Consider the following 143,043-nt stretch of genomic DNA (forward strand, 5'->3'; position numbering starts at 1 on the left):
GCACGCTATTACACGGTTTACATGCGCACATCCATTCTTTCAGATTGGTATTACTTGTTGGTTAAACACTGTTAAACCTGTCACAAGCAAGTAAAGATAACTTCTAGCACAAATTAAAGCAGTATCTCTATGCACTGAATGCACATGCTGGCAGCCGCATGGTACAATTCGTCTTAAAAGAGGTGCAAGAGCTATAATTTTTCAAAAATTGTAGTTATCTTCTGAATGCAAGCTACATTTTCAGCCTGGAACTCCCACGATACTTCATCCTAAAGGCTGTGTTTTTGAGATTAGATCCTTCAAGAACTGGTAGTTAGAAAAATGTGTTTTTTTTTTTTTTTTTAAGACTTTAACTAGTGGCTCTGATAGAATCCTCTGCATGTTTCCTATGGACCTAATCAAATTTAATTTATTAAAAAGACTTCTGTTTATTTCATGGAGATTAGATGAGATGTAATTTATAGTCTTGGTGTGGGAGTATGGTTTTCCATCCAACACAGTACTATCTCTAATCAAAGAAAGTCACTATAGAGTCTCACGAAATTTAGAAGGAAAGTTCTTTATATCACTTAAGAAGGATGAGCAGAGACTCGATAGAAAACTGGCTTGTAAAAGGCATGGACACAGCTACTAACACCGTTCCCTCATATTGTACCTAAATTTTCTCAACCAGGCACTTCGTCTAGATAGAGTGATCTCACATACTTCAGTACTTGCCAGCAGTCAAGTTTTAACTCAACCAGTTTTTAATGTGTTCAGCAGCAAAGGGAATGGGGCAGCTGCCACCTTGGATTGGTCATTTAAAGGATTATGATATTCACGCAAAATTGCTGATGATTTCTAGACACACTTTCGGCCAAGCTCCTGGATCCTGATATCCAAGATCCTGGATAAAGTTCAAGCAGAAAATATATTTGTATCTGCAATGTTAATTCTACCACTGGATGGCTTTACTTGAAAGAAGAAACAATTTAGAAAACCAGAAGAGTAATACCTTGTCTTTCTAAAATGGGGATTTTGTTCCCTTGAACAAAAGTGACAGCTGAGGAGAGCTTGTTTCTCAACTTACTGTTCTCTTTTGTAGGAAGAATGATAACTGTTTAACATTCAGCACAAACTTCATATGGAAGGAAACACATTGAAATAAACTTATTTGCATGTTACAGAAGTTTTCACAGGACATATAGCCACATCTTAGCTGTAATAATGGTGTTTTAATGAAACTTATTTGTTTCTTATTTATTAAAACTTTATTTCATGGAGATTAGATGAGATGTAATTCATAGACTTGGTGTGGGAGTCTCGTTACATGAACTTATTTGCTTCCTATTTGTTAAAACTTATGTTTTAAGTGAAATTTATTTCATGTTAATTAAAAAGCAATCTTTTCGGCAATGAGTTTTGGTGATCAAATTGCATGTGGACCCGAGAAGACACTGCCTGAGCTCAGAGTTTAGCCACACCTTCAGAAGCCCAAGTGTATCCCTTGTCACAGTGACCCCTGTGAAACCAAGGGGAGAAAGCCATCTGTTAACTCTGTGCTGTAAAGAAGATGCCATACTTGCTCTTTGACATCACTAGCGATAGCTAGTAATTAATTGTGATTATAAAGACAAATTCTTTCCTGAGAATACTGTAACAGCATTTTGATTAATAGTGAGATTCTAAGGAACATCCCCAGGACAGCGTTATTTGATCATAGAACTTACATCTTGTCTTCACCTCCCTCTCTATCCCAGCTTTACACAAGTGCCTTTGATTAGCACATCCTTAATAAGATACTTCACTGAAAAAGAAAGCAAAGAGCAGGAAGGTAGGCACTGAGTTGTGGTTGTAATTCAAGAACTGAAAAGAGCAGGGGGTGGAAATACATCAGGGATATAAGCCGAACCAGTCACCCGCCTTCCAGATGACCACGGCGCTTTTAATCAGGAAATAAGCAAGGATCAACCCAGATCCACCTGCATGTTTTGATTACAGTGACACCGCAAGAGCACTGTGGCTCCAGCCATGAATCAGAAACCCAGCACGCCACCTCTCACGCAAACACGTAATAAACAGACGGGGCTTCAAACACCCCTCATTTATTATAGTGACGTTTTAAAACCGCTTTAAACGGGAAAATTCGGATTCGTCTAGAGGAACAGGGGCACATCTCTCCACCACCGCAACTAAAAGTCGAGACCGGGGGAGGACTGGGCTCATCGCTACAGATCGGCCCACCCCCAGTCCGCTCGGACTCTGCGCAGTTTGGGGGCAGGTTTCCGGCGTGGAGGCTTCCAGCCCTGCCGCCAGCAGGCCCGCCGCCCCACGCCGCCCCGCCTCGCTTCGCGGCGGAGCTCCGCCTCCCATCCGCGCTGCAGGCGGAGGGCTACGGGTTACGGGCTGAGCCGTGCCTGCAACGACGTCTCTCCTTTCAGTCGCCCGACCACCCGCCGGCACCCAGCCCCGCTCTCCCCAGCAGCCTGTTCCCGGCGGACTGGGGCTGCTTCTCAGCGTCGGCTTCCCCTGCAGCCTGGAGGCTCCCAATATGAGCTGCATCGTTCGCGCTGAGAGACAGAAGGTAGGGGCAGTGGGCCGCGAGTGGCGGCGGTGCGGCGGACAGGCGGCGGCCGGGAGCGCGGCCCTTTGTTCCGGCGTGGGGCGCGGCGGTAGCGCGGCTTCTTCTCTTCTTCCCTTCCCTCCTGTCGCCGAGGGAGCGAGCGCCCCCGCTTGCCCGCCGCTGTCTGGGGCCGTTCTCCGCGCCTTTTTCACGTTCCGGAGTTGAGAGTCGTGCCGAGGCGGAGCGGGGCGAATCGCACTGCGACCGGCGGCCGCAACTTGGGGGGTGGGAGAGGGGCGCCGGAGGGCGCCGCGGAGCACGGTCCGGCCGCGGGGCGAGGCGGCGGCGCCGGTCGGTGGGGCTGCGGGGCTGATGGCCGCCTGCGGCCGCACGCGTCGTTCCCCGGCTCTTCCGGACGGATGGAAAAGATTTCCGGTTGCGTACAAATGATCGGGGAGTGAGGGGGAGCCGGGGGAAGAGAGAAATCCGCGCGAAGGGAGGCGTTGGGGAACGGAAAGATCGGGTTTGAAGAGGCCGCGGGGTTGGTACCGCGTAGGAGGGCTGTACCTCGAACTGGAGGCCGGCTGTGCCTGCGGCGCTGGAAGCACGGGACTGGTGGCTGAAGCGGGGAGCGGCTCCGGCTGCGAGCGCGGCGTTGCGCGGCCGTTGGAGCGGAGGGGCGCTGCTGCGGGGCTCTGCTGCGGGAAATGCTGCTTCCAGGCCTTCCCGACGTACGCTTCTGCACTTGGAGCGCCTTAAACTGCTCGCTCGTAAGGACGGCCCAAAAACTGAATTTCCTTGTACTGTACGTGAAACACACGTATCTGCTTCGGAGAATGTACCTCCTCCTTCGGTCCTTCACCACTTCCGGTGATGCTTTGTGCCTCTGTCCATTGGTGGTCTGTGACGAGGACACTGCTTAGATTGACTTGCAGCAAACTGAGTCTCCAGTTACAGCTTGTAGTTACTGACAATACGAAATTTGTAATGAAAAACAACCAAAAAGCGAATGTGCAAAGGAAAATTGACACAACATCCACTAGCGCTAACTTAAATGACATCTCTGATGTAAAGAAGTTGAGTCTCTTCAGTGGTGTCGATATGCATCTTAGTCTATAATATTTTACCCAAATACCGACTCACACATGAATCTACATTCTGACACAGGAGTGAGCTGCAGGTGCTGCAGCTCTGACCCGTGTTTCTTCTGCATGAGGCTGTGAAAAGCCAGAGGGGCCATGGTGAGCAAGAAGTTTTCAGGAACACCAGCCACAGTGCTGAGTTCCATTCCACTGTGTCCAAGCTGTCACTCATTCTATCACCAAGCATCAATTGAAAAAATAATGTTTTGGTGGGAAGTTGGAGAGGTAGTGCCTTTAATTGGCAAATGTTAAAAACCAATAGCTTTGACTCTTTGGGCCAGTGTGGGCCTGAGACTGCTGCATGGAACAGTGGTGGTGCAGGCATTTTATTGAAGTTATTCGTATAGTTGCAGATTGAAATCTTCCCAAAGGTTTGTTAGGTAATTAACAGCAATTCCAATGAATGTCGAGCAAGGGAACACTTGTCTGGATGTGGCAGCACTATGTGTCATTTGCTGTTGGTAGCTGGAGACCTCAGATGGGTGAGTGAGTGGCTGAGCTCAACTGAGAGCCCTGGCTGAGAGCTGTGGGGGACAGGGGCTGGGTTCAGCTGGTATCCCAGGTACTCCCTGCCCAGCTGCAGTGCTGCTAGGCTCCTGCAGCTGCACGGCGTCTGGAGTTGGGAAGTCAGGGATCTCTGCTCTGTCCTGAGCGGCTGAAAGTCTGCACTTAAGCTAATTCATTGTAACTCTTGTGTCCTAACTGCATTTTTTTTACCAATACTATGTTTCAAATAAGGGGAATCTTCCAGGGAAGCACATAGGCCAGGCTGTTGGCTTTGTTTTTAGGAAATGAAATGTTTTGCTTTAGGAACTGAGTCTGTACCTGTTTTGCCAACAAGGGAGAAGTGCTGACTTCCAAACAGTTCGTGTTGAATAATAGTTGGTACTATACTAGTGGTATCACTGCCGTCCCAGAGCAGCTCTCCTCGGTGCGCTTCTGCTTCTCCAGCGGCCAGGTGTAACTTTTGTGCGCGGGGCTGCTGGTGGCCCCGCCGGCCTCGGCTGGCAGCTGAGCCGCTGCCGAGCTGCTCGGAGGCTGCGTGGCTGCGGCTCCCGGCCGCCCCCTGGAGCAGGCGGTGCGCTGCTGTGCTGCCGGCAGCGCTGGGGACTTGGCCTTGTTTCCGAGATGGAAAGAGCTGCGCCCGTTTTCAGGAACGTGATTCCGAATGCCACATTTAATCTGTTGCTGCAAAGATGGTTTTGGAACGCAGGCGGTTGAAGAGGTTGATACTTTCCTGAGGCAGCAGCGGGGTCATGGAAAGTTCCAGAGTGGGCCTTTGCTGCCTGCTCCCTCCCCGCTGCTGCTCCTCCTCTCCTCCCCTCCCTGAAAAGCTCAGTGTAAACGACTTGCCCACATGCAGCACCGCAGCAGCCTGGCCCAGGATGCAGCGCCTGTGGCTCCACTGCTTGTCTTCGGGCAGTGAAGAGACTTGTTAGCCGAGTGGTTGTCAGAAAGAGCGTCCAGCTCTGACTTTTTCCATGTTTTGTTTGGAAGTGCCCAGGACTGGAGACATTCCCTGTTGCTTCAGACATGTCTATAGTCCATCTTCAGCCCATTTTAGGCATTTAGGAGAAGGATACAAGTAGATGAGTCACGGGAAAAGAAAAAGATAGGAGGCATATGGAGTGGCTTTTTTTTTTTTTATGTAATAGTTCTTGTTGTGTTACATAGGGATTGTCTACTTGTGTAAGGAAGCACTAATGTCTAGGTACAGAAAGCACTGAAGTTAGGCTTGTCTCTCTCTATGGATACACAGAAGAATACAGTTCACCTCCCATTGGGCAGGTAGACATGCTGTGGGTATGGATTCTATAGGTTGTCTCACCTTTGTAATGGAAATCTGGGTTGAGCAGGGCTGAGGAAATTCTTCAGGAGACCTGAAGTTTGACCTGACGGTATACAGCTGTGTTGTGATTTGTCCTTACTTGATAACTTCTCCTTTATTGCAGATTACGATGCACGATTATCACAGAAGAAATTCATGTCTATAGCTTTTAAGGACTTGATTACATCATCTTCAAGCCTGGTAGTTTTGGAATCCATATTGCAGCTGCAACAACAAGTTTGCTTTTGCGTTTAAATAAATATCTTTCCTATTAGAAGATATTGAAGTGCTCTGATTAACCACAGGGATACCACTGAAATATTGTAAGATTTCCCAGTTGCAAATTTACAGTCATATATTTGCTAGGTAAGTTACTACTGTTAGCTGTGATCCTCAGAGTTTTGCTGAAATTCTGTGACTAAAAACTTGATGTCACTTTTATTTTTGTTTGCATTCAACAAAGCACAACAGTTGAAAATGTCTGCAAACTGAAACACTTCTGGGACTGTTGTCAGATTGGATCAAATACTTTCTGTAGTCAGTGAGGTGAAAACAAGTGGATTCAAGCTGCAGTTACTTGTGTAGGCCTTGCTATTTGTGGCACTTATATTTTGTCAGAGGTGGCTTCTCTTAAACTTCAAATGGAAATGCAGGTCATTGCCGATAGTGTTAGTAGCATCCCATGAACTCTTTCCTCTAAAACTGCTCAGGAAATCCTTCTTCTGCAAACATTGGCAACTCAGATTCGAGAGAGAAATTCAGCATGCCATCTCAGGCTTTTTTTTTAAGTATTCTTAATTAGCTTCCTGTTTGCAAAGTGGACTTTTCCTAAAGTACTTGACAAAATGAAAATTAATTAAATGATAATGAAACAGCTTTCAAATTCAAAAGTTGGTTTTCTGAAGTTATTTTTCCGATTTTGACCCTGTGTGTTTGTGGTGGCACCTTTGTGTACGGGCGAGATGCTCTGGGAAGTTACTTTGGCTTCACAGTGACTTAGATTTATGGTGGTTTTATTGATGCTGATGTTCTTTCATAATTTTCAGCTACTCTTATGGTTAAATACTTAAGTTGTTACTCTCAAAATATAAACAAAATTTGAGACATGTTTTTTTCTGTAGCTGTTCTGCTTCCCTTGTTAACTTAAATTCTCAGTTCTTAGTTTTCATTGTAGCTGCTCTTCAGGTCTGTGCAAATGTGAAGCTGGCTGATACAACGCCTTGTGCCAGTGGCAATGATTTGGTCTTTACAGAAGGCCATAAAGCTGTTTTTGTGATCCACAGGTCTTTCACAGCACCTGGTTTTGGAGCTGTTACCTGCTGAAGTGATGTGCACTACCTTTTGGTTATTTATCCTACTTTATTTTAAAAAGTTATGGCTCGCCTCACTCTGAAAAATCATCGATCTGGTCAGTCCAGAGAATTGTTGTCAGAACACCCTGCAGTGGTAGAACTCTTAGAGTTTGTGTTTTGAGGGAGAGGCAGCTTTGAAACAGTTATGGCCAATGTCCAGTGTCAAAAACAGTCTGTACTTCTGTAAGTAAAGCAAAATGTTATATCTGTAAATGACACACATTCTGTTTTCAGCCAGACCAACGCCAAAATGATTCCTAATGGATATCTGATGTTTGAAGATGAAAATTTCATCGAGTCATCTGTTGCCAAACTAAATGCCTTACGTAAGAGCGGTCAGTTCTGTGATGTCCGACTCCAGGTAATTCTTTTCTCTTCAGAACGGTGGTTGTGTTTCTTTATTCTTTACAGCACGTAAAGCCATATGTTTGTGCTGGGATGTAGTATCAGCTGTGATGCTCTGTTTTGGCTTTTGGAGAAGAGCAGTGTTGATAACACACTGATGTTGAGTTGTTGCCGAGCAGTGCTACGCAGAGCCAAGGATGTTTCAGCTTGTCCTGCACTGCCAGTGAGGGGCTGGGAGGGGGTGGGACCAGGACAGCTGCTCTAAGCTGCCCATGGGGATCTTCTGTACCACATGGCATTGCCTGGAAAACTGAAACTGAAGGGAGTTGGTTGAGCGGAGTGAGGACTGCTGGGTGTGCTTGGCTGGTGCTGAGCAATTGCTTGTGCTTTGCTTGTTTTGTAAATGCATTTATGTTATTGCTGTTATTTCTCTCCTTTCTCTCTATGAGATAGCTCATATCTTAACCCACAGGTTCTTCCTTTCCTTTTCTGATTCTCTCCTCTCCCACTGGTGGAGGGATGGTGAGCCAACTGCTGGGTAGCGCTGGGTGGCCGGGAGGGTTAAACCACAGCAATAATTTTTCCTCAAAAATCCATGTTAAAAAAGTAGAGTTCAGGTACTACTTTGAGAGGAGCAATGTGCCATGCTAATGTGTTCTTCTCAGGATGTAAACTGAAAACTATTGCTTCTAAAGTAAAATACAAAGTAATTGAACTGTGCTATTCATTTGGGTAAGCCCTTATGCTGCTATAATAGGGATGTGTTTAGAAGAACTCTTACAGTTCTTATTTGTATTTTAAAGGTGTGTGGGCATGAGATGCTGGCGCACAGAGCTGTGCTAGCATGCTGCAGTCCCTACCTGTTTGAAATCTTCAATAGTGATAGTGATTCTCATGGAATTTCTCATGTCAAATTTGATGATCTCAATCCAGATGCTGTTGAAGTTCTGCTGAATTATGCCTATACTGCTCAGTAAGTATTCTGAGAATTTAGAGAGGACAGACTTGAATTTTGAAAAATCAAAGTAGTGAAGTTATATTTCTTTCAATAGGTTGAAAGCTGATAAAGAACTGGTGAAAGACGTTTATTCTGCAGCAAAGAAGTTGAGGATGGAAAGAGTAAAGCAGGTACAGTTCCTAGCTGTTCCACATGTCCTGTATGGTTTCTCAGGCAGGCAGTGCTAGGCTTTTTGGTGTCAATGGGATGAAAAATGGACTGTGGAGAAAGTGCCTGGGGGGATGAGCTTCTGTTTGTATTGGTTTGAGTGATGTCAGCATGTGTTTTATCTTTGTGCCAAAGGCTCTCTGAAGCTGTTTTTATTTGTGTGCTTGTGTAAGTAAAATGGTGTATGAATTGTAGCTGGCTCCATTTGTGGGGGGCAGTGAAGTGCGTGGTTGTTTTGGGGGGCATAGTGAATCTGGTATGCAAAAAAGGTGTTGCTGAATGTTAAGGTTGCTCCTGCTTGGCTTTAGAAATGCTCATTCTTGCTTCAAATGGGGATTTTAACAAGAGAATTGGGATTTGTGTCTACACTCAATTGCAGATAGGCAGTTTTGAATAGATAGAGAAGTTTTGAATAGTAGAAAAAGATGGGATCAGAATATCATGTCAGTAACTTTTGTGTGTATATGACTTTTTTTTTAAATAAATATATGCTTTAATGGAAGGGGACACTTCATTTACAGCAACCAGCGCAGGGGGCATAGCAACAGACAGTCACTGTTCTGCTGTCAGAAGTGAGTTGTTGTATGTAGGAATGGATAATTTATACATACCAAGACCTTGCAAACTAAGATGTAGCGTTGTTTCTGAAAGGTCTGTGGTGACTACTTGCTCTCCAAGATGGATGTTCAGAGCTGCATCTCTTACCGAAACTTTGTAAGCTGCATGGGAGACTCGCGCTTGTTGAGCAAGATTGATGGCTACATTCAGGAACATCTTCTGCAGATTTCAGAACAGGAGGAATTCCTCAAGCTTCCACGGTTAAAGGTTAGCTGAAGTTTGTAGACATAGTTATATTGTGGGATTCTGGGCAATGGGAAGGAATTTTCAGATCAGCTTTCCAAAAAGTTTTCCAAGGAGCTATTATTTAATTTTTCTACTTCTAGTTAGGAGGCCACAGCATGATGAGTTTTACCAACAACATAAGCATTCTGCCTGTATTAATATTCACGCTTAACTGCAGAGAGTACATGCATCCTGCTTTAACATAAGTGATAACTGCAGCTGTACTTAAATGTACTTCGGAGTTTTTGCTGCACAGTCTGAGAGCTCCAGCTGTCTTATAGCTCTGCAGTACAGTGAGAGTTACTCTCACAATGTAAAGTATGGTATGCTAGGATAAAACCTGTAGAGCAAATCATCCAGTAATGCTTTCCTCTTCTATTTAAAGCTTGAAGTAATGCTTGAAGACAATGTTGGCCTGCCCAGCAATGGCAAATTGTACACAAAGGTAATCAACTGGGTACAGCGCAGCATCTGGGAAAATGGAGACAGCCTGGAAGATCTGATGGAAGAGGTTAGTCTTTAAGAAAATGGGGCTAAACACTTTTTTTTTTTTTTTTAATTATTATAAAGGATGAACCCTTTTTCTTTTTTTTTTTTCTTTCCATTTTTTTAAACTATGACCCTCAAGAATTTAAATTTTACTGTAGGTACCCCTAAGCTGAGAAACTGGGGGGGTATTCAGGTGAGCTGAATGAACTGTTCAGTCTGGTCTTCTGCTTTCGTTTTTTGCTCGCCGTGTGCTGTATAGTACCCAAATAAGTTGCAAGTATCTTGCTTTAGAGCTGGGGAGGTGGTACTGAAACGTGCTGTAGGTCTTGATGCTTTCCTTTGCAGGTTTTGCTTGTAAATAAAAAGTAGGTAAAAGCTTCTAATGGTTGTTCCTCCCCATTGATTTATCTCCCCATAGGTTTATTAACAAAACTAGGATACCAAGGCTGAAGAATCAAGAAGAACCCTCAAGTGTATTGACACGTACAGAAGCAGCAGTCCTGCCCCAGTTCTCCTAAGAAAATCCACTGTGGGCAGAGAACGATGATGATGATTTAATGGTGTTTACTTACTCATTTACAGGATACATTATTTTAAAAGTTTTGTGTTATTAAATGGCTTTGCTTATGAATACTAATAGAAGATGTAGCCCAGACAGTTGTTAATGTAAAAATTAGTGGGGAATCCAAATTTCTAATTGGCTGGAAAAAAAAAAAAAAAAAAAAAGGACTTCAGAAATATCCATGAAACATCAAAATTGTCCCAGTTTGTTCTACAGGCACAATAAACCTTGAGAAACGTTTGTATAGGCAAAAGTAGATGTTGATGCTGTCATATTCTCAGTGTACATTTCCTCTGGGAATAACTCTTTTTAAGCTTTGCTCATATTGAAATTCGGATGCGTTTCACTGAAACAATTGCATCTGATGTTTAGATGTGGATAGCAGTTTCCTCCTCTGCTTAAATTTGTGTTGTCTCCCCTCATCCCCATTCCTTTCTTTCAAGAGTCCATTGTTGGCTTTTCTTAATTTCTTTTGGTCAAGATAAATATGTCTATTTTTCAAAGCAGAAAACTTGTTTGTGGGGATAACAGATACTTGCATGAGATTGTGAATTTATGTAAATCTGAAATCTGCAAATTAATGTACTTCTCGCTTGTCTAATGTTTCTGTGCTGGAAAACTCAATAGAAGTCCTTGGAGACAGAAGATTTCTTTCAAGCTGAAAAAGTAAGGAACCTTCATCCAATGTTTGATGATTGCTGCCATGACATCTGCTTCCTTTTAGTTTTGTCATTCTGCTAGATTGAGATGAGATGACAAGAAGTATGCTGGCGACTGCCTTTTGTTAATCTGCCTGTAGCCACGTGGCAGCAGGAGCGGAAGCCAATGGGTAATCTGTTGTTGTTTTTGCAGGTTCAAACGCTGTACTACTCAGCTGATCACAAGCTGCTTGATGGAAATCTGCTAGATGGACAGGCTGAGGTGTATGGCAGTGATGATGACCACATTCAGTTTGTGCAGGTACAAATTGCAGACAGACAGAGGTAATGCCAGATAGACTGGAACAGTTCACAGCAGCCTGAAGTCTTGTGTACCATAGCAGAAGAAGTAACTGTCATGGTGAAATACAGGACAAGAAAGTGTATCTAGATCAAGAAGGCTTGGAAGCAAATATTTAGAGTCTGTTGCTGGGTATCCATTGGTTTCCATCAGACTGACTCAAAGTGAGCCTGTGCAAAAGAGTGCTTTAGGTTTGATGGTTTCACTTTGAAATAGGCCTTAGGCTGTTAGGAGGAAAAAAAGGTAGGGAAAAAAAAATCTGTAGCAGATTAGTTGCAGCTTAGTAGGGATGTCTAGGAAATCATCTCCAGGACACTGGAAGAACTCTGCATGACATGCAGTTTTCCTGCTCACAAGAATGAGATGCATCTTAAAATCTCAGCACCGAAAAATATTCCAGACATAAATTCTAATAGTTGAGCTGCCAGCATCTGTGTCTTGTGTTCATCTGTACTGATAATACGCAAGAGAAATTTTGAAAAGCAGCAGGAAATGGTTTCTGATCAAGAGAGAGATGATGCTTTGTGTACAAATCAGTGTCATGCTTTTTGAGAAGAGTCCTTTTTACAAAATCCTTTTTATAACAAGAACTCGGTATTTCAGAAACTGGAATCCAGCTTTTTAGAAACGTGGGCAGCCAAGAGAATGTGAAAAACCCACAGGCAGTGAGTGTGGGAAAAACTGATGATAAAATTTGAGTTACAGGTGTTATAAATTCTGTGGCTGTTAAGGCAGCTTAAGGAAAAGAGAACAAAGTTTTAATTGAATGAAGATTCAGAAGAAGCAGACCATCCACAAGCAAATTGCTTTTCATGTTGAGCCAAATACAGCTGTTAAACTGTACTGCATGGTTGTCATGAGTGGTGCAGTCTGGAAATTTTGTGACAGTTTCTATAGAAGTAAGACTGCAAGGAGCTGCAGGGACACCAGAAACTTCGATATTGAGGTTATATAATCTTTGTTCCTAAACAGAACAGGCAAGAATTTTAACTTCTGTGTTTGGTTTTCACAATTTAGAAAAAGTCTGAACAGTCCAGCTAACTGTGCAGCATAGTCTGAAATGAGAAAGTTTGTCTTTTCTTGATAAATCACAGTACAAATTTATTGAAGAAGAAAAGGAAGCAGAAATCTCTCGGTGGGAAGTATCAAGGGGTTAAAAACCAGAAAGCCAATCTGAACACGGAGCAGAAATAAGTTAATTTGTCTCCATAGAATGAAGAGGGTAGTTAATAATCTCTTCCAAATAGCTTTATACAATTAATTTCCAGATACAGGGTTTTCGAGTTTGTAAGTCACTTGTCTCAGATTGAAGTGGATTTTCCTTTTGGTTTGAAATTCTTGCTAGTGATGCATATTGTCTAGGAATTAGCAGTGATTTCTGGTTGCACAGTGGGAGTACAAAGGTGCAAGCAAGGTGTCCTCTTGAATCGTTCTGCATTAGCTGAGAGAGGAGAAGGTAGAAGGAGGTGCAGTCTCTGGCTAGGTTTCTGTAGCTGCCTTTTGATTTTGCAGAAGAAGCCACCACGTGAGAATGATCACAAGCAGATAAGTAGCAGCTCCTCTGGAAGTCTTTCTCCAAATGCTACTGTGCACAGTCCTAAGCATGAATGGAAGATGATTGCTTCAGAAAAAACTTCAAGTGAGTATCAGAGGAAGAGGGGAGGTTGTCTAAGGGATGCATTATGTACCTGGCTCCCTTCCAGTCTGCAGGGATTCCACGTCTGTGAAGGTGTTCGTTCTTGCCGAAGATTTGAATCGAGTAATCTGCCCAGTAGTGTGTGGGCCATTTCTAATATAACTGGGGCCTGCATTTTGGTTACATATCAAGGGGCATCTGGAATCTTGTAGTGTGTACACTTGACCCAGAAAGTCCTGAGGAGGTGGGCAGTTTGGTTAATTAGCAGAGCTATTTGCTGTGCATTGGAGGAGACTCCTGCCATTACTTTAGATTACTGTCGTATGTGTTAGTAGCACACAGTGTTTTTTAGTAACCAGGCTAACACTTGAAACTAATAACCATAAAAAATAGTACAAAAGGCTCTTTACACTTAGGAGAGAGGCATGGCCAAAAGGACCTAACTGGCAGTCTGGTCTTCCTTTCTGTTCTCTTTGCTGTAGGCAACACGTACCTGTGTCTGGCAGTTCTGGACAGTGTTCTGTGTGTGATCTTCCTGCACGGCCGTAGCAGCCCTCACAGCTCTCCCACAAGCACGCCACGCCTGCTGAAGAGTCTGAGTTTCGAGCTGCAGCCAGACGATTTAATAGAGAAGCCCATGTCTCCCATGCAGTATGCTCGGTCAGGGTTGGGCACAGCTGAGCTTAATGGCAAGCTAATTGCTGCAGGTAAAATAAACACTAACCGTTCTTTTATATAATAGTAACAATAATAAAATTGCTTGATCTGGGGGGGGCTCAGTAAGCAAGTGAAGCAATTAATCTTTGGAAATTTGGTACCATTTAATGTTTTGCCTTTTCTGTTAGGTGGCTACAACAGAGAGGAGTGTTTGCGTACAGTGGAATGCTATGATCCACAGAAGGACGCATGGACGTTCATCGCGCCTATGAGAACACCCAGAGCTCGGTTCCAGATGGCCGTTTTAATGGTGTGTGGAGATGAGGTGAAATGTTAAGACTATGTAAATGTAGGTGGGACAAATATTGCAAGCTTCATAAAATGGTAACAAAAGTTGATTGTGTTCACAAGATGAGTAGAGATAATGAGTTGAATTGTTGCCTACTTGTAAGTGAAATGGGAATTCATGTTTTCCATTTAGGGGCAGCTGTATGTTGTGGGTGGGTCAAACGGTCACTCGGATGACTTGAGCTGCGGGGAAATGTATGAGCCAGAAATAGATGACTGGACTCCTGTTCCAGAACTGAGAACCAATCGCTGCAATGCAGGTAATCGATCTGCAGCTGATGAACAGCTTTTGTTTTTTCTTTATTAATTTAATAGCTTGCTTACTCTTATTTCCTGTTACCAATAGGAGTGTGTGCCCTGAATGGAAGATTGTACATTGTTGGTGGTTCAGATCCTTATGGCCAAAAGGGACTTAAGAACTGTGATGTGTTTGATCCCATAACAAAATCCTGGACAAGCTGTGCCCCCCTCAATATCCGTAAGTTTACTGTGCAGATGAGAATAGTAGAATCATGGAATTCCTCAGGTTGGAAAAAGCCTTAAAGATCATCAAGTCTAACCACAACCTGACCACACTACCCCAACTCTAACAGCCCTCCGCTAAATTGCGGCCCTGAGCACCACATCCAGATGGTTGTTGAGTCACCAGGCCTGGATGTGTTTAACACCCCCCTGGGGAGGGAGGGGAAGGAGATTGTAGATTCAAAGCAGCTGAAATTTACAGGTTTTTTTGTTATGGTGTGCTGTTAGTGCAGGGCCTCTGTGCTGAGCTTTACCTTCTGGCATTTGCTTGTAGGGAGACATCAGTCTGCGGTGTGTGAGCTGGGGGGCCACCTGTACATCATTGGTGGGGCAGAGTCGTGGAACTGCTTAAGCAGCGTGGAGCGCTACAATCCTGAGAACAACACCTGGACCCTGATGGCACCCATGAACGTGGCTCGGAGGGGAGCTGGAGTGGCTGTGCATGATGGTAAGCGCACATGGGCTTAAGCAACCTCATTTGCTTCCTGAATTTGTCTTTGAGGAAACATGATAGAAAGAACTTGGCTGTGCCTTTAATGAATTAAAAACTGTGACCAGAAAAATAAATATTTATATATTTATTTTAGGAGCATCAGCTCTGCCCTTTCCTTTCAAGTTATCACACTGCAGATTCCAGACTGTGACTGTTTGAAATTAGGCACTGGAAATTATTTCAGAGAAATCAGCTCTAACGAACAGGATAACCTGGCTGACCAGTGCCATGACTTCAGAGCTCGAACAAGTGAAAGTTTCTGACAGGAAACCTCAAGCTCTTTCATTGTGGTGTGATCTCCCTTGAAAAAGGGAGGCTGTGGTTGGAAATGTAGAGGATGCTTAAAACTCCCATTTTTGTCTCCTTTGGACAGGAAAACTTTTTGTTGGAGGAGGATTTGATGGCTCTCATGCAGTGAGCTGCATGGAGATGTATGACCCTGCTAAAAATGAGTGGAAGATGATGGGAAATATGACCACTCCAAGAAGCAATGCTGGGATTACAACAGTTGCAAACACTATTTATGCTGTCGGGGGATTTGATGGCAATGAATTCCTGAACACAGTTGAAGTCTACAACCCAGAATCAAATGAATGGAGCCCCTACACAAAAATTTACAAGTTTTAAGTGAATTAAATTCCCATTTTAAACTAACAGGCTTAGTGATGTAATTGTGTTTTAGTAGAGGTACACATGTGAATAGGGCTGGGGAGGGCGTAGATGTTGCCAACAGCAACACAGAGCTTTTGCATATTGCATATTAATGTGCTGTACATATTTGTTTTGGGAAGAATATTGAGATGAAGGGGTTTCTGGTATATTTTAGAACTTCATTTTAGTTTTTTTTAAAAGACTTTGAAGATACTGCAAGAGAACCCAGACTGGGCCTGTCATTTCAGGAGCTTCCTCCAGTGTTTGTTTTTGTCACTTTGCACATGAAGCAACTTTCTTTTCTCGCAGAGTGTTCCTGAGGCAGGAAGTGCAAGGACTGGGGAATAGTTTTCTCATCGGGCCTTGTTTCTCTTCAGTAACTGAAACAATCTGTAACAAGCCTTATTTAAACAGATATAATGTTTTTTTGTTTTGTTTTGGTTTTTTTTTGTTTTCTTTTTTTTTGTTTTTTGTTTTTTAATTAAAAAAATATATGCCTGCTACTACCTTATCTTTTATGATTGTCTTTTTATAACAGTTTTTATATACTCAGCAGAGCATTTTATCTGTTGAAATAAAAATGGCAGATAAAGTTATTGAAGCAAGGAGGCAGCCTTGGACTTCACAGTGAATAAGTCCAACGACTGATTTACCTCTGTACGTGAGCTTCTGAGCTTTTGCCTCTGCTACAGCATTGCAACTTAGCATGCAGAACTTTGGTGAGATGGGAATGGAGTTTCTGAACGTGATGTAGCTCTGAGTTTCCAGTATGGGAAGCTTATTTTGGCTCCAAATACTTTGACAAAAATGCAGAGGGTGATTTCTGTACAGCAGTTTTGTTACTATGGTTGACCTAACATTTGTAAAACAAACTTTAAGTGTGGGGTTTTTCTCATGGTTTTTAAACTATTTCTGAGTTGGCAATGAAAATGTATTCATCCGATCTGTTTAGTAACTGTCTTTTTTTTTTTTTCTAATATTACAAATTTAAACTCTGGTAGGACACATCAAGTTATGTGCTCATAGTACTATGTTTAGTTCATTTCTTCTGTTCATACAGATAATGCGTTGGCTTGGATGACTAAATGTGTCTAAATGAGTAGTTTCTGCACATCTAACTCCAGGTGCCAAAAGCATCACTTACGGCTTGCTGATGATGCAAACACATTAAAGGTACCTTTTGGGAAATCCTTGCACCACAGGGTTGTGTGCGGTGTCTTTGTGTTCTGTTCTTTAGTGCTGTAAACTGTCCCTAATTAAAACAGAAGTTCAGGTGTCCCTGTGTGTAGCACCTGTAACTGAGCCATGGACTGAGGGAACCACAAGGGTGAGGGCCTCCACGTGCCTCCCACCATGCTGATGGTACTCGCACCTGGCTTGAGGAGAACCACTGTGCTTGTCCCAGGGAGCTGCAGCAGCTGCCAGCTGCCTCCTTGCTACGTCCAGCTGCTGCTCAACTCAAGAAAACTGCTGCTTTGTGTTCTGTGTAAATGGAAGTGAGGTGATGTAACAGGAGCTGAGGTGAGAAATCAGCCCCACAACTGCAGCATTGTAAGAAATTCTGCACTTCAGGCGTGTTCCAAAGTATCAGTCAAGTAGCTGTGGGAAATAAAGCCTGTGGTGCTTTGGATGCATGGATGCTTATGGTGGCACTGCATTCTGAATTTACTGCTTTGACTCGCATCTCTACAAGGCTACAAGTACTACTAGGAACAGGCTTCAGCTACAGTCCTTCTGTTTCACATCCCAGAACATGTTAGTAGAATGCTAAGGCTATTTAGTGAAGCAGAGAAACTGAAGAGAATTATTGTTATCCCAAGCTCTAAAACGGAGTGTATTCTAACAAGGAGAGTCTGCATGAGAAATCCAAAGTAGTTGTGGTGATCAGTCTTCCTCCAAAGTTTATCAGAGCTGTGAGCCTTCCTCCTTGGTTAAGCAAAGCAAATACAGTGTGCTTAAGTGGCTCTAGTTTCCTACTTGTGTGGTACAAACTATCAGGAAAGCAACTTAGACAGCTATGGGACAACAATTTCAGTGAAAATATCCCCCAAAATGAATAACTTTTAGAGGCCATAAGCTTCACTTCAGTTAAGGAGGAGAAATGCACTAGATTGCTCTCCAGGGAGTTAGGCAGAGTGAGAAAAGAGTTGATGAAAGCAATGCTGTCATTGAGAATTAACTGACATTCATTATAACAATATATTAAATTTTTATAGTAAACATTTTACAATCCAAAAGTTAATATCAAAATAAACACTTGCTGAACTTTACCAGTCATCTGTCTCTGTACAAATACATAAAAGAGGTAGGTTTAAAGACCACAGCAGCTTTGGAAATGGCTTTTAGAAAGTTTTGTTGACTTAATTAAAGCAGTTTTGGAGAGCAACAAACAATAGATTTGAATAGAGTTGTCACCTGAAAGCAGGCAAACCACAAGTACAACACAGAGGGAAAGAGATGACTTTGTAAGAAAAGAGGATGAGAAGAATGAGGAATTCACCGAAAGTGTTTCTCTAGCAAGTTTCTACTGTACGAAGATTAAGTGGATATTTTAAAAAGAAAAACACCACTTTCAATTTGATAACATTTTAAGGTTTTTTTTTTGTTTGTTTGTTTGTTTGTTTTTTAAGTATAATTCCGTTCAGGTTTCAATGCTTTTAACAGATTTGAGTTTTCAATGGAAAAGGTATTCAGGATCTTCTGACAAAAGCACTTAAAGAGAGGCCCAGGACAAACATCTACATGACAGTGAACATCAGTCCACTTCTTTTCTTACCTTCTCTGTCCAGCCTTAGGTAGTGCAGTATGCAGGAGGCTCGCATTGCATTTGTGTTTAAATCCCTCCTAGCTGTAAGAATGGCAAGCATCGTGCCTCTAAGGCTTTGCATTTAACTGTGCTCATTCCACTCCTTTCAAGAGCTTTGAATATCGTATTTTCTATTTTCCCCAGCACTTCCAAAAAAAATCAGCAAAAAAAACCCAGACTAACTGATTTTTCTATATAACCATGTAATCATTAGTAATAGTTCTAACTTCCAACTCACAAAATATCACAAAACTTTTATCAGACCTGAGATCTTCATTTGAAACAGGAAATGCTAATAGTTAAGAGTCAAAAGATCTTTTTTTCTTCCTTCAACTCAATTATAAAAAGCACCGTTGAAGAAAAAAAGAAGGCAGTTTTGGCTTCCTGAATATTCCCTCTCACCGCTCTCCTGTCTTCATTTGGACCAAAATCGAGGGGTGAACACTGTGGTTTCAGACCTTGTGATGTCACAGCCACCCCCTGGTCTTTGCTTCCATGTGTGCAGATGCATGATGCTGCTTGATGCTGTGATGCAGCTCAGCCAGCTGGCAACAGCCCACCTCTAATCTTCCTCTAGAGAAGAAAAGATGGTTATTAGGACACGAGAGACATCATTTTGTAGATAGGAACATTTCAGTATATTGCTTAAAAATTCAAAGGAATAAATTCTACTGTTGCACTTCAATACTGTCAAAAGCAGAGAATACTCAGTATCTCTGGAAATCTGAATGTTACTTTAAAGCAAAAGACTAAATTTATTCCACAGATAGCTAATCATTATGTGCTTTCAGCTGTACTCTGCAATGAAATGTTTAGAAAGGAACAGCCTTGAGGGTACACAGCAAGCATGACTTCATTCTTCTCAACACAAAACTGTCTTCGGCTCATACAAAACACTGCTGTTTCTCACGGGGTGAAAGAGCTACAAGTCAGCTCTGTACATTTCTGTCCCACAGGGTGAACGGGTCCGTCCCAGGCACGCTGCATCAGACTGACGCGGGCATGTGAGAAATCTGAACAGCTTCGCAGTGCACTCATTATCTACACTGCCGTTTCCAATAATGAACGCAAACCTGACCGTATAGGAAGCAGGCCAGTAGGACGAGGTGGTGGAGTTGTCCCTTACGTGGGAGGATGTGCAGCATGTGGAGCTTTGCCTCTGCTGGGCAATTGGCAGAACAGGGGCTGATGGGTACAGATGGCAGCAGACTGATGCTGTGACTGGGATGGCTTTGCCACAGCCTGCCTGATGGGTGGAGAAAGTGGATGAGGCCCTTACAGGCAGCTGCCAGCTACTCTGATGCCTGAGCAGCAGCACAAGCACGGTGCAGGGGAGGAGCCCATGGGAGCAGGTGTGCGGCCAGGCCTGACAGGACAAGAACTGAAACAGAGATGTGGCTGAGCATAGTGCCCTGGCACAGGCTGCATGGAGGCTGGGTAGCCACTCCTCAGGCTGCCCACTTGGGTGTGACACTAGGTGACGTGTTCATGGGCCCTGCTGAGCAAGGAGGTCAGGCTGGGTCATCCCCAGAGGCCTCTTCTACCTCAGCCATCCCGCAGTTCTGTTCTGTTACAGAAGCATAGGACACTCCCGGTTGGAAGGGCCCACGAGGATCGTGGAGTCCAGATCTGGGCTCCACACAGGACCACCCCAATCCAAATCCTGGCAGGTCACAGCTAAATCTTATCTATACCACAGATAGCACGTAAGGGGAACTCTGAAGAAAATATTTACCCACCTTTTAATAACCACTTTTGGTTTATTATAAGTAAATATTTTTTGGCTTTTTAAGAACTCCACTGAACTGGGATTTACAAATCCTGACTACACAAACTCAGGAAAAACTTATGAACCAGAAACTTTCCAGCGAAGAACTAAGACTTGCACATTTATTTCAGACTAATGTTTTTAAGGCCTTGAAAAACATCAGCTGTGCAACAGAACATTTATTTTCCTGCAACTGAACCATAAAAACCCTCCTAAAATAGATACAGTAATCAAAATCTTAAGTTGGCATCTCCATTTTTTTCCACAGTAATTACTAACCACAGAGTAACACACAATAGTGTAATTTATAGCCTTAAGAACAACGGCCACAATGCAGCACACAGCTGCACACATGCCCAGTTTCCGGTGCCACAGGGTTTGAAAACCACAGGCTTTTTTCCTCTGTGGACTTCAGCAAAGTTTTCACAGTGATTACGAGCTCAGTTGCAAAGAGAACTGCAGGTACACTGAAATTAATTTAAATGCTCTTCCATGTTCTAAGCCCCCTTGAATGGATGCTGACTACACTGGCCCTGCCCACTGCAAAACCAGCAGTGCAAAACCAGTACAGCAAGGCAGGCCCAACACCTCCCCTCGTGTCAGACACCTGGACAGCTCTGTGCCAGTGCTGCTGCCTCATCTCTAAGCACATCCTTCCCTCACCCACTCTAGTCTAAAAGCCTATAACAAAATTCTCCCCGTTTGTCTTCTCTATCCCTTTCCTACAGAAGCAATTATTTTACCTAACAGAATAAGTTCTCTTACTGCACTCAGGCCCACACAGTGCACGAAACCCTGCCCAGAACCCACCTGATTGATCGATAAGTGGCTTACCGATACAATTCCTGTGAGACACAATCATAGAGCTCCTCGGCAGAAAATACAATGCTGCTATTTATCTAAAACAAATAACAAAGAATTACTTGCAGTAATTTACCAAGTATTGCACACCAATTAAATTATGCAACTAGTATGACATACCATTACTGTATTACTTAACAGGCTCTCAAGCTGAGACTGTACATAAAAGAAAAAAAGTCACATGCAGCATAAAATCAATTATCACTAACTATTATGAGTGCATACAGTGTGACTGACAAATACCACTCCGGCCCCATTTTCTCACAATTCCTGCAAAAACGCACATCTTCCTTCCTTCTGTAATCCTAAAGCAACCTAAAGAAGTTCTGACTCACTTTAATTCCATGTATACAGTCATTCTATATGTGCAGGGCTGGAAAACAGTAATTTCTTCTATGGGAGAGGACCGAAAATCTGAAATATCTTTGTGTTCACAGGAAAAACACAGATATCCTATTGTAAGCACTTACTCATTTCCTCTTCTTAAAATCCTTCAGCACTGAAAAATTCAAGAAGAGCTAGTAATTTCTGTTTATCCTTTTTTAAATTTTTCTGCCAACTGTAGCCAGTATTCTCCACAGTCGAACGCTCCATCTTCTAAAAATGCTTATTAGCTCAGGCTGTTTTGGTGTCTTCAGCTTCGAGGCTTTTCTTACGAAACATTCATAACAAGTGAGTGCTCCAAAACTCACAGAAGCAACTCTAGTACTAGTATAGATTCTAATAATTTTTGTAGGTTTTGCCCAAGCATACATCTTAGGTCTAATATCCAGTAAAGTAAATAAAAGCTAATCTTCAAAATTCTACCTTAATGGCAATGAACTGCTAAGACAGCTAACCCCCTAAGTACTTTAAATCAAAATGAACTGAAATAGGAGTGCACCTGACAAGATGTTAAAGAAAACTTTATACCTCGAAGCTTATGAGGAAGTTATAGAGTGTCCAAATATCTTGGAAACTACTGTTTGGAGTCAGAACTCTGAAAAAGAAAAGGTTTTGTTTTTTTTAAGTATGCCAAAGGAATCCATGAAATAATTAAAAACCAGCAATCAGATACGCTTCATTAAAAAAAAATAAATTAGTTTCTTTAAACAAAAAATAAATTCTTAATTTTTGAAGATTTTTTCCTCCCACTCATCCCTTTCCATTTCTCAAGCCAGCCGTGTTCGTAGTTTTCTGAAGAAACCCAAGTAAAATGTGTTAATAAGCAAATAAATAACGTTAAATCCTCAGTGAACTTTATTATAGAGGTAGTCTGGAGAGTCACAATAATTCCTCCTGGGTTTATAACATAAGAAGAGGCCTAACATTTGGCTCAAAGCACTACAATATCTTCAAATGAAAGACAATTGTTTAAGGATCAAACACTGCAGTACATGGAATTCAGAAAAAAAAATTGGTAAGAGAAGAGCCTACACATTAACTTCCCCCACAAATCCTTAACAGGTCAACATTCATCCTCCTACTGCTGTTTCCAACTAAGCAGCAGTTGGACTACAAGCTCCAGGCCTGGAGCACATGGGCAGGGATTTTACACCGCAGCCACTATTTTAAAATTCCTTCACATTCCTTCCATCTCCAGTAGCTACCATTCTGTTCTATGGAAAGCAGAGACTTTATAAGAGATGTACGTTTGAAAAGCATGTTTTCATACATTTTTAGTCTGCACCTATTTAACCACTGCTGCTGCTTCTCTCCTAACATTACATCAAAAGTACTTCAAAAGCAAACCCATGGACACCCTTTGCCTTTCCAATTAGTTCTGCTGTGCAAAACCAAACTACGAATGGCCCTTTGTCACACACTGTAACTTCTGATTACTTCAAAAACTCTGCACTGAGCAACTGCTGGCAAGGCTGGAATGCCATGAAAATGCAATTCGTCATGGCTGTAGTGTGGGTCTGTGCAGCTTTCTGAATTCAAGTTACAGAGGCATGTTACACAGAGATACAGAACGCCAGTATGGGTGCCAGCTACAAAGCAGGAGCTAACTATTACTTCTGGAGCAGAGGGGAGGAAAGAGAGAACCAGACTTAACAATTTATACCTCAAAAGGTATAAAAACTGGGCTTCCCACCCCATCTGGGATGTTTGTTTCCCTACCAGCTATCAGACAGCTGGCAGGACAAATGCACAGACAGATATGACATCAAGAATGGACTGGAAACAGCTCACAACAGGATCCCATACCTGGCTGGGAAAAATGCAAAAGTCTATCTGGAAAGGATCAGAAAATTTACTCAGGGAGTAGAAGAAAAACACAATCTGGCAGGGAAAGCAGGTCAGCCTGCCAGCCACTAACAGACACTGAGCTCACAGACAATGAGACAGAAGGCATACAGACACAAAGCCAAAGCAGAATGTGCAGCAGCTGCTCTCAGAATTCAGCCTGTGTTCACTCTCAGATTTCCTCCTCCCTGAGCTGCACAGAGGCTGGCGTTGTCCAGCTAATGGAGCCATCTGATGGCAGCAGCCTGATGGACACAGGGCTCAGCCACGAAGCTAAGCGACTTCACTGCAGAAAAGTAAGCTTCTGGACACAGGGATCCGATCTTCTGCCTTATCTAGGGTATAGTGAGTGAAGAGGAACTGCCTTGGGCAGCATGTAAGATATGTAGGACAGTTAATGTTTACAACTAACAGAATGCATTCCTATGTTTTAATAGAAATATATTTTTTTTTTAAAAAAAAAAAAAAAAAAAAAGAGAAAAACCCCACAGAACGTGTGGGATATTTGACATTGTTTTTGTGAAAGCAATGCATCAGTCTGGTTGAATGGAAGGCATTGCCATCATCACTAAGTTCTCAAGGTGTTCGTCTGAAATTTTTGATTAACTTTTATTCCTCCTGTATTTCATCCTTGACAATAACTGTTTGCAAGCACACATTACAGCAAAAAGTGATGACACAAATCATACCAGATAGTGAAGTGTGGGGTATTATTCTCTGGTGCAGTGGAATTCCAAGGTCACAGCCCCCAAGCAATAGGTGAGGATGTGGCTGGGGGGGGCTGCAGACACCCTTCTATCTCAGCGATGCTTCCGGGAGCACAGCCTGAGCCTGCACACATACCCCTCCCCCTTTCCCCAGCCCTTTCCTCCCATGTCTGTAGTAGGAACGGGGAAGGCCGCATTCCTCAGCTTGCCCCTGTCTCCAAACTGCTACTGAGAGGAGTTCATTAATTTCTCTTTGGTATCTTTTCCTATAGCACCTATTTCTCAAATAAGGACTCTGCCATTGCCTTTGTTTGCCCTGTGCTCTGGTAAGAGAGGTGTTATAACAGTCTCTGTCTTAGTTTCAGCTGGGACAGAATTGTTTTCTTCAGAGTGCCTGGTATGCTGCCTGGTATGATTTTGGTTTTAGGAAAAAAAACAGTGTTGAGAACACTGGTGTCTGCAGTTACTGCTAAGCAGTGTCGCACAGAGCCAAGATCATTCCAGTTTCCCATCGCATGCTAACAAAGTGCTGGGAGGGGACAAATTAGGACAACTGACTTAAACTGGCCAGAGGGACATCCCGTGTCATACGACACACATGGAAGGAGAGTTTTGAGGGGGTTGGGAGTTCTTCTTGCTTTATTCCAGTGGCTGGGGGCTAGCTGGGCACTGGTTGGTGAGTGGTGAGCAATTGCTACTGCTTAGCTCCTTGTATACATTCACAACTATTATCCTTTTTCTTTTCTTACTTTTATCTCAATCCATGAGTTCTATTTTTGTTTTTCCCCGAGTTCTCTCCTCCATCCCTCTGGAAAGAGGAGGAGGGATGGAATGACTGTATGGTGTTCAGCAACCTCCAGGTCAAACCACAGCAGTCTGGTACGGAGATACCATCAGATTCGAATATCTGACTGCTACTCCATACACTGCATTCAAAAATTGGCAAGCAATGTTTTTATGCCAACTGAAAATGGACTCACAAATGTATAAAAAAATTGATGATTTTTTCAGCGCTCTTGAAATCTCAAATTCCTTTATCAAAACACAAAGCAAGGCTGCATATTTTTCACTGTTCACAGGACCATCTCTAGCTAGTGTATCAAAATGCATGAAATTGTTTGCCACAACTTGGGTCAGCACTCCACTCCACCCTCCCTGTGCCCTGGTTCCGGTTCAGACAGTGGAAACTGCAGACGATGAGCTGCTGCCATGATGTTGCACCTTGCATGGCAGCGGTGCCACCGTATGGGCGGGGCTAAACCGCATGCAGTTGAACGCCGGGACATGCCTGGCTTAACCCTGTGAGGCTCTGGTTAACTTGCATGTCAGAAGATCAGAAATGCAACAAGGAATGACAAATGGAAACACAAAACTTCTGTGCCACCCAAAATCTTGGTAACTCAGCAATTCCTCATTACATTGCTGTAGTAAGGAACAACAAGCAATTTAACAGCTTCTCTTCAGTCGTCAAGAATGTCTTGGGTTTCACATAAATTAATAATAATAACAAAACCAACAAATGACTAGTGCTAGTGTATTTTCAAATGGAATTTTCTCTCTGTTTTACTTCCAGAAGGAGATGGCATAAAGACTGAAAGTAAAGCTCTGAACGTAGAGACTTCCAATGAAAATAACTAAATATCTTAGCAGTCTCAGGGAAGAAAGAATTTACTATGTGTCAAGAAAAAGACATCTCAATTCCCTAAGAAATGCCAAGGAAACAGTTTCTCTGCATCTGCTGAACTGTTTTCAAATCAATAGGACTGTTTTTATGTTAGTTAACTGCAAAACATCCAACTCAAAGATAACATCGGATACGGTAACACTGCACTGCCTTTCTGAGAAGACCTCTAAAAAATTATACTGTAAAATTTAAAAAGTTTAGATGAGAAATTAATAAACCAGTGCTTTCCGAATTGTAAACATGTTATAAATTCCACTCTACTACAGAATTCAGGTTACTTCCTGCAGTAGGTAACAGATACCTGCATACCTTGCACTGCACTGGTACAAATGTCTGAGTTCTGTAGCTAACAGTACTTGCTATAAGCCATTTTTTGTGAGCAATTTTGAAGTTGATATGTGAACAAAGTATTTTTTTTTCTTAGTGTACAGCTTAAAAAAACACCAACCAACTAGAAAGAACTACATAGATTCACCGAAGACAAAACACACTTCTGATTTTGAAAAGGATTTCACATCTAAATGAACTTGGTCGGGAACCACAACACAGTAAGGTTCCATGTCAAACTCCCCAGTGGGGCATGCAGACCCTTGAATCAGAATTTACCCTCTGTCGAATGACACTTGGTTTACACAAACACTTTCAGACACACTTAAATGCTGCCAATAAAGCTTTCAAAAGGTTAAGAAAGCTGTCTGTTTCTAGCATTCCAATCACTATGTTAAAGCAAGACCAACAAGACATAAGAAGATATTTCAGAAGACTAGCCATAAAAGGCTACAAGCACTTCCAGTCCTCTACTGGTACACACCTCAACTTCAACAGGTGAAAAGTTAAACACATCCTCAATGCGTAGAGAGGAGGGAAGTCCAGTACGTACACCCCAGCAGCCATTTCTTGTGATGCATTCTGCATTTCTTCAAACAGAATTTCTGAAGAACTAATCATCTGTGATAAATAGTTAAACTTTTCTTCCCTCCAAATGTGAAAGGCCCAAATACTTTTCAGTGGGATCAGTGGAAGAACTTTTAAAGTGATGAAAAAATTGGCATAAACTTGGAAACCATGAGTTGCATAAATTCTTCTGTTGTTCAAAGAGCAACTTGAAAACCAAAAAATATTTCAAGGATCAGGACCCACAATGGGCCCTTTGTAAACTAGTTCAAAATAATGTCTAACACAACTAACAATACTCAATACAATACTAGCGTAAGCCATCGCTGAAAAGATGCAGAAATACTACTCAAGGCAATTAAAAACAATGTATATACTTCAGTTATATAAAACGACTTGCGGACCAATATCACTGCTTTGGAATAAAGCGAAGACTGCCAACAGATTTTTCTTCCTACTCTTCCCACCTTTGGCATTTTATAAATAAAGTAGTACACTTGCTTTAAAGCATCCAGAGAAGCACTCGGGTAATCTCCAAAACGCTGAGAGCAATGGATGAGGTCCTGAGTTTCGGTAATACTGCACACCTGAGAAACATTTCATGGCTTCACAAGTAGATGTACAAACTTTGGAGATTTAATCATCTTTCTCTGTTGTGAATCCATGTTATGCACACGAGCACGTACCATGCTCTTCTCTATGTAAAGGGGAAAGGAGCCATTTGTGCTCACTTCTTCATCAGTAAATTTCAAGAAGACAGTGATAGAACAGGAGCTCCCATGATCAGCCACATCTGAGACAACTATGAAGTAATGTTTTGTTTGCACGGAGCCCTGCTGCCAACAGGCAGCTTACATACAGATGCTAGCCGTACTAGTTATTGCCTTTACTGTAACACTGCCTAACATCTATGGCATGCAGCACATTGCCATGTCATTTCTGTTCTGCTATCAATGTCACTGTAGGAAGAAACAACGATAAAAGTCTGTACTGCATGACGGAAGTCTCAAGGGCAGGGTAAGATGCACAGAGCTGTTGGTGAGAATTCTCCCAAGAAGCAGCCTGTTTTTCATAATATCTGTATTTGTCACAAGCATGTTCAGGTCAAGAGGTCAGAACAGACACAGCAGTGTTGCAGAATCTGTTTGTTTATGAGGAAGTGCACAATCACACACTTATCTCAAGAAGAGCAACTGTGTTTTTCTAACTGTTTTTAACAACCACAAACTTCTAATGCAGCTGCACTTTCATCACAACTTATTTTTAAATATTCCAAACTTTCACAAGAGTTTTTTTCTTATTTGTTTTAGATAGCAAGGAACAGAAGCTACCATGATTTGTCACTAAACCTTTACTGTCTCCAAATTTTCAAGTTAAAACTTTTTCACTACTTTTTCTCCAGATGCTTCATTTTCTATAATCACACCAATTGCTGTAAGGTACTATTTAAAAACAAAACAAAACAAAAAAACAAATAAAAAAATAAAATATATACACATTAAATTCAGCCTCAGAAGCATTGAGACACTCCGGTAAAATGAGCCTCCTCACTCACAAACTTCAATTTTCTGTTTTGATATCCTGTTATAAATATATATCATGTATGTGTTCTGTATGTTACACATGTAACAGCGATGACCTAAAAGCACAGCTGCTGACTCCAGCTGGAAAACCTACTCAGAAGCCTCACACTAAGATGAAAACAGACACGTTTTACTGCTCCTGAATTTCCTGACCCACGACGCCCCCTACTGCAACTCCAGGGACAAATTCACAGCAAGCTTTTCAAATTGAAATATTCTAAGAAAACCACTTTTATTTACAGAACTAATAATAGTAGTATAGTAATAATACTGTAGTTTAGTAGTAGAAAAGAAAAATTTAAGAGTATTTCAGAATTATTTCATAAATGTTACTGAATTTCAGCATAATCACGTGAAACAGAAAATAGATTCCTCATTTCAACAAAGGACCTGAGTCCTGTTTGCCTCAAGCACTCTTCTAATCAAAAGGCACATTTTCTGAAAAACACATTTCTCTGATATAATGGCAGACCTTGTTATTTTAGAGTTCTTCCACAAGGAGAAATATAGAAGATAGGTTGCTTCCAGTAAGAGAAAAGAAAAAGTGTCAGAAACACCTCCGTTAAGGATGCTTACAGCAGTATCTGTAACTTCAATCACAATTGCAAAGCAGTTCCCATAAGTACCCTTTATGGGACATGAGCAGGAAATAGAGAGAGCTGCACAGTCAAGAGAACTTGAAGCATTCTTCTGTAGCTGTTCCTGCTGCTGGTTAAACTTCACTGCTACAAAACGAGGACCATGTAAAGACTGCACAAGAAATACCTTCATCTTTCTGCAGTCCATATTTATTGTTCAGCACACACACAAAATAAAAAAAAAGGAGGAAGAAGGAACAGAGGGAACATTATTCTGCCACAGTAGAGTTCAGCTTGTTACCACTGCAGCAGCACAGGTTTGACTCATAAAGAATACTCTATAATTAAGTAACAATGAAATCTCAAAATTCCATTTAAACATTAGAAATATACCCAACTCCAGCAGGCCTCACATTTGAAAAAATAAATGTTCTAAATGATTCTCAGCTCTTGCCACCAGAGCTAATGCAGCATTTAACCACATCACAGCTGCTGTAACACTACAAGCAGTGCCAGCGGCTTGTCATCACATCAAAACAAGTTCTAAGTCATAAAAGAAAATTCACTACAAGAAATCTGGTGGCCTACCAGTTAGCTAGTTATTTCTTATTGATTAATTATTCTTTCATTACCAAAATAAATCGTACTAGATATAATACTGAGATATTACTGAAAATTATGAAACTAAGCATGCACATGTAACCTCTAGTTTGGCACCAATAGTTAAGTGACTTTTAGGACTCCGTGACTGCTGTTCTTACAACTTACAACTAGTTGAAATGCTCACCTATGAATTCCTTCAAGGATATAATTCACAGCTGCTAACAGTTGCTGCAGTCCCGAAAAAGCTTCTTCGAATGAAGACTTCGCAACTACTGTGTTGGACTCTAACTTCTGGAAAATTTCAAGCCTAATATTACAAAAACAAATATGAAACAAAGAAAAGCAGTAAATAAAAATCCTTTAAATTCATTGTTGTTTGTATGCACTGCATTCTGACTATTAATAAGGCAAGGTCAAACATCAATCTATATTATAACCACATAGTCTAAAGAAGTCTAGGAAGCCTATGCCCTACAATTGTTATTCTCTGCTTAAAATTTTCCTTGTCAACTCTCTAACAGTATTTTACCTCTAACCATTACCTAAACAGATTTATCATTAAACTTTACTTGAAATGAAAACATCTCTTCACTCTATGTAACTCGAGCAAGCCTCTGCAAACCCCCCGAAGAGGGTGTTTAGGCTGAAGAAGCAAAGAAAATTGTTTTCTATGTACTTTTCCAAGCTTTTTCATTTTCCGTATTTAGTGGATCAGGGCTGACACCTTTCCTTCAGTAGTTGCAGCACTGGGACCAGAAGCTGCATTGCATTCACAAAGAATAAGCTCCACTGACGGGAGACAAGCAGGATTTTTTTGATGTAAGACAAGTGTGACATGACCAACAATTCTAGAATGTTTTATTTTCTTCACACCACAGTCTTTAACAGGCAGCGAGATCCAACAACTTGGCTCCATTTTTATTTCAAGAGGTATTTTTGAAATAGATTTTCCTCATGAAACAATGTGTATTTGCAACCACGAAATTGAGAAATATCCCAGCCAGAGAACCAACTATCCCCGCTCTGGAGGTGGAATTGTTTTACACTGCTTTCTTATGCAGATCCTCATTTGGCCAGAACAGCACATGAAGTCATCTTCCAGCCAGCTTCAATTCAGATTAATCTGCATTGGTGTAAGCCCAAAAGAATTACATTGGTGCAGCTCCACAGCATACTGAAAGGTTAGTTTAGAAGTGGCATGGGTAGAGTTATTATCACTGTTTGTTATATGAGTTCTTAACAGATAATTAAAAAAAAATGTTCTTTTATGCTTGACAGAACTCAGAGCCCACGTCTCAAAAAAGATTTTAGATTAAGACTACAGAAACCTCACAGTATTTATTCATGCTTTTTTTTAATAACATGCAAAAAAAAGCAGTGTTGAAATGATTTTCAAGCAGAGTCTTCAAAAATAAAAAAAAAAAAACAGATTTAAGACTTCTATATGGAGGGACTTTTTTTACATGCAATTTTGAGCTTATGTGAGAAATGAAATGAATGAGCAGACTCTGCATTTGGATACTTCACCTTTAAGGTGAAGAAATTTGCTTAAAAACTATTGGAAAACTATTTCCAATAAATTACGGTTTAAAAAATAATCTAAAAAGTGCTTTTGCATAGGGTAGTGCAGTTCCACAGCGTTTGAGAAGGAAGTCACCAAAGGAAAACACAGAGCTTGAATGCCTCTTTCTATGGAAAAAGATCAAATTTTCATTGAAGTCTCCCATTTGTGCACCTTATGAGCTCTTCAACACTGTAGTCTTAAGTAACTCATTCAATTAAGTTACTCATACGCTGCCAGGAAAAAGAACAGCAGGCTATACAGATCAGTGACTGCATCTATATAACAGTTCTTATGCTCCTCACTTCTTTGTGTGAAATGTTTGTTTGTTTTTTTTTTATGCTTTCATTAATTTCAATTAATTACTAATAGCTTCTTCTCTAAAATGAGCAAAAACAAGCAGTTCATATGGTATTTTTGAATGGAAATGACATAAAGTTATGTTTAACTTTGACATTTCTGTAGTACATCATACCTGTACAAATTCATTGTATTCCATACACCTTCAAGGACTGACCAGATCTCCTGGTGCCTGTCTTCTTGAGCAACGTGCATGCTTGCAGGCAGCCCTTTTTCTCCACAGTTTTGGAGATTTGGTATTGTTTCTTCCATTCTTTCGCACAGAGAACTTTTTGAAAGAATCGTGCTGTCTTCAGATGAATTCTGCTCACTGCCTGATCTCGCCTTAAAAAAGTTTAGAAGCAAATATTGAATGTATTTAATTTCCTATCTTAAGGAAATTTGAAAACTTTTAATTGCTTCAGGTTGCTTTTGCTGTTGTTAAGGTAGCGCTCAAAAAAGCAAGGCATATCTTTCCAACTTTAATCATCTTTATGACAGTCTCTGTATCTAATGCACCTCTCAGCCTTTTACCAAGATTTTCCTCTATAATTGTAGATCAGGAAACAGAAGCAAAGGTTAAAACCCTACATCAAAGCTTCACAGGTAAGTTTCATCAAAGCTTTCACAGGTAAAATCAACTACAACACTCTTACTTGCACATGGAAAGACAACACTGCTCTCTCTCTCTCATGAGTGATGGCAGACTCCTCTGCAATAGCAGAAGTATTCATACATCAGTGGCGAACCAACACAGGAGATGTATCCAGGTTAAACTGATGTGACACAAACAAGTCTGTTAAATGACATTTCCTTATGAGGTCAAAAGTCAGATAAGCACAGGAGGAAACAAGCTTTCAAAAAGCTTCCTTCTCAGTGCGGCACTGATCACAGAATAATGGCTGACTGCAATGCACGGAGAACTTAGGACTGCAGCAGAGAACCAAGACCCATGAACACATGATACTAGATCGTCCTTCCCTTCCTTGATCTTCCTCTTCTTCCTTTCCCTTTCAGCATTTTCCAACAGTTAAAATAACTTTTTACAGGTATTCTGACCCGCACTCTTTTTTTCCACATGAAGAAAGATTTCAAGTCACCCAGGCTCACTACTCCCTTCGTATGCCACTACACTCAGAACTAACAATCATTGCAAACCAAGACACTGACATTTCTTCCACGATAACTCATAGGTGAATTGCACGTAAGGCCATGCTTCTCAGAGCACAAAAGGTAACAGAACACTCTTTACTAACTACCACAAAGCATACGGTATAAAAGAAGTCCCTCCTGTGTATGTATTAATACAGAAATACAGCTACTGAGACAAAGAAAGATGAAATAACGTGGCCAGGAATAATAATACAGGATTGATATAAAAAAATAAATCCTTAATTTTAATCCCTAAGATCATCTTTAACAGTCACAAATACAATATAAAACCAAGATGTTTTTCCTGAAGGCAACTGAAGGTAAAGTTTTTCAGTCACATTCCAAATACTAATACATTTATATTAGAAAAAAGCCTACCGAGCTTACATGTAGAGATAGATGTTTGCTACAGGAAAATAGAAGTTAAATTTGGGGGTTTATTATAAAACAACCAATGTATTGCAATATTTTCTACCATAATTTTTTAAAATTCTGTGAATATTTTAAATATCGAAGCCTGGTTTACAATACAAACACAGAGCAATTTCAAGAACCAATTAGGTGAACGAATATTGAAACAACTCTCACCTCTGTACATGTTTGGTATAGCTTATTCACTTTCTCATAAGCCCGGGGCAGCACTCCATCATAATCAGACCTCAAACTGAAAGCATGCAGTAATTTCTTGGTTTCCTGGAGCAAGACAACAGCTGTTGAGGTGTCCAGTGTTATACCTGACATTTACATGTTAACATGGGAAATAAAAAAGTATAATAATTAGATGCTAAGCATTGTTAGCACTGCATTGTTAGGAGGCAATTTTAATACTCAAATATCTGAATTAACTAAGGTGGATATAAGGCCTTGAAAAATGTCTCAGAAACATCAGATAAAGAAACCTCAAGAGAAATATTAGCAACAGGGCGTAGAGCTAACATTTCTCCATCTTAACCAAGTCCTCCAAACTTATCTACAACCTGGCAAGAGGTTCTAGTGGCATATCTAACATAATAGATATGGAACAGCAACATCCCAGAGGAGCTGCATCTGTTAAAATCCAGTCCTTAAACAACACACTAAATGGAAGGGTTCTTTTATTTTTCACGTTTTTGGTTTGTTTTTTTGTTTTTTTTTTTGTTTTTTAGAACAAGCCACCCTGTCCTCATCCTCATTTACCACACTAAGTTCACTTTACTCCTCAACAAATTATTTATCAAATGCAGATCACTTGGCAATATAAAACACAGAAGGAAATGAAGGGAAGATTATTTCCTTCCTAAAAATAGTTGAGAGACTTCAGTGACCAACACTGTAAACATTCTTTAAAATGTTTTTACATTGATTTTGGTTCTACATTACTAGATGCTAGAGCTGGGTGATCTTGTGGGTCTTTTCCAATCTTGGGGATTCTGTAATTTAACCATATAGAGTACATGCTCAGCTAAGACTACTTCTGTAACTGAAAATCAACGTTCTTAGAGATTCTTACCTGTACAAAAGTGTTTATAGAGAAATTCAATAGTTGCAAGTAAGCTCCTTGGCACAACATAACCAAAAACAGCCACCCAGTGCTTTTTGTAGCACTGCAGTAAGTTTGCTAATGTCCATGGTGGCTTTAAATATAGTATCTGAAAGACAACACATTTCAAAAGTCAAACAGACATGTCCAGTTCTGTTCTTCAATAACATTACTCGCACTTGCTGAAGCAGAACTCCAATGATTCCTCAGAAATAAAGTTATATTTAGATTTAACAAACCAATTAAATTGTAATTTATTGCTATGAAGTAAAACCAGAATTTGGAAAGATGTTGACAGGAACCAGTTAAGCTAATTGTAAATGCCTAGTTAGTAACTAATCAAAACTCCATCCTGTGAAATAGTAAGCATCTCATGCAAACAACTCTTTTAAGATCACAGAGGCATATGCACAGTAAAAGCAGCGTATAATTTAAAAATGTATTGTAATTGCGTACTTATTTTATACGAACAGTACTTTTGAAAAAGCAAGTAAGTGCTTGGAGGTTAACATCCGTGCAATTCTGTATCTGCAATGTAGTGTGTGAATAATTATACTCGTGGTATATAAAAGCACTCTGATGGGAAACAAATGCTTTCAACAAGTGTAACGTTGTATAAAATATTATATATATTATATAAATCACATAAAATGTGATAGAATATTTTATTGAAGGATATATTTACAATTCAGTGATTTAAACACACAGAAAAGTCTAAGTGCAGTGAAATTAATACAAAAAGTTTGGAAAATTCATACTGCACAGCCACATAGCCAGAATTTCTATTACCATATTATTATTATTACTGCAGGAATTACTGGTCAGATAGAATCATCTTGTCATAAAATGAAATTGTAAAATTAAACACTCATGTTAAGCAGACTGTTACATTAATAAATTACAAGACTTAGCCGCCAGTTTAACATAGGTAAAGAAATCACTGAAATATTAAAACTCTTAATATTTGAAATACCAAGAAAGATGACATATGAAACTACCTCCATCCATAGGTTTCCAAATACAATTTTCATTTCAGTCTCCAAAATACAAGATAAAGCTTCTCCTAAGTTCTTTTCAAGATCTGGAATTATATTCGGAAATTGAGAAGTAAGATGAGTATCACTTCTTTCTGTTTTCTGGAAAGTAAGATGAGCATCACTTTCTTTTGTTTTCTGGAATTCTCTATCTGTAAAGCCAACAGCAATACAAGATACTAATTGCAACAGCTTCTATAGCTGATATAGGCTGATACAAAGTGATACAAATCACTTGTTCCCGTAAATAAAAGACAGACTGTACTTTACACTGTGGTACAAAGCAGATAAGGTACACCTAATCAGATTTCAAGCATTTCCAGTTATACACATTTGTACTGTGGATCTTTTTATTTATGAGCAACTAAACAAGACAATCTAATTTCCCCAAGGTATTATTCATTTGTGCTATCACTTATTTGTTCTTAAATACCTCAGATTATATACAGGCAGTGGAGCTATCAGCAAGCATGAGAAGATCACTGCTTACCACTGCAAGCTGTATTTGCATCTTTTGAAACATTAGCAAGTAATACAAGAATCTAGCTCTACTGATTGGGATGCTAGAAAAAGTAAAGGATGAGCTCAGTATAAAGGCTTTACAACTAAGCAAGAATAGAACCCAAACTCTTCAACTGGAAACATCAGTTTTAAGTCCTGTAATATAGGACACAGTTTAAAGGACTGTAAACAAAGGTAATTCATGCTGTATTTCGTTTTTGTTATTCTGTAAAACGAAAAGATGCCATATGAATTTCCTCACATCGTAAGAGACAAATTTTTTAATAACGGTCTCAAACTTTCAGGAAACTGCTTACCTTTGAAAACAGAAAACCTATCCAAAACAAACACTGAGGATTCAAACTGTATAAAAATTGAGTCTATATAACTATTTTCCCTCTCCTACGCTGATCAGTAGGTCTCAAAAGCCAGTGTATGTTTATGCACACATTAAGCAAACTTACCACATTTCGACTGCTGCAGTTCCAGGCAGTTCAGATGCTTGTTAACATTCAGGTTCAGCAGAGCAGTAACCAAATCCACTTTACAGAGTGCCTTGACCTCACATACAATGGCTTTATTGCATAAATTTTTGTCATCTCTAGGAAAAGATAATTAATTTTTGACATAAAACTGACAGTACTTAACATTACGTAATAAGTTATGAATAAAGCACTGAAAGATTTGAATCCTGTAAGCTTATTTTGTGATCTTCTGTATATAAGAAAGTATACCTTCTTACGAGATTAGAATCAGTTCAGAAAAAAAAAAAACAACAAAAAAAACAGAAAATGAACTGAACTAGCTACTCTGAAAGAGTATTTGTCATGCTCTGAGCTTGCTTTAAGAAAAACAAAACCACAAGTACTGCAGTAGTGATGCTTAGCTGCTATGATCTTAGAATGCAGACAAGGCTATGATTTGAAGACACTCATACCTTATTACACTGATATAATACAGCCCCATTTTCCATAATGTGCTGGCTGAGTTATATTCACAGATACCACCCTGAGGCACATATACTGTAGCACAATTGCTACAAACTTGTGCTCTTGTACTCTCTCACAAATTCCCATTGCTTACACTGATAAAGGCATTTTCAGATGAAAAGCACTTTAAAGGTCACCAGCAACACATTCTGTTCTTTACTCAGAAAAATCTAAAGGGTGAGAGAGCCGGGGATCTTCAGCCTAGAGAAGGCTCTGAGGCGACATTATAGTGGCCTTCCAGTACTTGAAGGGGCCTGCAGGAAAGCTGGGAAGGAACTTTTTGCAACAGACTTTTGTAGCAACAGAATGAGGGGAAATAGCTTTAAACTGGAAGAGAGTAGATTTAGACTAGATACTAGGAATAAAGTCTTTACTGTGAGGGTGGTGAGACACTGGAACAGGTTGCTCAGAGAGCTTGTGGATGCCCTCTCCCTGGAGGCATTCAAGGCCAGGCTGGATGGGGCTGTGAGCAACCCGGGCTATGGGAGGCATCCCTGTTTATAGCAGGAGGTTGGAACAAGATGGTCTTAAAGGTCCCTTCCAACACAAACCATTCTAACACTCTATGAAATAGTGTTTTCAGCAACAACCCAGTCTCACACATCAACTTACACAAACCAACTGATACGTAGATAATCAACTTTATTTCCTGAAACATACCAACCTGTTTATGGTCTAGGAATACTAGTCTTTTAAAAAATTAGCTTCACATCACTTGTATCCAAGTGTATCCAAACCAAGAATCAATTCCAAAAACTCAGCAGTTATCATGCTATTTATCACCCTCCCTCAACCCAGAGGCAATCCCACCTGGGCAGCTAACTGGATCTCAGCCATTAATAAAAATACATTTTTTTAATGTCATAATTCCATAATTTGTTACAAATTTGAGTAAGATTTTGAAAATTTGAGTTATTCTTTCAAAAATTTTCAAATTGAATAAACTTTACTTCAGGCTTTGGTGCACTTGAAGGCAACTACACCTACAATCTTCACGTTTTACTGTACCCTTCTACAGCAGCTTCTAAGAGAGCAACTGCTCCTCAGAAGCTTATTCCAGAAGCAGCTCTTCGTTTTAAGATACAATTTGAAAACGCTGTATCTGGCATAAGACTACCTTAAATTTTGTAACAGCTCAAGAAACACCCAGGAACTCACGTGCACAGTATAACAACAGCTTGAGGAAAGAGGCTCTGGTACTGCAGACAACACTGTAACACACGATCATCGTTGTTCTCATCACACAGGCCATCTGCAAATTTAGTTAAAGCAGTGCTGACTCGTATAGAAACAACTAAGCAGAAGAAACACTTCATTGCAGTCATGGTACTATTTTTAAATGCAGCACTCCCTAGACAAGGACAGAGTAGTGTATTCAAAGCACAGATCTGAGCTTTGAATTCCAAGGTTCTGCTCCTCTCAAAGAACACTACCGGTGGGGCAGAAAACTTCCAGTGAGCCCTGCACAAACTTCTCAGCATGTTAGATTCTATGACAATGAATGAAAAGCGTAAAACAGACCCTTAGCTTGTAGATTAAAAAAAAAAAGAAAAAAAATGAATTTTCATTAAGTAATTACCCACATAGCAACTTAATAGATGCAATTTAAAGTGAGAAATAATCAATGAAATGACAGTGAACGTCTGCATACTATAGCCATAGGATATGCTCTGAAAACTCCTGTAAGCAATTAGGAAGTTTTAATTAGCAAACTGCAAAGTCAGAGCAAAGACCATATTAAATTACAAATTTAGAGCAGAAGTTCACATGAGATTAAGTACTCCAAGCCAAACTGACTGCATGTCTTACATATTTTTTGTGAAGCAAGTTGCATGGATTGCCCCCACAGTTTTGGATCCTGATTTTTGAGACACGCATAGATGAACTGGACTGCAGGAACAGCCTTTTGTCGAACATGCACTAACATCTTCCCCTTCTTCAAGTTGTCCAACTCTTGTAAAACAACCCAGGGAATTATCAAGGCAAGTTTGCCAATCCCTACAATGAAAAAAAGGCCAAAAAACAGACATTTTGTAAGGCCAACTGAAGTCCCACAGTTAAATTTTATTTCTAACACTTTATCTATATAAGCTCATGCTTTTTTTTTGTTTTTGTTTTTAACTAATAGTTTTCATATTTAGAGCTCAAGAAATACCTAGCATTAAAAACGAACCAGTGAAATCAACCAAGCTCCCTCTTTCATTAAACCTCAAACTAAAAGTTGGTTACAGGTTAAAAAACAAACAAAAAAAAAAAACAACTACCAAATGAACAAGAGGAATAAAAAATTTTAATCAAGGAAGTATACTGACAGCAGTGGGTGGCAGTATTATAAAAGACAGTGATCAACGTCCTGTTACATACTCACTGTAATACTTAAGAGCAAGGTAACAGCAGCTGAAAAGAACAGGCTAAAAACACTGGAGGAACCACAGCAGTCACTGTGCAAAACCAATCAGTAAATAAAAGAGCACTGGGTTGTGCTAATTCTCAACCAGCATTCTTCAGCAAACAACAGGAAGAATGGCTACTGGACCATACTTTTACTTGCATCTAAGTACTTTTTTCAGCTTCAAAACTATTACAAATGCATTATAAATGGATGTCACGGAGTTGACCAGATCAATCTATGTCCGTGACAGGGGCGACAGGGCCTCTGTCCTCCCCCCCCACCCCAGTCCCACAAAAAATGGGAAGGGAGAAAGGGAGGAAAAGAGCAGCGGCAACAATCTATGGAGGAAAACTTATTTTACTATAATATCGGAATACAAAATAACACAATATATACAATTTAATTGAAATTGAGATTAATAAATCAGACAAGATAAGAGAGAGAGAGTTCCCGGGACCGATTCAAACCTGAAAAAGCTTGGAACGGCTAGGAAAGCACCCTCCAGCACCCACTGCCAAGCAGCAAGAGAGCGCCCCCCCCACCCGGAAGGGCCAGATCCCGTGACTGCTGTAATGTACAGGGATAGGTAGCTGGGATTGGGGCAGTGACACTTTAATGCCCCGTACACTACATGATGTTTTGATGTGGAATACTGAAATCCAAAAACAAAAAAAACAAAAACAAAAACATAGAACCATGACAATGGAATACATTATAAATATTATAAATGGAATAATGGTAATTCAGAGATTTCATAACTGCTTTCTTGGTCCACCCAGGACAAATACTTAATTATATGCCTTCTCATTCACGTGGTAAGAATGCAATTTTTAAGATATCCACTAGCATCCACCTGCTTTGTAGTAAATAGGTAGTAGTCTGCAATCTTCTAAACATTTTCATAATTGGTCTGGTGTTTAATTGCAAAATTAAAAAACAATACATTTAAGGTAGCAGTTCCCAGTTTACACAACACAATTCCTATCTTGACAAATAGACAATCTGACACACTCTTGGAAATTACTTGGAATCTTACTAACATTATTTTCCACACCTGCATTCGTTATCTAAATAAACCACCACAATTATTCTTACAGTTTCCAAATATGTCTAACAAGAACTAATAAGCACAATCCTAATTCTGCTAACAGTAAATCATTGTTACCACTAGTAATGGACTAGATGTTCCAATGTTTCTCTCAAATATTTTTATCAATGACCTTGAGCTGCAGCTCACATGGTGAATTACATTATCATTACATCATTATTACATCATACAACCATTTCCTGGGCTGTATCAAAAGAGGGGTGGCCAGGAGGGCAACAGAAAGTGATTGAAACCCCCTACCCTACTCTTCAGAGGCCCGACTGGAGTACTGCATACAGGCCCATGATCCCTGGCTCAGGAAAGACACAGAGCTGTTGGTGTGATGTGGAGGAATGGCTACGTGACAAAGGGCACGTAAACATGGTACAGCTCGCTGATCATGAGTTTGAGAATTACAGAACCCAGCTTGTCTGAATTGTTAAGTGGCAAGGACACAGGACGTGGATACAAAGAAACAGAAGCAGTAACCAAAGGAATGAAGATGGGAGGGATTGGCATTCAGCTTTAAGCACCAATGATGAGCTTGCTTTTGCACTACATATGAGTATTATTAAGACATGTGTAAAAGAGAATCTTTGGTAATCAATAAACAAGACTCGTTGATCACTCATATTGAGTGCCAGGTGCCTTGTTACCACAGTGTGAGACCAAAAGAAGAGCACAGAGATGTTTAGGGGGATGGAATACCCCTCCTGTGACAGGATAACGGAGTCGCTGGGCTTGTTCAGCCTGGAGAAGAGAGACTTCAGGGACCAAGTGGGAAGGGGCAACCTCAAAGACAGCAAGGGATGCAAACATACCCCTATTGGGGGCAACAAGTCCCACCTTTCCCAGGTGCCTTTACAGAACAGCTATGGGGCTCTGTGTGCAGCATGGGAAATAAACAGGAGGAGCTAGAAACCGTGGCACAGTTGGGAAAGTATGACCTAACTGCTATCACAGAAACATGATGGGATGAATCTCACAATTGCAATACCAACTGAGGACCACAGGCTTTTCAGAAGGGACAGACAGGATAGGAGGGGTGGCAGAACTGCCCTCTCTGTTAGGAAGTGGATCCATTGCCAAGAGCTGTGTCTGAGGAACAGCCAGATCAGGTTGAGAGCTTGTGAGTAAAAATCAAGGATTGTTCCAGTAAGGGGCATTTAGTAGTTGGGGTCTGCTACAGCCCACCTGATCAGGAGGAGCCTGTTGACGAGGCCTTCTTGCTTCAGCTGCAGAACATACCACACTCATGGACTCTTGTCCTGATGGGGGATTTGAACCACCCGGATACCTGCTGGGATAGCAGCACAGCGGGGGGCAGACAATTCCTGCAGTGTCAAGAACAATTTCCTTGTCCAGGTAATAGACAAGACTAGACCAACCCAAGGTGAAGCCTTACTGGACCTGGTGCTCCAATGCAGAGAAGAGCATTAGAGAGGTTAACTGGAGGCAGCCTGGGCTACAGTGACCATGCCTCAGTGGAGTTTGTGATCTTGAAGAATACAGCCCTGGCAAAAAGCAGAGGTGATGTGCTTCAGGAGAGCAAACTTCCAGCTGCTCAAGGAACTGCTGAGTGGAATCCCCTGGGAAACTGTCCTTAAGGTATGGGCACAGAGCAAAGCTGGCAGCTCTTTAAGGATACTCTTCTGAGAGCACAATGGCTCTCCATCCTCAACAGAAGAAGTAGAGCAGGGGAGGCAAGCAACACTGTGGCTGTGCGAAGACCTGCAGCTTAAACTCAGAGAAAAGAGGGAAATGTACAGAAAGTGGAAGCAGGGTTGTGTAGTCTGGGAGAAATACAGGGCTGTTGTCCATGTGTGTAGAGATAGGATCAGGAAAGATAAGGCACAGATGGAGCTGAACTTGGCAAGGGATGTGAAAGATAACAAGAAGGGGTTCTACAGGTACACGGACAGGAGGAAATAGGCCAAGGAGAGAGAGCGCCTTCTGACAAAAGGTAATGGGGAGCTGCCTTCCTCAGACATAGAAAAAGCTGAGGTACTCAATAAGTGCTTTGCCTCAGCCTTCACAGGTGATCAGGCTTCCCACTGCTAGGACCCAGAGCCTCTAGGGGAAGGTGTGGGGAGTAGGATCTGTCCCACTGTCACAGTGGAAAAGTCCAAGTCCTCCTTACGAAACTGAACATGTATAAGTCCATGGGGCTGGATGATATCCAGCCTAGGGTTCTGAGAGATGGCTGATGTGGTTGCCGAGCCGCTCTCCATATTTAAAAATCATGGCTGTCTGGTCAAGTCCCCAGTGACTGGAAAAAGGGAAATGTTACTCCCATCTTTAAGAAAAGGAGAAAGGAAGACCTGGGGAACTACAGGTCAGTAAGCCTCACCTCTCTGCCTGGGAACATCATGGAGCAGATCCTCCTAGAAGCTATGTTAAGGTACACACGAGGCAAAGAGGTGTTTGGAGATAGCCAGCATGGCTGCACCAAGTGCAGATCGTGCTTGACCAAACTGGTGGTCTTCTATGATGGAGTGACAGCATTGGTGGATGGGGGAATGGCAGTGGATGTCATCTACCTGGACTTCTTCAAGGCCTTTGACATGGTCCCTCACCACATCCTTCTCTCTAAATTGAAGAGGTGTGGATTTAAAAGATGGATTGCTCAATGGATTAGGAATTGGCTGATCACAGCTAAAGGGCTGTGATCAGTGGTTCTGTATCAGGGTGCAGGCCGGTCACAAGCGGTGTCCCTCAGGGGTCAGTCTTGTGACCGGTGTTCTTCAACATCTTCATCAATGACAGATGATGGCACTGAATGCACCCTCAGCAAGTTTGCAGATGACACCAATCTGAGAGGTGCAGTCAATACACTGGAGGGAAGGGAAGCCATCCAGAGAGACCTGGACAGGCTGGAGAAGTGAAAACCTAATGAGGTTTGATAGGCCAAATGCAGGGTGCTGCATTGGGTCAGGGCAATCAGGTATTTATACAGACTGAGGGAAGATCTTGAGAGCAGCCCTGCAGAGAAGGACTTGGGGGTCCTGGACAAGAAGCTGGACATGAGCCAGCAGTGTGCGCTTGCAGCCCAGAAGGCCAACTGTGTTCTGGGCTGCAGAACAGAAAAGGGGTGACCAGCAGGGTGAGGGAGGCGATTGTCTCCCTCTACTCGGCTCTTGTGAGGCCCCATCTGCAGTACTGTGTCCAGGCCGACAGTACAGGAAGGACGTGGAGCTCTTGGAGCGGCTCCAGAGGAGGGCACTAAGATGATCAGAGGGCTGGAGCAGCTCTCCTATGAGGAAAGGTTGAGGGAACTGGGCTTGTTTAGTTTGGAGAAGAGAAGGCTCCAGGGAGACCTCATTGTGGCCTTCCAGTACTTGAAGGGAGCGTATAAACAAGAGGAGAACGGCTGTTTACAAGGGTGGATGGTGATAGGATAAAGGGGAATGGCTTTAAACTGAGACAAACTAGGAGAGGTTTAGGTTAGATACTGGGAGGAAGTAGATAGGAGGAAGTTTTTCATAGAGACACTCTGGAGCAGGTTGCCCAAGGAGGTTGTGGATGCCCCATCCCTGGAGGCATTCAAGGGCAGGCTGGATGTGGCTCTGGGCAGCCTGGTCTGCTAGTTGGTGACCCTGCACATAGCAGGGGGTTGGAACTGGATGATCATTGAGGTCCTTTTCAACCCAGGCCATTCTGTGACTCTATAACCCCTCACTGTGACCATCCAGTACTTGAGGGGAGCTACGGGAGGGAGATCAACTTTTTATGTGGGCAGACAGTGTCAGGACACGGGGGAATTGGTTTTAAACTAAGTGAGAGGAGATTTTGGTTAGATGTTAAGGCGAAATTCTTTACTCAGAGGGCAGTGAGGCCCGTCACAGGCTGCCCAGAGAAGCTGTGGTTGCCCCCTTCCTGGAGGCATTCAAGACCAAGTTGGAAGGGTCCCTCAGCAGCCTGATCTGGTAGATGGCAACAAGCCCACAGCAGGGGGAGTGGAACTGGATGGGCTTTACTGTTTTTTCCAAGTCACTCTGTGATTCTTTGAAGACATATTTACTGAGAATTTAAGTGCATAGGTATAAGCATAGTAGGCTTTACTTAATATCTGAACTTTTCTTAAGAAGCCTATCTGGGTTCAGAGAACCAGCACTGTAAGTGAGAGCCTCCTGGCTCATATGAAACCTACTGTCTTTTTAAGCTCAGATGTTTTTTGTTGTTGCTGTTTGTTTGTTTCATGCAGCCTGAAATTCTTATATCTGTTTCCCCCAAAAATTCTGGTTGATCACCATGTATTCACATACCTGGTATATCCTCAGATTTCAGGGACTTGACAAACTCAAGGTGACTAATCATTATATTTGTGTCAATCACCACTAGTATGTTCAGACCGGAAGAAGTCTCTGGCAAAAAGAATAATAGCACAGTTATTCTTAGAAAATCAGTTGTCTGCTCACTACACAGGGCACTAACTGATTTTAATAACCAAATGCTTGTACCACCAAGAAACACAAGATTATGACATACCAGCATAAATATTTAAATCCTGTTCTGGAAGATCTATTTCCATACTTGTCAGTTCTCCACAGGTCTGTACTACAGACTGGGCCATCCTCTTTTCAATACGAGCAACATGCAAATCCTCAACTATCTGCATCTACAATAAAAAATATGTGCACTTCTGAAATCAATTATGGGTAAGAAATCACTTTTGAATTGTTTTTAAAAAATTTACTTTTGCGTTAATTACTTTGTTCAGCTGACTAAAACTGAAAGACAAAAAAAATTGAGTTGATACAGAAAGTGTAAAGCTGTGAGTATCTTTTGCCTAATCTCCAGTATAAGAAGTCCACAAAAAGACATCCAAAATGCAGCCAAGAAATCTTTGTTCTGAGAAATCTTTTGGCCTAGTATCCAAAACTTTTCTTCCATTTTTTGTTAAATAACCTGCAAGTAACCTGTCAGATGTTTCTCAAAAAAAAAAAAAAAAAAGTCTCTCCCCCTACTGGAACGCAAGAGGTTGGAAAATGAGACAGCTGAGTATGCAAGCAAGTATGAAGGTCCCTGGTGTTACAAAGAGTAAGAAGAAGGCAATCTTCCTATCTCAAAGAGTTCCTGATTACTATTTGAGCAAGTTTGTTTAGTATTTGAAAAAAAGGTTCCAAGTATTTAGATCATATAGATATTAGACCAGCAATGCAAAATATTAGGAAAGGCCATGGAACTTCTAACTGCACAACATCAATGCCATGAATTGTAAATTCCAACTAACAAGTGTTAAATGAAAGCATTACTAACCTCTTGGTCGCCTTCCGGGTATTCACAGCCTTGAGGCAATGGAAAGCTTGCACTGCTTTGAGGGGATGGAAAGCCCTGCAGGAAGAATTAAAAACAACATACCAACATCACAGAGTATCAATTAAGACTGAGGAAAAAGCATCAAGTTTTTTACTCCTGTCAAGAGTCAGAATATAGCGCTTTAATATTATACAAGTACACTTACTTAACTTTTGGGTAGATTTTATATTATCTCTTACTTGGTAGGAGTCAGATGCGATTGAAAACTCAAAAGAAACAAATAATAATAGAAACAGAACTAGTTTGACTAAGCATTTAGTAGAGCAGATAAGCATTTTAACATGATTTATAGTGTGACCAGAAAAATCCATCTAGCAGGCTATGGGATCCTGAACCTTGCAAGAAGGCAAGTCTACTTACATACAAACTGCCTGCCATTCAGAAACCAGCCTAGAACAGACATTTGCATAATACAGAAATAACTGAGTTCTCATTACCTGCTTAAAACAAAACGCGGTGGCTTCAAAGTCCCCTTTTTCAGTCCCTGAATTACAACTAACTCGATCAGCATCCTGTTTTTTCCATTTACAACAGTCCCATTGCTGCAGTGTTTCAGTTGAGCAGTGTGATATATGCTTGTCAGCATGTTGATTTTTCTTAGAAAACTCCTTATATTCTTCTTTATACTTTTCTTCACAAGTCCTAGATAACATATTTGACTTCTTACTGACAGGTCTATCACGACACACAGTCTCTGTACAGACTGTGCTAGGTGGCTTTTTTTGAATTTTTTGAATTCTGACATCTTCACTCGTTTTTCTAGATCTGTCTGCCTTTTTATGAGGTACATATAAATTATACACAGATGACTTCAGTTGTCCCAACACAGTTTGTTCAACTTTTACCTCTGGCTTACAGAGTTCAACTTTGTTTTTCTTCACCACCTTGTCTCTCTGAACCACAAAGCTATGACAGTGTCTTTTTCTTTCTTTACCATCAAAAGGACCTTTGTTATGATCTTTCCTGCTAGTTGTCACTACATCAGCAGTGCCTGTACTTTTTCCATGTTTAACTTCTTTGGATTTAAATTGTATAACTATTCTCTTTCGCTTTTCAGATTTGATTAAAGAATTAGCTGTGGTTTTGCTTCCATTTGGAGATTCTCCTTGGGATTGTCCATCAGCACAAGTATTAGATCTTCGGTATTGTTTCTTCTCTTGTCTGCCTTTCTCTGTTTTGAATCTATAGAAATTTTACCAAAAAAAAAAAAAAAAAAAAAAGTCATGTAATCTAGCTCAGTTAACATAATACAAGAAAAAAACAGCAAGAAACACTGCCTTCGATTTAGGCAGTAATAACTGCATATTTATGGGTACCACTTTGATGTATATTTAAACAAGAACTTGCAACATCTGTCCTCTATGAAGCTTGCTGTAGGGCTTTCATTATTTACATCTTTGGCTGTAGAGCCATTTCAAAGTACCAAAATAAGAAAAAGCTTTTTTTGTATTTTACTACCTGGAGAGATGTCCTTTTACAGTTTATTCTCATCTTAACACACAGATGAATTTTAACAGCATTTTAATTATATGTAGGGTGTGTCACCCTAAAGATCAAGCATGCAGCAGTTAGGCTTGGTCACACACTGCCAAGCACTTAATGGCCCTTAAATAGGGCAGAATAAACAGACTGAGTAACTTGGAAAAGGAACAACTGAGAGAAATACATAAACTTTCTACAGGAATCATGATATGAAAACTGAATAAGAAATTACTTCTTATAAAACCAGAGAAAATATTCATTAAATTTATCAGACACTAGGTGTAAAATACCCCTGACACTTACTCTCGTGCCCTGTAACAGTACTATGGAAGTGCTGAAGAGGAAAAGGCCATTTAAGAAATGCCTGTAGAACAGATAACTTGAATGTCCTGACAAATATGCAACAAGATTTTGCCATGATTAAGAAACAGACCAAAGCTTTACCATCTCAGGATTCATAAGAACATTCATACTCTATATTACTTTTCAAATACTTTTTACACTTGCTATGCTTAAGGTGAAAGGTTGCTTTATTTGCCTCAAGTAGCCTACATTTTGCTAACAGAACATGAAATGTGTGGTACAGACCAACAAGGTACTGCTCAAGGCAGGAAAAAAAAAAGGCTTTTTATAACAGTAATGTTGGAAGGATACTATTCCTACTTTATTTGAAGTGTAATGGTATACTTTATAGTTTAAAATTGTTTGAATCCTGTTTTCTCAACAACCTCAAACTGACAAGTTCAGGCAGAATCCACCCATAAATCTACTCATTAGTGCAATGCCAACACTTCAGTTAAATTGCCATATTTTATTTACTGAAAACAAAAGTAGAAAACAATAAATTAATACTTAAATTCAGTATTCAAAACAATCCAATGGTAGTTATATTTAATGCCACAGAATTTACCTTTGAAATTCTGTCTGTCTGTCCACAGTTTGACTATATGACTTTGTGACTTCGGAGTTCTGAAAGAAAGAAAAAAAGCCCAAGAGAAAATTGCTGTAACAAACTCTTCACAAGACAGAACAAGCTATTATTTCACATTAGAATCACAGTGATTTTGAATAAGCTGACCTTGAAAAAGACAGCTACATGCCTCAAGGACCAAAGGGGAGAAGTGTTACTAAATGTAGTTTTTCCCATAATCCTTTTTCCCAAACTCCTGTTTTTAATTTTCCACCCTTCAGCCTGCCCAGTATGGGAACCACTGAACAGTCCTTAGGAATCAGCCCTGGAACATACTGTACATGAATAGTCTCCACATATGGTGGCAGCACCTATCAGAGACAAGTGGTACGCTGGCACAGGCTGCCTAGAGAGGCCTGTGGATACTCCATCCCTGCAGACATTCAGGGCCAGCTTGGATGAGATTCTGGGCAGTCTTATCTAGCAGCTGGCAGCTCTGCCCATGGCAGAAGGGTTGGAACTAGATGATTTTTAAGACTCTCTCCAACCTAAGCCATTCTATCATTCTATGCCCTTCACTCATACGAAGGAAGTAGTAATGCGCTTTATTGACACGAGACAGTGACTTAATGGAGCTCAATGGTAAAAATGGCAGTGCTTTATCAAGGTTCAATTGCATGGCATGCTTGATTATGTACTGCACAGAGGATTGAAACAGATGAAAATCATCAGGTAGACCTTGCTATGAGTCACAAGACTCAGAGTCAAACACCTTGCCTTCCTGACGCCTTCCCAGAGGAGTATGGGAGCAGCTCACTCCAAGACTTGGTCAACAGTTATATATTATTGTATGCACCATCAATCTTTTTTATTACTTAGCTAAGACTACGCAGTAAGCCAGCCATTAGTCACTCACCAAGTATTTGTTGTGGGTAAGAATTTTTTTTTTTAATCTCTAGGATTAAATAATCACTACTTTGACAAGTGTCCCTGCTCAAGGGGAAATCCTGGTGTGGGGCCCTCTGCTATGTGGGAGAGCTGAAGGGGCTCTGGGCTGTCCCCTTTTTATGGGGTGAGACCTGGTGGATGAAAAGCTTAACATGACCCAGCAGTGTGCTCTTGCAGCTCGGAAAGCAAATGGAATCCTGGGCTCCTTCAGCAGAGGGGTGGCCAGCAGGGACAGGGAGGTGGTTGTCCCTCTCTGCTCTGCTCTTGTAAGGCCCAACCTGCAATACTGTGTCCAGGTCTGGAGCCCCCAGTACAAGAAAGATAGGGAGCTGTTGGAGAGGGTTCAGAGGAGTGCCACAAAGATGATCAGCAGCACCTCCCCTACAAAGAGAGGCTGAGGGAGCTGGGCTTGTTCAGCCTGGAGAAAAGAAGGCTGTGGGGTGACCTCATTGCAGCCTTCAGTACCTCAAGGGAGCCTACAAACAGAAGGGGAGTCAACTCTTTGACAGGGTAGATAACTGCAGGACTAGGGGAAATGGTTTTAAGTTGAGGGAGGGAAGATTTAGGTTGGATGTCAGGGGGAAGTTCTTTACAGAGAGAGTGGTAAGGTGCTGGAACAGCTGCCCAGAAAGGCTGTGGATGCCCCATCCATCCCTGGGGATGTTCAAGGCCAGGTTGGATGGGGCCATGGGCAGCCTGGGCTGGTATTAAATGGAAAGGTGGTGGCCCTGCATGAGGCAGGGGGATGGGGATTCATTATTCTTGAGGCCCCTTCCAAGCCCGGCCGAATTCTGTGATTCTGTAAATAATAATGAGGAATTCAGGAAGAAAAGGAGGTACGAACATTTGGCTGTATTTTCTACATGAGCAAAAAGCTTTTAATGTGTGTAACTCAGGTTATTAAATCTACCATATCACATTCATCTATAAATGCCTGCAAACGTTTTTTAGAAACATTCATATTAAGATAATTAAAAGCTCTCTCATTTCATATATGCTTTGCAAAATTAGACAGAAAGAGTTAGCAAACTGGACTTATTAAACTACTGATTTACTGGTTATATATTATTTGCAGAAAACAACTTTCTAGAAGCGTATACAAGCAATAAAAAAAAAAAAAGAAGCAAAGCCATAGGAAAGCATCAGACTGGTAGTGGATGTGTTTTATACAGATATATATCAAGTACTAATAATCTAGATCTAATATTAATAATTGATTTGTATCTCAGTTGTTAAGAAGAAGTATCTGAAAGTTGCTTTTTAAGATGCTAAAAAGTGCAATTTGTAAATAATCAGAAAATCAACATATATCGATACAAGATAAAGAATAACCAAAGAGGAGAATAATTTTGGTAAGTTTCATGCTCAACAGCCCTCACCAGACAGATATAGTATAATTTAAAACAAAATCCCTTAATTTCTGATACCTATCCTACCTGTGGGCTCTGGAGGAAAAGAGATCAGTTACCCAGCTGGAACTTGCAGCTATCTGAACATTCAACCCTCCTGCAGCTCTTGGTGAAGAGCATTTCATTTTAACACTGATTCATTCTTCCATCACAAAACTGCTAAATAATTCACTCCTCTCTTTCATGTGGGGATCCAATTAAAAATACAATGATGAAGATAATCCTACTTTGTCATCCTGGCCATTCAAACTGTCCTCCTTTATTTTCTTCAGTTTCTGTTTGGACATCTTTCAAACCTATGAAGAAAAGAAACAGCATTCCTGTTATGACTTCACATTTTTATTTCCTGCTGATAATAAAAAAAATAATGCAACTGCACTGAGAAAAAAATTCTCTTTAGTTTCCTCTTCACATTACACAGCCACAGCCAGTCCGAGCAGGGCACCAGGGATCCACATCTCACTCGGGGAACTTCCCAGAAGAAAGACTGGCAGCTCCCTGCTCTGCCACCTGCTCGAGCCTTGCCACCACAGCAGACACAACAAGCTAACAGAGGCAAACACCGTGCGTGACTTCAACAAGGCCCCAGACTTCTACAGCAGTTCCAACTATTTTTAGTTAACATCTCCACGCGTCATTCCACTGCTGTACGACAGAACGTTTCTCAGATACGAAGCACTGAAGCGATAACCGAAGCACTTCCAGGCTAACTAAAGAACGGTTTTTTTACTAGCGATAAGCAAAGAGCAGAACGAGACAGAAGAGAAGAGCTAAGGCAGTCAGCTATCAGGCTCGGCCCACTGCGATGCGCGGCGCCCAGGCGGACCGCCCCACCCCGCCCAGCTCCTTCCCGCCACGACGCTGGGCACCCCTCGGACCGACCGCCGGGGATGGCGATCAGCGCCAGCTCAAACCGCGCGGACGGCATGCGAGGTCGGAAAGCCTTTCCCGTTCGCTGCGATTTTCGTCACCCGGTTACTTCAGGCCCTGAGAACTCAACGCGCCGCCTCCCGGAACGCAGCCCATTCCGGGACGACGAGCCCCGTTCTCGTTTGAGGGAAGCACCGGGCGATGCGCTGGGCCCCCAGACTGCGGCGTCCCCCCGCCACAGCGCGTCCCTTCTCTCCCCCTCGCTGCAGCGCAGAGCCGCCCCCACCCGCCAGGCCGAAACGAACCCCCTCCGGGCAGACCTCCAACAGCCTACCGTTCCAACCCAGAAGGCCCTTCTTCCTTCTCCCCTCCTTCTACCTAGGTGCTCTGGGAAATGTAGGCGGTGCGCCCCGCCTCCCGCCCGGCCGGGGAAAGAAAGGCGTGCGGGTGAGGCGGTCGGCTCGGTGTCCTGTTCTCAGCGCAGAAGATGGCAGCGGAGGAGGCCGTGGAGGCTGGGCTGTCTGCGGAGCGGCTGCAGGAGGCCGAGGAGGAGGCAGCAGAGAATGGGGCAAGCTCCGCGGGAGGTGGTGAGGCCGCGGCGCTCAGTAAGGGCCGTTGGGACGCCGGGTTGAGGGGGGAGGGGGGGGGGGGGAGCGAGCGGCGGCGGCGGCCGTGAAGCGGAGACGGTGGCCCACGGCCCACTTCGACGCGGGGGGGTGGGGAGGGTGGTGTGTTCGCGCGCGGGGCCGGGGCTGTGCAGTCTCATGTGGGCCCGGCGCCAGCGGTCCCGTCCGCTTCGTAGCCCGATTTCGGCCGCGGGCCGGCAGCTCGGGCCCGCCAGCAACTGGAATCCCGCTTCAGTAACGCGTGCGTTTGTCAGCAGGCCGGCTAGAAGGAGCGAGCGCGCTCGTTCTGACGCGGGTGTAGCCCGCCCCAACCATCTTGGCCCCGCACGTGCTCGGGACGTGCCGGGAGACCGGCTGTGCGGCGCTGCTCTGCGCGCCCTTCCACCTCACTGCCTGACCCCAGTGGTGCACGTGCGCTCAGTTCCACCTTTTAAAAACACGCACATAAACCCGCGATTTGATTTTGGCTCTTTCTATTTAAAAGTAAATTGTGTCGAAAAAGCTTTGTGACTTTTAAATAGACGAGCAGGCGGGAAGTAAATGCGAGAATCGGGTGATCTTCCATCTTCGCAAATAGGTCTGCGAGAAATACAGCAGCGCTGCAGTGATGCTGAGAGCTGTGCTGATCCTGGTTTGTTTTCCTTAAGGCAACTTTAGTGGGCGTTTCTCCTTTTCTGAACAACTTACCTGACCGTAAGGCGTTCCTGCAATTTCTTCTTTCTAGTTCTTTGGGATGGGAATATTGCAACGAATTGCAATTTTTAAAAGCTAAACCATCTTAGGAACTGTTACGAGATCCATCCAGCCCTTGTTCTGCCACCAGCCGTGACTGGGAATAGTTGTCTGAGGATGAACAGACTGAATGAACCCTCCAGAAATGCCTCCTACAGAACAGCAGGCAGTTCATCGTTTCCTTGAGCTGATGGCTTTGGGTTTAAAAGCTCACTGGCCATTTCTCTCCCATAACATTTTTGCTTTGGGACCTGCAGACTTGAAGAAGGCAGTGGCAGGGAGCTCTGCAGCATAGCACTAGCTTATGCAGAAATCTTCTGGTGTGATTATTCCAGCAATTTGATCCATCCTGGGTTATGCTAGGAGCGACAGAGAGCTGCACCTTTTCTACAGGTGTCTGTCATAATCACAGAATCACAGAATTATAGGGATTGGAAGGGACCTCCAGAGATCATCGAGTCCAACCCCCCTGCCAAAGTAGGTTCTCTACACCAAATAAATGGGCTGAGAAGCCATCTAACCTTTCCTGTTGGTTCTCAGTGGCTAGGAAGCTAATGCCTTAAAATTGTTTCTTGTCGCCCTTTTCTGAAACTTTCCTAGGACTATGCACGTTTTTAGTGGAGGGATATGGGGCAGTACTGCTCCGTGTGCAGGTTCTCCACACTTTTTTCTTTCAGTTCCTAAGCTGTTTTTTTTTGTTGTTGTTTTTGTTGTTTTTTTTTTGTTTTTTTTTTTTTGGAGTAGGTTTTATACTTGTTCCTTTAGTCAAAACTGTGTATTAAAACCTGAAGATAGTAATCTTGACTGGTATTGCTGAGGAGACAGCACACCCATTCATTCTATTCATATGGGAAGTTAAGATTACCTTTTACCCTGAGGCCCAGCACTTTACTGCTCTTTCTTTGTTTAATTCCCCAATTGCTAGGCCTCCTTTTTCGGGACTGTTGAACTAGCCACAGTTAACTACTGTTTTCAAACTTTTTTTTGTCAGTCCTGTATGATAGTTAAGTGTATTTGGACCTCCTGCGTGCTGCTTTGTATTGCTCACACTGTGTTTTGCAAGACAATAACATGCCAACGTTTTCCTGTTAGCTTCAAACAGCTGATAGTACAGATGAGTGAATGGTTTCTTCTGTCCAGGATGGTGTCCTCTCACCCTGGTTTCCAAGGGTGAGCAATAGTCTTTCAAATATTCTTCTCCAATACTCTGGTTTTACAACTTTTCTCTTTTACAGTAGCAAATATGGCTGAAAGCGAATGAACATAGCATTACAATTTCAATGTATCAATAACATTTTTACTTTAATTTGTTTGATTTTCCTAAGATGGCGAAGTTGGCTGTACAAAAGTGGAAAACAATAACCTGTCTGTGAAAGCTGGGTCAGAAGTAGAAACCAAAGAAGAAAGAACAGAGCATGAATCCATAAGGGAGTCTGATAGTAACATTTTGGATGTTTCATCTGATTATCCAAGAGGTTTGCTCATAAATATGAGTATTTCTGTAGTGTGTTTGAGCAAGGGAGAAGGAAAAGGTAGAAATGGTGGGTAAGAAAGTCAATTGGAATGTGTGCAGTTGAGTTTCTATGCATCTGGTGGCTAGTGATACTTTTTCCCATGTGGCTGTATGAAATATTTTCCTACAGTATTGAAAACTTCTTTCAAGTGAGATGCCATTTCATCCTCTCTATGATTTCTGGAAGCCACTTCCAAAATTAGTGCATGTGACAGCAGTGCAAGAGAATATCCACGCAAATGGGGAAGCAGGAGTTGATTTTAACCTTAGCTTTAATGCTCCCTGTCATATCTTTGCATATCAATCAGTTGCTCTTTTCATTTCATGTAAGAAAATCTGAAAGACTAATGTTGTACAAGCATTGGAAAGTTTTAAAGTCCTTGCAGAACTGGTCTTATAGACTGAGATGTTCTGTGTGCTGCAACCAATAGAACTTACTGGATAAGCTGATCCTACTGGGCTTAGCAAATTCCATGCTATTTCCATTGATAATTTGAAAACTGAGAAGGTAGTTTTAGATGTTCTCAAACATTCTAAGAAAAAAAAAAAAGGTAGAATTGAAAGTGTCCTGGTTTTATATTAAATAATTACTACTTAAAATCTATCCACCTCTGGCTGCCATTTTAGTTTTGCCAGGCCATTCATAGGATGATACTGCTTTGTGTATTCAGCAACAATGGCATGTAGAAAAGTCAGAGACAAATAGTATGTGACTTGCTCTTTTCAGCTTGAGTTTTTCAAATGAAGATCACTTCAAGTGGAGAATTCTGATGTGTGTCAGCATTGAAAAGCAAGTAGAATATCTTCATCCTACTAAAAAAACAGTTTGGGGATTAATTTTGCGAGTTACTCTTTCTACTGGAAACTAAAGGATAGAAACAAGTATTCCATTTGGTGTTGTTGACCCTTTCCAGTAGTAGGCTTGAAGTGATGGACTAAGTAATACAATAGTAATAAAAAACACATTTTTAAGAGTATATTTAATTTTTGAATCTCTCCTGTTTTAGAGAAACATCTTTCCATTCAAAGACAACTTGCTGATCTAGAGAAACTGGCTGACCTGAATGAAGGTGAGTCTACCTTAGCAGTACCCCAGGCCACAAATCTTCACGTTTCAAGTATTTACGTTTTTCCTCAATAGCTATTTTTCAAACACTGCTTCTGTTTTGTTCTTCATTTGTTTGTGATGCTCAGAGACCAAGGGATTCATTACTGAATAACTTTATAATATTTATTCTTTTTTTTTTTTTAATCAACTGCTGTACTTCTTTCAGTAAATCAATACCCTTAAGCATTTTTTTTTCTTCTGCATTTTTTTAATATTGGTAGCATGCATGGATTAGCAGAATGTTTACTCTAGCTATACTTACATCAGCAGCTCAGTCTCACTTAGGCTCATTAGTCTCACTGTAGCCACAATATCAGGGAAGCTAATTGTTGTCTTTATAGCGTTTAATCTTCTGTTTCCGTTGTTTCCTTACTTTATCATTTTTTCTGATCCATTTTTTTAGTAGAGGACTGCTTAGGAGTGTTAAGCATTTTTATTACAACTCTTAGCAACTCCTGTTTTTTCTCAGATCACATGTCTGTCTTTAATATAAATAGTGCCAGTCCTTGCACCTGAAACTCGTTTTTATTCACAGGTCAAGAAAAACATCAGTGTGTAAACTACGTCATACAGCTCTTGCGCCTTAATAATCTTCTAGGTTGTTCACTGATAATAGCCTGCTTCTGTAGCTGCTTATTTTGACCAATAAATATACAGAGAGAATAGTTTCTATAGAAAGTTAGGTTGTTCTGTATTTAATGAAGAGATGAGTAATAGATTCTTCTTAGGTCTGATGTTCATGGGTTTTAACTTTTATCAGACCAAATTCTGCATTAAGACATGGCGCCGATTAGAAAATAAAAAACAACGAAAGCAACTCTATTCCCTTGCCTGTTCTCAATAGTCAGTTTTTTCTTTCTACCATGGAATTACCATTCTTCTGCATGGAATTAACATTCTTCTTCAGAAGAATGTGTGAATGAATTGACTTGTGTTTATTGTCATTACCTCGTGTTTGAGATTCAGTAACGTGTGGCAGTAGCAGAGCCTTATCAACCTTAGGGAGAAGCAATGCTCGATTTCAACTGTTAGCTGCTTCTCCTGGTGTCAGAGGCACGGGATACTGCAGGGGTGTGGTAGGTTGCTTGTAAGAAGGCCATATCAGATGAATTCTGTTGTTTGTGAGACTAAGGAATTAGTATATCAACACCCACACTGTGTAGAAAGTTCCAGTATTCATCCTGTACTGTGGCACTACAAACCTTTCTGCCAAATTCTACATGAGAAGTTGATTTTTCAGCAGTAGGAGACCCAGAGGCAGCTGTATGCATGCCCTGGTCTGTAATTCCCACAGACTTAAGTGCACAGCCTGTGTGTCCCAGGACCTAGCTTTTACTTAGGATGTATTTGGATTGCTTCAGCTTTTACTTAGGATATATTTGGATTGCTTCAACACCTTTGTTGCCAGACAATTTTGCACTTGCTTTAGTGTTCTAAAAACAAGATTTCCTGAAGATTATTATTAGTACTGAGTACAGTATTTTTGCAGTTTGAAAAGATACCAGGTGCTTGCTTTACCTAAAGCCATGTTCAGAGGCTCAGGAGCATAAAAGACAGGTTCTTGTTCTCTCACTGTTTGGGTTTTCTTGAAACACTGTAAGCCTCTGGATGTCTGTAAAATTCCCTCACTCTGCAACGCTGTTAAGAAGTTAGATTATGATCAAATGGCTCTGAAATTTAAAATAAATAAATAAATAAAGTCAAAAATGTGGAACTGACTGTTGTAGAAGAGGATGATCTTGAAAGAAATAATATTTTTTGTTTGTATTCCTTTAAGTAGAAAGCAAAGAGAATCCATATATTGCATATATATCCATATATATCCTGAGAAACTAATCTTCAGTTCCATTGGTTGGACTTGCCTTCTCTTTTTGATGTGCATCTCTTAAAAGGTATTGCAACTGCTTTTACACGTTTCTCTTCATAATCCTTGTTGGTATTTTCAGCTGAAAAGAAGCCTTGTCCTTTGTGTCCTGAAGAGAAATTTAAAGCCTGCTATGGCCATAAACTTCATCGTCACCTCCAGAATTTGCACTGGAAAATTTCTGTGGAATTTGAAGGTAAAATAAGCCATCTTTCAACAGTAAATAGCAAAAGAGAGGGCAGATGTGGAGGACATTGGTCTGTGGTCTTTTTTAGCTCCTCTTGACTTAAGTATGAGCTTCGTGCACCTTATCAGCTCTAAACCAGAACCCTATCTTGACCATTTACTTTGACATGGGATATAAAATAGAAATGTAAAATAGCTCTCCATTTTTTTACATGCCAAAATAGTTCAAATTGTGCATTTTCTTGTTTAAAAAAAAAAAAAGTGCTTGACGTGTCATGATAATACAATACATCTATTTGATGCAAACTACTTTAATAAATGTTTTGGTTATATTAGAGAAATTTCCACCATCACTCCCACCTCACCCTGCTGTCCTTTTTGCGTTGTCATAACATTTCTTTGGGTTCAGATAACTGCTCCAAGTATTGATTCAGTATAAGTATTCTATAGCCTTATCTTTCACGCTACCAAACTCTGGTCTGTTTACAAGATACATTAAAATCCTTACAAGGAGTTTTAAGAAAAAGAGTGAGCATCATATGTTTCTTAATAAACAAGATGTGCAAGTTTGCAGGAAATAATATAACCATCCAGAGTATGGCAAAACTGAAGTTAAATTAAATGAAACAATTTTCAGACTGTAGCGTGCTTTTGTTTTATAGGGTACAGAATGTGTATCTGCCACTTGCCTTGTCGTGTAGCAAAACCAAACTTCGTTGCAGATCAGGTAAAAGTGGTGAATCATAGAAGTGTTTCTTAGCCTATGCGATGGGGGGAGATGGGTGATTTTGAGTAACTTCTACAGACTATCCTTAATCTGAAAAGTATGACTTCTCTCCATTGCACTACACCAGGTGTGCATCAGTCCAGAATAATGTCTTGATATAACCCTGTGGGGAGCTGAATGTCACATCTCTGGCATTTTGGTGAACAGCTGCCTACATCTTGCAAGAGCAGCTCTCTGTGGGAGAGATGAAGAGTCATGGCAGCAAGCAGTGGGTGCTTCTCTGCTCTGTCCCTGTGTGCTGTGTCGTGCAGCTGGATGGGCTGTGTTGCTGCAGTAGGACAGTGTGCTGTGTGGGTCTGGTTATTTGCAGTCTCCAGGCTGCAGATTCACAATGTTTTATGCGTAGTAGAGTTAAGACAGATGACTTCTTCATCAGCCTGTGTTTAGCGGGAGTCCAAATTGAACCACATTTATGTGTTCTGAAAGTACATTTTGTGTTATAGGCGTTTTCAAAGATGGGAGCACACTACCACTGCATCATCTGCTCAGCAACTATCACACGAAGAACTGATATGATAGGACATATTAATCGCCATGTCAATAAAGGAGAAACTGAATCAAGATTTATTACAGGTAAATTCTGAAAAACATTTGATACTTTGCAGCGTGGGTTATCTATGATGACAGACATGAGAAAAATTCATAAACAGAATTACTTGGGTTTACTAATGAGAATTCTGCTCTTAATTTTTCAGAATGTGTTTTTTCCTGAAAGATTTGGGAATGCTGTGGTTTTTGTCTCTGTTAACCAGTTACTCTGTTTGTAGAGATGGATAATGTGCTCTTCACAAACAGATCAGTGCTGTAAATGTAGGTTTCTACCTTTCCAGTACAATGGAGAACCTGGTGTCCTTAAAACAAAACCTGCACTGAGAATTTAATTCCTTCTCTTGGCTGTGTTTGTTATTAAATCAGTCTTCAGTAAATCTTTCTACAGCATACATGTGTGGTGGTGGTTGTTGTTTTTTACCAAATGGCATCAGCAGGAGTTTACAAATTGAGCTGCTCTATTATTCAGTCCTGGAGAGCTGTGATCGTGATATTACAAGTTCTTCGGATTTTAATTTTGTCTAACCTTCTCAAGAATTAGACTTTTTGTTTTTAAGCTTGGATAAAAATGAGACTGAAAGCATTCTAGGTAATTGGAACACCAGATGTCTCTAATTAATTTAATTTCCTTTATTTTCACAGATTTTCTTTTATTTGCAGAAAGTACATTGTTTTGCTTTTGTGTAAAAACTAAGATTTTTTCATTATGGCCCAGACAGTTCACTATTGAAACTTGTTCTTTTTGTTTGTTCATCTATTTTGTCTGTAGACATATGGATGTCTCTATCTGTGTGCAGATGCATGGATGTTTCTGTCTGTAGATGTATAGATTTTACCTGGTTTTAGTAAGAGCAAGATGTGAGGGTCACACTTAGTTTTGTTGTCAGTCTACAGTTTAGGAATAGCAGCTTAATGCCTGGTGTCAGTTTTTATGTCTGTGAAGTAGAAGTAGAACATGTTTCCATGGAAGCTTCATGACATGAGAAACTTCAGGCTTCTCTTGCCTGTTGCATCATATCTCTGTTTGATTCCCTTCAGAGCAGTTAGTAAAAATGTTGTACTTTTAAAATGCATGTGGGTAGTTTTCCTGCTGGGTATATGAGAAGAAGCTCTTGGAGGATGTTTGGTGCTTAGGAGGCACCAGCAAATGCTGAGGGCTATGAACATGGAGCAGCATGGCAGAGCAGCTCAGATGTGCTGCCTGCATGCTTGAAGCACCGTGAGATGGGCAGGCTGTGCACTGAGAGAGGTCTCTGGCTGAAAGCTTCCACATTTTTCCTGGTTATCTCTGGGTAAATTTTGCTGCTGTTAGACTGGGGAATAACTGCTCAGAGGAGTGACAGTGTTACAGCTGTTAAATGAAGAACACCTGTTTTACCACAGTCTGTACAAAACTTAAACACTGAAATTGTCAATCAGTTTCATGAAGCTTTTTGAAAACTCTTTAAAAGAGATTGGATCAAGGAATTGAATGGTTCACATTCGTGGCCGTATTAAAAGTGTTTTAGTTACCTAGCAAATACTACTTGTACATACAGAACAAATGTGATAAGCCTCAGGCTCTGGGCTTACTTTCTAAAATCTAGGTGGATATAGAAGAACTGAAGTAAGAAACAAATCCTGTATTTTATGGCAAGAAAATCATGGTAGAGCTTGAGCCTTGTCTGCTGCTTTCCAGACTGTAAGATATATTTTTTCCTTCCTTCCTTCTTGTGACTAACTGGTCCATGTCTGCCAGCTGGATGATTGCACTGTTTGTTACCTGGGAGCAAAAACTCAATGTCACGTATCAAATATCCTAATCTGAATTTCTGTTCTCACTTTTTCCTTGTCTGCAATTATTTTTTCAGCTCCTGCTCCCAAGTCATCTTGTGAAGTGCTGAAAGAGGCAGACGCAGATGTGCAGGTTCTTCCCAACTATTTCACACCTCAAAAAACAGACTCCTATTTTAATCCCAAAATGAAGCTCAACAGGTGAGAGAACTGGGAGTGGGAAGATAGGAATGAGGGTAGGTGACTTTGCAGAGTGAAATGTCGATGAGTTATGAAGAATATACCCTGTGGGTGCTTGATTTGGAGGAGAAATAGCTTTTGTGAGTAACAAGAAAGTTTCTGGAATAAGAATTCCCTTTAGATGTGCTTTTAACTTGTCTGCTAGGATAATTTCTGTTGATTTTGGAAAGTTTTCCATCAGTAAGCTCTTGACAAATACTGTTAAAATACAGAAATGCTATTTCAGAAGTCTTGTTATTTCTAAAGTGGCTAAGACTTTGCAAAAAATATATGCAAAAGAGCAGGATTTTAAAAGAAGAGCAGGCTTGAAAACTGATTTCTGTGTGTACACGTGAGATCTTTTTCTGTGAATTCCACCGCTGCTCACTGATCATTCTTCTTTAACTGAGGGGCAGTGTACCTAGGCCTTCTTTATTTAGGGCTTTTTTTTTTTTTTTTTTTTTTTTCTTCTTGGATGTCAAATTCTCACAGGTTTCTTCCTGTATTTGCTCTAGAAAAGATGAAGGAAGGAAAGCCTTTTTTAGGAAAATCGTGAATGATTTGTGTCTCACAAGTAAAATATGCAAGCATTACCACCAAGGCAGTGGGCTGGACTTCACCCTGGCTGACCCCTTGTCTCACTGCTGTAAATGTCCCAGCTTCCAGGCTTAAAGTTAGTTCAGTTACATTTATGAAAACTGAGACGTGCTTCTGAAGGAAGCCAGCTAAGTTTGTGGTCAATACCTCATTCCTTTCAAATACAGAGCAATTAATAGGGTAACCTCAGATCGTGCTGGGAAAGGAGGAAAAACTCTACTTGAGATACCTGGAAAATGACTCGGGATCTTACCTTAGAAATTTTCTGCTTAGTTGAGTCACTAAATTGAATGTGAAACACCATGGTATCCATTAAGGAGGTTAAAAGTAAACCTAACTACTGAAATTAATCTTTCAGTGTTAGCTAAGCTTTCTGATTTACAATTCTTTTGTTCAGAAGGTGATCTGCCTTCATTGTTCTGGGAAGGTACTCAAGGGAAACAGGTAAGAGGAAGAAAAAATTTTATCACCTTCTAATGGCTTTTTACATTTTTTAAATTTTCCAGGCAACTGATATTCTGTGCACTGGCTGTTTTAGCTGAGGAACGTAAACCAATAGAATGTTTGGATGCATTTGGTGCTACTGGTAAAATCAAGCTCTTTATCTTCAGTTAACATCCGATAGTATGAAACTGCAGAAATGAGTAGTAACAGTCTTGTCATGTTGTGTTTGAGTATGCTGTTTTCTTGCTTAGGCAGACAGTCATTAGCTTACATACAACCTTCAAGAGCTTAGATTAGGTCCTTTGAAAATGATTGCAAATAATATTAAATTGAAGTTAAGTGGTGTGCTTGAAAACAGTTGTCTTAATGTTCATGAAATTCTGTCTTCAGAAGTGTGCAATCAAGATCTTGAGTCTTCTGAGCCTTGGTGGCTGTAAAACCAACCTTTGGTTAAACAATGGTAGTGTATCCAGGTTTCTTTACTGAATCCTCTCTGATTGATAACAAATTCTGAACTTGAACTAACTGTAAAGTTGTTCTGCTGGAGTCCACTAGCATTCTGGAATAAAAATGAAAAACTCTGAGCTGCTGCACTACTGCACTATGTTCACTCTGCTTTTATAAACCTAAATTTACAGATGAGAACAACAGTAGCCACTCAGCATTTTGCATAAACTTAGTCACTGTTCCGAACCAGGTGAAATTTCAGAGCTGCAGCCCCTCCTGCATTTCTACAGGATAATCCTGTAGTTGGCTGAAAAGCAGCAAGAATATTTGCGAGTTGCATTTTGCTGTATTGGAGCTCTGAGCAAGCCAAGGGTCTTCAGCACAATTTTTAACTCCATCACTCATATTTTGGTCTGTAACTCCCAATTCTTGTATAAGAAGGTGGCAGATCATCCTCTCACAAACTTCAGTGTGACTGTAGTGGTGCAGAAGGTCACCAGGATAATTGTTGCAGAAGCATACCAAAGCTTTGCAGCATGCTGTTGTGTTATAAGCATTTAAAGGGATGTGGGTTTGTTTTGAGTTAGGTGAACCAGAAGCCAGCTCCCTTGTTCCGTCATGGAGTTACGTTTCTGTCTTTCCATAGGTATAATGGGATTACAGTGGGCAAAACATCTCCGAAGTTCTGTCAGAGTTACAATTAATGATTGCAATGAGAATTCTGTGACAATGATTCAGGAAAACTGCCATTTAAACAAAATGAAGGTGAAAGTGAGTGCTAAGGAAGAAGACAATTACGAAGCTCTAGGAGATGGAGAAGAAAATACTGATACCATTGAGGTGACAAAAATGGACGCCAATGTTATAATGCATTTGAGATCATTTGATTTTATGTAAGTATTAGATACTTCTCTTAATAAGTTCTCTGTTTTGATCTTGATACTCCTTGTCCTATTTCATGCCCCAGCGTAAGTTGGAATTAAAGAAGCAACCAACATGCAGTTGCAAGATGCATGAAAACTGAAAATTAAAAATTATTTTTAATATTTTAGAAATTGTTGGAAAAATATTAAAGACTTTTGACATCCAGAATGAAATATGAATGTGCATGAACATTTTAAGCCGAACATTTTTTGGTACAATATCATTGCCTATGTGATAAAGAGAAATGTCACAGAATGAAACCTAGTTTTCACTGTGCACATTAAGGTCTTTTGGGAAGCATTATCATAGGCTCATGGGATGGTTTGAATGGAAGGAGCCTTGAAGCCCACCCAGTTCCAGCACTGTGCTGTGGTGAGGGAACTTCCCACCAGATCAGACCTCCCAGGGTCCATCCAGCTTGGCCTAGAGCAGCTCCAGGGTTGAGGCATCTTCTGTGCTTAGCCTGCATCAGGGCTTCACAATCTCATTGAGAAATGTCTTTCTTATGTCTAAGGTCTGCTTCCTTTATTTGATCTGAAAAGTTTTTTTAGTTATCCCATGTCACAGAATCGCAGAATTGTGATCAATAACTCATACCTTGGGTTGGAAGGGATCTCCAGAGATCGAGTCCATTACATTCCTTGATTAGGAGTCTCTCTCCTCAAATTTGTCAGGCTTTTGTTTGTTTTGTTTTTTTCTTTCCTTAGAGCATCTAATGGACTTTAAATGCATGCATTTCCATGCTACTGGACAGGCCTGAATTCTTATTGCATGACTTGATTTCCTGTAATGCATTTTGCAGCACATTTGTTTTCAGTGGAGGTGAGATTGAAAACCCTACAGGCATCAAAATAAGTGCTTGGATGTTTTTGTACTGTTCAGCCTCCAGATCTGAGCTAATTAAGCTGCAGGTATTCAGGCTGATGGTTAGCTACTTAGTACATAAACTGGTGTGCATGCTTAATAAATATATATAAAATGTTTCTAGCAGTTTGTTTTTTTTTTTTAAGGACAGAGGTAATTGTCAGGCCAATATTCTTGTCACTTGAGCTAGTCAAGGAATCAGGATGCAAAAAAAACTCAACACTTTCCGACCTTGTAGTGCTGTGTATTTTCCAGCACATTCAAGCGCTGGCTCTTGTAATTTTGGCACTGAATCCTATAGTGTTGTGGAGTAATTCAAGGGAGTTGATTTTTGTTTTTAAAAGGAAGGATAAATGGTTAATGCAGAGTGCAACCTGCTTTCTTTTTAGACATTTGGACCCATTTGGAACTTCTGTGAATTACCTGGATTCTGCCTTCAGAAACGTGAGGAATCTTGGAATTGTATCGCTGACATCCACAGACATCAGTTCTCTGTATGCAAAGGCTCAACACGTCACCCTGCGTCACTATGGATGTAACATTGTGCGAACGGAGTACTACAAGGAGCTGGCAGCCAGGACAGTCATTGCTGCTGTGGCAAGGTATTGCTAGAACAGATCAGCTCAGAGCAAATTATTTTGATGCAGAATTTCAAACTCCCACTGTAGGTTACGCATGCTGAATTTCCAGAATTCTTGGACTCTACAAGCCAGACTTCTTGATACAGAATCTATGCTTCGTATTTTATCTCTGCTACTATGTAAACTTAACTAATGTACTTTACATTAGTAAACTTCACATACTACATTTTAAACTAAAGGCTCAGGAAAGATGGAAGTACATAAATAGGGTAGGGGTTTGGGATGTTGAAAGGGTGATGGGTTTTGGTTTTGGTGGGGGGTGTTATCCTAGACTAGAGAACGACTAGCTGGACTTTGAGATAGGTGAGTTTGGTTCTTTTCTCAACTTTGTTGCCATTTCAGTACTGCACACAGCTTTATGAATATTAACTAAAACACTTCAGTGGCTTCTAGCTAAGAATTCCAGGGTTGTTGTTTTTTTTTTAATGATAACTAGTGTTAAGGGAAACTGGTGTCCACTTTGGAATAGGCCACCTGCTACCCCCTGGAGCCTGGGTTGGTCCTGCCTGCTCTAGATATTTCTAATAACTTTGGCCGGTTAAACAAATGAGGACTGAAAATCTAGTCTCTAATTAAGGAAGAAAAGGACTGGCCAAACTGCTAGGGAAGAAAAAAAGAAGAAAATACATGCAGAGGTCTTTGGAATGGCAGAGCTAAAAAACTGATGGGAATGCATTTAGACTTTAATTTTTTCATCTCCCTTCCTGTGGTAGGTTGCAGAACATTCTTAAACATCTGATTAAACATAACCTTACTTTGAAACTACATTATGAACTGAGATTTGGAGAGGGGGATGAGGTTGAACTTCTTAGCTGTTCAGATGAAGTTTGATCAGTTCTGGTTTACGAGTTCCAACTCTCTGAAAATTTTCTTCTTATCAGCGCTTATCTGCTCAGGAACTGCTGCCTTGTCTTCCTGCAGTCCTTATTTAATTAGTGTTTGATGGTTTACCATTGTGTGTGTCATTCTAAATCTCAGTTTTCTTGGCTTCTCATCCAGTTTGTTCAGATTTTTAGTTACGTTATCCTGGTAGTAGGTGGGTATTGGGATAGAAGGATGATGGAAGAACAGACCAGTATTTGTTAGTTAATGAAAACTGGAGTGTGACGTTCTCAGCGCTATGGGAAGTAGACTACACTAAGCGTTTAAGAAGCGATTCTCTCCAGATTGCTTTCCTAAAGTTTCAGTGTCGGTTTCTAGAAAGCAGGTGAGCTCAGAAGTCTTTCAGGAGCTTCGGGTGTCTGTAGAAATGTTACTCTACTACATTCAGCATCATTTGGTGTGTTTGTTTTTCCTCTGTAGATCTGCAGCTCGCTGTAATAAAGGCATTGAAGTCTTGCTTGCAGTAGCCCTAGAACACTTTGTTCTTGTAGTCGTCAGAGTTTTAAGGGGACCATCTCCTGCAGATGATTCAGCGAAGAAAATAAGATATCTCATCCACTGTCAGTGGTGTGAGGAGAGAATTTTTCAGAAAGAAGGCAATATGGTAGAAGGTAAGTGAGTATTTCTCGTCACTTTCTTGAGCGTATGATTTCCTTTGTGGGTTTTGATTTGTTTTTTCTTCTGTTTGTTAAGGTCTTGTTTATGTTTACATCTCCTTAAGTATTATTTCTATTTAATGTAAAGATGCGTACAGTGTATGAAGCTACTTCTAATACAAGCTGTCTGTTTTATGGTAGCTGCTTAGATTGGTTATGTTCATGAATTTTGCTGTAAATGTTTTGGATTTACTGCTAGACAGCACACACTCAGGCTCACTGTAGCTGCTGAGGGATGACCGATATGCTGTTCAGCCCAGCCTTTTGGTGAAGGGCTTGAGGAGCTGGCTGCCATTCTGCTCCCTCCATGCAGGAGTGGCTTGATGGATTTAGTATCAGATTGCTTTCTGCAGAGCATTGTGTTCAGTTACCTGAAAGTCCAACAAAATCAATAGTATCACTTTCCCTTGGGTGAGGGTATGTTTTGCCTGCTTGGGCCTTATCTGTAAATGCCAGATGGAAATAATTTTAGTAGGTGTGGTAAAAAACAAGTTCACAGCATCCCTTCGGTTCATCTAACGCTTGGGAATAAATGGAGGCAGCCTTTCTGTCAAAAGCTGAGCTTGAGCTTGTGAGCTGTCTCTGTACAAAATTCAAGCTGGAGGGTGGACTAGCCAGGTAATAATTGAAATGGATGTAAAAGGAAAAACCTCATTTATTTCAAAGTTGCATGTTCCTGGATGTTTTGCTGTTTAGCTGGTGGTGTCTTTGAACACCCTGCTTCAAGTCAGGTGCAAGAGTGTGCAGTGATTTTTTCATTAAAGAGATTCAGTCCTGTTTTTATAGACATAAGTGAGTAACTGATAAGTGCAGTGTTATGGTGGAGATCTTAATAAATTAGTGGTTTGATACTCTACCTGCAAGCAGTCTCACTTACAGTCTAGAGATCTTGTAGGCAAGGTGTATTTTATGTATGTGACTGACAGATGTTCACATTTTTGTTATTGATGTTTACTGCTAGCCTGGGCAGCTGCACATATAACTGTAGGAAAATTAGTAATTTCCTCATCATTTGAAATCTGCTAAGAAATGGAGCAGATTAGGTAGTCATTTTTACAGCATCATTTTAACAATGATTACAGCTCAAAATCGTCACTCACTGAACTGAAGAGCACTGCCGCAGTGTTTGACATAAGTGAGAGTGCTGTTGCACTTATGCTGTTGTTTACCCTTCTAATTACTTTAGTAAACTTACTTCATGTCTGTATCATCTCAGTAAACACTGATGACTTCCAAATTCACTGAAATCCTGTTTTCCTGTTGCAGAAAATCCTTATCAGCAGCTGCCTTGTGATTGTCATGGCAGTATGCCTGGGAGGACAGCAGTAGTTCTTGGTCCTCTCTGGTAAGTTCAGAGAACAGCATGGAATTGCAGGGTAACTGGGGCTGGGAGGACCTGCAGAGGTCGACTGCTCAGTCACTGCATAGAAATGCAGGTCTGCTGCATCATCCGTCGCTGTAAAATGAAACTGGCAGTCAGGAGTAATTTAGGAAACAGTTGACTGATTCTGTTCTCTGAATTTAGGAAGGTGTTCAGGTTTTTGTTTTGTTCATAGCGTTCAAACCAGTAAATAAATAACAAATTCACTTTAAACTTCACACTTAGTGCACCTATTTTAGTATGTCCTGCACTGAAGAACCTGGCTCTGTGTTCCTCTGATTGCTAACGTCATGAAGTTGTTTATTACTGGATACTTACAGAGTGTACATAATAAATCCTAACACGTGCTGATGGAAGTACACTACTTGATGATTTTTAAATTGCCTCTTATGAAAAACAAAAATAAATTCTTTAAGTCTTCTAATGGTTTCAAAGCAGCATTAAAAGCACTAGCTTTCTTCCTGATAAAAGTGGGACTGAAAGACTTTCTCTACCTAGTACAGAAAGTCAGTAGTAGGAATAATAGTCCTGAGATCTTTGTTTTTTGTGCAAGATCAATGCTGCTGTCCTTGGAAACCAAGCCACTCTATACTGCTATGTTAGGCAGCAGTACAGTGCAGCTCCTTGGTGTAATTTAACTGCAAATCACTCTGAGTGATTTTTTTCAAGGGAATTTTTTTTGCTTTCATTAGTAAAGTCTTCTCACTTCTCCTACATTTCCTAGGTCAGGAGCTCTATTTAATACTGGGTTCCTCAGAAGAATGCTGTTTGAAGCTGTCCAGTATGGCTTAGATGATGTTCAGCCACTTCTGAAAACAGTGGTCTGTGAAGCTGAGTGTACAACTTCCAAGAATTTTTCTACCCATAGTCCTTCTGATGAGAACAAACAAGGTAAGAAAAAAACTGTGACCTCTTAATGAAGAGACTGGCTTGGTGGTTTTGGAGAGATTGCTCTTGGGTAACAATGCTAACAGCAGAGTACGTGCCACAAGGTCAAGGAAATAACTATTACTTTGAAGTGTGAGGCTTGGTTTGCTGCAAAAAAAGTAGGATCTATCAAAGGCAGAGTGCTGGATTTATACCTATGTAACCACTATGGGAGATCCTGAAACAGATAAGCATAACGTGGGCAGGCTGACCACTGTGAAATGCACCATGTTCCCTGAAGGAGCTGGAGGTGGTGCGTGTCTCTCAGTTCTCTCTTGTATTCTGCTCCTCACCACTGAGGACTGCGGTTGCTGCTCTGTATTCTCTGCTGGAATACTAAATCATTCCACCAAAAGGAACAACTTTCTGCACTTGCATGCTCTTTTACCATTAAACAAAGTTATGTTTTTAGTATTTCCTCTAAATTCAATTACTGAGCTGGTAAGCAGATGAACTATGTGCATGCCTCTCACTGTACTTTTGACCTCAGGCTGGGAGCTGATGGTGGGTTTTTCTGTTGAACTCGGGCATTTTGCCATTCCATTGTTTTACAGCAGACTTAATTTTGACCTTTAATTATGTTCTAGAAGAGTGTGGCGTATATATTAAAACACCAGATATGCTGGCAGAGTCTGATGTGGTGCCTGGTGAGTTGATTGGTTTTGTTCAACCTCAGCAACTTCAGAGTATGATTTTATACTTGAAGTGATGGCCAAGCCAAACGAGTATTCAGCTGTAACTTCTTTGTATTTAATCATACTTGAGTAAGAATTATTTTCCAATTGCATAATTATTTTACTTCATCTAGAGTGATATTTGTCATGTTTCCTGGTAAAAGCACGATGCTAATTACTTAATTAAGCATGAATACATCCATAAAGGCGCAGTTGCTGTGTGGGTTTTCTGTATGTACTATCTTTGGCTTTGCTGGCTTTTTTTTTTTTTTTTTTTTTTTTTTTTTTTAAAAGTGGACTTAGTGAATATTCATAGGTTTCACTGGCCTTTTTTGTGATTCAGGAAAAAGAAAAAATAATGAAGTGATGCGAAATGCGACCAAACGACAAAAAACTGACAACAGTGCGGAGCACCCTGCATTTTACTACAATATCCACAGACACAGTCTTAAAGGAATGAACATGCCCAAGTAAGGCTTGTATCTACATTCCAGCCTTACAGTGCTATGATGACTAACGTATAATTTGTACTGAACCAGCCTCACCACTGTTAATGCCTTCTTACATGGCTTTTTCAGGTTAAATAAGTTCTTAAACTACCTCTCTGAAGCTGGATACAGAGTCAGCAGAACCCACTTTGATCCTATGGGCGTTCGCACCAACGCTCCCTTGGCACAGTTCAAGACTGTTCTCATGAAGCACAGCACTCCCACGTATGCTGGGGGGCAAACAGAAGGCCCTCTCCAACTGACAGAAGATGTCCAGGTGGGAGATCAGCTTCAAGCTGCTGCAGACAGCAAGGCAAAGGATGATGAGCTTCTGGAAGAGAAAAAATCTGGAGACACTGCCGCTATCTTCGCAGAAGACTGCCCTACTCACTGTGCAGCCAATTAGTCCAATCCTTTTGGATTTACATGAGAACTTGCACCTACGCTCTGTTCAAGCACACCAGTACTCCTTGCAGACCTGGAATTTGACAGTTTGAAATCCCTGCAATTTCCATTGGAGAGGATGTTTTAGAATTCTAGACCTTAGCACTGAAAGCAGCAGTGTGTATGGTCGAGATGATTTTCCTGTGGGAAAATTATTAGATGGTTGGTTCTTTCACACTTGCATCCACTTTCACATTGAGCATTGTAGCTAGCACCAAGTCTTTGTATGGCCTTATTCAAGCTGCTGGAACAGAATATAGGAGAGTGGATGGGGCCAGAAGTCTGAAGCATTTCTGAACATAAATTTAGTTTGAATCAGATGATAGTTCCTAAAACCTGACCTGTTAGAACTCAAAGGAAGGTCACATTAAGGTGATAAAATACCGCAGGACAAAATGTGACATGAAGCCAGAAGGTGCAACTTGGTGCACTTGTAACTCCACATTGCTCATGTAATTTGGCCTTCCGTTTTGTTTCTGTAGATCTACCTACAGGCAAAATCCTAACACAAGTGAGAGCAGAAAGGAACACATACAGAGCTGTACATAAACTTCAGTTCCTAACTAAGCTTTAGTGATTTGTCTGTACTCACTCCAGGTAGTTTGTTTGCTCTGAGATTTAATTTGGTTGTACACTTTTAAAAAAAAAAAAAAGTATAGTGAGCAGACATCACAGTCTGAAGTTCCAGACTATTAATTTGTTAATAGTACAGTTTGCTGTCAAAAGATCTCTTCAGTGTCTGAGACGCTATTTGTTGGTAGTCATTTTGGGTTTCTTGAAATACATGGCAACATTCCAATCAAACAAACCTGCCTTCATTTTTATTTTTTTCCCCCCCCCAAAAAAATCATTTTACTTGGAGAAGAAAAAAAAAAAACAAAACAAAAACATTTTACTTGGATTCTTAGATTCACAGAATGGCTTAGGTTGGAAGGGACCATAAAGATCGTCTGTTTCCAGCACCCTGGAGTGGGCTGGTTGCCACCTACCAGATCAGGTTGCCTGGGGCTCTATCTAGGCTGGCCTCGATGCCCACAGGGATCCCACAGCTTCTCTCGGTGGCCTGTGACAGGCATCTCTGTGCTCTGAGAAAAGAATCCCCTCCTAACTTTAAACTAAAATAGGGGAGATTTAGGTTAGAACTGTTCCCTGTTGTTCTGTATTTGCCTGCATAAGAAGTTGATCTCCCTTTAAGTATTGGAAGGTCACAATGAGATCTCCCCAGATCTGCCTTCTCCAAGCTGAACCACTTTAGCTCTCTCAGACATCCTTCATAGGAAAGGTGCTCCAGCTCTCTGATCGTCTTAATGGTCTTCTGGACCTGCTCCAACACCTCCACATCTTTCTTATGGTGCAGTATTCCAGATGAGGTCTCACAAGGGTGGGCTTGAGCTGGACAATTGCTTCCTTCTCCCTGCTGGCCACTCCTGATGCAGCCCAGGACACAGTCAGCCTTGTGGGCTGTAAATACAAACTTTTTATCCACCAGGACCCTAAGTCTCCCAGGTCTGCTCTGACTAAATGTCTGGCATTCTCCTGACCCAGATGCGGCATATTACACTTTGCCTTCTTGAAACTCATTAGCTTCATATGCATCCATTTTTCAGAGCTTGTCCTTTGGATGGCACCCCTTTATCATGTCAGCTGAAGCACTTGGCATGGTGTCATCTGAAAACTTGCTGCAGGGGTACTTGCCTTTGCTCTCTAGCTCATTGATAAGAGTACTGATCCTAGAATGGAGTCCTGAAGGATGTCTGCCCCCTGTTCTCACCTCCATAATGACATTGACCAAAACCCTCTGGATGTGACCATCCAACCTATTCCTCATTGACCAAATAGTCCACACTTAGTTTCTCTCCGATTTAAAGGTAAGGATGTGATGTGGTACCATGTCTAAGGCCTTGCAGAAGGTAGACGACATCAGTTGCTCATTCTTTGTCCGCTGATGGCATTACTCCATCATAGAAGGCTGCCAGTTTGTCAGGCACACCGTGTCCTTGGTTGGCTGTCTCAGATCAGCTCCTTGCCTTGCACATGCCTTCTTGTAGTTCCCAGAGTGTTCTGTTCCACAGTCTTCCTAGGAATAAAGATAAGGCTCATCAGTGTGTGAAAACCCTCGGTGAACCTAACTCTCGGGTGAACCTAATGAGGTTCAACACGGCAAAGTGCAAGGTTTTGCATTTGGGCCGGAAGAACCCCAGGCACCCGTACAGGCTGGGAGGAGTGGTCCTTGAGAGCAGCTCGGCAGAGAAGGACCTCGGGGTCCTGATGGACGAGAGACTTAACATGAGCCAGCAGTGCGCTCTGGCAGCTCGAAAGGCAAATGGGATCCTGGGCTCCATCAGGAGAGGGGTGGTCAGCAGGGACAGGGAGGTGATTGTCCCTCTCTACTCGGCTCTTGTGAGGCCCCACCTGGAGTACTGTGTCCAGGTGTGGAGCCCTCAGTACAAGAAAGACATAGAGATCTTGGAAAGGGTCCAGAGGAGGGCGACTAAGATGATCAGGGGGCTGGAGCACCTCCCCTATGAGGACAGGCTGAGGGAGTTGGGCTTGTTCAGCCTGGAGAAGAGAAGGCTGCGGGGTGACCTCATTGCAGCCTATCAATACCTGAAGGGAACCTACACCCAGGAGGGGAGTAAACTCTTCAGAAGGGCTGATAACAGCAGGACTAGGGGAAATGGATCCAAGTTGAAGGAGGAAAGATTTAGGTTGGATGTTAGGGGGAAGTTCTTCACAAGGAGAGTAGTTAGGCCCTGAAACGGGCTGCCCAGGGAGGTTGTGGATGCCCCGTCCTTGGACGTGTTCAAGGCCAGGTTGGACGGGGTCCTGGGCAACCTGATCTGAATGTGTATGTTTGGTGGCCCTGCTAGGCAGGGGGGTTGGAACTACATGATCCTTGAGGTCCCTTCCAACCCAGGTGATTCTGTGATTCTGTGAACCCAGGTTTTCCTTTCTCACTTAAAAATGAGAGTGATGATTCATTTTTCCAAATCACCAGAGACTTTGCTTGACAGCCATGAATTTTCAAATATGATGGAGAGTGATTTAGCAACCACATCAACTGCTCCTTCCAGACCTGGGATATATGTCATCTGGCTGCATAGATTTGTAATGTTCACTCTTACAAGACAGCATTAGACTTATTTTTCCCAGTGGGAGGGATTTGGCTCCCTCAGCTCCAAGCTACATGTTTATTAAGGATGTGAGAAACATGGGAAGCCTGACCACCAGTGAAGACCGAGGCAAAGAACTTTCTGCATATCTCAGCCTTGTCCGTGTCTGCTGTTCCTTCTTGTTGTCAAGGAGAGTGTATCTCAGAGGGTATGCTCTCCTTTGCCTGTCCCTTCTGACCAGCATACCTGTAGAATCTCATAATTTTTTCATGTCCCTCACCAAGTTTTGTTCCATGTATGCCTTGGCTTTCCTAATCCTATCTCTCCACATCCAGATGACACCCCTGGATTCTTCCCAGAGGTGAAATCTCATCCAATAATTCCTTCAACAGTCAGAAATTTGTCGGAACTTCTCCTCAAGTTCAGGATCCCAACTTATCTCCTTGCTAGGCCCCTGTTCCTGAGAATATGAAATCAGCCAAGCATGATCCCTATGGCTCAGACTGCCTCCATTTTTAACCTCTTTAATGAACTCTGCATTGGTGAGCGAGGTCCAGAAATGCTTCACATCTATTTGGACTGCCCAATATCTGGACCAGGAAGTTATCCTCAATTATTCCAGTCCCCTGGATTGCTTACAGCCTCCTGTGTTGCTTTCTCAGCAGACCTCCATGTGGTTGAAGTCTCCTATCAGGATGAGAGCCTGTGAGCATGATGCTTCTTGTAGTTGAAGCAAGAAGGCCTGATCCACAGGCTGCCTTCAGCTGGTGGCCTGTAGTAGATCTGATCACCAGAAGTTTTTCATTGGTCTGATCCTTCATTTTTACCCACCAGCTCTTAACCTGACCGTGACTGTTTCCTTAACATGGAGGATGCTTCCACACCCCTCCTTCCCTGTTCTTCTCTTCTGAAATACTTGTAGCCCTTGGTTATAGTGTCTCACTTGAGCATTTCATCCTACCACGTCTCCATGACAGCAATTAGGTCATAGCTTTTTAATTGTACCACGGCTTCCAGCTCCTCCTGTTTATTCCCCACTCTTTGTGGTGATGTGGCGGCACTTCAGTGGGGCCGTCAATCAGCCTTGTTACCTTCTTGGAGGAGCATAGTTCCTTCATGACAGTTCAGAGCCTTTCCTCTGCTGCTCCATAGAGTGATAGTGATGGTGTTCGCTGGCCCTTCTCTGTCACTGAGAAGTACATACCTTTTCCCTATCAAATGTAGTTTAAAGTTCTGGTCGTCAGCCCAGCCAGCTTTCTGTACAGAATATTCTTGCCCCTCTTTGTCGGTTGTGCCCTATCCTACATCTACATACCCAGTGTCTGGTGATATTTCCAAAGTAATGAAACGCCAAGTGTGACAGCATCCACACAGCAATTGTGCACCTCACCTGTGCATCTCCTTTTTCCTGGGTCCCAGTCTCAAGCTGGGATGGTAATGGAGAACGCAACCTGCAGTCCCAATCCCTTTGACATCCACCTGAGGGAAATAAAGTTTCTTGATATTTTGTAGTTCTCATTGTAGCCTCATGTTACCCAGCTTGAAAGAGCAGCAATGGGTAATATCCTCTGGCTTTATTAGCCTTGGAGCTTCCTCTTGCTGTCATGAATGCAGGTCTCTGGCAGACAGCAAACTTATCTGGAGAGATTGTCCAGGTGGCAAATGCGTACCTCAATGTCTCTGAGCGAGGAGTCTCCAATTATTAACAACTTTTGCCTTTTTTTGGTGACACTGGATCTAATAAAGGTATTTGGTTGGTCCAGTTCAGTGTGTCTTCCTGCATCTGCACTCCAACCCATGCCGTCTACTCTTTGCTCCCAGTCTCCTATTTGTTGTTGGGTCATTTTAGGGGCTGTGGGGAGGCTCCTCTGCTTCAACCAAAGCCCAGGGTTCAGTCTCGCCATCCTAAGTGTTGCCATCTGCCATCTTGCCATCTGCCTCCTCAAGGTTGGAAGCTTGCTTTACCTTCTGTCCTTTGCAGGGACTTGAGGCAGTGCTGTTGTTCTGCCCATGTCACCGCATGATACCATCTTCATATGACATCATGATGTTTTTCTCTCAGATTCCTGGACACTTCTCTGTCTGGTAATTTCCTCTCCAAACATGTCTGGCTGCTTGAACACCTGTACCTGTGACACATCCCTCTGTCCTCATGCCCTGGCTTGCCTTCCACTTCCTGGGCTCTACAACCAAGGATCTGGGCAGCTCTGTCACTCTTTGGGACACCTGGCTCTGGGAGCACGCATCAGCCCGGAAAGGTTGTGGTGCCCTGTCAGTCTGGCTGTTGTGCTGGGTTATTACCATCAATAGAAGGCTGCACCCTGCTGCGCCTGCAGCTCTCCCTGCAGATCCTGAAATTCCTTGTGCAACATTTTTATTTTTTTTTTAATAGAATGCCTAATTTGTTCATTTTGAATCCTGAATAGTGTGGACTCTGCTGCATTTCCCATTTATGCACACGTTACTTTTCTGAGTAGTTAATACCCCATAGTTTTTTCCTTCCCACTTATTTTTGCCTACAAGTCTCAAATAAAGCCACTATCTTTTTGAAGTTCTGAAAAATAAATTACTTGGCTATTATGTGTCTTATGAATCCCAGAAAATGATCTGGATTACAGCAAAGCTGATCTTTTCTAACACACATTAAATTATTTTCAATGCATACATAAACAAGCGTGGCATACTGCTGAAACGCGATAAGCCCTTTGGTGGGGAGTGCTGGTGAGCACAAACTACTGCAACTGCTAGCAAGTCCTTACACTTGTCTTCAAGATACCCTTCTGAATGTTGCTTAAAGTGGCATACCTTCAGCCTTGCTATGGAAGATATTCCCAATCGTCAGCTACTTTGATTCTACTAAACCCACCCACAGCCAGACAGCCCTGCTTTGAACACGGCATCTATGTGAAAGTGAACTGTCCCAAGATGGAAAGCTTTAACCCCTGCCTTTGTGATGCTCTCATGATCCAGCAGGTTTTCCCTCTGGAGTGCCACTGGACATTCTCACTGCAGTGGTGGCACATGGAGATACCTTGCAGTTGCAGCACACCACAGCAATGTCACTCACTCGTGGCAGTGAGGATGAGGAGGGAAGACTGCCTCCAAGCTTTGTCTGAGGACAGGCGGCTGGCTCCACACTTCAAGACCACCTGACTCCTCCAGAAAAGAGAGGAGGGTGATAGCCACAGGTGGCTCCCTGCTGAGAGGAGCTGAGGGCACAATATGTCGGCCTGCCCCTACCTGCAGGGAGCTGTGCTGCTTCCCTGGGGCCCGGATCAGGGATATCTCTGATATTTTCTGATGTCAGGGATATCTCTAAAAAACTGCCTAGTCTGATCCACGCCTCTGATTATAATCCTCCATTGATAGTCCAGGCTGGCAGTGATGAGGTCACCAACAGAAGCCTGAGGACTATGAAAAATGATTTTAGGGGACTGGGGAGGTTAGTTGATGGAGCAGGCATACAGGCAGCATTTGCCTGTATTCCTACGGGGCGGGGAAGGACCTGAGAGGAGCAGGAAAATCAACCATATAAAGACATGACTGATAGGCTGGTGCAAACACAGGAATTTTGGGTTCTTTGATTATGGCGGTCTGCTCGGCACCTGGCAGGAGGGCTGCTGATGATATCACCTGTCCCAAAGTGAAACGGATCCTTGCCCAGGAGCTGGCAGGACTTGTAGAGAGGGCTTTAAAGTAGATATGAAGGGGAAGGGGATAAAACCAGGCCAGCCAGAAATGAGCCTGGGGGAGCAGTAATGGGATTAGGGGTGAGGCAAGGGGCTCAGCTGTAGTGCATCTGCACCAATGAACGCAGCATGGGCAACAAAAAGAAGAGTTGTGTGGCAGGGTAACTATGACCAAGCTGCCATTACGGAAACGTGGTGGGACCGCTCCCACGACTGGAGTGCTGCAATGGTTGGCTACAAACTTAGGAAGGATAGGCAAGGAAGGAGAGGTGGCTGAACTTGTGGCTGGGGATGATGAGGTGGAATCCCTATGGGAAAAGATCAAGGGAAGGGCTGACAGGGCAGACATCCTGGTGGGTGTCTGTTGCAGATCGCCAAACCAGGATGAAGAAAGATGAGGAGTTCTGTGAGCAGCTGGCAGGAGCTGTGTGCCAGCTGTGTGATTGCCAGCCCTTGTCCTCACAGGGGACTTCAACTTCCTGACATATGGTGGGAACACAGCATGCAGCATCTGATGCACAGACTCAGATGTGAACAATCCAAATCATTTATTACAAGTTCTCACTATTACAAGTTCTCACATCACTTATATTCCTTCACAAGTTTTCTTTCTCTGGCTTTCCCACCCATGCCTACAACTTTCCCACCCACCTTTCCATGCCAGCAGAGCATTCTACAAACACTCCTTAGCCGCTCATGTGGGCACTTATCCAATCAGAGCCATCAGACATTCTTTCTTCTTCTGGAGGTCTCTTTGGTTCTCATGCCTTGCTCCATGGCTGTAGCTCTGAGCAGTATTTCTTGTATTCCGGCAGTGCACTGGTCCGTCCAGGCCCTGTGCTGGACATTCCAGCTTCAGATTGTTGCCTCACATCTCTGCCCCACATCCCAGCCCCAAATCCCTGCCCCATAAGTGCCCCACATCCCAGCCCCAAATCCCTGCCCCACATTCTCGCCTCATAACAACAAATCCCTGCCCTACATTCCTGACCCACATCCCAGCCCCACATCCCTGCAAAACATCCCAGCCCCAAATCCCAGTCCCATATCTGTGCCCCACATCCCTGCCCCACATCCAAGCTCAACATCCCATTCTGAAATCTCTGCCCCACATGCCTGCGCCACATCCCCACCATTCATCCTATCCTCACATCCCAGCCCCATAAAATCCGCAAATCCCAGATTCACATTCCTGACCCAATCTCTGCCCCAATACCTGTAAATGCCCCACATCCCAGCCCCGAATCCATATCCCATCCTCAAATCTCAGCCCCAAATAACTGCTCCTATTCTGGTATTTCTTGGAGAAAATATCAGATATTTGGGATCAAACAGGTATTTCTAGGAGAGAATGCCATATATTTGGGAGAAAACAGTTATTTTTGAGAGAAAACGTCATATCTTCGGGAGAAAACTGGGTGAAAAAGTTACAGATTTGGGAGAAAAAACATTTCTGGGAGAGAGTTTCATATACTTTTAGGAGAAAGCTTGTATTTGTGGAAGAAAATGACAAATGTTTTGGAAAAGCATGTTTTTCTGCAAGAAAATGTCATACTTCTTATGTGAAACTGGTATCTTTTGGTGGAAAAGTCATATTTGGGAGAAATCAGGTATTTCTTGCAGAAAATGACATATTTCAGTAAGAAAATGACATATTTCTTGGAGAAAATGGGTATTTCTGGGAGAAAATATATTTTGCAAAAAAACTGGTATTTGTGGGAGAAAATGTCACAATATTGGGAAAAAAATGTGATATTTAGGATTGAAAAGTAGTATTTCTGAGAGAAAATGCCATCTATTTGGGGGAAAAAATGGTACTGTTTGGAGAAAGTACCTTCTTTTCGGACTGAAAACTGGTATTCTCAGAGCAAATGTCTTTGTTTCATGAGAAAACTGATATTTCTTGGAGAAAATGTTGTGTATTTGAGAGAAACCTGGTATTTCTGGGAGACAATGTCTCATTTTTGTGAGAAATCTGGTATTTCATTTTAGGGATATTTGGGAGAAAACTGGTATTGTTTGGAGAAAATGCTGTCTTTTTGAAGGAAAACTGATACTGCTTGGAGAACATGTGCTATTCTTGAGAGAAAACTGGTATTTCTTGGAGAACATGTCTTATTTTTGTGAGAAACTTGGCATTTCTTTGAGAAAATGTCTCATACTTGTGAGAAATCCGGTGTTTCTTTTTAGGGATATTTGGGAGAAAACTGGGATTTCCTGGAGAAAATGCCTTCTTTTTGTGAGAAAACTGATATTTCTTTGAGAAAATGTCATATATTTGAAGAAAAGTGGGTATTTCTGGGAGAAAATGTTATAAATAAGGGAAAAAAACCTGGTATTTTTGAGTGAAAGTGTAGTCTTTTTGGTCTGAAAACAGTTATTCTTGGAGAAAATGCCTTAGTTTGGAGTTCACCCAGCAGGCTTTGCCCAAAGCAGAATGACCTGTGGGCACAGAGTCCACCAGGTGGAAGTGACCATAGCTGGACACAGCAGCAGCTTGAGCAGCACTCTTGAGGGAAATCCTCACTGTGAACAAAAGCCCAGTAAAAGAGAGCAGCTTGTCCCTGGGTTCACAAAGTAAGGTTGTGTCAACGATTTATGGGCTGGTTCGGCCCGGTTCTGTGACCAGCAGGGCGGAAGGATCTGCGGATCCGCGCCACCAGAAAAGGGAAACAGGGGACCCCAAAATACTTGAGAACAACAGCAATAATCTGAGGTGGAACAAATGATTTACTAAATATAGTATTAGCAAAATACAATGAGAGAGAGAGAGAGAGTCTGTCTGGATAGACCTCACCACAATGCTGAGGTGAGAAGTGCAGTCCAGTTGAGTGACTGAAGAAAAGCAGACGGCGAAGTGCAGATGGCGAAGAGCAGGCGGCGAAGAGCTGGCAAAGAAGAAGAAGGTCAGGTGACCTTGCACGGAGTTATATCTCCTTGCTGACCGCAAAGCCTCCTGGGGAAATGTAGTTCTTCTCGTTGGACGAACATTCAGCAGAAGAAAACCCCCCCCAGTGCATTACATGATGTTATAGTGTGGAATACTGATGACCAAAAATCATAAAACCATGACAGGTTGCCCTTTCTGATCTGTTACCTCTCAGGCGGTGCCTACAGCTGTGTGATTGCTCTGCAGGAAGTGCTGATGTTCTGCATTTAACCTTATCGTTCATCTTGTTTTAAAGCTTACAGGCAACCTTAATTTCTACAGCCCTGTGCTTTGTGCCACAAGAACTCTCCAGTTTCTCCCCATGATGTGAGACTGTAATGTGTCTACTCTACACCAGGCTCTTCTCCTTTCATTTTAAAGTGGGAAAATTCATTTCTGGGCCAGGAGAAGAAGAAATGCAACAATCTTCCCTGCACTGCTCAGTTTGCATGAGTTGCCAAGTGCTCCTCATTTTTCTTGTACCTTTCAATTCCAAGTTCGTGTTTTCCCAAAAGCAAAAGAATTCAGAAGTAACCATGTACAGTTAAGTAAGCGACTTCAGTATTTATTTCTGATTGTGGCAATTACGTCAGTTCAGAAGTCACACTTAATTTATGGTGCCTGCGTTACTTCTGACAAAGGTTGCAGTTGCAGCTGACTTCCCAAGGCTGCAGTATGTGGTGATGGCACAGCCTCAGGCTTCTGCATTTGTGCTAATGCCACATTTCCTTTCTCTGTCTCGCAGGTCAGCTGGTGCTAGAAGTGGACGGCATCCAGTGTGAATGAAGGTCAGAGTAGGAGCAGCTGCTGATGGAAGGAAGGAAGTGCAGGCTAACGGACCAGTGGAGGCAGCAGTGATGCTGGGGAGCACTTGCAGAAGAACACAAGGAGCTCCTCAGCAGGACAGCCACAGCAGCGGCAGCGGGCGGCCCAGTAGATGAAGATCGGCCCCATGCAGTTCCTGGTGCAGCGGGAGATAGACATGACCATAGCCGACCAGTATGGCTACCTGTAACCCTGCTCTCTTCGCCAGCCCCGCAGCATAAGGCAGTGTTCCAGGGGAACTGCCAGTGGCCCCATCCCTCCCCTCCAGAACCGAGCCATCTTCTGGAGTCATCATGGCAGTGGGATGAGACGTCATCTGGGCCATCAACCATTGTGGATGGGAATTTTAGGATTATTGTCATTACTGTTACTCATTGTTTTCCATGATACATTATTAAAAGCTTTGTGTTCCCTTTGCCACATCTCTGCCTGCAGTCATTTGTGCCGTATCTCAGCCCCCCAGCTCCCCATGCCCTCCAGGGCAGGATGGGGCCCAGAGATGGCCCATGGTCTCCCTTAGCTGCCACCAGCAGCCCCAGCCCTCCTCTTTCCCTGCAGTCCTTTGTGCAGTGGGATGCAGAGGGCGTTTCACACAGCTCTCCTGCGCTGCCCATGAATTGCTGTGGGGATGGGCAGCAGGCATGGACAGATGAAGGGGAATCATCCTGGCTCACTGTGGCCAGAAGAGACTCCAGCAGGGGCAGTTCCCATGGAGAGGTGAAGCAGGTGCGGCTGGGCCTGCTGTGCAGATAGGCATAAAGATACCTCCCACACCACAGCCCTTCTGCCCCCACACTGTTTGGCTCCTGCCAGTTTGGGTCCTGACAGGGACCCAACCAACTCTGTACATACAGCAGGATTTGCCATCTGGCGGCCGATCACCAGTGCTGCCCTATAGGGCTCAGTGCTGGGGCCACTTCTATTGAACACATTTATCAATGATCTTGATGAGGGGATTAAGGACACCCTCAGTGCATTCACAGTTGGCACAAGGCTGGGAGGGAGAGCTGACCTGCCGAAGGGAAAGGCGCTGCAGAGGGACCTGCACAGACCAGATCGATTGTATGGTTGGGTTGTTGTTGGATTTAATGATCTTGAAGCTCTTTTCCAACCTGAGTGATTCCACGGTTGTATGATCCCGTATCCATTTCAAGTCCCATATCCAAAGTCCATCTCATATATATCCCAATTCCTGATATCCCATCCCATATCCATACCCCCACAGCCCACATCCCAATCACACATTCCACACCTCAATCCCACATCCTATATCCCACATCCCAATCCCAATTCCAAATCTCATTCCCAGTCCCTCATCCCAAGCCCATCACCCACCTGTCAATCTCAATCCCTCATCTCAATTGCATTCCCATATTCCCGATCCCAATCCCATCCCCCATGGCAACAGAGAGCATCCCGAGGCAGCCCGTCCCCAATAGCCGCTCCGCCCCGCCCCTGCCTCTCATTGGTTAGAGGAACTTCCAGTCAGTTCGTGCCTCTCACTGGTCAGCAGCAGTTCCGGCCCGCCTCCATTCTCTTATTGGTCAGCAGTAGCGCCTCCTGCTCCGATTGGCTGAGAAGACAACGACAAAAAGAGAGGAGCGTGGAACTGAAGATTTCTCTGAGAGCTGCCGCTGCGCATGCACAGGTGAGTCCTTGGTGAGCGCAAGACACGGCTCTTGCTGTGCTCAGTTGTGACACTGTTGTGCTGTGCTCAGTTGTGACACCGTCTGTCAGACATGAAAGTTATTGCAGAGTCCCAGGGCAAGCAATGTAATAGAAAAACACCCAACTGTGTGTTTGAGGAAATCATTTGTCAGTGAGAGCTGCCCAGGAGAGCTTGGATGCCTTCCTCCAGCTTGAGAAGGACACTATTAGTAACGGCTGAAGGGTTTTGCTGTGATAAAGAGCCTTGCCATGTCAGGCACTGTGACTTTAGAAACCTCGTTCCCCCAGCAGAGCATGAATCTTACCATAGGCAGCTGTTCTGGGAAGTAATGTCAGCGACCTGAATGTCAGGAACATGCTGTTCCACATGGGGCCGTTCTGGAAGGTTTACTGATCAGACTTTCTTCATGAGATCTCCCTAGATTGTTTCTGTCCTATTTCTATACTTGTTTTCTTTCTTTCCAGTGATCCGCAATGAACAGCCTTGTGGAGATTATGCAGAAGCTGCAGCTGAAGGACTGAGAGGAAGAGCAGCAGAAGGCAGCAGCTGCAGTGCGTGGTGTTACAGGGCAGTGTTCCGAATGCCGCCCTACTTGGCACTCCAAATTTGGTTGTGGTCAATAAAAAATAGTCGCAATTAGAGACTGACAAAGAGCACATGGCCTGATTTGTCCAGTGGCATTCCATGAGCTACTGCACTACTACCGGTCCAGAGTAGAAACTATGCAGCTTCAGACCACCAAGCTGCCATCCTGGCACTGTTTTTGTTGAAGGCAGTGCTCCAAGTGCTCCTGCTGTTGCTGACACCTGACGTTGCCCAGGGAGGACCTGACCGCTGCACTCCGCTCCACTTCCTGTGCCACACACACATTTACAGCCCACCACCCTTCCACCTGCCATGCAAACACACCATCACATCTTGAACACTTCAGCCACACTGCTTTCCTCCTCCTCCCCTAACCAGTTCCCATTCCTGCTTCCCCTTCTTGTGCCTCCCTCTCCCCCTTTGTTGCTTTTACCCCAAAAGCCTGCCATCCCTTGCAGCCCTCCGGTTTGCACGAGGCTTTGCATCACTTCCTTTGTACACAAGCCCCCATTACTGTGCCCTTGTTGCACCCCTCTTTTGCAGTACCATTTAGTGATCCCCCCTACTAAAAGTACAATTAGCTCAGAAATCCAGATTGTTTTCAATTAGCATTTTTAATTAAAACACAACCTTGCAGCCAGTGCTGTGAATCTTTATCACTGGAGTGTGAGATACTCCTGGCAGTGAATTCTCTCTCTGTAACATTGGTTTTGCAGCAGTCATTGTTAGCTTTGCCTCGACATCCCTCTGGGTTCTCTGTATGTGTCCCTTTCCGAAATTGTACTTCTCATTGGGAAACCCCCTCACAACCTTTCCTCTTTGCTTTTGTGTATGGAACACCTGTATTTTATCCTCCTTTATATGAACTTTATTACAACCTTTGGGCTGTAATACCTCTGACCATGAAAACACAATTTGCATTTTAAAGTGACACTACTGTATTTTGTACCAATCAGTGCTCCTTTGGTCTCTTAGGTAGGACAAGGGGAAGGGGAGCAGCGTGAAGCTGTGTGCATTCCCTACTGCAGGGCCGTGCTGGTGGTGGAGGGTTGGTTTGCTTTTTCTTGGCAGGGTGGGAAGGAGTTCTGGGTTAGAGGAGCATCCTGATGCCACATGTGGGATCAGCAGCTCTGCCAGAGGAGGAGGTGAGGCTGCACACTGAGCTGCAGGAGAGGAAGGGGAGGAGGTCCCGGTGTGGCTTTGCACAATGCTCTGCAGCACTGGGCAGCTCATTCCTGGCTCAGCAGTGGGATCGGATGAGGAGCAGGGGAGCTGTAAATCTGAGGGTGGAGGGCACTGCCAAACACAGCTGGTGCTTCTCTGTGCAGTCTTGCCTTCCAGGAGGAACCCAGAGCTTCCCGGTTTGTTTCTGCTCCTGTAGCATTTGTACGCAGTGTGAGCATAAGGTTCTACTGCCTTATTCTCCTTTTGGAAGATCCTCTGCAGCCACAGACATGTGATACAGGCACCTGCCCTTTTTTTTTGCTGTTTTGTTTTTGTTTTTTAATCAGGACACATCATGCCTGTTGTGTTTACCGTACATTACGGGTTTGTTTTTCAAGCAGGCTTCACGCAGTATGCAAGATGCTCAACGTATGGAGTTAGCAATAGCTGTTAATTAAGTGTGCTCAAACTCTTTTTAAAGCTGTTATCATGTCCAATTTAGTCTGTGCTCAAACTGTTTTTAAAGCTGTTATCATGTCCAATTTAGTCTGAAACTAAGCTGTTTGCAAAAGCAAAACTAGTTTATGTGTGCTATGGTTCTAAGTCTTTCTCAGAAATCATTTTCCTTCCAAGGCTGCCTTTTTCACCTTAGAAAAAAAAAGGGAGAGATGGCAAGGAATGAAAGGCAGGTGAAGTCAGCTGTACAAAATTCTTAGCAGGAAAACAAAGACCTGAAGAGCATTGCCCTGATTCTGCTGCCCAACACAGATGGATAAGCTCCTTCATTAAGTCCAGCTTTTACTGCAGAGGTGGCAGGCATCTGTGCTGTTGTTTGTCTGCAGTCAGGAATGTCACGCTGCCTTTTTGTAAAGACCCATTTACTCTTTCACAAAAGAGTATCAATTTTTGATACTTGTTCTGAAAGCTGGGGAAGAATAGCTTACAGAATGCTAACTGCTGCAGAGGACAGGTTGGAAGACAGCTGCTCCACACGCCCATCGTGCCACAGCAGCTCCTTGCTGGATGTGCCTGGGATAACTGCTTGGCTCCTGACAGCAATCCCCTCACAATGAGGAGGAAAGCAGCACCTGCACAGCTGGTTTTATGAGCACTAAACAAGCACAACTAAAATGCTCAAGGGAGTCTGTCTTAAAGCACAGTCGCAGAATGTGTTATACTGAAGACTAAAGGCATCAGGGAGAAGATAGATAAAACTCCTCACTGGCCCACACTTCAGGATTTGTGGTATGTTTTTCTGCAAAAAATCACAGTTGCTGTTTTTAAATTTGGAAATAGACAGTAAAATATACATGGAAAGGGTTAAGAAGTCAGAGTCTCCGTAGCTACAGAAAGATGTTGGATGCCTCCTTTCTGTGGGCATTTTGTGGAAAAGTGACTTGAGTAGCTTAAATGTCTGCCTTCTGGCACAAAAGCAAAATGGAGCCAGGAATGTAATCTTACTTCCATAATAGCAGCGTCAGAAGGAAACATTCTGAGACTTCTTGTAGGGGTGCCCATGTGCTGTCTCTCAAAAACTACTCAGGAGAAAGTCACGAGAGGGGTGTGCTCTGCCAGCTCCAGATCCTGAGTTAACACGAGACCTGTTTAGGAAAGACAGGGGTGAACTGAAGATGTTACGCACAGCCTTGAACGCTAGAAGGAGGTACAAGCACACTGAAAGCATGAACTCTATGCTGCTGAAAAACAGTGTTTCGAAAGCTGCCAGGGCTATGACTTCCATTTCTGAGGGCTCCTGGGATTGTGCTGCAATTTGCATTTGGCCACAGAGGATGGATTTCCCAGGCTGACACAAACCTTAGAAACTCGGTCTCTTTCAAACAGCTGAGGATGTTTCCATTCTTATAGCTCAGCCCTGAAGTCTTGCTGGTTAATTTCCTCAAAACTATGCAAAGCAAGATGCAGTGCAGGTGAGCAAACACTCCACATCTGTACAGCACTGCATCTAAGGGACAGCTTTTATTTAGCTGGCAAGTGTAACTGCTTCCTGAGGAACTGTAAAACCATCAAAGGCATTCCAAACCATCTCTTACTTTACATTAACACATCACTGGCCTCATCTCACTGCTATGTTTAATTTCTAGAGCCAACAGGTCAGTCCAGCAGCTCTGCTTAGAGGAGAGCCAAAATTTGTTTCAGATTTCAGTCCTGAAATCTGGAAATCCCTGATGTTTCCAAGTGCAGGCAGTACAGGCAAAGATAGATGTCAGATGGCTTTATATACCTTGTGTCTGCCTGCCTAACCGGGAAGGAACAGCATGGTTGTGTGGCTAAACTGAGCCCATCGGAGAAATGTATGTTAGTTGAGTCCTCAGAGTCCAAAGAGAGTGGGAATTCGCTACAACACTTCAGGCACAATTAGGGTAACTTAATTTCAGCAAGTTTTTAATTAGTAATAATGGAAAAAAAAAACAACACCCAAACAATTATGACAGGTGCTGCAATAGAAACTCCTCTTCACTTTTCAGATGGAAAGTCAATGACTGTGTGCAATTTCTCCTGTAAAAGTGTGGGACCTTCTTCCACTTCAATGTCTCTGCTGTCTGACACAACGGGAGAGCTGCTGTGGCCTCGTGTCCATGCCTGTGTCTCCTCCAGGGTGAGTAGCTTTGTGGGAGGAGAAGACACCCACAGGGACTTGGACCATAATAAAGAACTGCATCCTGTAAAGGAAAAGCACAGATAAGAGGGACGATTAGCAAGCAGTACACAGTCATCACAGATCTGAGGGAGGTGCTCTATTTTTCTAAGTTTTGGCTATCCTAGCCACTGGAAGATGATGTCAAAACAACCATTTTGTCACAGGCATGTTTATGGCAAAGGACAGACATACTCATAAGTGAGAGCAGCTTACTGTATTTAAGCAAGTAAATAAAACTCCTAACTAGTGGAGACAGGTCAGTCAGAAACCTTCACTGACATACTTGTATCAAGCTTCATCTGCATGCACAGTATTGTGATGGTAGTGAGAGTTTTCTTCTTAAGAGGTCTGGGTTTGGTCACTCCCAGGATTCAGCAACAGGAAACGCTGCACACGACTGCAGCAGCTACAACCCAGCGTGCAGGTGGACACGGAGAACTGAATCTAGCTGTGTCTTGCTCTCAGCCTGCTTTCAGCCTGTGCTTGTTTTTGGAGACAAACATTTAGATTTCTACCAAAGTAGCTGACAGTGCCAGCTGCTAGGATCTCTGAAGCCTCTCAGTGTAGAGCAGTGCAGGTGAGCACGAGGAGTCTGCTCTAAAAGCTGTCCCTATTTGTCCTTTGTGTGGTCAGAGGGGCTGCCTTGCCAGAGCAGTATTGCCACGCTTAGCTGATTCTGTGACATTCCCTGACCCTCCTGCTTGAGGGGAAGCAGACGATGTGAACGTCTGAATCATTAAACAGTTAGCCAAGGTGATATGCTCCATTCTACAGCCTGGATCATCGTTTGGCCCAGGCGCTTTGCATGTTGATCTATGCCTGGCAGAGCTCAGCCTGCTGTGGGCTGCTCCTATTCAGCCAAGCTAACCCCTGCATCCTGCTGACATAAAAACTGCCTTCCAGTAGGAACAAAAGCTGCACTTACAGCAACTGTGCTATCCAAAGAAGAGCAACGGTTGTATAAAATGGGAAGCAGCAAATATTCTGGAAAAGCAGCTATGTATATTCCACCAGTGGCAATAATTGCAGTGACTGCAAATCTCATTGGAAGGTTGGGGTATCAAAGCAGATGGAACAAATTTAGTGCAAATAGTGGAATAATAATTGCTTATGCTCTTCACACTTATTCACCTAGCATGCAGAGGAAACTTTCTTCCTGTTGCAACTCTGTTTGTTTCCACTAAATCAGGTACACTCACGGTCTTAGCAGTTACTCAAGAAAAGCTGTAGCTTCCAGAGCTGGGCACAAACATGTTGCACCTAATTCTTCATCCCAGAGCCACAAATCAGCAGCGCAGGCAGAGAACTGGACAATAGGCATAAGGTCTGTGCAGTGCCGGTCGCGCGGTCACGTGGTCGGGCCGCGAGGGCGGCGCGGTGCCGGGTTTATCCGCTCCTCCTGGCCGTGTCGTGCGTTCGTGGGGTCCGGGGCCTCCCTGGGTCGGTGCCACTTACGTACGGGATAGTGACGGAGGGCCAGGATCGGCAGCAGCGGGGTGAGCGGGGCCGGTGGGCATGGGCGAGGCGGGAGAGCTCTCGGGGGTGGGAGTGGCGAGAGCTGGGAGTGGGAGGGGGGAGCGAGCATCCTCCGAACGGCGTTCTGTTTCGCAGTTCTTGTCCTCAGCCTGATTTCTCTCTCCTTTCCCTGGCCGAATTCCGTGCCACGTTACGCGTCCTCCAGGGGGAGGTTGGAGCTGATGGGCAGCCGGCGGCTGGGGGCTGTGCGGGGTTCTTGTGCCACTGATGCTGCAGCAGCGTGTCCTCCGTGCTCCCTTCGCTGAGATGTGCTGTGTGTGCTCTGTGGCTGTTCTGAGATATCATGGTTGGTGTCTGCAGATTCGTGAAAGAAATTTACACTTGCATTCCGAAGACGGTGCTCTCCTCTCTTTCCCCCTCCTCCTCTCCCCCTCTCCTGATTGATGTAGAAATGCAAAAGTCTGAGAAGGAACTGGATTTCAATTCATGCTGCTTTTTTTTTTTTTTTTTTCTCCTTACTCTCTTTTCCCCCATATGTCACCATGTGCACATAATCTGCTAATTGTACTTTCAACAGTGATTATTTTTCTTATGATCCTAACACTGTGAATTTCTCAGTGGTTGCTGAGATGAAGGTAATCATAAATACAGGTTTTAGCATTATTGTATCGAGGAACAGAAAATGTCCAATAGCTAATCACATTCTGCTGCAAAAAAAGAAAGCATAGTCTCTTTTTAAAAAAGCAAGAGACAGAGTGCTTCCCCCCAAAAAAAGGGAAACATACCCAAACGTTTATGCTGAGTTAACACGCTGAGAATGAAGAGTGGCAGCTTTGCTTCTTCCCTTCACTACTTGTTTTGGTTTGAAGTACAGAGGAAAGGATGTGTGAGCCATGCTGGAGCAGTGTGCCTGCCTGCATAGTGTGGCAGTGAGCAAAGCAAAGAATTTTATAATGTCTTTATAGTGTCTGTCTTCTTTCTAGATGGCACTGAGTTATCTGAGATGCGCTATGGAAATGATGAGAATGACTTCTGAGGCTGTGAGTGGTGGCTGATGAGAGAAGCTAAAGAGAGGAACCTCAAAATTGAACTGACTGGTAAATCCAAGCCTTAGGGTTTATATGCTCTTTGTTCTAACAAACACTGACCCTTAATTACTTTAAGGGACCGATGTTTTTATGTTGCGCTAGACAAAGCAGGGAAGCTCTAGGACTTGGTATGCTTGCATTGATGCTACTCTCAGACTGTTTCTGCTTTTCTGTAGCAGCATAACATCCTCGGCAATGGCTTCCCAATAATCTTCTCATGTCAAACGATGTTAATGCTTAGACCTGATCTCAGTGGTGAATATAAATGATGTATGGTTAGGGCTGCATTTCTGAGTTTTCACTGTCTGCAGTGAAGCTTCTCAAGTTACGGTTCCCATCCCACTGAGAAAGTCTGCCCTTTGTGTTGCACTGTGGGAAGGTACATACAATGTCCATCTCTTCTGGACTGTTTCCCTTCCTGCTGCTGACTGTTTCAGTCAATGTCACTCTTGCACTATGGTAATGCGTTGATGCTTGAGAAATGAACCTTGGAGGGGGTGAGGTGGGAGGTGTGTGTCCGATACGAGTTTTTGCCTTGCTGTGCTTTTATAGTAGAATATAAGTTCTGTATGTGAAGTATTTAAGTAACGTCTTGTTTTCGTGTTGTTACTGACATTCTGTATGGCTATGTCTTGAAGTGAAATCATGGAGAATAGCATTGTCTGCAAGCTGTAGAGACGACGTTAATAGCATATAACGTGTGAAGAGGCCAAGCGTTGTAGAGAGCTCTCAGAGCATGGGTGTTCTTTTTAGTAAGGCTGCAGGCTGCAGGCAGAAGGATGAGAGAAATAAGCACCTTGAATTTTCATACAGATTATTTCCCTGGAGGGCTGATGAAAAAGTTCAGTAACGATGGTGAAATATTTATTTATGTGTATGCGCTACTACTTTGTATATCAACAGATACTGACTTCTGTTTACTTTTTTTTCTTTATAGATATGCAATGAAGGGACATTACATGGCAAATGGATGAAAGTATGTCTGTTTTCCTTCTTAAAAGTGAAATGTGCTTCTGAAGTTCCCTTGTTATCACATGTGCTTTGCTTGTCTGATTTTTCTGTAGAGAAGAGACCTTCATCCTGTGACTACTTTGCTTCCTGACCTCTCATGGTAGCTGCAGGCATGAAGCACTAACAGGAACACAGGGTCCTTAGACTTATTTTTTTTAATCTTTTATTTTATTTACTAAGCTTTTATTTTGAACTTCATCAGTCAGTGTATACTAAGGAGGGCATTTTAAAGGAAGCTGCAATTGAACCATATGAACTCATCTTCTTACTGGTTGGAAAACAGCTTATTTTGTAAGTCAGAGATCCAGAATTCTTTCAGATTCTCAAGTGTTCCAGTGGATATGATGCCCTTTAATTATTGATGTACAGCTGCAGGCTTTCATTACATGGTCTGATTTACTTTTTCCATAAAGTAAGAGCTCAGTATTTTAACTGTGCAAAAGTCAATACCTAGTTTAGAACATGAATTGGAAGAGACAGTATTTCACATCGGGTAACACTGTGCTGTCACTGTTTCCTTCCCTGCAACCCCTGTTTGGAAGCTCACTTCTCTTCAAGTTATGTTATGCTGAAGTGGAATCTTAATATAAGTTCTACTATATTCATTATTCATGTCCTTGTTGCTGCTTTGAGGCTAAGAAGGAAATGCATTTCTTCTCAAAAGAAGGTAAGGGCTAAGCTGAGAGTGAAGAAAACTGCTGATTCTTTTTTTCCTCTCCACGCACAACTTGGCAGAAATTGGATCCCTTCTGCTTAAAATCAGTCAGTCAGCAGCTATTAGAAAAGTTCTTTTAGTTTTTGTATGCTGTACACCTTGTGTACAGTTGTGTCATTTGTCCGTGGCAGCATCTGCAGCTATTTCATTCAGTGATTAGTTTTAGCAGAATAATACAGAAAATGGTGTACAACAGTTAAATGTGACGTGACATTAGGAGGGAAAAACCCTTTGTAACTTCAGTGTCCTTCACAAGGCTGGCATAGATAACATTCTGCCTGCTCCAGGGAGTGCTCTCTTCTGAAACACTTTATCTTCATTTGTATGTAAGGCTGTGTGATACACTTGTATTCTGTTAAACTGATCTATGTTCAGAGTTTATAGCAGGATAGGTAAGCAGGAATTTTATAAAGAAACTTCCTTAGGCATTGAGCTAATAAACTCTGATCACCTGCAAGAGGCTTTCTGAGAAATAGCAATTATAATATGGTGTTGCATTACTAATTTTTCTGTGGTTGCTTTGTTCCTGATTTGCCTACAGTAGGCAGGACTTGGCACTTCAGCGAGTTTATAGTGCTTTAGGAAACATGCATTACATACTTTAATTACATAGACACGTTTTACATATGGACTTGTATTACTCACTTCCACCATTCTGTTTTCAGAGAAACTGGTGAGATCCAGAAGCTCACTAGATCTCTGTACTTTTTTGTTACAATAATGTCTGGATTCTCAGTTCCCATTTAGTTGTGATGGCAGTGCAGTGTTTGGGAAGCATGCAGCCAGCTGACTTGTTCTTCTCAATCTGTGTTTTGTCTCACGGTGGTCGTGTTTTTACCTTTGTATAATCAGTAGTCTTCATTAGGGAGGAAGTCTTGTGAAGGAAATGTTGGTCACTGTCAGTGAGTCGCTCTGCAGCTCTTGCAGCCCACCCAGCATGCCTTTTGCAGCTCAGCTTGTTGCCAAGGCATTCAAAAAGAGCCGAGTTGGGTGCTAAGTTGTAAATGAAGCTGCATGTTTCAGTTGGGACCTTGTGCTGTATCTTGCTGTTGATAATAAATATTGAAAGCTTGGCCTAAGGCAGTACAAGACTGTGCTGCTTCTCCTTTAGCGTGTTAAGGTTACAGGTCACCAAGGGCAATATCAGAATGAAGCTTTGCTTTAGCAAGCTGTGGTGGTGGCCCCGCACGGCCTCCTGCACGATCCGCCTCCTGCCTTTCCTGTTGGCCATACCTGCCTATTCCGTCATTTCGTTGGCTGCCGCCGCCGCCTGTTATAAGCATGCCCCGCCTCCGACCCTTCTTCCGAGAGAGCCCCGCCCGCCCCTTCGCCTCTGCTGAGCCAATTGGCTGCCCTGGCCGTCACTTAAAGCTTGGGCGGAGGGGCAATTAGGCGAACGAGGTTATGTGGGGTGTCTGCTCTGCGCGTGTGCGGTCCGAGTGAGGTGAGTCAGGGTAACAGGCGTGCTGAGGCCTGACGCCACTCGGTGCGACGGACAGCAGCTAGGGTGTGCGTCACGTGACCAGGGGAGCCGGCTGTACGGGGCTGAGGAAACACAGGTCCTCGCGGGGCTGGGCGGTGGGTCTGGTGCGTTATTGGGGCGCGGGAGTCACGCAGGGCCAGGAAGGGAATCCAAGGCGTCCTGCTGGAGCTGCGGGTGCAGGACGTGTTCTGGGGGCTCCGTGGGGCTGGGAAGGGGGTGGAGAAGGCACTGGGGCCGGGGGGTCACGGGCCTGTTTTGCGGGGTATTCCCCTGGGACTCGGGAGAAGGGGCAGCGGTATCCGTGCCTGATGGGGCCGTTCTTCCCCCGAATTCCGCCTCCTCCCTTTTGTTCCCCTCTCGCAGACCGTGGCCTCTCCTCTTTACCTCACGCTGGTGCGGGGCGAGGCCTCGGAGATGACTCAGAGACGGAGCCGGGGGGGAGCGCGGCCGGGATCCCCACAGCGGGGCTGAGGGTTCCGGGGAAGGCGTCGGAGACCGAGGAGGTGGAGGAGAATGGTGCGGCCCAAGTGCCGCTGCCAGGGGTGTCCCTGGGGGGCCCCTCACTGCTGCAGCAGTGGCTGGGGATGGGCGAGGGGTGGCCGTGGGGTGCGATGGCTGAGGTGCTGGGACGTGGTTTCAGTGCAGCTGCGCGGCTGCTGGAAGGCCTGGGGGGGCCTCTGGGCTGAGCTCGAGCTGGGGCAGTTGCTACCACGCGCTGCCTGTGCCTGATGCGCCGTGACCTGCACGCCGTGTCTGCCGCCGTGGCCACCATCACCGCTGCCACCTGCTGCCTGGCATCCGCGGGGAGCTGTGAGAGGGGAACGCCAGCGGAGTGGTGTTGGCAGCCACAGGGAGCTCCTGGCGTCGTCGTTGCAGTGTTGCTGTCACTGACCTCCAGCACCGTGTCCGATGGACTTGGGGGTTGTGGTTGTCGCTGATGGCGTTCTCACTGTCGCTGCGTTTCCAGTGCTGTGTCCCCTTGAGCTGATGCTGCCATCGGCTGTGCCCCTGTGCTCAGTCTTAGGGGAGTGGTTTTGTGAAGAGCACAGTGGGATTGCTTTCATAAAGATTCTGGATCTCGGTTTCCTGCCCATATCCAAATTAGAATGAAAAACAGTATTAAGATTCATCTTTTGAGAAAGAACCTCTGAGCACTTGTAGCTGGCAGTGCTTTGATATTCTAGTTAACTAGAATAAAGCTGGGTGATGCTGACTGATAGCATCAGTTGTGAGCATGCTCTACAGAAAGCTTCCTTTTGTGGGAGTGAGGAAACAAAATGTGTGGGGTTATTATGGGGTTACTGGAGTCTAGGATTCTAGAGTCTGAGGATTGTATGAGGATGCTACGAGGATACTAGCTCCTGTGAGTGCAAGTTCTGTTATTTCAGATCCTGTGATTGTTTCCCAGTTCTAGATTATTTGATTCTGTGATGATTCTGGGCTTCAAATGTGTGGTGATTCTGATTCCTCACTAAAAGTAGAGACTCCCAGATTTGTAGCTACGCAATACAATTCATTTCCATATCCACCCCTTTGCATACCGTGTGGCATAGTTCTGTGTGCCTGACGCAAACCCAAGCAAAATCAATTTCTGTAGGTTATTAAAAAAAATAATAATGAAAATAAAATCTTTGCTGTTGTTTCTGCTCCCTGTTCCATTTATTTACATTCTGCCTTACTTTGTATGTGACAGATAATACCTTTTTTCCCTTTCATCCTTGATGGCTCCTGATGGTCCCTTGTTTCTCAATTATAATGGGCTCTCAGTGTCATGAGCCCATTTATATAAGAATTTGGGAGTGGCTTTCACTCCATGAATCTTGTAATAGTTAGTGTCCCTAGTTGCTATCATGCGGACTTCACCAATTTATAACAGATACAGCTACAATATATACTTCTAAGGGGGAAGCAGGAACGTATTTGTTGATGAGCATAGATATGCTGTAGTAGATATAACAGTGACTTAACAAGACTGGAGATGGCTGGATGCACTTGGTTATTTTCCACATAGAGGGCAAGGTTACACACACACCTAGAGGATGCTCTCCTGCTGTGTCATGAGGATCAGAGCCAAGCCCATTGCTGTGTGAACTCTTCAAACCACAGAGGTAAGGTTCCTCAGCACAGCTGGATCCACTCCTAGTCCTAGACGCGTTCAGGAGTTTGTGTCTCGGGGATCCTATGTGCACAAAGATATAACATATAATCTGTATAATGGACTATTTGCATGTGAGGAGGGAATTTATAATCGTGCAGATGTTCAGCCACTGTTCTGTGGCAAATGGTTGGACTGTGCAGCCATCTCTGAGGCAATCTACAGGAAGTATCTTTCACCTCTGCCATGTTCCTCTGCAGTTGGGATAGTGGAAAATGCACTAGCTAAATCAATTACAGCACACCCACTTCTGGAATGTTTCTGAACTTCTTATCTTAAAGCAATGGTTACCTGCTACAGCCGCTGTGAGAGGTGGGCTGTGCTTATTTAATTCCCTCCACGACCCATCACTTTTTGACAGGCCATATTGGATTGTTCCAAGCTGTAGTAGTTGACTTAAAACTCCTGCATCCAATAAATCATTAATTGTCCTGGATATCTCTTCATGCCCCCCCCCAGGGTCCTATATTGTTTCATTGTCACTACTTCAGTTGCAGAAGGAATCTGCACAGCAGGCATTTTTACTTTTCCCACTAAAATTGTCGGACCACTAATGCAATTCTTTATTCCAAATTGGTGCGGACTGCTGCAAAGATTCAAGGTGAGTCCTTTTGGAATACCTATCCCTATGATGTTTTCTGGGACAGGGACAATTGTGACAGGATACAGTTACTTCGAGAGGTTTCCTGTTTTCATTTCTATTTGTGTTTCACAGGTTGCATTTGTTTCCCTCCCAACCCTATTACTGGTTGTCCTTCAGATTTCTCGGGGTTCCCATATACTAAGGAGGCCTCTGCTCCGGGGTCGTTTGAGGCTCTGCAGTTTTTTTGGAAAAACTGTGAGGACCAGTTTTTCCAAAATATCTCCTCCCAGGGATACAAATTGGAATATGGTTCCCAATCCTTCTCCCTCACAACAGCCAAACCACTCGCATCGGGTGCTCTGCAAATAGGTAAGACGTCCCATTGAGTGCAGTAGGTGGAATTGTTCCCTGGTCTTTTGCTTTAGAATTTGGCACCTTCCTGCTAGGATTTATTTAACCTTCTGTGTTTATGTGTTCTCTGTAATTCAGGAAGTGGAAAACCATCAATCTTATCATGAGAAATCCTGTCTCTTAAGAAAGCTGTAAACAATTCTTTTGAAGAAATCCTATTTTCACTGCCTTTCTGCTCTTCCCTCTTGTCCATTCTCCCCTGCCATCTCCTTCTTTCCCCTCCCCCATCGGCTCTGCTCCTCTTACCTGTATCCTTTCTTCAGTTCTGCCCTCTTTGTCCTCCCCTCTCATTCATCACACTTCTGTTCTTCTGTCTTACAATTTCCTTTCAACTTTGTGGTAGGCTGCCAGGAGATTCTGTCAGCGGCCTGGAGCAGGGACAGCACAGGGACAGGGGACAGAAGGGCACAGGAGAGGGACAGGCAGAGACAGGATAGGGAAAAATCTAGGGTAGGGTCAAGAGTTGGCTTGGCAGATGCTGCTAGTGAGCTGTGTCTGCAGGGGCAGCACAAGTGCTGCTCTGCTCCTAGATTTGACAGAATGGAATGTAGGTTGGCACAGATGGCAGAGTTAACTGGGTCTGTCGTTTTCTGAAGATCTTCAATCAGTTCATGGAGTTGAAGCAATTCAAACATCTCCTTATTGCTCCTGAAAAAGATTTTGCATAAGAAAAGTTTGGTCACTGAAAATCAATGAGTTACAACAATATAGGAAAGACACTACAGAAAATGACTTACTGTATGAGGAAAAATTTGCATCACTTTGGGAGTTTTGTATAATTCTGTCTCCCAGCTGAAAGTTCTCAAGGGACAGAGAGAAAAATCTTGGCAGAAATCATCAGGTACTTGAGTAAGTGCACCATATAATGAAAACCTAAGGACAGGGTGGGAGGGGATTTCCCCAATGAAAAGTACGAATTCAGAAATGGGAGACGTTCATAAAACCCAGAATGATACCAAGGCAAATGTAACAATGGCATGCTACAAAACCAGTGACAAAAAGAAAGAATTCACGTTCAGGACTATTTCAAAGTCCAGTTAAAAAGATTCACTGCACTGGCTGTAAGATCATCTTTATTAAAAGCAACAATTAAAAACAATCTGGATTTCTGGGCTAACTTTTCTTTTAGTTTACTTCCAGTGACAGCTGTGATTCAAACCAGGGTATTTCACAGGAAAACACTGCTTTCCCAGAGTTCAGATTTGTTCCTAAGAAAACCCAACAAATCCCAGAGCTCTGTAAATAATGAACTCTAAGGGAATGTATGGGAACTGCTGAGTCACAGCCTGATCCTCTGATTGATCACCTGAGGTGAGCCATGAGTCAGCCAGCGGAGCACAGGTGAAGGCAATTCACCTGTGCTGCCAGAAGGGGTGGAGCCTGGCTCCACCCCTCCTAGACCTATTTAAGAGCTGGCTACTAGAGGGGAAGGATCTCTTCTGGAGATCACCTCTCTTGGTGTTTTGTGGTGAGCCCAGCCGAAGGGTAAGCTCTTCCACTTATTGTCTTTTTGTTATCGTTGTCTACTTTGCCTAACTCTCTTGATTATATTGTGATTATAACATCTTGATATCTATTGATTATACAGGGAAACAACAGCTGAGCTCATGTACCTGCTTTGGGAAACAAAACAATCCCATTAGATAACGTGCCCCTGAAACCCAGCAGCACGTTTCCACTGACATAATAAAGATCTCTGTTACAATCAACCAATTACCAATAAGCAATGAAAACCTCTGTTCTAAAGTTTAACAATCCCCCAAAAGCCTGAACTGCCTCATGGCTGCAAATTGTGTTTTATCTGGAAAATGTCAGTATTGTCCATCTCCACTGTCACAATATGCAAGAGCAAAAGCCCAGAGGTTTTTATCAAGTAAAATGTTTGTCACAGACACGAAACTGCTAACAAAGAACATCCAGCATTGTCCGCACACTGGAGCAAGCAAACAGCAAAGCAGAGGTTTTGAAGAAGGAGAAAGAGAAAGGTTCCCACGTGTACTGATCTCTACAGTAACCAACAGAATAATGGCAAGAAGGGATTATAGCAGAGAGGTGCTGCTATACACCTAGGAGCTTCTCCATGTTTGGAGTGTCCAGCCTGGAGTTGTGTAGCAAGGCAGAGCAATGATGGAGAAAGAACTGGTTTCTGCAGGCTGCCAGGAAGGGCCGTAAGGGACCTGCAAAAGCAAAGGGCATTGAAATGGCTCCACATAAGTTGGGGCAGAACAAAGTAGACTGGTAACTTGTGCAGTGGGTTTTATCTTGTACCCTAATCTGGGTTTCTAGAAGATGATCAAACTAGCTTACGTGGCTTAGGAGCCAGGGACGGTTTGTGCTTGGAAGTGGCTTAGGAGCCAGGGACGGTTTGTGCTTGGAAGTGGCTTAGAAGCCAGGGACGGTTTGTGCTTGGAATGACTGTAGCATAGATTGTGTCTAAGCAACGGTGCTTGGTACATGGGTTTATGGAATGTTCGCTTTTGTTCCTTCAATATGCCTGTCTGATCACTGTACCCTAGGTATGTGATTTATAGAGTTGTTTATAACCGTGGTTTCGGGTTCTGTATCTATATAAGGTTTGCTGTATTTACAATAAACGAAGCTGTTCACTCATATTGAGTTGGTGCGCTTCCCCAGGTTTATCAGCAGGTTTCCCTGGCCAAGTGGGTTTATTCCCGACAAACTTGTGGCTTCTGAGGGCTTCATATGCAACTATGAGAACAGTGGAATAACTGTGTTGGTTCTGGGCACATGGTGCACAACTCAGGTGGAACTAGGAATGGTGTGGCATTGGCTGCACCTACAAAGGACCCAGTACCATCCTTCTGATGCGGAGTGCATCTCACCAAGCATGACACCATACACGGAAGGCAACAGTATTGTGGGCAATTCCTAGCTGGCACTGTCAGATGCACAAACTGACCAACAGCGAATGCCTTCAGTGCAGAAGTGGCCTGCAGGGTGTGTACCAAAAGCCATCCTGAACACATTCCTGCCTGTCAGTAAGTCCCCAGAGATATAGTCAGCAATTAAAGAGCCAAATCAAAGTGACAGAAAGCATATCGTAGGTTTACAGTCCAGCTTGTGTCCAGCATTAGAGGTATGTTTTGTCAGAGCAGTCCAATGCTTTGATCAATTAGTGCTACAGAACAGAAGCAGACAGTGACTTGTGTGTGGGCAATTGATTCTACCAAAGAGAAAAGCACTGCAGAAAGCCTTATCTCCAGCTACTGAGAAATCAATTCCCAGTCCTATGTCCATTCAATTAGGCATTGCTTGTCCATCCCCAAGAAGGATCCTGTACGAGAAGCAACATGGCAAAATGTGACCCTCTCCTAATGTTAATCCTTCCAAACTGAGGCATCCAGCATCTCAAAACAGCTGCTTGCCAGATGCACTGCTGGTGGAATTCTTCTTCCAAGTCATGCCAGATAGCACCAATCCTGCTCAGGTTTCATGTTACAGATGTCTGTTTCTTAATTACTTTATTTCCAAGCAAAGCTATGAGGAATTTAAGGAAATGTTTCCTGCCACTTAACTCGCTACATAAAAACATCTCATAACTCAATGCTAGGGTTGCTGACAGTGAGAAGGATAGATGCGCAGTTGAGCAACTTATACACCAAAGAAAACTCAAAACCTTCACAATCTCTCAAAAATACTACTTTACACTCCGCAATAGGACATTTTCTCCACAAAGGTCCAGTTTTCACACAAAAAATACGACAGTTGCTCTCCAATAGAAGACATTCTTTCCCAGAATTTCCCCGTTTTCTCCCACAAGTATGTCATTTTTTCCCAGAAGTACCACATTTCAGTTGGAAACCTGACCTTTTCTTCCAAAAATCTGATATTTTCTCCCAGAAATACCCAGTTTCTTAGAACTGCCACACGTTTTCTCTCAAAAATACTAGATGACAATACCAAATATGACACTTGCAACCAAGAATAGGACATTTTCTCACAGGAATACCACTTTTCTCCCAAATATAAGAGATTTTCTCCAAATTGTATGACATTTTTGGCATTTCTGGGAGAAATAGCTGTGCTATGTGCAACTACTAAACCCAGCAGAGCTGTGCAAGTGTGCCACCGTTAAACCCAGCAGAGCTCTTTCACCGTTAAACCAGGCAGAGTTGTATCACCATTAAACTCAACAGAGATTTTCCGGTATGTCTCAATTAAACCCAGCAGAGTACAGCAAGGGGAAGTGGTTTTAAACTGGAAAACAGTAGATTTATACTAGATACTAGGAATAAATTTGTTACTGTGAGGGTGGTACTACGTTTCAACAGGTTACCCAGCGAGGTTGTGAATGCCCCCTCTTGAGAAACATTCAAAGCCAGGCTGGATGGGACTTTGAGCAACCTGGTTTGGAGGGAGGTGTCTCTGCCTATAGCAGAGGGGTTGAAACTAAATGATCTTAAGGATCCCTTCAAACCCAAACCATTCAATGATTCTATGACTAAGCCTCAGCAAGTTCCCAGATTGTCAGTCCAACACTTTAATATACATTTTTGTTCAATATTTTTAAAGTTGCATGAGAAAAATAAAACTGTAAAGTCTCATTTACAGGGAGGAATGTGGCCTCCCTTTCTCCCATACAAAAGAGCATAGCATATAGTATATAGTATTTATCCCCACGTGGGTTCTGAAATCTGATGACCAGCAGAAGAGCAAATGCCCTCCACAGTTCTCCACCCACAGAAAAGACATCAGGATTGGCACATTAAATCAGTAAAAGTTTCCTTGATGGAAACGAACAAGAAGGAAGCAGTGTCCTTTTCTCGTGAGTTGTATAGTTGCTTGCCTTTGCAGGACACTGGCCTACTTCTCTTTAAGCCATTAGTTACTCATTCTACAGCAGAGGAGATGTGTTAAAATCATAGAATATCTTGAGTTGGAAGAGTCCTACAAAGATCAAGTTAAACTCTGGTTCCACACAGAATTCAAAATTCAAACTGTGTCTGAGAGTTGTCCAAATGCTTCTGGAAATCTGACAGGCTTGGGGTCATGACCACTGCCCTGGGGAGACTATTCCAGTGCCAATCACTCTCTCAGTGAAGAATCTTTCCCTAATACCCAATCTTGCCCACCTTCGCAATGCAGCTACATGCTGTTCCTTCAGGTCCTGACACTGTCATCACAGAGAAGAGATCAGCACTTGACTCTCTGCTCTCCTCCCACATGGGCTGTGGCTGCCATGATGCTTCCCTTTGTTCTCCTCTTCATTAGGCTGAACAAACCAAGGGATCTCATCTGCTCCTCATACGTCTTGCCCTCCATATACTTCACCATTTTTGGATCCTGTCCAATAGCTTTTTGTCTTTCTTATTTTGTGGCTCCCACAGTGCTTGAGGTGAGGCTGCACTAATGCTGAGCAGAGAGGAACAATCCCTCACCTGGATAGCAGTGTTTGGAGAGAAGAAATGCACTTAATGCTTCACAGTGGCTAACTCAACTGAAATGCCTGCAGAGGCCGTATCTGCAGGCATAACTAAACTAGTCCCAACTTGCTGCATCTCATGCCAATATCCAAAGTGGCTTCTGGGTGGCTCAGGAACATCAGCTCAAGGAAGGACAATTAAGCTTTGTATTTCCCCTCTGGTGTCATTACATCTTCCGAGAACCACAGAATTCAGTTCTTGGAATGTATTTCTGTTCAGGCTAACTTCACACACTTCATCTTGTAAAACATAGGGACACAGTATGCGCTGGCAGCTCTGAGGGTAAAAGGCTCTGTTAGGATTGCCACCACATCTTCCTGTAGATATTAACCTTTTCTTCAAGCTCTTCTATAGCGTATAGTTCATCAGTGTAAATTTCTCAGGATGCATCTAACTTTTAAATGAGAATAACTTAATATCTTAAAAGTTTTACATTATTCATTATCGGTTAGGAAAATTTACAGCGAGACTGGTCACATTTTGAATTTCTGAGACAACATGGACTGAACTTGATTGAGACAGAAAAAGGAAAAAAAAATTGAGCGGAGTGTTACCAGGTAGTTCCATATATAGTGGAGTAATAGAACATAAGTCAATTCTAAAATATTGTCTAGCTGTCTTGTTCAATCCCTCATTTATTTCAGTCTTGAATCCCTAAATATCATCTGTCCTGTGGAAGAACTATTACAGGCACTCGTTTATAGTAATGACATATATTTCACAGAGCTATCAAGCCCCCAACAGCACCAGACATTTTCAGCTTTGGAACTGGAGGTTGTCCCATTGCACTTTATCACAGACCAAGTGAGATTCTGTGTATCCATTCTCTTTGGGAGCATCTCTCCAGTATCAGAGCAGGAGCTCACTCTGCTCTTCCTTGCAGGTTAGATGCTAGACACCTTATCTTGCAGAACCCTTCCTCCCACCTTTTCTGGGCTCATACCAGTCTCACACCATCATGAAGAGGAAAGAATGCACTCTGCTTTTTGGAAGAAGCTGCATAAACATTTGACAAAACTCCACATTGGTAGCATTCTGAAGAAAAAACAATAAAAAGACATTTAAAAAGACACAGATAGGTTTGACCTTGATATTGATTTTATCTGCTCCTATCAGAACAGTTCTGGGCATCAAGAAATGCTGCTTAATACCTGTACGTGACACTTTGAGCACCACTTCCAATTTTTTTTTTGCAGCAAATTGGTCAAAATTTTTCTTCCCAAGTCACTATGAAGAGACAAAGCAAAGTCAGCTGGGACACCAATGACACTGGAGGAGGCTATGTGACAGAACTTACTTCTCCATTAAAGCAAAGCAGCTGCTGCTTTGATAATATTCTAGTATGCTGTGTTCTCACGGAGCTGCAAAGGAGCAATGATGAAGCCAGTTGCAACAAGAGAAGCCCATGTTACACTGACCTCAGAAGTCTAATACAAAATCTGCACTGCTACCCTTACAGAAGGAAGAGCAGTTCACACTATAACCCTAGGAATCATCTCAATAGACATATATATGGTAGACACAGTTGAGGGAGAGGTGCCCTGGGCTTAACACCAGTATGATAGAGAACAGAAGATGGCCTGCAGTCAACCCCTGCTACGTGAAAAAAAGACAAGTCATGCTTATGACCTGAGGAGGAATTCTTACTGAGCCTAGCCCATAGAGAAATCCCTGCACCACCCAGTTGGGTCTAATAGCTCAAAGAAGCCACTGCAGCCTCTTGGAGCAGTTTTCTTGTAAACAGACAGCTGTAAAGATTAGAAGAAAAAGAACAAAATTCTATGATTTAAAAAAAGTTTGTGAACTGAATCTAAGTGGCAGTATTGCTATCAAGCTTTTGTGAAACGAATGCCTCAGTGTCTGATTCCAGGGAAGCAGCTGCAATTTTGAAGGTGTTTGTCAGAGGTTTTTGATGAAATATTGCTCTTTCTGTGATTCATCTTTGCAAACAGTGTTCACATATTCTTCTACTGATGAAAAGTAATGACAACAATAAAGCAATAATGGCAATAATGATTGTGAAGCATGGGATATTTTTCTATTTTAACACTGGTGTGATATAAGTCTGGTAAGGAGACAATTGAATATTTTTGTTGAATGTCTAATTGTGACACTATATATTCAATTTGAAAATTTGCACCTAATGTACTCATGTTGACTTAAAATAAAAGCGAGAGTCTTCTTAAGTGTTTTAAGTCTTGAAGGCCATTCTCAAATTTGTTTATCAGTAATGAAAGCAAGGGTTTATATTTTTCACTGCTTAAAAGACTTTATTTAGCCAGCAAAACACATGAAATCATTTTCCATAAGTTGAGTTTGCCATAATTTGTGTTTCATTACCTTTTTCATTTTGTTATGTTTTGAAGCATAGCACAGATCAGGTGATTTCTCATCTTGAAGATGCATGTTTAAATCATTTAAATGAGCTGTCAAATCCACCAATAAAACTAGCTATGAAAGCCATGTCTCATCTTCACCTTTAGGAACAATATTTCTTTTTGATTCCATAAATGACTTGATTTCATTTCGCAAATCATAACATCTTCTTAGCATTTTATCCCAACTTAGCCACCTTCCTTCAGAAAAGTAAATCACATTCTACATATAGAATTGTACACATATAGCTTCATACACACGGTGAAGTCCAAACCGCTGCTTTCCGATGTGTGGAGAAGAGCCCGCAACTTGGGGAAAAGTCTGCTGGCTAACAGTCGCCCTTTCTCGGCTATAGAGAACACGAGACCACGGCTGGAGGCTGAAAGCAGCATCCGGGGAGAAGCGCGATTTCTCGGGCAGCAACGGCAAACGCTCCAGAGCGGTTTGCCGCAAGTGCCGCTGAGAGCGAAGCAGTGCCGTTCCGATGAGACATGGCTTACCTAGTTAGCCTCATTACCTTTTTGGCAGTAGGTACATATGTGAACAACCTGTTTTCAAAGATGAACCACAGACACCTTGAGAACTCCTTCAAAATTGCAACCACTTCCCTGGAATCAGACACCGAGGCATTCGTTTCACAAAAGCAAAGTCCACATTCCCACTAGTGTTATGCTTTCTCATTTTATGTGTTAGTCATACATTACAAAGAAGCTTTGTTACTCATATATAGTAAGGACGTTATACATGTTATCTTCAGTCCAAGACAATGACTCTTCAGCTAATGCCACCCAGGCAAGCCGGATAATTGGTGATGCTGAAAAGGCTCAGGAACATTCTTTCTTTAAACAGGCCAAAGTCCATTCAAAGTTCAAAACTTGGCAAAATTCAAGCTTCATACTTATTTACACAATAATATTATTGGAATACGAATCAAAGAAATAAATAAGTCCCATTCTTGCAAAACCTGTTGCTGGTTCCATTGCACTCTTCTGGAAATCTGCACATAGAGAAATGAAATTCAGGAATCTTCCTGTGTTGCATGCAGCAGATGTTCGCTGGGATGATCGTGGGAAAGAACTGTCATTAGAAAATTGTCATGTGAATTCACAAAGCATATCAAGAACAAGACAGCACCAAAGCTGAGAAACAAATGTGTTTTTTCCTAAGACAGATAAGATTTCAAGAGAAAATGCTGCTTTCCACAAAGCATAGAATTTTTTTTTTATTATTTTTTTTTTTAATTAGTAAGCAGAATTGGGTATATCCACAGCCCATAACAATTCTTGGAACATTTATTCATTTGTTGTTCTTTCATACCCCTACAAGGCTTGGCAATAATCCTCAGTACATAATCAAATATGGAAAAGCTGCAGTTAGGTTTGTCACAGGAAGCAAGCTTCTGAAGTCTCTGCAACAGTATAGTACATAAGTGCTGTTTCCAGTTCTTTAAAGACACCAGTTGTCAAGTGAACTAAGGAGGTAGGAGCTCCTGAAAAGCCTGCCAATCTGAAAATGAAGTTCCTTACTGATCGTATCTGAGCTACTACCTCTAAAAACCACCACTAAATGGCAGATTACATTGTGGGAAGGGTGTTGCTAGCTAAGAGTATATTGCTAATTAACTTCTCACATTTGCTCATTCAGCACTAGGCCATTATTCCTGGACACCTGCTGTCCTGGGATAGAGGTAAGTTGGAAGGAAAAATGCAAGGGAGCATCATTGCATTCCTCCGAATCCAAAAGAGGGACAGTTTGACCTCATGTCAGAGGCCCCTTAAGTTGTTCTTTTGCTGAGGGCCTGTTGGCAAAACAGAATAGTCTATAACACAAAAGATACAATTTTGGTACTTATTAAGTATTTCATCTTATCTACTAAATGTGCATAAATGTAGAATAAGACACTTTCTTCCAGAGAGGCTGTGGATGCCCTGTCCCTGGAGGTGTTCAAGGCCAGGTTGGATGGGGCCCTGGGCAGCCTGGTCTGGTATTAAATGTGGTGGTTAGTGGCCCTGCATGTGGCAGGGGGTTTGGAGATTCATGAAGCTTGAGGTCCCTTCCAACCATGGCGATTCTGTGATTCCTCCAGCTGCTATTACTGGTGAGGAGAGCAGCTCTGTTTCCTGGGCTGATGGACGTGGCCCTGGCCCCAGAGGCATGCATTATATACAGTGCAAGGTTCAGCCTGGTTGGAACAATATTTCTTTTTGATTCCATCAATGATTTGATTTCATTTGGCAAATCATAACGTCTTCTTAGCATTTTATCCCAATTTAGCAACTCCCCTGCCTGCTGGAGGCCCACCATTGCAATTGCAAATAAAATCTGCTTTATCAGAGATACTGTCCCAGAAAATTATTTGGATATTTCCAACAGCATTACAATTACCTGAGTATTTGAAGTTACAATGCAAGGAAATTTCAACAACGAATTTCAATATCTAGTGCTGCCGATCCTAGTTGATGCCCTAGTTCACTACAGCATACATACACAAACAATGATTCTTGAAGAAAATTAAAAAGACATCACAAGAAAAGGGCTCTGGAGATACCAATATAACAGAGTTGAAATCACAAATTCAGTGCAGCATGTAATCATAATTAAACTGGCCAAAGCAATATTCCATAACATATGTTATAACATATGTTATATGTTACGACATTATGTTCATGCCAAAGGAGTTTTGAAGGGGACAGAAACTCGTCTAACTCTCTTCTGGTGCTTGGTACATTACATTTGCCTAGTGTTTTGCAACATACATCACTCAATTAAGATTACAATTAGCTCAGCAGTGCAGGAGAGAAGAGAAGGTGAGTTCTGGCTCATCATAAATATGCATGAAGAGTGCCTATATCTATGGGAATGCAGACAGGGCTAGGCTCTGGGGGTTATATTCTCATATTCTGAATCCAACAAGCCTACCATCTCTTTAAGAAGTTCTGTTTTGCCATAAGCAAATGACAAAGGATCATGCCTTTGAACTATAAGAACAGTTCCTGTACTGAAATTAAATAAAGAAATCTTCGTAATTTTTCTGTTCAAGAACACTGCCAGTTTTTCATATTTAACTGTTACAGTGGAATTTTAAGGTCTCAGCCTGAACCAATGGGTGAGCTTCACAAGTACATGAGTGCCTGGAGTGAGCAGGAGGGGTTAGAGCCACCCCTCTGTCTCCATGATATTTCAGGTCCCATCTGAGTCTGCACAGGTCCCTGTTCCCCCTGCCATTCACTGCTGCAGCCCGATGGTACAAATGAGATAGGGTCACATTCCTCAGCTCATCCTTTTCTCTAAACTGTTACTAGGAGGGGTGAGTTAATTCCTCTAGTATATCTTTTCCTAGGGCACCTATTTCTCAAATAAAGGCTCTGTCATTACTTTCGTTTGCTCTACAACTGGTTGAGACTTTGACCGTAGTTCAGAATACACAGGATTCAAAGTTGAAGCTAGAGGTTACCTTATGTGCAAAAACTGTGACATAGGTAGGCAGCACATTTACTATATGTAGGACAGAGACTTCTCATGCTTTTTTCCCTTTGCAAAAGATAATAATTATATTTTTTTTCACTAGTTTATCCTCTGGGAAGTTCGTTTAATGTTTTAGATGAGCTCCCACATGGTACATACAAGGTTCTATTCCCTTTGGCCAGTAATTAGATACACACTGTAAACTTTTTTTTTTTAAACAGTATATGTTAAAAAAAGAATATGCATGTACAGTTTCCATAGTTTACAACAATATTTGATCAGTCTAAGATCAGGGTTTTCTCATAATAAACTTAATATATATAAATAATAAAATGCATGTTTTACATGTTTTTGTAAAAACATGAAAAATAGGGAGCAACAAAAACTAGTAGGATGTTAGACCTTGCTTTTGTGAAATTGATACATCAGGTTTGTTCAATAGCAGCGGTTGCCACTCCTAGTGAGTTCTCAAGGTGTTCATCAGCAATTTTTGATGAAATATTACTCTTCCTGTGCCTCACCTTTGACAATAATTTTTCACAAATGTATGTATGTACAATCAATGAAAATACAGATGTTATAACTATGAAATGTACCAAAGAGCTTGGCTATGCAGTTATTACACCAAAGCAGAAAAGATAGAAGTCTTACCTATATCCTGGGCTTGCTTATGAAGCTCCAGTAGAACGGATCTCCAAAAGAGATCTTTCCCCATTGGAAGTCAGCTCTTAAATGGGCCTAGGAGAGGTGGAGCCAGGCTCCATCCCTTCTGGCAGCACAGCTGAATTGCCTTCACCTGTGCCTTCACCACAGTTCCCGTGGCTGACTCATTGCTCACCTCAGATGATCACCAATCCCCTTCCATCCCAACCCCAATCCCAATCTCAATCTCATGTCCAATTCCTATCTCTAATCCCAATCCTCCCAAATCCCACATTCCCACATCCCCTCCTGCCACACACATCCCCATACACCCTCCTACCCCACACAGGGCCCCAAATGGCCCCAAATTACACCACTGTCCCCAAGTAATGTCCCCAAATGCCTCAAAAGTCCCCAAATGTCCTAAATATACCCAAATAAAGGCCCCAAAGGGCCCAAATATCCTCAAACAGCTCCATATAATGTCCCCAAATGGCCCCAAAGGCCCTAAATAATGTCCCACACAGGTGCCAGAAGCTGTCAAGGATGGTGACAAAGGTGACAGAGCTTCTGGTTGTGTGTATTGCAGAAGTTGTTCCCCACCTGTGGGGTGGAGATGGGGGTCAGGGACACGATGGTCCCTGCATGGCCCCATGGTGCAGTGTGGGCTGTACCCCAATGATGTAGCGCACGATGCCACACTCCTTGACTGTGTGCACAGTGCTGCTGTGGGTGGCATTGCAGTCAGTGACGATGATGAGGATGCAGCGTGTCTCAGGATGGGAATCATTCTCTGCCCTGAAGATGTACTCCCTGCCAGACCCCCCTGCCCTTGAAGGGTAGGGGTGGGCAGGGAGCAATGGGGACAGGAAGAGTGTAGAGGTGGGTGTGGGGACACTGGGAACACAAAGAGGACCATGGGGATATTGGGAGTGGACGTGGGGATAGTGTGGACGGGGGGAGCACTAGGGATGGCGAGGAAGGCGTTGGGGACATTGGGGGCACAGAAAGGACCATGGGGATGTGGGGGGTGGGTGGATGAATACTGGGATGCACTGGGAGGAGGGCATGAGGTCATGGTGTGGGTTTGGAGACACTGGGGAGGTGACTGTGGGGGCACTGGGGATGGGATGAAGGGAATGGGAATGGGGACACTGGGGGCACAGAGGTGGGCATGGGGACGTGGGGGTGGGAGTGGAGATGGAGCACTGGGACATTGGGATGGGTGGGGGGATATTGAAAGCACCCGCAATGCAACATGGGGTGATGCACAGTGACCATGGGGTAATGTATTCTTTTTTCTGTTGTTTCATGGCTGTATGGGAACTGTGAAGTCACAACCTAAAACAGTGATTGAGCACTTGGTGAGGGGTGTAGCCCTGCAAGCACTAGTGGGAGCAGTTCACCTAGGATGGGATGGGGCTCAGCCTGGCTCCACCCCTCCCTGACCACATTAAGGGCTGGAAAACATTGTGGCAGCATCTCTTCTTGGAGACTGTCTCTTTTGGGGTGGGGGGATCCTTTCTTTATGTTAGGGCTATGAGCTTCTCCCTGTTTGTGGAGTGCGTGCATGTTTGTTTGTTTTTTGAGGAGGGGGAGATTCCTGACCATGTTGAAGGGCAGCATGTCTACCAGGAGGCTGTTTTCTTTGGAGCATGAGTGAGTGTTGGCCCTTGGAATGGGGTGAGGGATTACTTCTTTATCTTAGGGCAGCAATGCACTTTTTTTGGGGGGGGGTATCCTGTCCACGTTGAAGGGCTGGTAGTTGTAAGGGCAACATCTTTACTTGAAGACTGCTTCCTTAGGAGTGTGGGATGAGCTCTAGTCCTTGGAATTGGGGTGAGTGATTTTTTTATTTTATTTTGGGGCTGTGATCTCTCTTGTTTTTGGGGGGGATTCTGACCACATTTAAGGTTTTAAGGTCTAGCAGCCATAAGGGCAGTATTTCTTCTCAGAACCTGACTCCTGTGGTGTGCACAGTAAGCTCTGGCCCTTGGAATGGGGGTAATTGATTCCTTCTTTATTTCACAGCTGTGAGATCACATTTTTTGGGGGGGAGGGGAGGTTGTGACCACATTTAAAATCTGGCAGCCATAAGGGCAGCATCTGTACCTGGTGGTTATTTTCTTTATTGTGTAGGGTGAGTGTTTGTCTTTAAAATGGAATGAGTGGTCCCTTCTTTATTTCAGGGCTGTGAATTTTTTTTTTTTTTTTTTTTGGGCGGGGGGGGAGTTGCATTTCCTGGCCACGTTTTAAGGGCTGGCAGCCATCTCCACCTGCAGAATGCCTTCCAGGGAGTGTGGGTGAGTATTGGTCCTCAGGAAGGGGTGAGTGATTTCTGCTTAATTTCAGGGCTGTGAGCTCTACCATTTTTTGCATATCCTGAACTGGAGCAGTATCTGTTATGTGTGTCCTTAAAATGCTCTTCAAGTTCTCCCTAAGGGAGATAAGGGTGTTATTTCCCTTTCTCTGAGCTGGTGATGGAAGGACTGATACATGTTTCAATCTTTCATTGCTCCCTCATTTCCAGAAAGCTTCAGTCAGCACCAAGATGATGCTGGTTGGCTGACTGCGCGCTACAGCTCTGGGAATGCTCAGAGCTAATGCCCTTTTCCATAAACAGGTTCTGAATTCTCCAGATCCTGTCTGCAAATCTTCTTAGACTCATTACCTTCTGGTTGAGCCTCTGTTCCCTCTTTTATGATTCTCACCTCATAGTCTCCGACCTGGGGCTCCAAACATGGTTTGTCTGCTCCAACCTCATCCCAGCCTTTTTAGTAACTAATTCACAGTGCTATATTAATTCCACCCATGCAGAATTGCTTAAGGGTGCTCTGTTGTGTATCATTATGTATTAATATATGTTCTATGTCTCTTCTGATCTCATTTTGCAGCTTGATGGGGTATAAGGATTACCAGGGCACCTCTAATCAGTGGTATAAGCACTGTGAAATCTGCGGAGCAGGTAATGAAACATCATGAGCTCCTTGTAAGTGCATTGCTTATATGCAGGCAGGTTTGTAATGACTGTGGGAAGCTCACTTAGGGATTGAATGGGGTTACCCCATTCTGACAGATCGCTCAGTATCAAAATTGGTATTTCAGTGGATATTTACAAGCCTCGGGAGACCCAGATGGGATCCCCAGAGTGGCGTGGCCAGGTACGGAAGTTAGAAATAGAAAACTACTATGCTTTAATTCTTGAAGTTGAATGTCTGTTTTGCATTGCAATTGTTTTGCAACGTTAACGATTGTTAATCACTCCTAGCCATCCTTGGCTTTGCTGCGCACACCTGTCCAATTGATACCAGCTTTTTCATCACCTCAGAGGCTTGCAAAAAAAAAAAAAAAAAAAAAAAAAAACATGACAAAATCAATTTGATTATTTATTGATTGATTTACAGATATTCTTACGTGCTTAGCAGAGCTTTGCTGGGTGTAGAGAAGTTTTCCTTGGTTTTCTTCGTCTTTTTCCAATTGACGTAATTTTCTCCTCCCTCAACCCCCATCTAACTGCGTTTTTCCTCTGCCATCACGGCAGGGAGAAGAGCGCCAGAAGCTGCGGCACGGCTGCGCGTCGAGCCAGTCGTTGTTGTTTCCACGGTCTCCGGTGCCCCCTCGTGGCCAACAGGTGGAATTGCGGCCGTGTTTGGCGCCGCAGGCAATGCGCACAGGCACGCGGCGGCGGTGTACTCGCGGTGCATTCCTCGCTCTGCGCAGCAAATCCGCCGGGCTTTGTTATGGTTAGTCCTCGAGGCAACAGAGCGCATGCGCCAGGACACTCGTAACTAGCATTCAAATCTACAAAGCCTCGACGTGCAGGCGAGCAGTCGATTTCTGGAGCACTGGCTCTTCCAATCGGCCGTGCTCCTTGTCCATTTCCTCGGACGGTTTGACACTCGAGCCTGCAACGGGAACAGCCTATTCTGGCTCCCAGCGGCCCCTGCGCCCCTCGCACGCGGAATGAGGAGTAGAAAACAACGCACGCGTAGGTGAGTACTCGGAACTAATCATGCGAAATAACCTGCCGGGCCGGGGCTGGTTATTATCCCATAACTTTCTCGAGACAGGCACGCGCGCAGTGCGGTGTATGAGCTTGGGCGTGCGTAGTGCTGTGCTGAGAGTAGCGTGTGCATAGCGCTGAGCCGATACCGGCACCTGCACAGTCCTGTGCCGGGACCGGTGCTTAAGTGAAGGAGTGCCCTGATTCGCGCATGCGTGTTGCTTTCCCGAGACTTTCTTGTTCCGGGTTGCTGTCATTTCGGTGCTGCTGCACGCCGGTACTGCGACAGCGAATCTCCAAGCTGATCGTGTTCTACTGCCGCTGCGAGAGCTAGGGAATGGTGCAGGGCTGGGGGTGGAAGGGGACGCTTGCTATTACCTACAAGACTGATTAGCTGAGCAGAACGTTAGAACGGCACTTCCGCATTTTGTACGCGCATGCGTTGTGCTGCTTGCGGGACGCAGCGGCCGTTCCGCGCATTGGCCAGGAGGTGGCAGCAGAGACCGCGGAAAGAACTTTTCCGACGGGATTGGCGGGGAGCAGCGGCGCAGTGCCTGGCGATCTGGTCTGTGTGCTGTGAGGACGGGAGAGGGGCACGAAGTTGGAAGTGGAAGGGTTGTGGGGGGAAAGACGAAGAAGAAAGAGGGAACCTACTCCAAACCCAGGAGAGCTGGGTGCATATAAATAGCTTTTTTTTTTTAAAAAAAAAAAAAAGAGTTTTTTTTTCTTTTTTTCTTCTTTCTTTTTACCAACGTCTCTTGCATTGTTTCTAAATGTTCAAATACCAAAATGCAACTGCCCAGCAAATCTAATGATAATGGGATTAGAGCCCATTGGCAGAAAGTGCAGGGCCATATTAATGTTCATTCAGTCTCTGCCTTGTTTATACTTCCACATATTTTTCTTCAAAAGCCTTTCTTTCACTGCGGGTTTCATTTTTGGCTTTCTGTTCTTTTCATGCCATAAAATGGGAAGTTTTAGGTCCTAGGAAGTCTAAGCAGCCAGATCTAGCACAAAGCTGCAGTTTTGAGTTCTGTGTAGACCATTACAGTGTTCCTACAAAGATTAACAAAAACTGCAGTTCTGCCCCTCAGTTTACAAATGGAAAAAATTAATTCACCTGCCTAGAAAGAATTGATGTGTCACAGCTGCCGTTGGCAAGATGGCCCGAGAGTTGTGTGGGTGCATCTGGCTGTGAGAGGAATGTCTTTGTGGAAGGACAGCTTGTTCCCCCCTCTGATGGGGGCAGCTTCTCAGCTGCCCTACCCTGGTCTTCCTGCAGCTGGACAGCTAGCCCAGAAGGGCACAAGGTGCACAGACCCTCCCTGGCCAACTGCAGCAATCAATCCTGCCAGTACTCCCTTTCCCCCTGACCATTCCCATTTCTCAGGCTGGAGCCCTGTGTGGCAGAGGAGGAGAGAGCTGCAGGCAGAAGGAAAACAGGGTGCTGGGATTCCTCCAGCTCGCTGCCAGCTGTCTTCTCTGACATTTTGGGGGCGGGCAGGGGACTGTGGGAGCACCCTCAAGGCTCTGAGCAGGAGGGAAGGAAGCAAAGATGCAGCTGCAGGCAGCGGGCTCTGAGCTGGAGCAGTGCGGCCAGGCACTGTACAGCTCACAACCTGGGCACAAGGAGCAAGTTTGTCCAGCTGAGGGCTGCAGGGCTATCCTTATCAAGCACTCCCCCATCCCACAGGTCTGCAGTGACTGCACCACTTGCTCGAGCTCTTCCCACTGCAGGAGCTCAGAACTGACAAGAACCCTGACCAAAGCAGGTAATGGCAACATATGCACATAGGTACACACCTGATACAGAATCTGGCACTTGACAGTCCTCCTAGAGCTTCTTGCTGCTTTTTAGGCTGTTCTACCGCTATTCTGTCCTTTTCCCCCTCATTCCCCTATGTCTTGCCCTTTCCTTCACCCTGTGCCTTCCCCATTCCTTTTTCAGGCTTTCTCCTTTCTTTCCTCACTTCCTTCCTTGTGACGACCCCACGTTCTGCTGCTGTTCTCAGCTGACGCTCCTTAAGCTGCACTTTTCAAAGACATGGGATCAGGCTGCATACTGTCCCTTACTTAAAACAAACAAACAAGTGCTGTGTTATGTATAGATAATGGACTCCTGCTTGAAAACCAATAGCATCTCCACATCCTGGAGTGTCACCATCATCCCCAGGTTGGGCTGGTGCTGCTCATCTGCCCTGCAGTGCTGCTCAAATGGCACTGGCACAGCCTGCCACCTCCCTGTGTCACCTCTACGTGTCACCTCATCTCACCTCTGCAGTTCTGACCCCACTCCTCCACCCCATGTCCTCACATGTCCCTGTGTCCGCCCACATCCCCTGCCCCAATTCAGTCCACGCTGATGTCACCATGGGATTGAGGATGGGGGCAGGGATGCCTGTGGGGTGCGTGGAGTCCCGGGACAAGTTGATGGCTGTGCACAGGGGGGTGATGGTGCCCTCGGCGCACAGTTGTGATGGGGGGGTGTGAGTCATTGCCCCCAAAATGGGGCTTGTGCCCCACGCATGTTGGCAAGTTGTATGGGGAGTGCTTTCTGGAGATGATCTGTCTTTTCTCCAAATCTGCAGCGACTTCAGCAATCCCGCGTCATACCGCAGCAGAAATGGGGCACTGCTGTATGTCAGCGATCTCTGACTCAAGCACAGAGGCTGCACGAAGGACACATGCTGCAACCTCCCTGTTTCTGTGGGGTTTGGGATTGATGTTTGAGCCAAAAGGCCTCATGGTGCCATACAGGCAGGTGCTGGGTTCACCCACTGAGGACGCCAAATCCTGAAATAATGTCACAGCGGTCTTTAATTGCTGTGCCAGGAGATGATGCGCATTTCTCCCTGGGGAGCTGTAAGCTGACACCGCAGTGTGGCAGACAGCACCAAAAAGGGATGCCATGCTGTACTTTCCTACCCTAGTAACTCCTGGTTCTGCTGGTACACCTCTTGTACCTGGAGCTGGCTCTCCATCTGGCTGAAACGTCATCTTTAACACTTCAAAACAAGCCTAAGGAGAAAAGATTTTGGTGATGTGACATGAAAATAGACAGCACAAATATAGACCAGGATAACAGAAGTTGCACATGCTGGGTGTTGAATCTCATTTGGAAACCAAACCACAGTGAGAAGTCTTATTTTATTTGGTTCATTTTTGCTAATCTCCCGGAGGATCAGGAGGTCAGTAGATGTAAACTAGAGATGCATCACAGGGATATTCAATCAAGGTGATGCAACACATATCTAATTGTTTTTTCATAATTACAATGACTAATAGATATTAACGTGATAGTGACTCTCTTCCTAGCTTAATATATGTTAACGCTAAATTTGAAACTGGCATCCTAATAAATAGGGCTTCTGAAAGAGGCATGTTGACAAAAGTGTGGTTTTACCTACTTGTTTTTCGTTGTAATATCAATATATTGAAACATTTGCACAGGGTCAAGTAGTTGTGAGGGGATAAAACAGCACATGAGGTTATAATTACTATGTTAGGTAAAGCAGAGCATTATCAGTCTTCATTGTTGTATTTTTTTTCTTTCCTTCCAGTTACCTGACAGTCCAGGAACTTTTTCACAGCTGTGTTTTCTTCAGAAGTTAGAAATAAGATTGGCAGATTCATGTCTGTGTTCACCCACGCAGGAAAGTATTGGAAGAACTGCATTATTTCATCCCACTCTTCGGTGAGTTTCTATTATTTACCATGTAAGAACAACTTCTTTGTAATGCCTCCCTTGTAGAAAAATGACGTGTTTATCTTTATCCCTTAACTTTATCCTCTCTTCCCGAAAAGTGTTGTCAATTAAACAGTTCACCGCGAGTGCCACTTCCGAGCCGTGAGAGCGAAGTTGTGCCGTTCTGAAGCCGAGAACGTCCGAATTCAGCCTGCTGCCTTTCCTCCAGCTGCCTCTTTAAGAGAGGCTTTTCCCTTCTACCCTTGTGGTCACAGAACACAGAAGTGGAGCCACAGAGAACCACTCTACAAAGAATTGTCGCTCGAAATTCCATAGTGTATGTGTATGCTCCTTAAGTGTTAGTTAGTTAGTTAGTTATTTGGTGTCGGAGGTTGCTCTCACACCAGAAAAAATACCTAGCCAATCAGACAAACAAAAAAACAAACAGAACACCTCTGAGGTGTATGTTGTCACATTGGAAGGATGTTGCGGGTGGGTCAGGGGGAATATTAAATAAGAAACTAGGAACATAAAGGGAATAGTGGGACCAGTTTCCTAATTGAGTACCCTAATCAGGAGAGACCAAGTTCTTGGTGTTTGTGGAAGTTGAAGAATTGTGCGGTTTATTTGTGTATTTTGGAAGGAATGAGACAAACTGTTTCGTTGGTATAAGAAAGGTAATTGTTACTGGTATACAGAAGTAGAATGGAGGGTATGTGGAAGGGTAACTGAGGGTGCGACAAAGGAAAAAGGGTTAAAGAGAAAGTGAGTTAATCTGTGCTGGTGTGAGAGCAACCCCCCACATCGTTTCCCCACGAGCAGAACTTGGTGTGTGAGTGTTAGCTGCAGATAGAGACTTCTGCTGCAAACAGCATTACTTGCAAAGGGGGAGGTGAGAAGGCAGGGCACTGGAAGTGAGACTAGCCTCTGCAGAGAGAATCCCAGTGTTGGTACTGGGAGCCTCTGGAGAGGAGGAGGTAAACTGGGAATAACAGCAGCTGTTAGTGTTACTGCACTGGAGTAGGGCCGTAGGATCCAGGGATCCACTCAGAGAGAAATGGGGAAGGGGGGGCTGGAAGAGCCCAGAGAGAGTTCTGCCCCATCGGAATGAAAGTAATGTGTAAATTACTGAGAAAGAGGGGACAATTTCTGCTTGCATAAATGAAGGATGAGAATTTGGGAAGTCTACCTTAGCAGTTCCACTGGTTAAATTACAGCTAGGAGAGCAGGATAAAGAAGTTTATCTTTAACACAAACAGGGAAAAACAAGGTTATAGCCCCAGAGACAGAAAGAGCAATATTTCATCAAAAACCTCTGGCAAACACCTGGAGAACTCCTTCAAAATTGCAACCGCTTCCCTTGAATCAGACACTGCTGCATTGTTTCACAAAAGCAAGGTCCAAATTCCCACTAGTGTTATGCTTTCTCATTTTATGTTTTAGTCATACATTACAAAGAAGCTTTGTTACTCCTGTATACTAAGGACATGTTATCTTCAGCCCAAGACAATGACTCTTCAGCTAATGCCACCCAGGCAAGCCGGATGATTGGTGATGCTGAAAAGGCTCAGGAACATTCTTTCTTTAAACAGGCCAAAGTCCATTCGAAGTTCAAAACTTGGCAAAATTCAAGCTTCATACTTATTTACACAATAATATTATTGGAATACGAATCAAAGAAATAAATAAGTCCCATTCTTGCAAAACCTGTTGCTGGTTCCATTGCACTCTTCTGGAAATCTGCACATAGAGAAATGAAATTCAGGAAGATTCCTGTGTTGCATGCAGCAGATGTTCGCTGGGATGATCGTGGGAGAGAGCTGTCATTAGAAAATTGTCATGTGAATTCACAAAGCATATCAAGAACAAGACAGCACCAAAGCTGAGAAACAAATGTGTTTTTTCCTAAGACAGATAAGATTTCAAGAGAAGATGCTGCTTTCCACAAAGCATAGAATGCTTTTTTTTTTTAATTTTAATTTTTTTTTTTTTTTTTTTAAATTAGTAAGCAGAAACTGGATATATCCACAGCCCATAACTATTCATGGAATTCCTTTGTTGTTCTTTCATACCCCTACAAGGCTTGGCAATAATCCCCAGTACATAATCAAATATGGAAAAGCTGCAGTTAGGTTTGTCACAGGAAGCAAGCTTCTGAAGTCTCTGCAACAGTATAGTACATAAGTGCTGTTTCCCGTTATGAAGAGAATCCCAACAAAAATTGTTAGTACCAATAAATGACAATAGATGGAAGCAGAGACCATGAAATACTCATCTTGCTGCTTCTCACTACAGAAACGGCAATTCATTCGCACGGTAAGTCCGATATTTTCAGAGAACTACTGAAAGAGACGGTAGGCCTGTTGGATTCAGAATAAGAGAATATAACTCCCAGAGCCTAGCCCTGTCTACACTCCCATAGATATGGGCATTCAGATGTGAGACCACATCGGGAGTATTCCATCCTGAATGCAACCCTAGCATACTGCTGACTGTCCCTGTTTTGTATGATCAGAAAAGTGTTACTATTGCCATGAAGTGACATATTACCTTTCATTAACCCTTACACTTCCTAGATGATTGTGTTTTTTCTCCTTTTGTGACATCCATTCGTCACACTCTCAGTTGGAGGACTGATAGGATTGAGATCTTACTTCTTCAGAAGTGATCTTACTTCTTTAGAAGTTTAAAGCAACTATTTCTTCTTCCTGGTGATTATAGTGATAGTGAATTTTTCAACTGAAATGTAAAACTCGTGGGTGTTGTAGAATAAATAGAGTAGATATGCTAAGCCAGTTTAAGTGACAACACTTTTCGGGAAGAGAGGATAAAGTTAAGGAATGAAGCAAGTCATTAATCTGAGCAAAAGTGGAAAAAAAAAATAAAAAATCACGGGAGCAGAAAATTGAATAGATAGGGCACGCACAAATCAGTAGCAGGAGTGTCATTAAACTCAAAAGGAGGCAAGCTTTGTTCCCTAACGAAGGACAATTTTTGCAATGACCCTCATTGTCCACTTTGCATCATATCTGTTTGAAATTCTAGGCCCCTTTCTTCCATCTTGAATGCGGGATTGCATATATGCAATACTGTGAAACAAGAACATTCTGCCTCTAAAACAATTTTGCTCACACTTCCACCTGCTCACCCTGCCACATCATCTGCCTCCTGGAGCAGCCCAGCCTGGCCAAGGGGTGGATGGAGCCAGGCTGAATGAATGAATGAATGAATGAATGAATGAATGAATGAATGAATGAATGGGGCCTGGTAAATATTTCTATAATTAGTCAAAGCACAGTAATTTTTTTCCCTACAGGTTAAATACTGCTGATTAGCTGCTTACTTTTTAGAAAGTTCTCTGTCCTTAGTATTATATATACACGAGTCTTTTTCTGACCTGCTGTAAGCCCGTTAGTCCAAACCAGATAAGGAGTCTAATTTTAGAGCTGGAGATAGTGTAACACTGTTACTAGTTGATACTTGCTATGTCATTGCATTCTAGGATTATGTAATAAACAAAAGAACTGCCTCGTAGAAGAGAATGACTGATTAATTACAATACAGTAGTGATCTTGTTTTTGGTGTTATTGTTGCATATGTATATCTGCCTTTGCATTGTTAGTTCTAAAAGATACTGTCTACAGGTATTGCTGACAATTAAAAAAAAAAATTACAATTCTTATTTATTCTTGGAAATATATTTCTTTGCTTGCTATGAATCAGTTAATACTGAGCCATGATATTTTGCTGTGCTAGTGCACTTTACTGAATGTATCAAAGTACATAAGACATATTGATATTGTAACAATTAAACACAGAAACAAAGACTGTGTCTAAAAAACAATTCCAAAGTTTTAGGAAGGAAGGCTTATAACAGAACTCTATAATAATAGAGTTCTGAGACTGCCTGATACAAGAAGAAAGTGGTTTAGGCAGATTCACATAATTTGACTTAACACACTCATTCTATAGAAAAGAATTGAATCTCAAAGACTGGCAAGCAGAATTTTTAACAGGAACACTACTACGCAAATCGAAGAGCAATTCTGGTGTCATGCTACGTACTAACTGCCAGACACTTGTTTGCTTTACAAAATATGCATTAATTTATCAAAGTACCCCGCAAAATAAACAAAACTGAAGAAAACCTAAGCATTTTAAATGGTTAGGATTTGACAAAGGAAAAATAGAAAATGTTCCAAAGTAGCAAATCCAATTTTTGTTTCTTCAGAAACAAGCTCATTTCAGGTAAAAGCTGTTAGCTACTGCGATGTAAAGAAAATACAATTTACAATGTTCAGTGTTACAAACAAGAACTAATTTTGAAAAGATAACTAGTGGATTTCATGATGGCATAACTACATGAGCGGATGAGGAAAATGCTTGATGCCATCTATCTTAATGTCAGCAGAGACTTGGACATAGTCCCCATCATATCCTTCTTTTCAAATTCCAAATGTGTGGATTTGAAAGGTGGACTGATGAACAAAGTTTGGTCTAGTCATACCTTGAGAGTGGTGGTCATTGGCTCAACGTCTGGCTAGAGAAAGTAACAAGTGGTGCTCCTCAGGGGTCAGTACCGGGACCAATGCTCTTGAATATCTTCTTCAGCAGTGACATTGACAGTGGGATCAAGTACATTCTCATCAAGTTTGTGGATGACAACAAGCTATGTGATAAGGTCAAGATGACTGAGGGATGGGATGCCACTCAGAGAGACTTAGACAGCCTTTGTCAGTGGGACAAGGAGAAGCTCATGAGGTTCAAAAAATCCAAGTGCAAGGTACTGCACATGGGTAATGGCAACCAACCCCTTGTGTCAGTACAAGTTGAAGGATGTAAGGACAGAGAACAGCCCTGCCACAATGGGCATAGGGATACTAGTAAATAGCAAGTGGACATGAACTAGCAGTGTGTACCCTCACAGCCCAGAAAGCCACTCCTGTCCTGGACTGCACCAAAAGAATCGTGGTCAGCAGGTCAAGGTAGATGATCCTGCCCCTCTGCTCTGCATTGGTGAGACCACATCGGGAGTACTCCATCCTGAATGCAACCCTAGCATACTGCTGACTGTCCCTGTTTTGTATGATCAGAAAAGTGTTACTATTGCCATGAAGTGACATATTACCTTTCATTAACCCTTACACTTCCTAGATGATTGTGTTTTTTCTCCTTTTGTGACATCCATTCGTCACACTCTCAGTTGGAGGACTGATAGGATTGAGATCTTACTTCTTCAGAAGTGATCTTACTTCTTTAGAAGTTTAAAGCAACTATTTCTTCTTCCTGGTGATTATAGTGATAGTGAATTTTTCAACTGAAATGTAAAACTCGTGGGTGTTGTAGAATAAATAGAGTAGATATGCTAAGCCAGTTTAAGTGACAACACTTTTCGGGAAGAGAGGATAAAGTTAAGGAATGAGGCAAGTCATTAATCTGAGCAAAAGTGGAAAAAATAAAAATAAAAAAAAATCAGGGGAGCAGAAAAATGAATAGATAGGGCACGCACAAATCAATAGCAGGAGTGTCATTAAACTCAAAAGGAGGCAAGCTTTGTTCCCTAACGAAGGACAATTTTTGCAATGACCCTCATTGTCCACTTTGCATCATATCTGTTTGAAATTCTAGGCCCCTTTCTTCCATCTTGAATGCGGGATTGCATATATGCAATACTGTGAAACAAGAACATTCTGCCTCTAAAACAATTTTGCTCACACTTCCACCTGCTCACCCTGCCACATCATCTGCCTCCTGGAGCAGCCCAGCCTGGCCAAGGGGTGGATGGGGCCAGGCTGAATGAATGAATGAATGAATGAATGAATGAATGAATGAATGAATGAATGGGGCCTGGTAAATATTTCTATAATTAGTCAAAGCACAGTAATTTTTTTCCCTACAGGTTAAATACTGCTGATTAGCTGCTTACTTTTTAGAAAGTTCTCTGTCCTTAGTATTATATATACACGAGTCTTTTTCTGACCTGCTGTAAGCCCGTTAGTCCAAACCAGATAAGGAGTCTAATTTTAGAGCTGGAGATAGTGTAACACTGTTACTAGTTGATACTTGCTATGTCATTGCATTCTAGGATTATGTAATAAACAAAAGAACTGCCTCGTAGAAGAGAATGACTGATTAATTACAATACAGTAGTGATCTTGTTTTTGGTGTTATTGTTGCATATGTATATCTGCCTTTGCATTGTTAGTTCTAAAAGATACTGTCTACAGGTATTGCTGACAATTAAAAAAAAAAATTACAATTCTTATTTATTCTTGGAAATATATTTCTTTGCTTGCTATGAATCAGTTAATACTGAGCCATGATATTTGGCTGTGCTAGTGCACTTTACTGAATGTATCAAAGTACATAAGACATATTGATATTGTAACAATTAAACACAGAAACAAAGACTGTGTCTAAAAAACAATTCCAAAGTTTTAGGAAGGAAGGCTTATAACAGAACTCTATAATAATAGAGTTCTGAGACTGCCTGATACAAGAAGAAAGTGGTTTAGGCAGATTCACATAATTTGACTTAACACACTCATTCTATAGAAAAGAATTGAATCTCAAAGACTGGCAAGCAGAATTTTTAACAGGAACACTACTACGCAAATCGAAGAGCAATTCTGGTGTCATGCTACGTACTAACTGCCAGACACTTGTTTGCTTTACAAAATATGCATTAATTTATCAAAGTACCCCGCAAAATAAACAAAACTGAAGAAAACCTAAGCATTTTAAATGGTTAGGATTTGACAAAGGAAAAATAGAAAATGTTCCAAAGTAGCAAATCCAATTTTTGTTTCTTCAGAAACAAGCTCATTTCAGGTAAAAGCTGTTAGCTACTGCGATGTAAAGAAAATACAATTTACAATGTTCAGTGTTACAAACAAGAACTAATTTTGAAAAGATAACTAGTGGATTTCATGATGGCATAACTACATGAGCGGATGAGGAAAATGCTTGATGCCATCTATCTTAATGTCAGCAGAGACTTGGACATAGTCCCCATCATATCCTTCTTTTCAAATTCCAAATGTGTGGATTTGAAAGGTGGACTGATGAACAAAGTTTGGTCTAGTCATACCTTGAGAGTGGTGGTCATTGGCTCAACGTCTGGCTAGAGAAAGTAACAAGTGGTGCTCCTCAGGGGTCAGTACCGGGACCAATGCTCTTGAATATCTTCTTCAGCAGTGACATTGACAGTGGGATCAAGTACATTCTCATCAAGTTTGTGGATGACAACAAGCTATGTGATAAGGTCAAGATGACTGAGGGATGGGATGCCACTCAGAGAGACTTAGACAGCCTTTGTCAGTGGGACAAGGAGAAGCTCATGAGGTTCAAAAAATCCAAGTGCAAGGTACTGCACATGGGTAATGGCAACCAACCCCTTGTGTCAGTACAAGTTGAAGGATGTAAGGACAGAGAACAGCCCTGCCACAATGGGCATAGGGATACTAGTAAATAGCAAGTGGACATGAACTAGCAGTGTGTACCCTCACAGCCCAGAAAGCCACTCCTGTCCTGGACTGCACCAAAAGAATCGTGGTCAGCAGGTCAAGGTAGATGATCCTGCCCCTCTGCTCTGCATTGGTGAGACCACATCGGGAGTACTCCATCCTGAATGCAACCCTAGCATACTGCTGACTGTCCCTGTTTTGTATGATCAGAAAAGTGTTACTATTGCCATGAAGTGACATATTACCTTTCATTAACCCTTACACTTCCTAGATGATTGTGTTTTTTCTCCTTTTGTGACATCCATTCGTCACACTCTCAGTTGGAGGACTGATAGGATTGAGATCTTACTTCTTCAGAAGTGATCTTACTTCTTTAGAAGTTTAAAGCAACTATTTCTTCTTCCTGGTGATTATAGTGATAGTGAATTTTTCAACTGAAATGTAAAACTCGTGGGTGTTGTAGAATAAATAGAGTAGATATGCTAAGCCAGTTTAAGTGACAACACTTTTCGGGAAGAGAGGATAAAGTTAAGGAATGAGGCAAGTCATTAATCTGAGCAAAAGTGGAAAAAATAAAAATAAAAAAAAATCAGGGGAGCAGAAAAATGAATAGATAGGGCACGCACAAATCAATAGCAGGAGTGTCATTAAACTCAAAAGGAGGCAAGCTTTGTTCCCTAACGAAGGACAATTTTTGCAATGACCCTCATTGTCCACTTTGCATCATATCTGTTTGAAATTCTAGGCCCCTTTCTTCCATCTTGAATGCGGGATTGCATATATGCAATACTGTGAAACAAGAACATTCTGCCTCTAAAACAATTTTGCTCACACTTCCACCTGCTCACCCTGCCACATCATCTGCCTCCTGGAGCAGCCCAGCCTGGCCAAGGGGTGGATGGGGCCAGGCTGAATGAATGAATGAATGAATGAATGAATGAATGAATGAATGAATGGGGCCTGGTAAATATTTCTATAATTAGTCAAAGCACAGTAATTTTTTTCCCTACAGGTTAAATACTGCTGATTAGCTGCTTACTTTTTAGAAAGTTCTCTGTCCTTAGTATTATATATACACGAGTCTTTTTCTGACCTGCTGTAAGCCCGTTAGTCCAAACCAGATAAGGAGTCTAATTTTAGAGCTGGAGATAGTGTAACACTGTTACTAGTTGATACTTGCTATGTCATTGCATTCTAGGATTATGTAATAAACAAAAGAACTGCCTCGTAGAAGAGAATGACTGATTAATTACAATACAGTAGTGATCTTGTTTTTGGTGTTATTGTTGCATATGTATATCTGCCTTTGCATTGTTAGTTCTAGAAGATACTGTCTACAGGTATTGCTGACAATTAAAAAAAAAAATTACAATTCTTATTTATTCTTGGAAATATATTTCTTTGCTTGCTATGAATCAGTTAATACTGAGCCATGATATTTTGCTGTGCTAGTGCACTTTACTGAATGTATCAAAGTACATAAGACATATTGATATTGTAACAATTAAACACAGAAACAAAGACTGTGTCTAAAAAACAATTCCAAAGTTTTAGGAAGGAAGGCTTATAACAGAACTCTATAATAATAGAGTTCTGAGACTGCCTGATACAAGAAGAAAGTGGTTTAGGCAGATTCACATAATTTGACTTAACACACTCATTCTATAGAAAAGAATTGAATCTCAAAGACTGGCAAGCAGAATTTTTAACAGGAACACTACTACGCAAATCGAAGAGCAATTCTGGTGTCATGCTACGTACTAACTGCCAGACACTTGTTTGCTTTACAAAATATGCATTAATTTATCAAAGTACCCCGCAAAATAAACAAAACTGAAGAAAACCTAAGCATTTTAAATGGTTAGGATTTGACAAAGGAAAAATAGAAAATGTTCCAAAGTAGCAAATCCAATTTTTGTTTCTTCAGAAACAAGCTCATTTCAGGTAAAAGCTGTTAGCTACTGCGATGTAAAGAAAATACAATTTACAATGTTCAGTGTTACAAACAAGAACTAATTTTGAAAAGATAACTAGTGGATTTCATGATGGCATAACTACATGAGCGGATGAGGAAAATGCTTGATGCCATCTATCTTAATGTCAGCAGAGACTTGGACATAGTCCCCATCATATCCTTCTTTTCAAATTCCAAATGTGTGGATTTGAAAGGTGGACTGATGAACAAAGTTTGGTCTAGTCATACCTTGAGAGTGGTGGTCATTGGCTCAACGTCTGGCTAGAGAAAGTAACAAGTGGTGCTCCTCAGGGGTCAGTACCGGGACCAATGCTCTTGAATATCTTCTTCAGCAGTGACATTGACAGTGGGATCAAGTACATTCTCATCAAGTTTGTGGATGACAACAAGCTATGTGATAAGGTCAAGATGACTGAGGGATGGGATGCCACTCAGAGAGACTTAGACAGCCTTTGTCAGTGGGACAAGGAGAAGCTCATGAGGTTCAAAAAATCCAAGTGCAAGGTACTGCACATGGGTAATGGCAACCAACCCCTTGTGTCAGTACAAGTTGAAGGATGTAAGGACAGAGAACAGCCCTGCCACAATGGGCATAGGGATACTAGTAAATAGCAAGTGGACATGAACTAGCAGTGTGTACCCTCACAGCCCAGAAAGCCACTCCTGTCCTGGACTGCACCAAAAGAATCGTGGTCAGCAGGTCAAGGTAGATGATCCTGCCCCTCTGCTCTGCATTGGTGAGACCACATCGGGAGTACTCCATCCTGAATGCAACCCTAGCATACTGCTGACTGTCCCTGTTTTGTATGATCAGAAAAGTGTTACTATTGCCATGAAGTGACATATTACCTTTCATTAACCCTTACATTTCCTAGATGATTGTGTTTTTTCTCCTTTTGTGACATCCATTCGTCACACTCTCAGTTGGAGGACTGATAGGATTGAGATCTTACTTCTTCAGAAGTGATCTTACTTCTTTAGAAGTTTAAAGCAACTATTTCTTCTTCCTGGTGATTATAGTGATAGTGAATTTTTCAACTGAAATGTAAAACTCGTGGGTGTTGTAGAATAAATAGAGTAGATATGCTAAGCCAGTTTAAGTGACAACACTTTTCGGGAAGAGAGGATAAAGTTAAGGAATGAGGCAAGTCATTAATCTGAGCAAAAGTGGAAAAAAAAAAAATAAAAAAAAATCAGGGGAGCAGAAAAATGAATAGATAGGGCACGCACAAATCAATAGCAGGACTGTCATTAAACTCAAAAGGAGGCAAGCTTTGTTCCCTAACGAAGGACAATTTTTGCAATGACCCTCATTGTCCACTTTGCATCATATCTGTTTGAAATTCTAGGCCCCTTTCTTCCATCTTGAATGCGGGATTGCATATATGCAATACTGTGAAACAAGAACATTCTGCCTCTAAAACAATTTTGCTCACACTTCCACCTGCTCACCCTGCCACATCATCTGCCTCCTGGAGCAGCCCAGCCTGGCCAAGGGGTGGATGGGGCCAGGCTGAATGAATGAATGAATGAATGAATGAATGAATGAATGAATGAATGAATGAATGGGGCCTGGTAAATATTTCTATAATTAGTCAAAGCACAGTAATTTTTTTCCCTACAGGTTAAATACTGCTGATTAGCTGCTTACTTTTTAGAAAGTTCTCTGTCCTTAGTATTATATATACACGAGTCTTTTTCTGACCTGCTGTAAGCCCGTTAGTCCAAACCAGATAAGGAGTCTAATTTTAGAGCTGGAGATAGTGTAACACTGTTACTAGTTGATACTTGCTATGTCATTGCATTCTAGGATTATGTAATAAACAAAAGAACTGCCTCGTAGAAGAGAATGACTGATTAATTACAATACAGTAGTGATCTTGTTTTTGGTGTTATTGTTGCATATGTATATCTGCCTTTGCATTGTTAGTTCTAGAAGATACTGTCTACAGGTATTGCTGACAATTAAAAAAAAAAATTACAATTCTTATTTATTCTTGGAAATATATTTCTTTGCTTGCTATGAATCAGTTAATACTGAGCCATGATATTTTGCTGTGCTAGTGCACTTTACTGAATGTATCAAAGTACATAAGACATATTGATATTGTAACAATTAAACACAGAAACAAAGACTGTGTCTAAAAAACAATTCCAAAGTTTTAGGAAGGAAGGCTTATTATAGAGTTCTGAGACTGCCTGATACAAGAAGAAAGTGGTTTAGGCAGATTCACATAATTTGACTTAACACACTCATTCTATAGAAAAGAATTGAATCTCAAAGACTGGCAAGCAGAATTTTTAACAGGAACACTACTACGCAAATCGAAGAGCAATTCTGGTGTCATGCTACGTACTAACTGCCAGACACTTGTTTGCTTTACAAAATATGCATTAATTTATCAAAGTACCCCGCAAAATAAACAAAACTGAAGAAAACCTAAGCATTTTAAATGGTTAGGATTTGACAAAGGAAAAATAGAAAATGTTCCAAAGTAGCAAATCCAATTTTTGTTTCTTCAGAAACAAGCTCATTTCAGGTAAAAGCTGTTAGCTACTGCGATGTAAAGAAAATACAATTTACAATGTTCAGTGTTACAAACAAGAACTAATTTTGAAAAGATAACTAGTGGATTTCATGATGGCATAACTACATGAGCGGATGAGGAAAATGCTTGATGCCATCTATCTTAATGTCAGCAGAGACTTGGACATAGTCCCCATCATATCCTTCTTTTCAAATTCCAAATGTGTGGATTTGAAAGGTGGACTGATGAACAAAGTTTGGTCTAGTCATACCTTGAGAGTGGTGGTCATTGGCTCAACGTCTGGCTAGAGAAAGTAACAAGTGGTGCTCCTCAGGGGTCAGTACCGGGACCAATGCTCTTGAATATCTTCTTCAGCAGTGACATTGACAGTGGGATCAAGTACATTCTCATCAAGTTTGTGGATGACAACAAGCTATGTGATAAGGTCAAGATGACTGAGGGATGGGATGCCACTCAGAGAGACTTAGACAGCCTTTGTCAGTGGGACAAGGAGAAGCTCATGAGGTTCAAAAAATCCAAGTGCAAGGTACTGCACATGGGTAATGGCAACCAACCCCTTGTGTCAGTACAAGTTGAAGGATGTAAGGACAGAGAACAGCCCTGCCACAATGGGCATAGGGATACTAGTAAATAGCAAGTGGACATGAACTAGCAGTGTGTACCCTCACAGCCCAGAAAGCCACTCCTGTCCTGGACTGCACCAAAAGAATCGTGGTCAGCAGGTCAAGGTAGATGATCCTGCCCCTCTGCTCTGCATTGGTGAGACCACATCGGGAGTACTCCATCCTGAATGCAACCCTAGCATACTGCTGACTGTCCCTGTTTTGTATGATCAGAAAAGTGTTACTATTGCCATGAAGTGACATACTACCTTTCATTAACCCTTACACTTCCTAGATGATTGTGTTTTTTCTCCTTTTGTGACATCCATTCGTCACACTCTCAGTTGGAGGACTGATAGGATTGAGATCTTACTTCTTCAGAAGTGATCTTACTTCTTTAGAAGTTTAAAGCAACTATTTCTTCTTCCTGGTGATTATAGTGATAGTGAATTTTTCAACTGAAATGTAAAACTCGTGGGTGTTGTAGAATAAATAGAGTAGATATGCTAAGCCAGTTTAAGTGACAACACTTTTCGGGAAGAGAGGATAAAGTTAAGGAATGAGGCAAGTCATTAATCTGAGCAAAAGTGGAAAAAAAAAAAAAAAAAAAAAATCAGGGGAGCAGAAAAATGAATAGATAGGGCACGCACAAATCAATAGCAGGACTGTCATTAAACTCAAAAGGAGGCAAGCTTTGTTCCCTAACGAAGGACAATTTTTGCAATGACCCTCATTGTCCACTTTGCATCATATCTGTTTGAAATTCTAGGCCCCTTTCTTCCATCTTGAATGCGGGATTGCATATATGCAATACTGTGAAACAAGAACATTCTGCCTCTAAAACAATTTTGCTCACACTTCCACCTGCTCACCCTGCCACATCATCTGCCTCCTGGAGCAGCCCAGCCTGGCCAAGGGGTGGATGGGGCCAGGCTGAATGAATGAATGAATGAATGAATGAATGAATGAATGAATGAATGAATGGGGCCTGGTAAATATTTCTATAATTAGTCAAAGCACAGTAATTTTTTTCCCTACAGGTTAAATACTGCTGATTAGCTGCTTACTTTTTAGAAAGTTCTCTGTCCTTAGTATTATATATACACGAGTCTTTTTCTGACCTGCTGTAAGCCCGTTAGTCCAAACCAGATAAGGAGTCTAATTTTAGAGCTGGAGATAGTGTAACACTGTTACTAGTTGATACTTGCTATGTCATTGCATTCTAGGATTATGTAATAAACAAAAGAACTGCCTCGTAGAAGAGAATGACTGATTAATTACAATACAGTAGTGATCTTGTTTTTGGTGTTATTGTTGCATATGTATATCTGCCTTTGCATTGTTAGTTCTAGAAGATACTGTCTACAGGTATTGCTGACAATTAAAAAAAAAAATTACAATTCTTATTTATTCTTGGAAATATATTTCTTTGCTTGCTATGAATCAGTTAATACTGAGCCATGATATTTTGCTGTGCTAGTGCACTTTACTGAATGTATCAAAGTACATAAGACATATTGATATTGTAACAATTAAACACAGAAACAAAGACTGTGTCTAAAAAACAATTCCAAAGTTTTAGGAAGGAAGGCTTATAACAGAACTCTATAATAATAGAGTTCTGAGACTGCCTGATACAAGAAGAAAGTGGTTTAGGCAGATTCACATAATTTGACTTAACACACTCATTCTATAGAAAAGAATTGAATCTCAAAGACTGGCAAGCAGAATTTTTAACAGGAACACTACTACGCAAATCGAAGAGCAATTCTGGTGTCATGCTACGTACTAACTGCCAGACACTTGTTTGCTTTACAAAATATGCATTAATTTATCAAAGTACCCCGCAAAATAAACAAAACTGAAGAAAACCTAAGCATTTTAAATGGTTAGGATTTGACAAAGGAAAAATAGAAAATGTTCCAAAGTAGCAAATCCAATTTTTGTTTCTTCAGAAACAAGCTCATTTCAGGTAAAAGCTGTTAGCTACTGCGATGTAAAGAAAATACAATTTACAATGTTCAGTGTTACAAACAAGAACTAATTTTGAAAAGATAACTAGTGGATTTCATGATGGCATAACTACATGAGCGGATGAGGAAAATGCTTGATGCCATCTATCTTAATGTCAGCAGAGACTTGGACATAGTCCCCATCATATCCTTCTTTTCAAATTCCAAATGTGTGGATTTGAAAGGTGGACTGATGAACAAAGTTTGGTCTAGTCATACCTTGAGAGTGGTGGTCATTGGCTCAACGTCTGGCTAGAGAAAGTAACAAGTGGTGCTCCTCAGGGGTCAGTACCGGGACCAATGCTCTTGAATATCTTCTTCAGCAGTGACATTGACAGTGGGATCAAGTACATTCTCATCAAGTTTGTGGATGACAACAAGCTATGTGATAAGGTCAAGATGACTGAGGGATGGGATGCCACTCAGAGAGACTTAGACAGCCTTTGTCAGTGGGACAAGGAGAAGCTCATGAGGTTCAAAAAATCCAAGTGCAAGGTACTGCACATGGGTAATGGCAACCAACCCCTTGTGTCAGTACAAGTTGAAGGATGTAAGGACAGAGAACAGCCCTGCCACAATGGGCATAGGGATACTAGTAAATAGCAAGTGGACATGAACTAGCAGTGTGTACCCTCACAGCCCAGAAAGCCACTCCTGTCCTGGACTGCACCAAAAGAATCGTGGTCAGCAGGTCAAGGTAGATGATCCTGCCCCTCTGCTCTGCATTGGTGAGACCACATCGGGAGTACTCCATCCTGAATGCAACCCTAGCATACTGCTGACTGTCCCTGTTTTGTATGATCAGAAAAGTGTTACTATTGCCATGAAGTGACATACTACCTTTCATTAACCCTTACATTTCCTAGATGATTGTGTTTTTTCTCCTTTTGTGACATCCATTCGTCACACTCTCAGTTGGAGGACTGATAGGATTGAGATCTTACTTCTTCAGAAGTGATCTTACTTCTTTAGAAGTTTAAAGCAACTATTTCTTCTTCCTGGTGATTATAGTGATAGTGAATTTTTCAACTGAAATGTAAAACTCGTGGGTGTTGTAGAATAAATAGAGTAGATATGCTAAGCCAGTTTAAGTGACAACACTTTTCGGGAAGAGAGGATAAAGTTAAGGAATGAGGCAAGTCATTAATCTGAGCAAAAGTGGAAAAAAAAAAAAAAAAAAAAAAATCAGGGGAGCAGAAAAATGAATAGATAGGGCACGCACAAATCAATAGCAGGACTGTCATTAAACTCAAAAGGAGGCAAGCTTTGTTCCCTAACGAAGGACAATTTTTGCAATGACCCTCATTGTCCACTTTGCATCATATCTGTTTGAAATTCTAGGCCCCTTTCTTCCATCTTGAATGCGGGATTGCATATATGCAATACTGTGAAACAAGAACATTCTGCCTCTAAAACAATTTTGCTCACACTTCCACCTGCTCACCCTGCCACATCATCTGCCTCCTGGAGCAGCCCAGCCTGGCCAAGGGGTGGATGGGGCCAGGCTGAATGAATGAATGAATGAATGAATGAATGAATGAATGAATGAATGAATGGGGCCTGGTAAATATTTCTATAATTAGTCAAAGCACAGTAATTTTTTTCCCTACAGGTTAAATACTGCTGATTAGCTGCTTACTTTTTAGAAAGTTCTCTGTCCTTAGTATTATATATACACGAGTCTTTTTCTGACCTGCTGTAAGCCCGTTAGTCCAAACCAGATAAGGAGTCTAATTTTAGAGCTGGAGATAGTGTAACACTGTTACTAGTTGATACTTGCTATGTCATTGCATTCTAGGATTATGTAATAAACAAAAGAACTGCCTCGTAGAAGAGAATGACTGATTAATTACAATACAGTAGTGATCTTGTTTTTGGTGTTATTGTTGCATATGTATATCTGCCTTTGCATTGTTAGTTCTAGAAGATACTGTCTACAGGTATTGCTGACAATTAAAAAAAAAAAATTACAATTCTTATTTATTCTTGGAAATATATTTCTTTGCTTGCTATGAATCAGTTAATACTGAGCCATGATATTTTGCTGTGCTAGTGCACTTTACTGAATGTATCAAAGTACATAAGACATATTGATATTGTAACAATTAAACACAGAAACAAAGACTGTGTCTAAAAAACAATTCCAAAGTTTTAGGAAGGAAGGCTTATTATAGAGTTCTGAGACTGCCTGATACAAGAAGAAAGTGGTTTAGGCAGATTCACATAATTTGACTTAACACACTCATTCTATAGAAAAGAATTGAATCTCAAAGACTGGCAAGCAGAATTTTTAACAGGAACACTACTACGCAAATCGAAGAGCAATTCTGGTGTCATGCTACGTACTAACTGCCAGACACTTGTTTGCTTTACAAAATATGCATTAATTTATCAAAGTACCCCGCAAAATAAACAAAACTGAAGAAAACCTAAGCATTTTAAATGGTTAGGATTTGACAAAGGAAAAATAGAAAATGTTCCAAAGTAGCAAATCCAATTTTTGTTTCTTCAGAAACAAGCTCATTTCAGGTAAAAGCTGTTAGCTACTGCGATGTAAAGAAAATACAATTTACAATGTTCAGTGTTACAAACAAGAACTAATTTTGAAAAGATAACTAGTGGATTTCATGATGGCATAACTACATGAGCGGATGAGGAAAATGCTTGATGCCATCTATCTTAATGTCAGCAGAGACTTGGACATAGTCCCCATCATATCCTTCTTTTCAAATTCCAAATGTGTGGATTTGAAAGGTGGACTGATGAACAAAGTTTGGTCTAGTCATACCTTGAGAGTGGTGGTCATTGGCTCAACGTCTGGCTAGAGAAAGTAACAAGTGGTGCTCCTCAGGGGTCAGTACCGGGACCAATGCTCTTGAATATCTTCTTCAGCAGTGACATTGACAGTGGGATCAAGTACATTCTCATCAAGTTTGTGGATGACAACAAGCTATGTGATAAGGTCAAGATGACTGAGGGATGGGATGCCACTCAGAGAGACTTAGACAGCCTTTGTCAGTGGGACAAGGAGAAGCTCATGAGGTTCAAAAAATCCAAGTGCAAGGTACTGCACATGGGTAATGGCAACCAACCCCTTGTGTCAGTACAAGTTGAAGGATGTAAGGACAGAGAACAGCCCTGCCACAATGGGCATAGGGATACTAGTAAATAGCAAGTGGACATGAACTAGCAGTGTGTACCCTCACAGCCCAGAAAGCCACTCCTGTCCTGGACTGCACCAAAAGAATCGTGGTCAGCAGGTCAAGGTAGATGATCCTGCCCCTCTGCTCTGCATTGGTGAGACCACATCGGGAGTACTCCATCCTGAATGCAACCCTAGCATACTGCTGACTGTCCCTGTTTTGTATGATCAGAAAAGTGTTACTATTGCCATGAAGTGACATACTACCTTTCATTAACCCTTACATTTCCTAGATGATTGTGTTTTTTCTCCTTTTGTGACATCCATTCGTCACACTCTCAGTTGGAGGACTGATAGGATTGAGATCTTACTTCTTCAGAAGTGATCTTACTTCTTTAGAAGTTTAAAGCAACTATTTCTTCTTCCTGGTGATTATAGTGATAGTGAATTTTTCAACTGAAATGTAAAACTCGTGGGTGTTGTAGAATAAATAGAGTAGATATGCTAAGCCAGTTTAAGTGACAACACTTTTCGGGAAGAGAGGATAAAGTTAAGGAATGAGGCAAGTCATTAATCTGAGCAAAAGTGGAAAAAATAAAAATAAAAAAAAATCAGGGGAGCAGAAAAATGAATAGATAGGGCACGCACAAATCAATAGCAGGACTGTCATTAAACTCAAAAGGAGGCAAGCTTTGTTCCCTAACGAAGGACAATTTTTGCAATGACCCTCATTGTCCACTTTGCATCATATCTGTTTGAAATTCTAGGCCCCTTTCTTCCATCTTGAATGCGGGATTGCATATATGCAATACTGTGAAACAAGAACATTCTGCCTCTAAAACAATTTTGCTCACACTTCCACCTGCTCACCCTGCCACATCATCTGCCTCCTGGAGCAGCCCAGCCTGGCCAAGGGGTGGATGGGGCCAGGCTGAATGAATGAATGAATGAATGAATGAATGAATGAATGAATGAATGAATGGGGCCTGGTAAATATTTCTATAATTAGTCAAAGCACAGTAATTTTTTTCCCTACAGGTTAAATACTGCTGATTAGCTGCTTACTTTTTAGAAAGTTCTCTGTCCTTAGTATTATATATACACGAGTCTTTTTCTGACCTGCTGTAAGCCCGTTAGTCCAAACCAGATAAGGAGTCTAATTTTAGAGCTGGAGATAGTGTAACACTGTTACTAGTTGATACTTGCTATGTCATTGCATTCTAGGATTATGTAATAAACAAAAGAACTGCCTCGTAGAAGAGAATGACTGATTAATTACAATACAGTAGTGATCTTGTTTTTGGTGTTATTGTTGCATATGTATATCTGCCTTTGCATTGTTAGTTCTAGAAGATACTGTCTACAGGTATTGCTGACAATTAAAAAAAAAAAATTACAATTCTTATTTATTCTTGGAAATATATTTCTTTGCTTGCTATGAATCAGTTAATACTGAGCCATGATATTTTGCTGTGCTAGTGCACTTTACTGAATGTATCAAAGTACATAAGACATATTGATATTGTAACAATTAAACACAGAAACAAAGACTGTGTCTAAAAAACAATTCCAAAGTTTTAGGAAGGAAGGCTTATTATAGAGTTCTGAGACTGCCTGATACAAGAAGAAAGTGGTTTAGGCAGATTCACATAATTTGACTTAACACACTCATTCTATAGAAAAGAATTGAATCTCAAAGACTGGCAAGCAGAATTTTTAACAGGAACACTACTACGCAAATCGAAGAGCAATTCTGGTGTCATGCTACGTACTAACTGCCAGACACTTGTTTGCTTTACAAAATATGCATTAATTTATCAAAGTACCCCGCAAAATAAACAAAACTGAAGAAAACCTAAGCATTTTAAATGGTTAGGATTTGACAAAGGAAAAATAGAAAATGTTCCAAAGTAGCAAATCCAATTTTTGTTTCTTCAGAAACAAGCTCATTTCAGGTAAAAGCTGTTAGCTACTGCGATGTAAAGAAAATACAATTTACAATGTTCAGTGTTACAAACAAGAACTAATTTTGAAAAGATAACTAGTGGATTTCATGATGGCATAACTACATGAGCGGATGAGGAAAATGCTTGATGCCATCTATCTTAATGTCAGCAGAGACTTGGACATAGTCCCCATCATATCCTTCTTTTCAAATTCCAAATGTGTGGATTTGAAAGGTGGACTGATGAACAAAGTTTGGTCTAGTCATACCTTGAGAGTGGTGGTCATTGGCTCAACGTCTGGCTAGAGAAAGTAACAAGTGGTGCTCCTCAGGGGTCAGTACCGGGACCAATGCTCTTGAATATCTTCTTCAGCAGTGACATTGACAGTGGGATCAAGTACATTCTCATCAAGTTTGTGGATGACAACAAGCTATGTGATAAGGTCAAGATGACTGAGGGATGGGATGCCACTCAGAGAGACTTAGACAGCCTTTGTCAGTGGGACAAGGAGAAGCTCATGAGGTTCAAAAAATCCAAGTGCAAGGTACTGCACATGGGTAATGGCAACCAACCCCTTGTGTCAGTACAAGTTGAAGGATGTAAGGACAGAGAACAGCCCTGCCACAATGGGCATAGGGATACTAGTAAATAGCAAGTGGACATGAACTAGCAGTGTGTACCCTCACAGCCCAGAAAGCCACTCCTGTCCTGGACTGCACCAAAAGAATCGTGGTCAGCAGGTCAAGGTAGATGATCCTGCCCCTCTGCTCTGCATTGGTGAGACCACATCGGGAGTACTCCATCCTGAATGCAACCCTAGCATACTGCTGACTGTCCCTGTTTTGTATGATCAGAAAAGTGTTACTATTGCCATGAAGTGACATACTACCTTTCATTAACCCTTACATTTCCTAGATGATTGTGTTTTTTCTCCTTTTGTGACATCCATTCGTCACACTCTCAGTTGGAGGACTGATAGGATTGAGATCTTACTTCTTCAGAAGTGATCTTACTTCTTTAGAAGTTTAAAGCAACTATTTCTTCTTCCTGGTGATTATAGTGATAGTGAATTTTTCAACTGAAATGTAAAACTCGTGGGTGTTGTAGAATAAATAGAGTAGATATGCTAAGCCAGTTTAAGTGACAACACTTTTCGGGAAGAGAGGATAAAGTTAAGGAATGAGGCAAGTCATTAATCTGAGCAAAAGTGGAAAAAAAAAAAAAAAAAAATCAGGGGAGCAGAAAAATGAATAGATAGGGCACGCACAAATCAATAGCAGGACTGTCATTAAACTCAAAAGGAGGCAAGCTTTGTTCCCTAACGAAGGACAATTTTTGCAATGACCCTCATTGTCCACTTTGCATCATATCTGTTTGAAATTCTAGGCCCCTTTCTTCCATCTTGAATGCGGGATTGCATATATGCAATACTGTGAAACAAGAACATTCTGCCTCTAAAACAATTTTGCTCACACTTCCACCTGCTCACCCTGCCACATCATCTGCCTCCTGGAGCAGCCCAGCCTGGCCAAGGGGTGGATGGGGCCAGGCTGAATGAATGAATGAATGAATGAATGAATGAATGAATGAATGAATGAATGGGGCCTGGTAAATATTTCTATAATTAGTCAAAGCACAGTAATTTTTTTCCCTACAGGTTAAATACTGCTGATTAGCTGCTTACTTTTTAGAAAGTTCTCTGTCCTTAGTATTATATATACACGAGTCTTTTTCTGACCTGCTGTAAGCCCGTTAGTCCAAACCAGATAAGGAGTCTAATTTTAGAGCTGGAGATAGTGTAACACTGTTACTAGTTGATACTTGCTATGTCATTGCATTCTAGGATTATGTAATAAACAAAAGAACTGCCTCGTAGAAGAGAATGACTGATTAATTACAATACAGTAGTGATCTTGTTTTTGGTGTTATTGTTGCATATGTATATCTGCCTTTGCATTGTTAGTTCTAGAAGATACTGTCTACAGGTATTGCTGACAATTAAAAAAAAAAATTACAATTCTTATTTATTCTTGGAAATATATTTCTTTGCTTGCTATGAATCAGTTAATACTGAGCCATGATATTTTGCTGTGCTAGTGCACTTTACTGAATGTATCAAAGTACATAAGACATATTGATATTGTAACAATTAAACACAGAAACAAAGACTGTGTCTAAAAAACAATTCCAAAGTTTTAGGAAGGAAGGCTTATTATAGAGTTCTGAGACTGCCTGATACAAGAAGAAAGTGGTTTAGGCAGATTCACATAATTTGACTTAACACACTCATTCTATAGAAAAGAATTGAATCTCAAAGACTGGCAAGCAGAATTTTTAACAGGAACACTACTACGCAAATCGAAGAGCAATTCTGGTGTCATGCTACGTACTAACTGCCAGACACTTGTTTGCTTTACAAAATATGCATTAATTTATCAAAGTACCCCGCAAAATAAACAAAACTGAAGAAAACCTAAGCATTTTAAATGGTTAGGATTTGACAAAGGAAAAATAGAAAATGTTCCAAAGTAGCAAATCCAATTTTTGTTTCTTCAGAAACAAGCTCATTTCAGGTAAAAGCTGTTAGCTACTGCGATGTAAAGAAAATACAATTTACAATGTTCAGTGTTACAAACAAGAACTAATTTTGAAAAGATAACTAGTGGATTTCATGATGGCATAACTACATGAGCGGATGAGGAAAATGCTTGATGCCATCTATCTTAATGTCAGCAGAGACTTGGACATAGTCCCCATCATATCCTTCTTTTCAAATTCCAAATGTGTGGATTTGAAAGGTGGACTGATGAACAAAGTTTGGTCTAGTCATACCTTGAGAGTGGTGGTCATTGGCTCAACGTCTGGCTAGAGAAAGTAACAAGTGGTGCTCCTCAGGGGTCAGTACCGGGACCAATGCTCTTGAATATCTTCTTCAGCAGTGACATTGACAGTGGGATCAAGTACATTCTCATCAAGTTTGTGGATGACAACAAGCTATGTGATAAGGTCAAGATGGCTGAGGGATGGGATGCCACTCAGAGAGACTTAGACAGCCTTTGTCAGTGGGACAAGGAGAAGCTCATGAGGTTCAAAAAATCCAAGTGCAAGGTACTGCACATGGGTAATGGCAACCAACCCCTTGTGTCAGTACAAGTTGAAGGATGTAAGGACAGAGAACAGCCCTGCCACAATGGGCATAGGGATACTAGTAAATAGCAAGTGGACATGAACTAGCAGTGTGTACCCTCACAGCCCAGAAAGCCACTCCTGTCCTGGACTGCACCAAAAGAATCGTGGTCAGCAGGTCAAGGTAGATGATCCTGCCCCTCTGCTCTGCATTGGTGAGACCACATCGGGAGTACTCCATCCTGAATGCAACCCTAGCATACTGCTGACTGTCCCTGTTTTGTATGATCAGAAAAGTGTTACTATTGCCATGAAGTGACATACTACCTTTCATTAACCCTTACATTTCCTAGATGATTGTGTTTTTTCTCCTTTTGTGACATCCATTCGTCACACTCTCAGTTGGAGGACTGATAGGATTGAGATCTTACTTCTTCAGAAGTGATCTTACTTCTTTAGAAGTTTAAAGCAACTATTTCTTCTTCCTGGTGATTATAGTGATAGTGAATTTTTCAACTGAAATGTAAAACTCGGGGGTGTTGTAGAATAAATAGAGTAGATATGCTAAGCCAGTTTAAGTGACAACACTTTTCGGGAAGAGAGGATAAAGTTAAGGAATGAGGCAAGTCATTAATCTGAGCAAAAGTGGAAAAAAAAAAAAAAAAAAAATCAGGGGAGCAGAAAAATGAATAGATAGGGCACGCACAAATCAATAGCAGGACTGTCATTAAACTCAAAAGGAGGCAAGCTTTGTTCCCTAACGAAGGACAATTTTTGCAATGACCCTCATTGTCCACTTTGCATCATATCTGTTTGAAATTCTAGGCCCCTTTCTTCCATCTTGAATGCGGGATTGCATATATGCAATACTGTGAAACAAGAACATTCTGCCTCTAAAACAATTTTGCTCACACTTCCACCTGCTCACCCTGCCACATCATCTGCCTCCTGGAGCAGCCCAGCCTGGCCAAGGGGTGGATGGGGCCAGGCTGAATGAATGAATGAATGAATGAATGAATGAATGAATGAATGAATGAATGGGGCCTGGTAAATATTTCTATAATTAGTCAAAGCACAGTAATTTTTTTCCCTACAGGTTAAATACTGCTGATTAGCTGCTTACTTTTTAGAAAGTTCTCTGTCCTTAGTATTATATATACACGAGTCTTTTTCTGACCTGCTGTAAGCCCGTTAGTCCAAACCAGATAAGGAGTCTAATTTTAGAGCTGGAGATAGTGTAACACTGTTACTAGTTGATACTTGCTATGTCATTGCATTCTAGGATTATGTAATAAACAAAAGAACTGCCTCGTAGAAGAGAATGACTGATTAATTACAATACAGTAGTGATCTTGTTTTTGGTGTTATTGTTGCATATGTATATCTGCCTTTGCATTGTTAGTTCTAGAAGATACTGTCTACAGGTATTGCTGACAATTAAAAAAAAAAATTACAATTCTTATTTATTCTTGGAAATATATTTCTTTGCTTGCTATGAATCAGTTAATACTGAGCCATGATATTTTGCTGTGCTAGTGCACTTTACTGAATGTATCAAAGTACATAAGACATATTGATATTGTAACAATTAAACACAGAAACAAAGACTGTGTCTAAAAAACAATTCCAAAGTTTTAGGAAGGAAGGCTTATTATAGAGTTCTGAGACTGCCTGATACAAGAAGAAAGTGGTTTAGGCAGATTCACATAATTTGACTTAACACACTCATTCTATAGAAAAGAATTGAATCTCAAAGACTGGCAAGCAGAATTTTTAACAGGAACACTACTACGCAAATCGAAGAGCAATTCTGGTGTCATGCTACGTACTAACTGCCAGACACTTGTTTGCTTTACAAAATATGCATTAATTTATCAAAGTACCCCGCAAAATAAACAAAACTGAAGAAAACCTAAGCATTTTAAATGGTTAGGATTTGACAAAGGAAAAATAGAAAATGTTCCAAAGTAGCAAATCCAATTTTTGTTTCTTCAGAAACAAGCTCATTTCAGGTAAAAGCTGTTAGCTACTGCGATGTAAAGAAAATACAATTTACAATGTTCAGTGTTACAAACAAGAACTAATTTTGAAAAGATAACTAGTGGATTTCATGATGGCATAACTACATGAGCGGATGAGGAAAATGCTTGATGCCATCTATCTTAATGTCAGCAGAGACTTGGACATAGTCCCCATCATATCCTTCTTTTCAAATTCCAAATGTGTGGATTTGAAAGGTGGACTGATGAACAAAGTTTGGTCTAGTCATACCTTGAGAGTGGTGGTCATTGGCTCAACGTCTGGCTAGAGAAAGTAACAAGTGGTGCTCCTCAGGGGTCAGTACCGGGACCAATGCTCTTGAATATCTTCTTCAGCAGTGACATTGACAGTGGGATCAAGTACATTCTCATCAAGTTTGTGGATGACAACAAGCTATGTGATAAGGTCAAGATGACTGAGGGATGGGATGCCACTCAGAGAGACTTAGACAGCCTTTGTCAGTGGGACAAGGAGAAGCTCATGAGGTTCAAAAAATCCAAGTGCAAGGTACTGCACATGGGTAATGGCAACCAACCCCTTGTGTCAGTACAAGTTGAAGGATGTAAGGACAGAGAACAGCCCTGCCACAATGGGCATAGGGATACTAGTAAATAGCAAGTGGACATGAACTAGCAGTGTGTACCCTCACAGCCCAGAAAGCCACTCCTGTCCTGGACTGCACCAAAAGAATCGTGGTCAGCAGGTCAAGGTAGATGATCCTGCCCCTCTGCTCTGCATTGGTGAGACCACATCGGGAGTACTCCATCCTGAATGCAACCCTAGCATACTGCTGACTGTCCCTGTTTTGTATGATCAGAAAAGTGTTACTATTGCCATGAAGTGACATACTACCTTTCATTAACCCTTACATTTCCTAGATGATTGTGTTTTTTCTCCTTTTGTGACATCCATTCGTCACACTCTCAGTTGGAGGACTGATAGGATTGAGATCTTACTTCTTCAGAAGTGATCTTACTTCTTTAGAAGTTTAAAGCAACTATTTCTTCTTCCTGGTGATTATAGTGATAGTGAATTTTTCAACTGAAATGTAAAACTCGTGGGTGTTGTAGAATAAATAGAGTAGATATGCTAAGCCAGTTTAAGTGACAACACTTTTCGGGAAGAGAGGATAAAGTTAAGGAATGAGGCAAGTCATTAATCTGAGCAAAAGTGGAAAAAAAAAAAATAAAAAAATCAGGGGAGCAGAAAAATGAATAGATAGGGCACGCACAAATCAATAGCAGGACTGTCATTAAACTCAAAAGGAGGCAAGCTTTGTTCCCTAACGAAGGACAATTTTTGCAATGACCCTCATTGTCCACTTTGCATCATATCTGTTTGAAATTCTAGGCCCCTTTCTTCCATCTTGAATGCGGGATTGCATATATGCAATACTGTGAAACAAGAACATTCTGCCTCTAAAACAATTTTGCTCACACTTCCACCTGCTCACCCTGCCACATCATCTGCCTCCTGGAGCAGCCCAGCCTGGCCAAGGGGTGGATGGGGCCAGGCTGAATGAATGAATGAATGAATGAATGAATGAATGAATGAATGATATGAATGAATGAGAATAGAAGAGAATGACTTATTGATTACAATACAGTAGTGATCTTGTTTTTGGTGTTATTGTTGCATATGTATATCTGCCTTTGCATTGTTAGTTCTAGAAGATACTGTCTACAGGTATTGCTGACAATTAAAAAAAAAAAATTACAATTCTTATTTATTCTTGGAAATATATTTCTTTGCTTGCTATGAATCAGTTAATACTGAGCCATGATATTTTGCTGTGCTAGTGCACTTTACTGAATGTATCAAAGTACATAAGACATATTGATATTGTAACAATTAAACACAGAAACAAAGACTGTGTCTAAAAAACAATTCCAAAGTTTTAGGAAGGAAGGCTTACTATAGAGTTCTGAGACTGCCTGATACAAGAGGAAAGTGGTTTAGGCAGATTCACATAATTTGACTTAACACACTCATTCTATAGAAAAGAATTGAATCTCAAAGACTGACAAGCAGAATTTTTAACAGGAACACTACTACGCAAATCGAAGAGCAATTCTGGTGTCATGCTACGTACTAACTGCCAGACACTTGTTTGCTTTACAAAATATGCATTAATTTATCAAAGTACCCCGCAAAATAAACAAAACTGAAGAAAACCTAAGCATTTTAAATGGTTAGGATTTGACAAAGGAAAAATAGAAAATGTTCCAAAGTAGCAAATCCAATTTTTGTTTCTTCAGAAACAAGCTCATTTCAGGTAAAAGCTGTTAGCTACTGCGATGTAAAGAAAATACAATTTACAATGTTCAGTGTTACAAACAAGAACTAATTTTGAAAAGATAACTAGTGGATTTCATGATGGCATAACTACATGAGCGGATGAGGAAAATGCTTGATGCCATCTATCTTAATGTCAGCAGAGACTTGGACATAGTCCCCATCATATCCTTCTTTTCAAATTCCAAATGTGTGGATTTGAAAGGTGGACTGATGAACAAAGTTTGGTCTAGTCATACCTTGAGAGTGGTGGTCATTGGCTCAACGTCTGGCTAGAGAAAGTAACAAGTGGTGCTCCTCAGGGGGTCAGTACCGGGACCAATGCTCTTGAATATCTTCAGCAGTGACATTGACAGTGGGATCAAGTACATTCTCATCAAGTTTGTGGATGACAACAAGCTATGTGATAAGGTCAAGATGGCTGAGGGATGGGATGCTACTCAGAGAGACTTAGACAGCCTTTGTCAGTGGGACAAGGAGAAGCTCATGAGGTTCAAAAAATCCAAGTGCAAGGTACTGCACATGGGTAATGGCAACCAACCCCTTGTGTCAGTACAAGTTGAAGGATGTAAGGACAGAGAACAGCCCTGCCACAATGGGCATAGGGATACTAGTAAATAGCAAGTGGACATGAACTAGCAGTGTGTACCCTCACAGCCCAGAAAGCCACTCCTGTCCTGGACTGCACCAAAAGAATCGTGGTCAGCAGGTCAAGGTAGATGATCCTGCCCCTCTGCTCTGCATTGGTGAGACCACATCGGGAGTACTCCATCCTGAATGCAACCCTAGCATACTGCTGACTGTCCCTGTTTTGTATGATCAGAAAAGTGTTACTATTGCCATGAAGTGACATACTACCTTTCATTAACCCTTACATTTCCTAGATGATTGTGTTTTTTCTCCTTTTGTGACATCCATTCGTCACACTCTCAGTTGGAGGACTGATAGGATTGAGATCTTACTTCTTCAGAAGTGATCTTACTTCTTTAGAAGTTTAAAGCAACTATTTCTTCTTCCTGGTGATTATAGTGATAGTGAATTTTTCAACTGAAATGTAAAACTCGGGGGTGTTGTAGAATAAATAGAGTAGATATGCTAAGCCAGTTTAAGTGACAACACTTTTCGGGAAGAGAGGATAAAGTTAAGGAATGAGGCAAGTCATTAATCTGAGCAAAAGTGGAAAAAAAAATAAAAA

The 143,043-nt window shown here is 42.1% G+C and overlaps 3 protein-coding genes and 4 long non-coding RNA genes across 18 annotated transcripts; 5 read left to right on the top strand and 2 right to left on the bottom strand.

Moving 5' to 3' along the window:
- The first annotated feature begins 2,439 nt into the window (after nucleotides 1-2,439).
- IVNS1ABP (influenza virus NS1A binding protein) lies at nucleotides 2,440-16,775 on the top strand. 3 transcript variants are annotated; one of them, XM_052665690.1, is made up of 15 exons: nucleotides 2,440-2,563; nucleotides 5,637-5,878; nucleotides 7,099-7,225; nucleotides 8,013-8,182; nucleotides 8,262-8,337; nucleotides 9,026-9,199; nucleotides 9,603-9,728; nucleotides 11,121-11,228; nucleotides 12,780-12,906; nucleotides 13,386-13,610; nucleotides 13,749-13,870; nucleotides 14,042-14,168; nucleotides 14,255-14,386; nucleotides 14,705-14,878; nucleotides 15,297-16,775. In XM_052665690.1, the coding sequence occupies exons 3-15, from the start codon at nucleotides 7,115-7,117 to the stop codon at nucleotides 15,548-15,550; spliced, it is 1,926 nt and encodes a 641-aa protein (XP_052521650.1). In that variant the 5' UTR covers nucleotides 2,440-2,563; nucleotides 5,637-5,878; nucleotides 7,099-7,114; the 3' UTR covers nucleotides 15,551-16,775. The 3 variants fall into 3 exon arrangements, with proteins under 3 accessions (XP_052521650.1, XP_052521651.1, XP_052521652.1); XM_052665691.1 differs by having other exon boundaries at nucleotides 7,103-7,225; XM_052665692.1 differs by lacking the exon at nucleotides 5,637-5,878 and having other exon boundaries at nucleotides 2,463-2,563.
- A 988-nt stretch (nucleotides 16,776-17,763) lies between these two features.
- On the bottom strand, nucleotides 17,764-51,228 carry SWT1 (SWT1 RNA endoribonuclease homolog). 7 transcript variants are annotated; one of them, XM_052665672.1, is made up of 18 exons: nucleotides 51,134-51,228; nucleotides 50,157-50,225; nucleotides 47,573-47,631; nucleotides 45,618-46,362; nucleotides 45,121-45,195; nucleotides 44,350-44,479; nucleotides 44,127-44,225; nucleotides 38,192-38,380; nucleotides 37,541-37,634; nucleotides 35,858-35,994; nucleotides 34,857-35,044; nucleotides 33,829-33,967; nucleotides 32,928-33,073; nucleotides 31,324-31,532; nucleotides 29,472-29,594; nucleotides 21,922-21,988; nucleotides 20,983-21,047; nucleotides 17,764-18,953 (listed from the first exon to the last, which is right to left on the bottom strand). In XM_052665672.1, the coding sequence occupies exons 2-18, from the start codon at nucleotides 50,214-50,216 to the stop codon at nucleotides 18,848-18,850; spliced, it is 2,631 nt and encodes an 876-aa protein (XP_052521632.1). In that variant the 5' UTR covers nucleotides 50,217-50,225; nucleotides 51,134-51,228; the 3' UTR covers nucleotides 17,764-18,847. The 7 variants fall into 7 exon arrangements, 6 of the variants coding, with proteins under 6 accessions (XP_052521632.1, XP_052521635.1, XP_052521633.1 ...); XM_052665673.1 differs by having other exon boundaries at nucleotides 18,832-18,953; nucleotides 20,959-21,047; XM_052665675.1 differs by lacking the exons at nucleotides 50,157-50,225; nucleotides 51,134-51,228 and adding an exon at nucleotides 49,965-50,150.
- Nucleotides 51,180-69,805, top strand: TRMT1L (tRNA methyltransferase 1 like). 4 transcript variants are annotated; one of them, XM_052665686.1, is made up of 16 exons: nucleotides 51,180-51,404; nucleotides 53,483-53,632; nucleotides 54,678-54,740; nucleotides 56,725-56,838; nucleotides 57,491-57,555; nucleotides 58,059-58,188; nucleotides 60,015-60,138; nucleotides 61,260-61,339; nucleotides 62,291-62,537; nucleotides 63,822-64,034; nucleotides 65,376-65,566; nucleotides 66,878-66,956; nucleotides 67,717-67,883; nucleotides 68,507-68,566; nucleotides 68,937-69,063; nucleotides 69,172-69,805. In XM_052665686.1, exons 1-16 carry the CDS (start codon nucleotides 51,287-51,289, stop codon nucleotides 69,485-69,487), a joined length of 2,244 nt encoding a protein of 747 aa, XP_052521646.1. In that variant the 5' UTR covers nucleotides 51,180-51,286; the 3' UTR covers nucleotides 69,488-69,805. The 4 variants fall into 4 exon arrangements, with proteins under 4 accessions (XP_052521646.1, XP_052521647.1, XP_052521648.1 ...); XM_052665687.1 differs by having other exon boundaries at nucleotides 51,183-51,386; XM_052665688.1 differs by having other exon boundaries at nucleotides 51,183-51,383.
- Nucleotides 69,806-81,609: 11,804 nt separating this feature from the next.
- Nucleotides 81,610-82,404, top strand: LOC128072473 (uncharacterized). Its single transcript, XR_008202270.1, has 2 exons — nucleotides 81,610-81,729; nucleotides 82,215-82,404. It is a non-coding gene; the product is annotated as an uncharacterized LOC128072473 (long non-coding RNA).
- A 10,504-nt stretch (nucleotides 82,405-92,908) lies between these two features.
- On the bottom strand, nucleotides 92,909-95,441 carry LOC128072294 (uncharacterized). The gene is made up of 3 exons (XR_008202199.1): nucleotides 95,327-95,441; nucleotides 93,964-94,110; nucleotides 92,909-93,017 (listed from the first exon to the last, which is right to left on the bottom strand). It is a non-coding gene; the product is annotated as an uncharacterized LOC128072294 (long non-coding RNA).
- A 13,817-nt stretch (nucleotides 95,442-109,258) lies between these two features.
- LOC128072295 (uncharacterized) lies at nucleotides 109,259-110,655 on the top strand. The gene is made up of 3 exons (XR_008202200.1): nucleotides 109,259-109,310; nucleotides 109,902-109,972; nucleotides 110,549-110,655. It is a non-coding gene; the product is annotated as an uncharacterized LOC128072295 (long non-coding RNA).
- A 231-nt stretch (nucleotides 110,656-110,886) lies between these two features.
- Nucleotides 110,887-114,378, top strand: LOC128072293 (uncharacterized). The gene is made up of 3 exons (XR_008202198.1): nucleotides 110,887-110,999; nucleotides 112,704-112,782; nucleotides 113,941-114,378. It is a non-coding gene; the product is annotated as an uncharacterized LOC128072293 (long non-coding RNA).
- Nucleotides 114,379-143,043: the final 28,665 nt, after the last annotated feature.

This window comes from Tympanuchus pallidicinctus, unplaced genomic scaffold, assembly GCF_026119805.1.
Source record: "Tympanuchus pallidicinctus isolate F22 unplaced genomic scaffold, pur_lepc_1.0 scaffold7, whole genome shotgun sequence".
NCBI lineage: Eukaryota > Metazoa > Chordata > Aves > Galliformes > Phasianidae > Tympanuchus > Tympanuchus pallidicinctus.

Bases quoted from the DNA above. Each gene is read 5' to 3' on its own strand.
- IVNS1ABP (XM_052665690.1), top strand. From the start codon at position 7,115: ATGATTCCTAATGGATATCTGATGTTTGAAGATGAAAATTTCATCGAG. The intron at 8,183-8,261 runs GTAAGTATTCTG...TTCTTTCAATAG, and splicing joins AATTATGCCTATACTGCTCA to GTTGAAAGCTGATAAAGAAC. The intron at 8,338-9,025 runs GTACAGTTCCTA...TGTTTCTGAAAG, and splicing joins GGATGGAAAGAGTAAAGCAG to GTCTGTGGTGACTACTTGCT.
- SWT1 (XM_052665670.1), bottom strand. From the start codon at position 50,216: ATGTCCAAACAGAAACTGAAGAAAATAAAGGAGGACAGTTTGAATGGC. The intron at 31,533-32,927 runs GTGAGAGTTGTT...AACTTTTTTAAG, and splicing joins TATACCAAACATGTACAGAG to GCGAGATCAGGCAGTGAGCA. The intron at 29,595-31,323 runs GTATGATGTACT...TTGTAATATTAG, and splicing joins AATACAATGAATTTGTACAG to GCTTGAAATTTTCCAGAAGT.
- TRMT1L (XM_052665686.1), top strand. From the start codon at position 51,287: ATGGCAGCGGAGGAGGCCGTGGAGGCTGGGCTGTCTGCGGAGCGGCTG. The intron at 62,538-63,821 runs GTAAGTATTAGA...CTTTCTTTTTAG, and splicing joins TTGAGATCATTTGATTTTAT to ACATTTGGACCCATTTGGAA. The intron at 67,884-68,506 runs GTAAGAAAAAAA...ATTATGTTCTAG, and splicing joins TTCTGATGAGAACAAACAAG to AAGAGTGTGGCGTATATATT.